The following is a 142,826-nucleotide window of genomic DNA, read 5'->3' as shown; positions in this document are numbered from 1 at the left end:
ATGGGATTTCTTCCCAACTGATCATTGGAAGAAATGCAGAACCAGAAATATAACTGCCTTGATCCTATCACTGCTAGAAGAAATGGGACAGGAAGAAATGTAACTGTAAATGCCACCTATCACATGACAGCCCACTGTCAAGGAAGATGAGGAGAGTGTGGTCTGGAAGATGCTAGCAGGTATGAGTCAGGAGGAAAAGCAGACCAGATAGAACTTATCACATCTAGAAAAGAAAATTTGTTTCCCACAAGTTTAAACCATTACATAGACAAACATTATTGTGTACTGTGATAATTACTTAATTATTAGATAAACAAAAACAAGGAAGATGTGTTGACAAATCACCCTGTTCAGGGCATATATAAGGGGCCATGGCACAAGGAGACTTCAAACTCAAGCCCCTCACTCTCCTGGAAACCATCCCAGAACCTTCACCCTCTGACACCATGGTCAACTCCTGTTGTGGTTCCAGCTGCTGTGGCTCCAGCTGCTGCCAGCCTTGCTGCCGCCCCACCTGCTGCCAGACCACCTGCTGCAGGACCACCTGCTGCCGGCCCACCTGCTGTGTGTCCAGCTGCTGCCGCCCCTCCTGCTGTGGCTCCAGCTGCTGTGGCTCTAATTGCTGTGGCTCCAGCTGCTGCAGGCCCAGCTGCTGCATCTCTAGCTGCTGCCGCCCCACCTGCTGCCAGACCACCTGCTGCAGGACCACCTGCTGCCGCCCCAGCTGCTGCCGCCCCTGCTGTGGGGGTTCCAGCTGCTGTGGCTCCAGCTGCTGCCAGCCTTGCTGCCAGACCACCTGCTGCAGGACCACCTGCTGCCGGCCCACCTGCTGTGTGTCCAGCTGCTGCCGCCCCTCCTGCTGTGGCTCCAGCTGCTGTGGCTCCAGCTGCTGTGGCTCCAGCTGCTGCCGGCCCTCCTGCTGCATTTCTAGCTGCTGCCGCCCCTCTTGCTGCCAGACCACCTGCTGCCGCCCCTCCTGCTGTGGCTCCAGCTGCTGCCGCCCCTCCTGCTGCATTTCTAGCTGCTGCCGCCCCTCTTGCTGTGGCTCCAGCTGCTGTGGCTCCAGCTGCTGCCGCCCCTCCTGCTGCCCCTCCTGCTGCCTGCGCCCAGTCTGTGGCCGGGTCTCCTGCCACACCACTTGCTATCGCCCCACCTGTGTCATCTCCACCTGCCCCCGCCCCATGTGCTGTGCCTCCTCTTGCTGCTGAATCTCTCTGCCTATAATCTTTGTGACATAGGGATGTCTCCACAAGTCACATAAAATGTGTTAGAGCCAGCCAGTGACTGCGGGATGGACTCTCAGCTGCCAACTCTTCATCTTCTGATTTGGCATTTAGAGTTGGCATTCAGTTCTAGGAAATAATAGATTAAAACAATTGTCAAATGATTTTTATCTGATACATCCATTTTTAGGCCAGTAATATCTTCATCCTACGTATACACTGATTGTGATGATCTTACATGGCATTGTTTTCATGTGTTCTTAATAAACAGCCATTTCCCCAATACTAAAATCTCCTGATCTGTTAATGATTTGGCATGTACGTGTGTGTGTATGCGTGTATGTGTCTATGTCCTTAGCTATCACCTCACACCAAAGCCCATCTTGCTTCAAATGCAGGAGACTGTGTTCAAGAGCAGTTACTTATATTGGAATCAAGACTCTAGTAGGCATTCATTGTATGATATGGGCAACATTGCATAACCTCTCTGAGCCTCGGTTTGCCTTCTCTGAAAAATGAGGACAATATATAATGTTCTTCAAAGGTTCAAAGACATAATCCATGTATACACTACAGTTAGCAGAGTGGGGTACATAATGTCAGCTGTCAATAAATATCTTTTTTTTTTTTTGGTTATTTTTCTTGAAACCCTAGTTACTTAAATTTCCCTTGACTATATTTCCACTTCTAGTATGTTCCATTACTGATTGTGCAAATTTTGGGTGCTCTGCCTAACTCAAGTACTTTCTCCTCCCTCTTTCCCTCCTCTTCCTTCCTTCCTCCTTTCCACTCTAAGCATAAAAACTCTCTTTTAGAAAATGAAGTATACCTTCTAAATCCAGATTTCTAGAAAATTATGAAGTCCATGGCAACTTTTCCATAAAAAATTTAAAATTTTTCACTAATAGTTGCTCACATTTTAGTATTTCTAGACTGGAACTCCGTATTTTCTTCAGTCTCATGAAAATTCTCATGTTATTGAAGTTTCTCATCTCCTTGATGATTTTTTTTTTCACTTTGGGCTTTTATCACCTTGCCCGGTTTTACTTAAGAGAATATGCAGAGGCTATTTTCCCCAGCACCCAGACTCAGGTAAGAATCATCCTCCTTAGCTGAGATAATGTGTCACAATATACACAAAAATGTCTGTTTATGCAGATATAAGGGTCCATAACTTTTGGTTCACAATCTGGAGTATAGTAAAAATATTTTAAATTCAAATTTTACATACACCAGTTTTATCTAGTAGCTGTGTTATATTTCCCAAAACCTTAACAAGTATAATTAAGGGTTAATTATAATTTCTAAAATTAAAAAAAAGTTATAAGGTATAAGAGACAAACCAGATAGGAGTTGATATCAAATGGGGTTCACCCCAACACACGTTGGGTATTTTGTTCTTAGTATATTACAGAAATGTCCTATAGATATTTCAGCTTCACTTTTTCAACTTACTTTGAAATGTTTCTATAGAATACAGCCCTGTCTATTCACACAGTAGAGTTAACCAATCTTTTATCCTCCTATATATTCCTCTTTGATAACTACTAATTATAGGATTCAGGCTCTGGTTTCAACATTACACTTTATTAGCTAGAGCTAAATCAAAGAATGTTTTATACTGCTTTTTTCAGTATTAAAGTATATGAGACTTATAATTTCCCATTTTTATAACAAGAACTGGGTCACAGCAGAAACAAGACAGCATTCTAAATCTGTGTAATAAAAAGACTATTTACAAAAGTGTGGATAGAGTTCAGGGGAAGTAACAAGGAAAAGTTCAGTACCCAGGGCTCATAATAGCAAGGAGCAGGTGCCCTATGTCTTAAGAACTATGTGAGAATTTGGGTGAAGGAGTCAAAGGGCAGCATGCCAAACTTCTTAGGATTACTCATACAGGCACTCAGTGGACAGTGATTTCCATCAGGGAGAGTTACAATGCTCCTAGAGAACCAAAAGTGATACCAGAGATATTGTGGTAGAAAAACTCAAGATAGAAACAGTTGTGAATGGGAAAGTGTTACCTAGTGGTTATTCTGTGGTCCCACTGACTTTACCTGAACACAGAGTTGGGATGATCTTAAATGAATGGAGCATGGACTAAGTCTGCCCTCCATCCAGTTTTATTTGGCCACGTTAAATACGTACCACTGGAATTGCTCAAGCCCTCCTAGGTAGCAAATTCTAAGCAATACAGAATTCCAGAAGAGCAACAAGAAATGACTGTTCTGATGAAGGAAACAGCTGAGGCAAAAGGGTTTGTTTGTTTGCTTGTGAGAGAGCTCACAAGCAGGGGAGGGACAGAGAGAGAGAGGGAGACAGAGGATCTGAAGCTGCAGTGACAGCAGAGAGCCCAATGCAGGGCTCAAATTCAGTAACCCTAAGATCATGACCTGAGCTGAAGTCAGACGCTCAACCAACTGAGCCACCCAGGCACCCCTGAGCGAGAGTTTTAATTCTCACAAACACTGTTAACAGACCTGTCTGGCCAGTGTATGGGAAGACAGCTCCTGGAGGTTAACAGCAGACTCTTGGTGATTACACAGCATCTTCCTCTGATTGCTTCAGTTGTAACTAATATAAACAAACTTTACAGGAGGCAAAACAAGCCTATCAAGACTGGTAATACCATCCCAGACTTGGCTAATGCGTTCTTTTCCACATCAGTTTCAAGGTTCTGCCAGGTGCAATTTACATTCTCATGGCAAGGCATCGAGTACGTATTTACTGTTTTGCTACACAAATGTTTGAGTTCACTAGCATATTGCCATAATCTAATGAGGTTGGCTTGGACTTGATAACTATTAAGATCAAGTTAATACTTTGCATTGATAATTGTGGCATTCATGCATGAAAAAATCATCAGTGAGTTTGAAAAAGCAAGTCTAGGAATAGACCCAAATATGTAAGGAAATTTAGTATATGAAAAGTTGCCATTTTAAATCAGTAGGGGAAAAAAATATTACTTAGTAAGTGTGGCAGGTTATGGTCATATCAGATTATCAGATTTTAAAACATTTAAACCTCACATTTTATAGCTGCATAAATTTCTGATAGAGTAAATATTTGAAAATAAAACATGAAACTCTGGACAAAAGAAATTATGAGATAATGTCTACACAATCAGAAAGGACTTTCAAAGTATGACACCAACCCAGAAGTGTAAAAGATTAAGTATAAAAGTATAAAAGATTAATAAATTTGACTATATCAGAAGTAAATGTCTGTATGGCAAAAACCACATAAGCAAAGTCAAAGAAAAAAGACAAACTAGGAAAAATATTTGAAATTCACATCACATACAAAGGTTAATTTTTATAATATACAAAGAGTTCCTGTAAAAATCAATGTATAAAGGCTAAACCCAGTAGAAAAACATGAATTACAGACAATATAGAAAATTTCTATAATTTTTTCTATATAATTTCTGTAATTTTTCCTTACAGAAAAGGCAATACCAATAGCCTTAAACATCTGAAGAGCTGCTCAATCTCACTTACAATAAGAAAAGTGCAAATTAAAATCACATATAGAGGGGGCTGGGTGGAGGATGGGCTGAATAAGTGATGGGTATTAAGGAGGGCACTTGTTGCGATGAGCACTGGGCGTCATATGTAAGTGATGAATCACTAAATTCTACTCCTGAAACCAATATTACATTATATGTTAACTAACTAGAATTTAAATAAAAATTTGAGAAAGAAAAAAAAATCACCTACATATCTCATATTGACCAAGACTGATGACAGATAAGATAGATAGATAGATAGATAGATAGATAGATAGATAGATAGATAGGTGTCTACATGCATAACTACACATCTCTGTACATGTATCTATGTACTTGTAGGTCCTGTGTATCACTGCATTAATAAAAATAGGGAAAGCCAAACATTCACACATTGCTGGTAGATGGGTACACTGGTATAATCCCTAAGGAAGTTGAAGTTGTCATTATCTAACAAACATTATAAACAAATGTATACTCTGATCCAGCTATTCTATTTCCAGAAGAGTTTATTCTATAGAAAACACTCACACATGTGAAATCATGTATAATCAGGCTTATTCGTTGTAGCATTGTAAGTAATCTCAAAAGACTAAAAGCAAAGTAAATATCCAACAGTGGGAGACTGACTCAATACATTACAGTACCTTCATAATCAGAATACGATGCTACTGTAAAAGAAAAAGAATGGCAAGCAGTGTATACGTTATCTGAATGCTTCATGTGAAAACCGCCAAGGAGGATGACCACGACTGATAGGCTACCATTTGTGTAAATGAAAGAAATGGGTAAGTCTTCTTATTTGTTTCTTATGTGTTAAGCAACAAAAAAAGCTGGAAACTCTGGCTGCCTTCAAGGAGGGAACCTGTAAACTGAGAAGAAAGGTGGGAGGAATACACGTGGGAAAAAAAAAAGAGATACTCAAAATGTTTAAATGAAATTTTAAAATATAAAAGATGTAGGGGTGCCTGGGTGGCTCAGTCGGTTAAGCGTCCGACTTCAGCTCAGGTCATGATCTCGCGGTCCGTGAGTTCGAGCCCCGCGTCGGGCTCTGTGCTGACAGCTTAGAGCCTGGAGCCTGTTTCAAATTCTGTGTCTCCCTCTCTCTGACCCTCCCCCGTTCATGCTCTGTCTCTCTGTCTCAAAAATAAATAAACATTAAAATATAAAAGATGCAAAATATAAAAAACCTTTCTGCAGAGACTATTTTGTTTTTTCTTTTATTTATTTTTTTATTTTTTTTAACGTTTATTTATTTTTGAGACAGAGAGAGCATGAACAGGGGAGGGTCAGACAAAGAGGGAGACACAGAATCTGAACCAGGCTCCAGGCTCTGAGCAGTCAGCACAGAGCCCGACACGGGGCTCAAACTCACGGACCGCGAGATCATGACCTGAGCCAAAGTCGGCCGCGTAACGGACTGAGCTACTCAGGCGCCTCTTTTCTTTGATTTTTAACTCTCCACTTCTTCCCTATCCAAGACAATGCTAAGCAACATTTCAACTTCTCCTGCACTCCTTCCAAAGATTGTTTCCTTTTCACGTCTTACCAATGTTGGTCTTGCCACAGCTCATATGGGGAGAGGGGTGGATATAGAGCGGCAGCCCATGGCTCAGCTCGATGGGCATGACCAGAGGACTCATTCAACCAGTGGGAAGACTTGGGGAAAAGGTTTCGAGCCCCTTGGAGAAAATGGTGGGCTATGCTGTCAACAGATCAAAAACTATCAGCCCAGAGGACATTTCTGATCAACTCTGATCAACCTCACATGACTCTTTGCTATTTAAAAGCCTGGAGTTGCTGCTAACTGTTTCACAGAACATCAGAGTGATGAGAACACAGCCTGGAATCCTGTAGGAATTTCGTTAACCCGATGACCACCCACAATAAACACGACAAATCAAAAGCTTCCTCATTTCTTACACTCAAAGAGAAGCTCACTTCCCTTTTTTTGCTACCAGCATTCCATCTACTGAAACATTAATTTTCCACTAGAGATCATACTCCTTCAGAAGCTCTCCCACAATCATGTCAAGGTGAGTAACAGAGAAGACATAGGGACCCACCTGTGTCACATGATACCCAGAAATTAAAGTCTTGTGACACTGCAAACAAAGGAAGAAATAAGAAGTGATTCACATGAGAACTCAGGAACTTGAGAAAAGGGAAAGAGCTAATTTCTACATATTGGGAGTTTTTCCTAGAAAAATATAATGATCTAATTTACTAATTGCATTTGCAGTCATATAAACAATAAGAAGGAAATAGTCTTTTCCTAACCACAGAAGTACCTCAGGGGGGTATAAAAGGGGCCATGTGGCAAGGAGACTCCCAAACTCGAGATCCTCACTCTCTTGGAAACCCACCCAGAACCTCCACCCTCTGACACCATGGTCAACTCCTGTTGTGGCTCTGTCTGCTCTGACCAGGGCTGTGGCTCCAGCTGCTGCCAGCCTTGCTGCCACCCCACCTGCTGCCAGACCACCTGCTGCAGGACCACCTGCTGCCGCCCCACCTGCTGTGTGTCCAGCTGCTGCCGCCCCTCCTGCTGTGGCTCCAGCTGCTGTGGCTCCAGCTGCTGCAGGCCCAGCTGCTGCATCTCTAGCTGCTGCCGCCCCTCTTGCTGCCAGACCACCTGCTGCCGCCCCAGCTGCTGTGGCTCCAGCTGCTGTGGCTCCAGCTGCTGCCGCCCCTCCTGCTGCATTTCTAGCTGCTGCCGCCCCTCTTGCTGTGGTTCCAACTGCTGTGGCTCCAGCTGCTGTGGCTCCAGCTGCTGCCGCCCCTCCTGCTGCCCCTCCTGCTGCCTGCGCCCAGTCTGTGGCCGGGTCTCCTGCCACACCACTTGCTATCGCCCCACCTGTGTCATCTCCACCTGCCCCCGCCCCATGTGCTGTGCCTCCTCTTGCTGCTGAGCCCCCTTCTCGGTGACCACCATCTCCGCCTACCTCTGCCCCACAGATGTAGCCCCTCCTTTTCTGCTGCTAGGACACATGAAGTAGAAATGATGTTGCTCAACTGATTTGGGCCTTGATTCTACTGAAGAACCACGTCATGCTGTTGAAGAAGATGGATATGGCCCAGAGCACTTATGCAATAACAGATTTTATCCTTCAGTTTGACAATTGGTGACATTCTCATAACTTCCCTTTTCTGGGCCTTCTCTGTAACCTTATATATTTCTGTACCAAAATAAAGTTATACTTCCCTGCATTAACAATTCAGTGTGATTGATGCTCCTTCCAGATTTTGTCTTCAGCTCGTAGGCAAGTGTATTTGACCTACACCTACCTGCAGGATACACAACATGGTCCTGACACCTCTCAGTAAAAGTCAGGTTCCATTATTCACTCCCTGATTCTTTCTTACATGCTTCCTTATTTCCTAAGCAAATCACCTAACTATGAACCTGTCCTAGGAAAATAACAACATGAAAACCAGAAATTTGGAGGACTGTTAAGTACGTAAAAGTGAAAAGAACACAATACACATTTCATGAATCACACCAGTCACTGTAGCTGTGCAACATGTTGTTTGGCACAGTATGCAAGTTTGTATGCAGACTTTTACTCGATGACACTAGTGTCATCCATGCAGCTAATCAAATGCACACTGACTTTGACTCGATTTGCAAGAGGACCTCAGCCATTTCTCATTTTTGTATTGATAGACAAATTTCAGATCCTCATGCATTCAAGGGACAGGCAGGTAACTTAGATGAGTAAAGCACGCCCTTGATAAGATGATGTGTTTGGTGAAAACTGCGGCGAATTACAGACTGTATGACCACATAAGAGGGTATTCCTGAGTTCCTGTCAGTTGCTTCCATGGAGAAACAGGGGCCCAGTGCTTTCACTGAAAAGTGGGTCTGCTTTCCCTGACCCTTCCAAATGCCAATTTCTTCATTCACTCATCCAAATAGTATTTATCAAGCATTTATTACATGGGAGGCACTGCTAAAGATACTAGAGGGGCGCCTGGGTGGCTCAGTCGGTTAAGTGTCCAATTTCAACTCAGGTCATGATCTCATGGTTTGTGAGTTCAAGTCCTCCATCAGGCTCTCTGTTGTCAGTGCAGAGCCTGCTTCAGAAACTCTGTCACTCCCTCTTTCTGCTCCTCCATCTTTCTCTCAAAAATAAATAAAAATATATTTTTTTAAAAAAGATACTAGAGTAATGTCAGAGACCAACACACAGAAAGCTCTCTATAGTAATGGAGCAGATATTCTAATAAAGTTGATGTATTTACTTTTAAATGTTTTCCTATACATTGCCCGCTCAGGTTTCTACACAGTATCTTTTCTCTGTACTTTTATTTTTACAAATAAGACTGGGCTTCGAAGCCCCTCTTTAGATGAAAATATTTGTAATACAAATGGGAACATGATTCCCAAAAGGACAGTTTTACTAATAATGTACCCCACCCTTCAAACCTAGAGCCACACTAAAGCCGCCCAGTTAGGAGAGGAAGATAGAGGGACAGGTTCACGGGTGAGGAACAGAATGGAGCTGATCATCAGTTACTCACTTGGGGTGGGAACTGACAGGAGGTTGGGCTCCCATACTACAACAACTCCTGAAACTAGCAAGTAAATTTGATGAGGACATAAGATTTCTATCAGTATAAATTAACTTTATTTTAGGGGTGCCTGGGTGACTCAGTTGGCTAAGTGTCCACCTCTTGATTTGGGTTCAGGTCATGATCTCACAGTTTGTGATACTGAGCCCCATATCAGGCTCTGTGATAACAGCATAGGGCCTGCTTGTGATTCTCTCTCCTTCTCTCCCTCTCTTTCTGCCCCTACCCCACTTGCACACACATTCTCTCTCTTGCAAAAATAAATAAACATTAAAAAATAATTTTATTTTGGGGTGCCTGCACGGCTCAGTAGGTTAAGCATCTGATTTCGGCTCAGCTCATGATCTCACAGTTCGTGAGTTCAAGCCCCGCATCGGGCTCTGTGCTGACAGCTTGGAGCTTGGAGCCTGCTTTGGATTCTGTGTCTCCCTCTCTCTCTCTGTCCCTCCCCCACCCACACTCTGTCTCTCTCTCTCAAAAACTAAACATTAAAAAAAGATGGTAATTTTATTTCTTATTAATTGTATATTATATACTATCAATGATTATGGAATTAAAATTAAATAAGAACAATTCAGTTTTCAAAAGTATCAACAACATAAGATGCTGAGACAAAAAAGTAACAAAAATATGGAAGAGTTCTGGAAGGAGGTTCCTCCTTCCAATCCAGGGATGTGACATATATCTCCATTTATCTAGACCTTCTCTAATTTCTCTTTGTAAAGTTATGCAGCTGTGGGAAGAGCTCTTCCATGCTTTTGTTACTAAAGACAGAGAACAAACAGGGTTGTTGGAGAGGAGGTGGGTTGGGGGATGGGCTAAATGGGTCATGAGCATCTGTTGGGAGGGCACTTGTTGTGATGAGCACTAAATGTTACATAAGTGATGAATCACTGGGTTCTCCTCCTGAAACCAATACTACACTGTATGTTATCAAACTTGAATTTAAATAAATAAATAATTGAATAAAATGAATTTTTTAATTATAAAAAATAAATGAAAGACAGCATCATTGAAATTAACAAGTCAATGGATGAATTAAATATATATTAAGCACAGCTGAAAAGGGGAAAAAATGTTCATTCTCCTGCAGTCGATCCAAAATTTCACTGCAATACCAATCAAAATTTCAGGAGACTTGTTAATAGATGCTTAGAAGCTGATTTTTAAAATTTATGTGGAAACATAAAGAACCTAGAATTTCTAAAGCAATTTTGAAAAATGAAGATATAAAAGCTGCAATTTTAATACCAAACAAATTAGATTTATACCAAAAAGCATTAGAGGAGACAAAATGGGATAACTTTACTATGGTAAAGGCTACAATGAAAATATAACTACAAAGCTAAATTTCAGAAACAGAAGGCAATGCCAGAGTAAAAAAGACACAGTCCAATCATCAAAGACTAACACACTGTGCACTTAAAGAGAGAACACGTGAAGAAAAATCAATCAGAATGTGAAAATAACTATAGGTAATTAATAAGGTAGATCTTGCAGATATGCATCAAATTCACAACCCCCAAGATAAAAAAGACACTTCCTGTTTTCAAGTGCACAGTATTATTTTAACAGCGAAAGCCTGAAAACAACCCACATGCCCATCAATAAGGGACTGGCTAAATAAATCTTATTATGGCAACAGAATAGGATACTTTGTGGCTGAAAATGAAATGAAGACCATCAGAACGTACCTACTAGTCTGAAATAATCTGAGATAAGTTGTTAAGTGAAGCAAAAGCAAGTTGGAGCTAAGCCTATCAGTGTACAATCGTTTAAGAAACAAAGGAGATTCGGGGCACCTGGGTGGCTCAGTTGGTTAATAAGCGTCCAACTTCGGCTCAGGTCATGATCTCACGGTTCGTGGGTTCGAGCCCCGCATCAGGCTCTGTGCTGACAGCTCAGAGCCTGGAGCCTACTTCAGATTCTGTGTCTCCCTCTCTCTCTCTCTGCCCCCTTCCCCGTTCATGCTCTGTCTCCCTCTGTCTCAAAAATAAACATTAAAAAAAGGAAAAAAAGAAACAAAGGAGATACAACTATGCAAATGCAAACACACTTGCATTTAAAATAGCAATGAGAGGGAAAACCTTAGATTATAAAAATGATTCTCTAAGGGGGGGGGGGAATAGAAACAAATAGCAGGACTTCCTTAAACATGCCTCACTTTGTAGAATTTATTTTGGTACCATAAATACTTTACAGAATTGCAAAACATTTAAATTTAAAAAGTGATTCCTAGAGATGTTTTTTTTAAGCCACTGATGATGTGCTCTGTTCCATGCATGATGAAAAGAAACCTACGGTTCAAGTGTCCACCTCAGGTGTTTACCATCCAGCTGGAGACAGAGAATCACATTCAGGTTATAGTAGATGTGCGAAGTTTGAGGGTTCCACAATGTGATAGCAAGCATAAAAGAGGAGCAGATGAAGTTTAAAAAAAAATGTCAAAGCAAACATAAGAGAGGAGGAGCCATCTGGGCTGGAACTTCAAGAACAAGAAATTGCTGAGTTGACAGGGGAGAATGAACTTCTAAGGAGGTGTAACAGCACAATCAAAGGTATGGAATTAGTATTGTTTACACGGTAACTTAATAACCTTAACACAAGTCTATGTGAACTCTTAGAGAATGATGAGTGCCTCGTGGGTTCTTGGAGAAGAAAAATCAACATAATAATTACAAAGCATTCAGCAGACCATCTGGCACACAGCAAACACTCACAAATAGTATCTCCCTGTAGTATCTCATTTTTCACTGTAAGTACGTGAATCCTAAATACATAATGATTGTTTTGGACACTAATTTCTTTGATGCTTTGAGTATGTGCCAAAATCTTGCCTTTCAATATAGCGTATTTAAATGCCTGCAGGACAAACAAGTCTTATCTGTTTATATCCTCTTTAAGCAGAAAGACTTGAATTTGAATTATTGAAAGAGCACAAGAAAAAGATGCTTTAAATAAAAACTCCAATGTAATGCAGAATCCATTGCATATGTTGGCCAATCAAAAGATAGCTCAAACCCCCTCACTTTTAGCATATGTGGAGAAGATTCCTGAAGGAAAAAGTTCATTTCTGAAAATGGTTTTCATCAAAAAGGAATGGGTGAAAGCTTAGTCTTGAGGTAGAATCATCACATGAGATTGGAATGTCTTTTGTGACACCCGGACTCTCCAATCAACCAGGAAACACAGTCCAGCCCTCCCCATCCATTGTACATAAGCATCCTCAGTGATGAGTCTTTCCTCCTATTTCCTTATCAGTACTCCACCTGACAATGGCATGCATTTTCCCACTTTGACCAAAGAGAGAGAGAGAGAGAGAGAGAGAGAAAGACAGGACAGACAGAGAGACAGACTTGGCATTGTGATAGCCATCCTCAAAATAAGACATGGGAAAAAAAGAATTAAATCCATGAGCACATTTTGAAGATAGCTATCACAACGTCAAGTCTCTCCCCTCCCCACCCCATCTTTTTTTTTCTTTTTGTCAAAGTGAAAAAAATGCATGCCACTGTCAGGTGGAGTACTGGTAAGGAAATAGGAGGAAAATCTCATCATTGGGTGAAACAGGCCATGGCGATTAAGAGTGCACTTGTGATGAGCGCTGGGTGATGTACAGAACTGCTAAATCACTATATTGTACAACTGAAACTAATATGTTAACTATACTGGAATTAAAATAATAAAACAAAATATGACTGTGGAGTCGCACATGAAAACAGGACACGGAAAAACTCAGTAACAGAATATCATTATGAAAGTTGCAACTTCGAAGACACATTAGGAAAAAAATGCAAAAGTGGTTTCATGTAGCTTAACAAGATTCAATGAATCACAACACTGCAGAAAAAGAGAAATGATGTTTTTCTTAGATATCAGCATATTTAACCTGATAAACATAATTATTAACTTAGTAATACTAATTGATTTCCTGGTAGGAAAAACAAGAGTGTTGCTCATGGTAATGTCAGCTACTCAGCAGGGTATAAAAGGGGACAGAGGTAAGGAGATATTCAAACTCAAGAAACCACCCTTGTGGAAACCCACTCATACCTACTGGTGAAACCCCAATCCTTCCTCTGACACCATGGTCAGCTCCTGTTGTGGCTCTGTCTGCTCTGACCAGGGCTGTGGCTCCAGCTGCTGCCAGCCTTGCTGCCGCCCCACCTGCTGCCAGACCACCTGCTGCAGGACCACCTGCTGCCGGCCCACCTGCTGTGTGTCCAGCTGCTGCCGCCCCTCCTGCTGTGGCTCCAGCTGCTGCAGGCCCAGCTGCTGCATCTCTAGCTGCTGCCGCCCCTCCTGCTGTGGCTCCAGCTGCTGTGGCTCCAGCTGCTGCAGGCCCAGCTGCTGCATCTCTAGCTGCTGCCGCCCCTCCTGCTGCCAGACCACCTGCTGCCGCCCCTCCTGCTGTGGCTCCAGCTGCTGTGGCTCCAGCTGCTGCCGCCCCTCCTGCTGCATTTCTAGCTGCTGCCGCCCCTCTTGCTGTGGTTCCAACTGCTGTGGCTCCAGCTGCTGTGGCTCCAGCTGCTGCCGCCCCTCCTGCTGCCCCTCCTGCTGCCTGCGCCCAGTCTGTGGCCGGGTCTCCTGCCACACCACTTGCTATCGCCCCACCTGTGTCATCTCCACCTGCCCCCGCCCCATGTGCTGTGCCTCCTCTTGCTGCTGAGCCCCCTTCTCGGTGACCACCATCTCCGCCTACCTCTGCCCCACAGATGTAGCCCCTCCTTTTCTGCTGACCATCAGGACACATGGGATGGGGCTGATGTTGCTCAACTGAGTTGGGTCTCATTATTCCAATGGGCCTACCACCATCCCACTGACTCTGTGAGCATATTCTAACCTCAGTCCAAATTCCGCTTCTGGACCTCACCCTTTCATCCAAGTGTGAATTTTCTTACAACACACCAATTGTAGTGACCACTTCTCCCTAAAATATCCTTAACTTTTGGGCACCAGCTCATCAAGCTCAGGGAGCTGAAGTCTGATTTCAGTATTTCTACATTACAGATTTTTATTGTCCAAAGGATTTAATTGTCCAAGGGATTCTCTTTTATAATTCTTATTCCCCCAATTTTCCTATGTTATAACTCTATGCCAAAATAAATCACCTCTTTCCTATATGAAAAATCAGTGTGACGGTACTCTTCTTTAAGATGTTCTATGCTCTCTGGACAACCATACGGTACATACACATGTAAGACATACAACATGGCTTTGTCAGTCTTACAATCTTACAAAGTCACAGCTTCAGTTTCACTGACAGATCTCTTCAGTTCTTAGATAAGACATATTCTTGGGAATTCTTGGATAAACATCAGAGAAAAACCTTTTTGGAAAACCTGTAGGCAATTAATGCTCCCTGGGACATCTTTTCCATATTATATATCTCTGAAAGCAGTTAATAGTAATTATAAGGAGAGTGAAGTTGAATGTAGCTGGGAGCAACTGACAATTTGGGAAAACATAATGAAAGGCGGAGGGTGATAAATCAGAGATTAAAGGACAGATGTAAAAGCCAGAAGTTTCATTGGCAGCACAGAGACTGACTCTCATCTCCTGCAGTTAGAGGGCAGATAAAGCTGAAGACCAAGGCTAGGACATCACCACAGAAAAAGCAGAGCTCCAGAGGTGGTTGTTCACTCAGTCTAGGCAGTACTGCCATGGCAGGGTCAGGGCCCTAATTGGGAGAGATGGGGACCCTGAGATATGAGATGGGGACATCTGGATTGATGCATTTGAAGATCTTGAGTCCCCAAATTTCCCTGAACCCTCTCGGCTTGGAGCAATTTCCTTGCTGACATTTAGTGCCACCTCCATCTTGAAGATGATGCAGAAATTTCAGTCTTGGAAGACAGCACAAGCTCCTCTCACTACCTTCTCCCACCTCATTTTGTCACAGACCAATAACTACAGTTAAGTTACACAACGCACCCAGACAATGGCCAAACCTGTTAATGGGAGACTTATATCCCAAAAGATCTGTAGGACCCAAAAACTGCTTCATAGATCGTGGTGTGCTTTTCAATCAGGAGGCACATATTGTCCAGTTGTCTCCTTTTTTTTTTTTTTTTTTGATATAAGCAGCTACTGATGATCATTGCCTAGGACCATTATTCATTAGGCATAGCAAAATCATGATACTGCAATTCTATTATTCCTCTGCCTGCCATTTATTAGCTGGGATAATTCCATAAAAATAAACTTCCCTCGTCAACATTTGGTAGTCCTAAGGAATAGTCTGGACAGGAGAGGCAAAATAAATGCTTGATTCTTTCCCTTTATTTCCCAGTTTCCATCCTCCAAGAGTGACCAAAGAGGGTTTTTTTATTGTTTTTTAAAATTTGCATTAATATGAACTCATGGATTTCAAACGACTTGATGGTGAATCAATCCATTCCAGTTTATATCCCTCTATTGATGCTCAAATAAACAACTTTGAGTTGGCCTCCAAGTCCTTTTGACATGAATCTAGCAGTCTTTGAAAATTCCTTGCTTTTTCATATAACAGGATATTGCAGACTCGTTTATGTATTTCCTTCCCCCAACTTCTAATCAGTCATTTCTCCAAGGATCCCCAGTTCCTTTTAGGTAGAAACAGTATTTGAGACCATAAATTGAAATATGTGATGTTCATTACTCCTAAATCCCTAGAAAATATATATTTAAATGATACCCAGGTCTTTAGTTTCTACTGAGAACTACAGAGCTTTTACTTAAACTCATATATCTTACTTATAAATCTCATTTCTTCTATGCAAAAGTATCAGTTCTTAGTGACACCAATGTATTTACTCATTTTCTTTATTCTATGTTTGTCCAACAGTCTCAAAATAACATTACCAACACTATAGTTACTGAAATCAAACTTAAGACTTTTTCTGTTGTTTTATTTATTTTTGATCTTGGAATAATTGTTTTTTTATGCCTGCATATACAGTTAGGGTCCTTTGCTATTGCCATGTTTTAATAATTTTGAGATTTAAAATTTTTAATTTTGTTTTAAAATTATGTAAAATATTGACATGAATCCAAAGTCAAACCTATAGAAAGAGTATATTCCAAAAATTTAGCTTCAATCCTCTGTTCTCCCACTTTATCTCCTCTACCTTCTCTGAGTCAACCTTAAAAAAAATTATGGTTGAGGGGTGCCTGGGTGGCTTAGTCGGTTAAGCGTCTGACTTTTGATTTTGGCTCAGGTCATGATCTCACAGTTTGTAAGTTTGAGCCCCACATCAGGCTCTGTGCTGCCAGTGCAGAGCCTGCTTGGGATTTTCTCTCTCTCCCTCTCTCTCTGTTCCTCCCCTGCTTCTGCTCTCCACCCCAACCCCTCTCTCTCAAAAAATAAACTTAAATTATGGTTGATGCTTCCATTATTTTTTCTTTTCTTCTCAGCTTTATTAAGGTCCAACTGACATACTAAAATCGCATTTAAGTGTACAATTTGATGTTTTGATATATATTGCTGTAATCAACACCACCATCAAGATAAAGAAGATCTATCACCCCCTCTGCATTTCCTTCCCATACTCCACCCCTAGACAACTACAGATTCAATGTCACTACAAGCTTGTTTCCATTTTCTAGAGTTTCGTGGAATCCTACCATTGTGTACTCTATCTTGCCTGGCTTCTCACACAGCATAATTATATTGAAATTCATTTTGTTATGTGTATCACTAGTTCATTTCTTTTTATGACTGAGAGGTCTTTCCTTGTATGGAGACACCACATTTGTTTATCCATTCACCTGTGGACGGACAGTTCGGTTGTTCCTAGATTTTTTTTATCTTAAAAAATAAAGTCTCCATGAACATTTGTGAACAAGCCTTTGAATGGACATATCATTTTAACTTTATTTTTTTAATTTTAATTCCAGTGCAGTTAATATGCAGTGTTATATTAGTTTCAAGTATACAATACAGTGATTCAACAGTTTCCATCAAGATAAGTATACTCTTAATCCCTGCACTATTTCACCCATCCCCCCCATCCACCTCCCTTCTGTTCTCTATAATGAAGAGTCTGTTTTTTGGTTTGTCTCTTTTTATTTTCCCTTTGTTCATATGATTTTACTTCTCTCGGGTAAGTACTTTGAGGTGGAACGGCAAGGTCATATAGTAGGTGTATCTTTAACTCTTTGAAAAACTGTCAAACTGTTTTACAAAGTGACTGTGCCATTTTATATCCCTTCCTTGTGTGAGAATTCCAATGGCTTCATGCTATCACCAACAACTTGGTAAGGTCAGTCTTGTTAATGTCAACCATTCTAGAGTGTGTACGGTATTCTCACTGTAGTTTTAATGTGAACCTTCTTAATGATTACTCCTTTCATGGGTTGACTTTCCATCTACATATTTTCTTTGGTGAATGCCTATTCAAATATTTTGCCCATTTTTTTGTTGGGTTATCTTATCATTGAGTAGTAAGAGTTCTTTATATGTTCTACATACAAATCCTTTGTGGGATATATGCTTTAAGTATTTTCTCCAGTGTGTGGCTTACCTTTTAATTTCCTAAATAGTATTTTTTGTTTTTATTTTCATTCCAATTAGTTAACATACAGTGTTATATTAATTTCAGGTGCACAATATACAATTCAGCAATTCCATACATCACCCTGTGCTCATCACAAGTGCACTCCTTATTTTGCCTATCTTCCCTCCCTCCATCCCCTCTAGTAACTATCAGTTTATTCTCTATAGTTAAGAGTCTGTTTCTAGACTTGTCTCTTTTTTTTCCTTCTGCTTATTTGTTTTGTTTCTTAAGTTCCACATATGAGTGAAATCATATGGTATTTGTCTTTCTCTGACTGATTTATTTAGCTTAGCATAATACTCTCTACCTCCATCCTTGTCCTTGCAAATGGCAAGATTTCAACCCTTTTTATGGCTGAATAATATTCCATTATATATACATACCACATTAATATTAAAAAATTAATGTAATATAAGCAAATAAATTTTATTTTTTTAATTTTTTAATGTTTATTTATTGTTGAGAGATAGAGCACAAGCAGGGGAGGGGCAGAGAAAGGGAGACACAGAATCTGAAGCAGGCTCTAGGCTCTGAACTGTCAGCACAGAGCCCAATGCGGGGCCTGAAACCCACAAACCACGAAATCATGACCTGAACCAAAGTCAGATGCTTAACTGGCTGAGCCACCCAGCAGCCCCAGCAAATACATGTTCTATATGTGTTCTCTTATTTTTTTAGACACATCGTAGTGTCTACAGACACTGCAGACCCTTCTCTCCATCTACTTTGTCATCTCAACAATATATCCTGCAGATTACTTCACAGTAGCATAGAGATATCCCTTATTCCTTTATACAGCTGAACAGTGCTCCATTATGGGGATACACCATAGCTTAATCACCACTACCTACGGAAGGACACCCAGGTTGTGTCTAGTTCTTATTGCTGTTGTTTTGTTTTTACAAATAGCACTGCTATGAATAATCTTGCCTAACATCTTTTCATAGTTTTGCCAGAGTACGTTTTGAATAATTTATACAATTAGGATAACTGAGTCAAAGAATAATGCCACTAATTATCGCCAAATCTTACTAAAAAACGTATGAGCATGGCAATTTCCACATAATCTCTAGATACTTGAGAGTGTTGTCAATGTTTGAATTTTTGACACTCTCACAGGTGAGAAGTGGCATCCTGTATAACTTCATTTCTATTCTTAAGCATGAGACTGGACATCTTTTTATGATAAAGAAAGATCTTCATCTTATTTTTCCATCAGGTTTTTGCCTTTTCTCTAATCGAATTTTACAAGTACTTCATATAGTAAGGTCACTTACTCTGGTATAAATTACAAGTATTTTTTTCTCATTCAGTCATTTGTCTTTTGACTTTGTTTCTGGTAAGATTTTAAAATACATTTTCTTGTTTTTACAAATGATTATCTTTCCACTATTAGAACTTAATTAAAAAATATTAAATTATGAGTCCTCTTTAACAATGAAGTCTCCTGTTACCTCTATTGCTCATTTTTGTTTGTTTAGATTTTATTTTTTTAATATACTTTATTGTCAAATTGACTTACATATAACACCCAGTGCTCATCCTAACAAGTGCCCTCCTCTATTGCCCATTTTGTAAGTGCTCCTGGTTGACTCTCTTTGAAATGTTATTGCATCACCATCTTGTTTACTGCTCCCACTGCCACCAACCTAGACAGGCATTCATCTCTCATCCCTATCGTGCAACCACCACTTGAACTTTCTTCCTGCTTCCCATCACTCTACCCACTCACTGCCAAATAATATTTTTAAAGCCTAGATATTTGCTCACACCTTTCTCCAATAGTGTGATGATACAATATCTACTTACTTTGTAGAAATTCAGGAATATCTTTACATTCTCCTCATTGTAGCAGTATTCTTTTTCTTTACCTTCCTATACATACCATCCAAACAAGTCATTTAGTCCATCAGTCAAAAATAAACCCCTGTTCAATCAGATCCCCACTGTCTGAATGCTCTTTTTTCTTTTCTCTATCCATCTAGATTATCTATAGCATGATAAAGGGCGAATAAATGCCCTATGTTTTCAAATAACCCCACATTCACGCAACTAACATTCAGTGAGAGCAACTGCTAGGCACCATGTTTATGTATGTGAATAAGACATTCTCTGACATCATGGGGTATATAGAAGGATTCGGGGAAAAGAGATATAAACCAATTATGATAGAGTGTGATACCCTAGATCACAAGTATATTGGAACAAAAGGGAATAAATGATTAGTTGTGAATGAGGTAGATGTCAAGAAAGATATTAGAGATGAGCTGGCATCTGGACTAGACATTTATGTATGAGCAAAAGTTTGCTGAAATGACAAGGGAGAAAGCACATTTACACAAATGAAACAGTATGAGAAATGACATGGGATTATTATTCCTCATACCTCTTTGTACATGCTAGAAGAGAACCATACTCCCTACTGACTGTATGATATCACTCTATCTAAACCTCAATTACTTCATGTCTAAAGAATTAAGAAAAATTGTGTCCACCTCCTAGAGTCCTTCTGAAGTATAAACAAGAGAACAATTACACAAGACTCAGAAAATTCCTGACACATAGTAGGCACTCAAAAATAGTAACCATTAGTATTATCTCATATTTCACACATGTACAAATTTAAATACATAATTTTTATTTATCATACAATGTTCTACATGCTTGCCAAACCCCTACATAATGTGTCTTGTTTGTCTTATTCAAGTGCCAATAGGACACAGATTAAAGCTTAACCCTGAGATCTCATTTGTATCAAGAAAAACACCTCAAACATATTTCTGAGAGATAAAAAATCTCAGAATACAAGAAAATATTCAATTATACGTATTCTGTTGAGTATGCTTAACCATCAAAATAAGGGGAAAAATACACCCTTATGATACCCTGTCTCTGAAGAACATGTCAATAATAATTTAATAATCTTTAAAAGGACCCATTCATGCCAATGAATTTTTTACTATTTGTAAGTAGTGAAACACGGCATTAGAACTTTCAATTGAATAGATTCAGTAAGATAAAAGAGATAGAAACGTTGTTAGGATCCTTTATACCTCAATGACTATCCATAAAATCCAAACGAGTCAGTATTCCCCGCTGCACACTAGGGACTGTCCCCCCTCCCGGATGCCTCTTTCATGTTATTTTCCTACCAGCATTTCATATGACTTGTTGTTAACCTCTTTGACAGCAGATTTAGTCACCATAATATCCATTCTCAACATATTATCCTGGAGTTAAATACATAAATGAAGAATTAACACTTGTGACATTCAATGAAACAATGTCATGGGATAGGTCTACTTTGGAAGACACATCAGACAAGGGAAGACATATGGGAGCTGATTCACTTGATTTTAACCAAATCAGATAGCTCACAATACAACAAGAGAAGGAAGTGGAGCCCTTTTCTATATATGGGAATATTCACCAGATAAACATAATTATCTAATTTACTAAAACTAACTGATTTTCTATTAGGATAAACAACAAGAAGAGTCCTGCACATGGTCATAGTAACCCTCAGCAGGGTATAAAAGGGGACAGAGGTAAGGAGACATTCAAACTCAAGAAACCACCCTTGTGGAAACCCACTCATACCTACTAGTGAAACCCCAATCCTTCCTCTGACACCATGGTCAGCTCCTGTTGTGGCTCTGTCTGCTCTGACCAGGGCTGTGGCTCCAGCTGCTGCCAGCCTTGCTGCCGCCCCACCTGCTGCCAGACCACCTGCTGCAGGACCACCTGCTGCCGGCCCACCTGCTGTGTGTCCAGCTGCTGCCGCCCCTGCTGTGGGGGTTCCAGCTGCTGTGGCTCGAATTGCTGTGGCTCCAGCTGCTGCAGGCCCAGCTGCTGCATCTCTAGCTGCTGCCGCCCCTCCTGCTGCCAGACCGCCTGCTGCCGCCCCAGCTGCTGTGGCTCCAGCTGCTGTGGCTCCAGCTGCTGCAGGCCCAGCTGCTGCATCTCTAGCTGCTGCCGCCCCTCTTGCTGTGGCTCCAGCTGCTGTGGCTCCAGCTGCTGCCGCCCCTCCTGCTGCATTTCTAGCTGCTGCCGCCCCTCTTGCTGTGGTTCCAACTGCTGTGGCTCCAGCTGCTGTGGCTCCAGCTGCTGCCGCCCCTCCTGCTGCCCCTCCTGCTGCCTGCGCCCAGTCTGTGGCCGGGTCTCCTGCCACACCACTTGCTATCGCCCCACCTGTGTCATCTCCACCTGCCCCCGCCCCATGTGCTGTGCCTCCTCTTGCTGCTGAGCCCCCTGCCCTGTGACCACTATCTCCACTCACTTCTGCCCCCTCAGATATAGACTCTTTGGTGTTGTGGGACACATGGAATCTGACTGACATCATTCAACAGGTTGAGCCTCACCATTCTAATGAACCTACCAACGTGCCACTGGCTCTGCGAGCACATTCTGGTTCATGTTAAGCTCCTTCCATGACTATCTTTTCCTTTCAATATTGGCATCAAATATGGATATTAATATGTGATCCATCAGCTAAAAAAAATCCCACCCCTCTAAATTTCTCATTCTTCCTTATCATTTTAGGGCTCTAGATTACCCTTCCTAATAAAGTGAATATTATCTGCAACCTTTGTGCAGTACTGATTTGACACCCTCTGACCTGGGGTTCAGTTACACCCTCAGACCTAGGGATCCAGTTATAGATTTTCTAACAGAGTAAATTTTTTTTTATGTTTCGTTGCTTCTCTTTCTAATAAACTTTTCTACACATAAAAATTTTTTGGCATTGTTCCTTATTGTTTTCGTGATCATTTTACTTAGTATTAGGTAACTATATTTTACATGATGATACAGGAAGAACACTCATGTTGAAATCACTTTGAGAATAAGTGCTATATATACGAAATATAGATCATTAAAAATATTAGAACAAAAGTAGCACATGTGTACATGTATATGCACATGTATACATCTTAATATCCTAAATTAGGGCAGATTTCATTCATGTCTTTAGCTCTTATTTTTTAAATTTTAATTTGTTTTTTTTATTGAGATATACTTGGCATATAACATCATATTAGTTTCAGGTGTACACAATAATTCAATATTTGTGTACTATAAGAAATGATTGCCACAGTAAGTCTAGCTACAATCTGTCACTGTATAAAGGTACAAAATTTTTCTTCTTGTAACAAAAAATGTTAAGATTTACTCTCTTAGCAACTTTAAGGTGTGTGATACATTATTGACTATAGTCACCATCCTATACATTATACCCCCTTGACATTTATTTTATAACTAGAAGTTTATACCTCTCGACCACTTTCACCCAGTTCACCCATCCCCTAACCCCACTCACCTCTGGCAACCACCAATCTGTTCTCTGTATCTATGAGTTTTGTTTTGTTCATTTGTTTTTCATTTGTTTATATTCTACGTATTAGTGAAATCATTCAGTATCTGTTTTTGACTCATTTCACGTAGCTTAATACCCTCAAGACCCATCCATGTGGTTGCAAATGGCAAGATTTCATTCTTTTTTATGGCTGGGTAAAATTGTATTTATATATACATTTATATATACATTGTATATATACACCACATCTTCTTTACCCATTCATCCACTGATGGACACTTAGGTTGTTTCTGTATCTTGACTATTTTTTTTTAATTTTTTTAATGTTTATTTATTTTTGACAGAGAGAGACAAAGCATGAGTGGGGAAGGGGCAGAAAGAGAGGGAGACACAGAATCTGAAGCAGGCTCCAGGCTCTGAGTTGTCAGCGCAGACCCCAACGCAGGGCTCGAACTCACAGACCGCAAGATCATGACCTGAGCCAAAGTCAGACACTCAACCGACTGAGTCACCCAGGCACCCCTGTATCTTGGCTATTGTAAATAATGCTGCAATGAACATAGGATTGAATATATCTTTTTGAATTAATGTCTTCATTTTCTTTGGATAAATACCCAGAAGTTGAATTGCTGGATCATATGGCAGTTGTATTTTTAATTTGTTGAGAACCCTCCATACTGTTTTCCAGAGAGACTGCACCAATTTACATGCCCACCAACAATGCCCAGGGTTCCCTTTCTTGAAGCCGTGCTTTGGAATCACACATTGAAATTCTCACCTTCTATTACATCTCCATCCCACAACCCGCATCAATCAGTAAACCCAATGTGGAAAGAATGACAAATTTAAACATTAATAACATATTTTTAAATGAAAAGCTTAATAAAATTACATAAACACAATATGAAATGTTTAATAAAATTAATTATATAAACACAACAAAGACAAAAAAACTAATGAAATAGAAGAAGTCTGGTAAAACTGATCAAAGACCAAGAGAGAGAGAAAAAGGAGAATGTCTGAAAGACTGGCAAATAACATTATACTTGAAAAGGAGAATAATCAGCTTCCAAGAGAGTAGAAACTTTTAAAAACAATTAGAACATTATGTATAAGTTTAGGGGTCCCTGGGTGGCTCAGTCAGTTAAGCGTCCGACTTCAGCTCAGGTCATGATCTCACAGATCGTGAGTTCAAGCCCCACATTGGGCTCTGTGCTTACAGCTCCGAGCCTGGAGCCTGCTTTGGATTCTGTCTCCCTCTTTCTGCCCCTCCCCCTGCTCATGCCCTATCTCTCTCTCTCTCTCTCAAAAATAATAAACACTAATAAAATGTTTTTATTTTTTTTTCAACGTTTATTTATTTTTGGGACAGAGAGAGACAGAACATGAACGGGGGAGGGGCAGAGAGAGAGGGAGACACAGAATCGGAAACAGGCTCCAGGCTCTGAGCCATCAGCCCAGAGCCTGACGCGGGGCTCGAACTCACGGACCGTGAGATCGTGACCTGGCTGAAGTCGGACGCTTAACTGACTGCGCCACCCAGACGCCCCATAAAATGTTTTTAAAAAGAACATTATGCATAAGTTTATACCAATATGTTTGAAAATTATGATTGAATTGACTATGTCTAGAAAAATAGATATTAATTCCAGAAGATACACAAAATATAAATAAGCCAATAACCATTAAAGAAACTATACCTATGATCCAAAATCTATCCTCTACATATATTGATATTAAAAATGCCAGACCCACGTTGGTTTACAAGTAAGTTTACTAAACCTTAAAGTTCTCTCCCACTCAAACTGGGAAAAAGAACAGAAGAAAAGGTCTACAGCCATACCACCTTAAATGTGCCCAAACTCATCTCATCTCAGAAGCTAAGCAGAGTCAGTCCTCATTGGTACTTGGATGGGAGAACAGAAGAAAGGAAAATGTTCCCAATTCATTTTAAGTATAACAGTAACATCAGACACGGACAAGAACAAAGTGATAAAGGAAAAATTACAGGCCTATGTTATTGAAGATCATAGATACAAAAAGCCAGTAAATATTAGTAAGTGAAATTTAGCAATATATATAAAAGGAATAACACATCAAACTAACTAGTTTGTCCTAGACATTCAAGAATGTTTCAAAATTAGAAAGTATTTAAATAAGCTTGTTGATACTAGTACATTAAAGGTTAAAAAAAAAAAAAAACCAAAAAACAAAAACAAACAAAAAAAACCTTCAGGATTATATCAATATCTGTGGGAAAATAATTCAGTAATATATAACAACTATATTAGTCAGGGTTCTCCAGAGAAACAGAACCAGTGGGAGACTGATGTAGACATAGACACATGTTTATATACATAAATACGCACATGCACACACAAACATAAGAGAGAGAGAGAGGAGGGGGAGAGGAGGGATTATAGAATCTGAGATTATATAGAATTGCAGATTACAGAATCTGAGAAGTCCTAAAATCTGCAATTGACAAGCTGGAGACCCAGAAGTGCTGATAATGTAAATTCCAGTTCAAAAGCCAGCAGACTCAAGACCCAAGAAGAGCCAATGTTTCAGTTCAACTCTGAAGTCAGGAAGACTGATGTCAAGGGAGTCAGAAGGAGGAGTTCTCTTTTAATCAAAGTTGAAGGGGAAGTCAGCCTTTTTTTCTATTCAGATCTGTGAGGTCCACCCACACAGGAGAGGGTCATCTGCTTTATTCAGTCTACTAATTCAAAGGTTAATCTTACCCAGAAACAGTTTCACAGACACACCCAGAATGTTTGTCCAAATGTCTGAGCATACTATGGCCCAGTCAAGTTGACACATAAAATTGACCATCACAACAGCCATTTACTATTTAAAACACTCTAAGCAAAACAGGGCTAAAAGAGGACATTTTTATCCTGATGAATGCTATTTATCAAAACTTCATAGCAAAACATAATAGTTAACAAATTTTAGAAGTATTCCTAGTAGAATCTAAATAAGACGAGGATAACTGATACCACTCCTATCATTCACTGTTGTATTTGAGATCCTACTCAATTCAATCTGATTAAGAGAAAAAGCATTACAGAAAAAAAAACAAAAACAAAATTGTTGATACCTGTAGACAATACTGTTGTTAACATAGGAAATCCAAGAAAACCTACAAACTTGTGTTAAAAAGAGAGTTTAGGGAAGTCACTATATAGAGTATTGACAAACAAAAAACTCAATAACATTTTTTTTTAATTTTTTTCAACGTTTTTATTTATTTTTGGGACAGAGAGAGACAGAGCATGAACGGGGGAGGGGCAGAGAGAGAGGGAGACACAGAATCGGAAACAGGCTCCAGGCTCTGAGCCATCAGCCCAGAGCCTGACGCGGGGCTCGAACTCACGGACCGCGAGATCGTGACCTGGCTGAAGTCGGACGCTTAACCGACTGCGCCACCCAGGCGCCCCTCAATAACATTTTTATAACCTGCAAAGAGTCCATTAGTAATTCTAATTTAATAGAAATGAAGATTCCATTCACAAGAGCTACAAATATTATAAACTGTTTCAAAATAGGTCTAATAAAACAATGCAATATTTATGAAGAAAAGTTGAAAATATTCTTTGGAAATCTGTATATAAATAAAGAGTTAATGTCCGGTTTATTATTGGGAAGCGTTTTTTTCTTCAAGTTTTTATTTCAATTCCAATTATTTAACATACAGTGTAATATTAGTTTCAGGAGTAGAATTTAGTGATTAATCACTTCCATACATCACCCAGTGCTCATCACAAGTGCACTGCTTAATACCCATCACCCATTTAACCCATCCTCCTCCCACCTCCCCTCCAGCAACCCTCAGTTTGTCTTCTATAGTTAAGAGTCTGTTTTCTGGTTTGCCTCTCTTTTTCTTTCCTCCCTATGTTCATCTGTTTTGTTTCTTAAATTCTACATACTGAGTGAAATCGTACGGTTTTTGTCTTTCTCTGATTGACTTATTTCACTTAGCATAATACTCTCTAGCTCCATCCACATCATTGCAAATGGCAAGATTTCATTCTTTTTATGGCTTAATAATATTCCATTGTATATACACACTACATCTTCTTTATCCATTGCTGGATCAGTGGATACTTGGGCTGCTTCTACATCTTGGCTATTGTAAATAATGCTGCTATAAACGTAGGGGTGCATGTACCCCTTTGAATTAGTGTTTTTGTAGTGCGATTGATGGATCATAGGGTAGTTCTATTTTTAACTTTTTGAGGAACCTCTACACTGTTTTCCACAGTGGCTGCACCAGTTTGCATTCCCACTAATAGTACATGAGGGTTCCTTTTTCCCCACATCCTCACCAATGCCATTTGTTTCTTGTGTTGTTGATTTCAGCCATTCCAGCAGGTGTGAGGTGATATCTCATTATAGTTTTGATTTGCATTTCCCTGATAGCAAGTGATGAACATTTTTTCATGTCTGTTGGCCATCTGTATGTCTTCTTTGGAGAAATGTCTGTTCTTGCCTTCTGCCCATTTTTTAATTGGGTTATTTGCTTTTTGTGTGTTGAGTTTTATAAGGTATTTATATATTTTGGATACTAACCCTTTATCAGATATGTCACTTGCAAATATCTTCTCCCATTCTGTAGGTTGCCTTTTAGTTTTGTTGATTGTTTCCTTTGCTATGCAGAAGGTTTTTATTTTGATGTAGTCTCAATTGTTTGTTTTTCTTGTCTCAGGAAAATTTCTAGAAAGAAGTTGCTATGGCCGATGTCAAAGAAGTTACTGCCTGTGTTCTCTTCTATGATTTTTGATTCCAGGTCTCACTTTTAGGTCTTTAAATCCATTCTGAATTTATTTTCATGTATGGTGTAAGAAAAAAGTTCAGTTTCATTCTTTTCCATGTTGTTGTCCAGTTTTCCCAACACCGTTTGTTGAACAGACTGTCTTTTCCCCATTGGATATTCTTTCGTGCATTGTTGAAGATTAATTGACCATATCATTGTGGGTTTACTTCTGGATTTTCTATTCTGTCCTATTGACCTATGTGTCGATTTTTGTGCCAATACCATGCCATTTTGATTATTACAGCTTTGCAATATAACTTGAAGTCCAGAATTGTGATGTCTCCAGCTTTGCTTTGCTTTTTCAAGATTGCTTTGGCTATTTGGGGTCTTTTGTGGTTACATACAAATTTTAAGATTGTTTGTTATAGTTCTGTGAAAAATGCTGCTGGTATTTTGATAGGGATTGCATTAAATATGTAGATAAGGAGGTCTCTTTTTAAATCAATGAAATTTCCTGGTTGACCAGGAAGGGAAGGAGGAAGAGAAGTAAATTTACTCAAATGAATGGAAATGCAGTAACCATAATCTAATTTGGCTTTCTACAATCTTTGTCCAAGCTTCACAACAAAGATTACTAAAATAATTTATTTACAACTCTGGAAGATTAGATCATTCTTCATTAATATTTACTCTCTTCCCCTTCCCACCCCTCTGGGAGAAGTATCCTCTCCCACTCTCGCACCCTGTGACTTGGAATTCACCATGTAACTTGCTTTGGCCAATGGGATGTTAGAGGACATGATCCAAGCAAAGACTTTAAATATGCCTGCATGACTGGATTGCTCCCTTGTGCTTCTGCCATTAGAAATAGGGTTGCCAATTAAAATACAAGACACCTCATTAAATCAGAATTTCAGTTAAATAACAGTAAATTTTTAATGTAAGAATGCCCCATGCATACTCAGACATGCTTATACTAAAGATATATTTGTTTATCTGAAATCCAATTTTAACCGGGCACCTGTATTTTTATTTGCTAAATCTGGCAACTCTAATTCAGAAGGAAGTCCCAAACCAACTCGCTGCTGGAGCCAAGACCAGCCGTAATCCACCAAAACCCAACTGACCTGCAGACATGTGACCAAGAAATAAATATTTGTTATTGTATGTTCTGAGAGCTTGTGGTTGCTTGTTATGCATCATAGCTGACTAATTCAACCATGGTGGCAATGGGAAACTAGCTTGCATGTAATTCTAGCCACATTATCTCAATTACCTAGTCTGCACACTAAAAATCAACTATTGTAAAAGGAGCCAAGAGGGAATCTTGGGATGAAGAGATATAGAGAATGAATTTCATCTAATTCAGCATTGATGATATCTTCCATGATATCACTGAAGCAAAAATAAAACTAATTCTCCCATGAAAACAACAAAAAGCCTCCCCCTTTAAGCTCAAGATAGTAATTTTAGGACATTTGATTGGTGGTTTGCAAGTTCTTGGCCCTTTCTTTCATTTAGTGCTCAAAGAAAGTAAGTAGGGTTGACTGGACAGAATTCTTCTTCCCCCTCAAATCCAAAGGAAAAGTACAGTTCTACTCCACTAAGTAAGAATAAATTCATGGAACTCATCACAAAGGCTAAGGTATGGGGTGAAGTACAAATGAAAAACAATAAAAGGAATTAGGCAAGCACGTTATCTCACAGTGCCACAATGTATTACCAAAGGAAACTAGACTATACTTAGAACATCCTGGGAACAGGCAACCCTCACACTCCTATCCACCAATAAGCCAAGCTCTGTTGATCAGTCCTCAGAGAAACCTCTGCACTGGTACAAAGATCTTACCCAGCACGCAAGTCCCAAGTCCCTTTCGAAGTATCTGTCATTGGGACAAGACATTTCCCTAATTCTCTTCCAGTATCACTTTTAACAATGCTAACTCACTTTAAAGACTTGAGATAAAAATGGGGTAGGGGGAATGCTTGAGATGTTCTCTCTTCTGTCTGAAGGCTACGGTCTATTGAACCTGATAAACATAATACTCATGGTAGAGGCTGCTTACTGAGGAATGAGGAGACCTAGACCCCATTGTGACTGTGTGAATCCACATGACCCCTCCTGTAAGATGAGGGGATAGGGCTATATATTCTCTATAGTCCCTTCCCAGAATCTACACATGCAATGATTAATTCTGAATAAATTATTACGAAGATAAAAATTGCAGTGGATCCTTGATGAAAATTTTACAGTCACGGTAGAAGTTGAGTTTGGTTTGGAAGGAAGATGAAGGCATTCCAAGAGAATAGGGAAACAACAACCAGGGCAGGACAGCCCAGATCCTACTGGGGAAGAGCAACCAAACCACGGGTCCAGGGTGCCATGTGGTTCCCCCCTCATCTGAAAACTACAAACCTGCCTCTCCCAGAGTTGTGGTGAGTCCACAGCTCACACGAATGGCCTACACAAGAGTGCTGCTATTAACCTGTTACGGTCAGGGGCATGAGTGAAAATAAGACAGGTCATGTTTGGGTGGTAATTGAGTCCTTGAAGTCCAGGAATAAAATGCTGACCTCAAGGCCAAAGGGCAGAGTAATTAGATACTAATCTCGTTTAGAAAACACATTCTTTTCTCTCTTATGAGTTAGGAATGTTTCAAAAGGAAATTCATCAGAATTGAATCCAATGTCTAGATTTGGTGAGAATAAACAATATGAGAAAACAAAGGAATGTTTGTGGTTGTGTGCATGAACGTGTATAAAGTGAAGTGTTAACAAACATGGTTTACTCAATGCTAAATCCTCACTTAATTGGCCAGAAGATTAACAAGAAATGACCTGTGTCATGGGGGTCATCAGCACCCGCTCAGGGTATATAAAGGCGCCAGAGCAGGAGGGAGGCATTCACACCTGACAACACCCGAATCCTCTCACCCCTCCGACCCAAACCAGCCCCAGACACCACCACCACCATGTCCGGCTCCTGCTGCGGCTCCACCTGCTCCTCCCTGGGCTGCGGGGGAGGCTGCTGCCAGCCCTGCTGCTGCCGCGACCCCTGCTGCTGCCGCCCCGTGAGCTGCCAGACCACCGTGTGCCGCCCCGTGACCTGCACCTGCCGCTGCACGCGCCCCATCTGCGAGCCCTGCCGCCGCCCCGTCTGCTGTGACCCCTGCTCCCTGCAGGAGGGCTGCTGCCGCCCCATCAGCTGCTGCCCCACGTCCTGCACGGCCGTGGTCTGCCGCCCCTGCTGCTGGGCCTCCACCTGCTGCCAGCCCATCTCTGTGCAGGCGCCCTGCTGCCGCCCCCCCTGCTGCCAGCCTGCCCCCTGCCGCACCACCTGCAGGACCTCCTGCTGCTGAGGCCCCTACCATCCCTAAATAGCAACACACTGTAGCCTAAGCACCTATTCTGCATTTTAAGAAAGTGGAAAGAAAAGGAGATATTTTTCATAAGGTGACAATAGCCATTTTTACATCCTACCAGTTGGATACACAAGCAGATGTCCATCACCACCCTCAGCCAAATACCCAGGTGTCTCCATCAGCAGAAGACACCATGGATGGTAGATCTCTCTTAAAAGTCCTTGGAGTGGACTTTGCAAACCCATCCTGAACTCTGAAGGCTGCCCAAACCCTCCTCATCATCCTTTGTAATGTGCTGCTCACTTATTTTCAATAAACTAATTTTTCCCATAAACCTCCCTGCTACCTGATTCATTCAGTAGTGCCTGTTTTATTAGTGTACATAGCTGAGCAGACAAGGAATAGGAAGAAGGAAGGAAGGAGGACAAGGAAGAAGGAAGACAAGATGGAGAAGGTGAGGAAGACAGAAGAGAAAAGGGAGAGGTGCTAGGAATGGAGTTTTGGAAGGTGATGCAGGATGGCCAGGCTAGTCCTCAGACTGCTTATGTGGGTAGGAAATCTGTGCACACAAGGTTCTCCAGGGCCTGTCCTTTGCCCAGATGTCCACGTTCATGTCTCGACACCCCCCACTAAGTTTCACTTCAAGTAACACTGAACTCACAGTAACTGGCACATGCCAAGCAGTTCCCTATGTCTTTGCTTTTGTCATATTCTTGCATTTATCTGGAATATTTTTTTCATCTACTCCTACCCTCCACATTCTTCATCCACCTAACACTCATTTCCAAGATTCAGCTCAGTCTTCTCTAACAGTTCTGTCCTAACCCCTCTACCACATAAACACACCTGCACATATTCATGCACTCACAGGCATGCCTGTCCACGTACACACACACACACACAGGCTAGGTCAGGTGTCCCTAACATGTTCCAATAGCATCTGATATTCATCTCCCTCCCCACAAGGCATTGTATTGAGATGATCTATTTTTCTGCCTCCAACAAAGGGGACACAATTTATAATGGCTTCAGTACTGAGTTCAATGTTTAGAATATGGTTGGTACTTGATTTCTATTGAATCAAACAAAATTAGAAGGCAATTGTCTTTATGACAAGAACTCTAAAAGGTAGATATTTTACTTAAGGCAGAATCCTCAGCATCAGTATAACTTAACTTCTCTGACCTTCAGGTTTCTTCATCTGCCAAATGGAAAAGTTAATTCTCACCAATGTTGGTTGCTAGGAAAGTTAAATGACCTTATGTATGTAAAGTGACTGGCACACAGTATTTACCAAGCACCATTCACTGATAGTCCTTGTTACACACTGGAACATTACTGTATCAAACAGGCTCAAAAGATGTGCTATTTATGACATATTATGTCACTGAAAGTGGGAGAGGATTGAGGAGAAGGCTTCTTGTTTTTTCAAGACAGTCCACATCCATTGGCAGAAACAGATTTCCTAACATAACAAAGCACACTCCTAAGGTTTAGTAAGTATAACAAAGAGGGAAGAAAAAATCCATCAGCAAATTGAAGCTGTCTCAGAATGAAAGGGCTAATGCATAGGAGAGAGCCCTAGCTTACAGGATTTATGAATAAGGGCTTGGCATCAGGAGCAATGGAGATAATACATGTATCTGATGGACTTTTCATTCCACCCTGAACCACCCAAAGAAGGCAAACAACTTAAGCTGTAACATTACTTGGGTTAGTCTTCCCTGGCTTTAGGAAGACGGTATTTATTAGGCAGAAAAGATATGTATTTGTTAAATTCCAGAAAAAAATTCCACCCGTTCCCTGATCATCTAGAATTTTTCCATCTAAAACATTCTCTCTTTTCAATGAATGATATCCATTTCTTTTGTCTTCCACACTGTACAGGTTTTATGATAAACCTAGCCTATGAAGAACATCATGGACAGAAGACTCAGCCCCTTTTACAGCTGAGGAGACTGGCCCTGGCAGAGGACAGGTATTAGCCCTAAGCCCTCTTAGATCTGAATCCCTCTTTGTCTCCCCATCCTCCCCCTGCCCTTTCTCCCTCACTCTTTCCTATCCTTGTGTCTCTTACGATTGGAGGATATTTCAAAGGTCATTTTGCAGAACAGGGAACAGGTATTCTGTTTTCAGAATTTTAAAATCTTCCTAACATCCAGTGGCCCCCAAACTAGCTCCTAACAACACAACCCATGAAACTATGAAGAAGAGGGTGTGTGGTTCACCATCAGAAAAAGTCATCAGCATTGCATACTGTCAGTCCAACCACAAAATCCCACAAATTATCACCATTGTGATTAACATTTACTTACTCCCACCCTGGTGGTTATGCTCTTGCAGAACATCTGGAATTCAAATAACAGGACTAAAAAAGCCCATGTGACAAAGACTAGGGACAATTTGTTGTCCAAAAAGCTTAGGCCTATTAATGTGCAAAGGAGACCACACAGCATAGGACCAGAGGCATCCCACAAAAACAAAAGCTATTTTTATAGGATTTTGAAGAATGGTAGAGTTTAAGTAAAAACACAACAATTCACATGAGGACTGGGCTGTCACAAGGACTTAAGTCCTCTTTCTTTGAAAACTACATAGTTAAGATAAATGAGGAATGTTGTTTCTGAAAACCTCTGATCTGAAACTCTGCCTCTGGGCTGGATATTGAAGTTGCTTCTCTGTGTTAAGGTGACTAAGATCCTGTCCAGGAAATAGTGGGATCTTCACTTCTTACTGATGTGGCTTTAAATAGCAAAGTTTCTGACAGTCTATGATTTCAGGACACAGAATTTCTTAGTATTCTTTCCTTTTTGTTAGTTAAGAAATGCAGTGAGTTTACAGACATATTTCTATTCCTGACAATTTAGTCACTGTATGTATTCTAAGCCAAATAACAATACACTAAACCATAAATCAAGCAAGTTCCCATTATATTTCACTAAATGGGATAGAAGTTTTGATAACTACTACTACCTGTTCACTGGTTTGAAATAAGAGTTGGAAAAGACTATGTCACTCATCAGTGTTTACACTCAAAGGAAGACCACAGTACTATCTATGCTTTGCCACTCTTATCTGTGTAACTTTAGAGAAATCATTTCACAAACCTGGCCTTCCAAAAACTTTGAAGGACCATGATGGGTGACAAATTCAAAGGCCTTCAAGGACCACAGCTAGGCAGACCAAGGAGTGTATTAAAAAATGATTATATCAGGGCACCTGTGGTTCAGTCAGTTGGGCATCCGACTTCAGCTCAGGTTCATGATCTCATGGTTCATGGATTTGAGCCCCATGTCAGACTCTGGGCTGAAAGCTCAGAGCTTGGAGCCTGCTTCAGATTCTGTGTCTCCCTCTCTCTGCCCCTCTCCCACTTGTGCTCTGTCTCTCTCTCAAAAAATGAATAAACATTTTTAAAAAATTTTTAAATAAACCACACTTTAGAGAAAACTTGGTCTGAGAGTCATCAGCAACCCTTGGATAGTGTCATCCTTAAACTACCTTCCAACTATAAATTATTTTCTATACCCCCATTTTCCTTAGCTGTGGCTGAAAAAGATAAGGTTATTTTATCAGCTACCAGTACATTTAATTCCCCTGTTTTTTTCTGAAGCCAATTTCACACTTCATAAGCAAACAAGTCCTCGGCCAACAGATCAAAGTATCTACTACGAAAAGATAACTGGTTCCTTTATAAATATTTTCAACGTGTTTTGTAGAACTCAATACAAGTGCTTATGGTAACACCTAGGAAGAAAGAGCGATCCCAATTTCAATTTTATTTCTAAGACCATACTCAGGGAGGGGCATTCAAAATGCATAATATGAATAAAATCCTCACTTAATTTGAACTTTTTGTCCTATGAAAAGTCTTCTCCTTTGATTGCTTTATCTGCCTTTGTCTTACCCTCCTAAAATTTGTAATTGCTGTGTGATAAGAATCTACTTGGAACTTAATCTTCTTCCCTTTCCCTCTCCACTCATAAATAGTACTGTTTACATAGTAAGAGTCTTTAGAAGTGACTCTGATTTATAAGCCAAGTGATGGGGCACCTGGGTGGCTCAGTCGGTTAAGCGTCCGACTTCGGCTCAGGTCACGATCTCGCGGTCCATGAGTTCGAGCCCCACGTCAGGCTCTGTGCTGACCGCTCAGAGCCAAGCCTGTTTCAGATTCTGTGTCTCCCTCTTCTCTGACCCTCCCCCGTTCATGCTCTGTCTCTCTCTGTCTCAAAAATAAATAAACGTTAAAAAAAATTTTTATAAGCCAAGTGAGTTACTAAACAATATCACGGCAGTGGCTCTGGTGATTATTTTCTTACAAGCGAAGTGAAGCACTGTGTTGTTTTCCAGAAGCACTGGACCATTCTTCCCATAGCACAATGAGTACACATCTCCTTTCATGAGTCATTCAGTGTTTTAGAAATTCTTGCTTCATCTCAAGGTCAATCAGAAACCAGGCCTGTGACCTCAGGAACACTACAGTCTTGCACTGAGTCATGGGTGGTGAACAAGACAAACAAGAGGAAAGTGTGATGGTGTCAACACTGGATTCTTCACACTTTCAACTTGTCACGTGGCACGGTCTGGAAGGTTTGGTTATTCCATGGGTAATTTTTTGGATGATATAATTCATCAAGTATTCATTTCAAGGAAGAAAGCAGACAGGTGGAAAGGAAAGCATCCTTCCATGATGGGAACTGCTGCCTCAGCAACTGAATCCACCAATCTAGAGATCAATGGGCAGCCACAACTCCAGGAAAAGACCTGTGTCATGGAGGTCATCAGGACCCGCTCAGGGTATATAAAGGCCCCAGAGCAGGAGGGAGGCATTCACACCTGACAACACCCGAATCCTCTCACCCCTCCGGCCCAAACCAGCCCCAGACACCACCACCACCATGTCCGGCTCCTGCTGCGGCTCCACCTGCTCCTCCCTGGGCTGCGGGGGAGGCTGCTGCCAGCCCTGCTGCTGCCGCGACCCCTGCTGCTGCCGCCCCGTGAGCTGCCAGACCACCGTGTGCCGCCCCGTGACCTGCACCTGCCGCTGCACGCGCCCCATCTGCGAGCCCTGCCGCCGCCCCGTCTGCTGTGACCCCTGCTCCCTGCAGGAGGGCTGCTGCCGCCCCATCAGCTGCTGCCCCACGTCCTGCACGGCCGTGGTCTGCCGCCCCTGCTGCTGGGCCTCCACCTGCTGCCAGCCCATCTCTGTGCAGGCGCCCTGCTGCCGCCCCCCCTGCTGCCAGCCTGCCCCCTGCCGCACCACCTGCAGGACCTCCTGCTGCTGAACCACCCATTGAGAAGCGTTCCCAGGTGTTCAGAAACATGTGAACACTCTTTCCCACCCCAAGGGATCAGATGAGATTCGTCCCTTGCAAACTACCTGCTCTTCAACAACTACAACAGTAGCTGTGTATCCTTTTTCCCACATAATTACCCAGTTAATCCTGGCCCTCTTTGACAATCTTTAGAAACATCCCAGCTTTCCTCATTTGAATTCCTGGCCTGAAAGAAAATGAGTGATCAAAGATCAAAGTTCTTCTTGAATGAAGCTCTATTCCACTGACTCATCATCACATCTCTACTATTTCAAGATGGGATAATTTTCCAGGATATCATTACATTTGTGCTGGGGTTTCACATGGTAAAATAATAAAAATTTTATCTCTGGGAAGCAAACGTGTTTCTCTTTATTGTTTATTAATCTTCAAAAGCTTTTTTTTAGCTTAAGGTATGGTGTGCAGAATCAGAAGAACCAAAGGAAGAAGGATTTTTTCAAGGGCCTTTTTTTTTTTTTTTTTTTTTTTTAGCTTTAGGAACAATTCAGGTGCAAGGTCTATAATTTTAATAGTAGTTCAAATAATACAGAATATCTCATGGGAGGCACCTTCATATCTGAAGTCACAAGTTTTGTGGTGATGCTGAGGAAATAAGACTACAGCGGTTTCTCTAATCATGAACTTGACCCATGAATCATCCCCATACATGTGATAAGGGGGAGGAAGCCTAAGTCAGAGCTATGTTTATACCCTGATTTAGGAAACTGTACCATGATTAATACTAGTTGGTACCTGGGAATGCTGAACCACTGAAGGCCTAGGCTGGAAGAACCACTCTCCCATCTTTCCCAAGACTCCCCTCCAGCACCACTATGGTCAATTCTTTTTTTAAATGTTTACTTATTTATTTCAAGAGAGGGCTTGATGTGGGGCTTGATCTCACAAACCATGAGATCATGACCTGAGCCAAAATCAAGAGTCAGACGCTTAACTGACTGAGCCACCCAGGTACCCCTGGCCAATTCTGATTATAATAAGGTCACTGCTGCTGGGAAGAGAAGGAGATATGTAGCTTAGCTGGAACAATTCTAAATTAGAACTCCAAATCACTTTACCATTAAAACAATGCCAATGTAGTTGAAAGATTAAACATTAATCCACACTGGATATGCTTTTGTTGTTGTTAAACACTTAGGCTGGTCAGTAAACCAACCACTAGTGTCTTTCTGAGAAATACACATTGAGTTCCCAGCATATAATCTAAAGGAGTTTTTGGAATGTGTTGCTTGTCTGCTTGGGCATATCTACCTGCCCAGAGAGAGGAGGCAAGCCAGGTAAGCTTTGTAAAGGCCTGGAACTTGACTGACTTTGTCCACCACTGGATTCCCACTGACCTGCACCATGTTTGGCACGCAGGATTTTAATCAAAATTTGCTGAATGACTGAATAAGTTCTACAGGGTTAGAGGAGAGAAAAACATCTTCATCCTTCATTGATTCTCTCCTCATGCTGGACTCGTGCATTCTTACAATAAAATAAATAAGCTTTCTCATGAAGGAAAGTACTTTTCTTGAAATACAGTAAAAATTTCTCAACAAGAATCCCATTGTGTTCAAAACATCTGGATACACAATGGTTTTCTCTTTAGTAAGGGTTTGATGGTTTACGGTAGATGGGCTCACAAATCCAGTTTCTTTCTACATGTTCTTGAACACCACTTTTAAAAGTCTCTAACTACATTGTTTTCCTCCTCTCAGAATTTTCCTGGTTAGCCTTCCAGAAAATTCCTATTCTTATAATATATTCTCAGATGTGGAACGCTTTGTGTACTCCCAAGCTCCTCATTATTATGAAATTGTGTTTGTTTCCCCAGTAACTCCATGCCATGGTTAGCCACAGTGGCTGGTGAAGATCTGGGTAAGCCAGCAAGGGACTATGCAAGTAGAATGATCAAGAAGGAGGCCTGCACTACAGTCTTCAATCACAGATCTAGAACAGACTTAGTTGTAAAGCAAAAGGTCAGAACCAAGGAAATCCAAAGGCAGAGTCTATAAAATGGCCATGTGACATGATTTTCCTACAGTCCTGAGAATCACAACAACTGAGAATCACAACTGGCTCTGTAAGCAGGAATATGCTCAAGTGTAATACATGGGGAAACAATGGAGCAAGACACTGGGATAAGATAACGTGGGCCTGGAGGTCACCTTTGGCTGGGATCACTACCTGGGGGCTCTGTTATGCTGGCCGACCACAACCTTTATCCAGATGGTAGGGTAGGGACCAAGGGCAGGCTGCCCCCAAATGGGCCACTTTGGTGTAAACATTATTTTGAGTTAAATCCAATCAAAACCCAACAGATTCAAGAAACATTCTTTACCTCTCCCTCAACTACCTGTCTCTACCAGGAAGAAAGCTATTAACAGAGATTCCTCTTTATCTGAAAAACTTATCTGCATAATAGGGCAACCTTTGCTTTCTAAACATCTCCTCCCACCTTCCTGCTAATGGTCTTTCTCCCCTTTGTATTCTCAGACCCTCACCCCTCTCCTTAGCTCATATAAGTATCATGTTGCCTCACTATCTTTGAAATTTCCATAGCTATATGGATTCCCCATAAGTATTCTACTGAATTTTATTTTCTCCTGTTAATCTGTCTCATGTCATTTTTTTTTTCTTAGTCCAGGTAGAAGGACCTTAAAGGGTAGAGTAAATTCTTCTTTCTCAACAGTGGCTTTGTTCATAGTGCTCCATAATCACTCAATTATGTCCAACTTTGATGTTATCTCCTTATGGTATGTTTTGGAATCTTTAGAAGGCTCTTTGGGAGATAATTCTTTGAATTCCTGAGGATATTGGGAAGACACAGAGTCTTTTCAGATAACTCAAAAATCAGCCATTTCACAAATACCATTTATTTTAAAAATAAATTCACTGTTAAAATTCCTAAATAAAACAGACATTCCTTAATGACAGGGAATATGGTAACCACAGTTCCATTCTTCAGCTCCTTGGGCTTACTAATAATGTTCCCACAGGTTGTTTTTGCAGTCAGTGTTGGCTCCAACAGTAGTAGGTGTATGACCTTAGGCAAGTCACTTCTCTGATCCCTTATGTGTAAAATGAGGAATTCAACAATACCTATCTCATAGGATTATTGTGAAGAGTAAGTTAGTACATTTATTTCTTTTAGCAAAGTACTTAGATACTAGAACTCAATGATACTGGTCATCATGAAGATTAAAAATGAAATTCATCATGGTTTAGAAAGCTTAACTCACAGTAACAGAGAGCAGAACAGTAGTTACCAGAGGCTGGTTTTATATTCTACATTTTGTACATAAGGAACCAGGTACGTGACTTGCCTAAGGTCATATGCCTAATAATGTTGGAGCCAATACTAATGGGGTATGTGAGGGCGGAAGGAGATAATTAAGAAAAAAAAAAAAAAAAGAAATTACAGTGGTGGTTGGCAGGGACTGAAAAGAAGGGTTCATGGGGAGTTGTGGTTTAATGGGCACAGAATTCAGTTCTGCAAGATGAAAAGAGTTCTAGAGATAGATGGTGCTGATGGTTCACAACAATATGAATGGACTTAATACCCTGACTGTACACTTAAAAATGATAAGATAGTAAATTTTACATTATATGTATTTTACCAAAATTTTAAAAATTGGAAAAACAACCCACTGATAAGATGATAAGATGCATTCCTGTAGCTACAAAAAGTACACAGCAAAACTCTTCTTTTATTCACAGACCATACCTTTGCAAATAGTCTCACATTACTTTTCTGAGCTTGTTTTGTCCAGGAAGCTTAGTGGTAGAAATGGACACTCACAACTTGGGGGATTCACTTCCACTATCAGTAAGTGAACCTAAGGGCATGACAGCTATTCTGTGCTATCGAAACATCAATTGGCAAAACATCACTGAATTCTGAAGATAATTGGAAACTCTGAAGTTAGGGTCATTAAGTTCATATTTGAACCATAAATAGCAAAATATAATGGGTTTCCCTCAAATAAGGAAAGCAAATGGTCTTTCATGAGTCCCTGAGCACCTAAAAAAAAATGTCTAGGGAGCTTACTAACTTACCAGTGCCACTTCAGAAAGAATAAACACAAATAAGGCAATCACCTGTGTCGTGGAGGTCATCAGGACCCGCTCAGGGTATATAAAGGCCCCAGAGCAGGAGGGAGGCATTCACACCTGACAACACCCGAATCCTCTCACCCCTCCGACCCAAACCAGCCCCAGACACCACCATGTCCGGCTCCTGCTGCGGCTCCACCTGCTCCTCCCTGGGCTGCGGGGGAGGCTGCTGCCAGCCCTGCTGCTGCCGCGACCCCTGCTGCTGCCGCCCCGTGAGCTGCCAGACCACCGTGTGCCGCCCCGTGACCTGCACCTGCCGCTGCACGCGCCCCATCTGCGAGCCCTGCCGCCGCCCCATCTGCTGTGACCCCTGCTCCCTGCAGGAGGGCTGCTGCCGCCCCATCAGCTGCTGCCCCACGTCCTGCACGGCCGTGGTCTGCCGCCCCTGCTGCTGGGCCTCCACCTGCTGCCAGCCCATCTCTGTGCAGGCGCCCTGCTGCCGCCCCCCCTGCTGCCAGCCTGCCCCCTGCCGCACCACCTGCAGGACCTCCTGCTGCTACTAAGTGCATCATCACTAAGGGTCCCCAGTAGATGGTGGGGGGTCCATTCTGCTCTTAACTTCAAGAGAGAACAACATGCCTTTTCCTGAGAAGCCCATTTCTCATCTCTTCAGTCCGGCTCAGAGTAGGCCTTGGAGCCCCCTTTTCAGACTGACTACCGAGGAAGAGTACCTTGTCCTCTCAGGACCCCAGTCTAACTCCTCAATTATGTCTTCTGTTTTCTAATAAACTTAGTATTTCCAGCATAGAAATCATGGTCTTTGTGATACTTCCTCCCAGTAGGTTCTTTCTGTTTTGTCCAGAGATATTCAAAGCAAGATGCAGAATGATCCTCTCAAATTGTTCTCTGAAATAACCTAACTCTGGGTAGTTTCCTTATTATCCTTGTAAGTGGCATTTATAAGGCATAGTTGCCAAGTGAGAAAAGTGGACATGGCTGTATCTTCATCACATGTGCTCACAATTCCAGACATGCCAAACATCTGAGAGATGTCCTTTAACAACACCCAGTGAGGAGGCTGCATCTGAGCTGACACACACACCCTGGTCCAAGGGTTCATTCACTGACCTGACACCTGTTCTAAGCACAATTTAGGAAACTCAGTGTGTTAGACGTGGAAATAACCTTAGGCAACATCTGGCCAAACCCATGTTTTTAAAGCTGAAGAGCGATGAGTAATGGACGATTAAATTAAGTTTCTTCCTAATATAGTTATAATCGCTGATGTTAGAAAAGACCTAGGAGAATGCGAACCCCCTGACATTAAGCCCTTAAGTCAAACACTTCATCTTAATATGGTAGGAGACACGTTCTTCTGCCCAGAAGAACTCAGGTCTTCTCCGGCCAAGAGTAACTGCAGCTTCAGATAATGCGCTCCTTTCTATGCATTAAACATCTGGCAGTTATTTTGAATGTTATTTGCGGTGTCAACTCTTGTGGGTATTTAATCCACACTGGCTCTCAAGAGCTGATTATCTTTGTACTCAGCAACTGGGCAGTAATGGCATTTTCCAAGAAAATTAATCAATCACTGTCAATCTTCACATGTTTGTTGAACATCTATGACTAAGACACTGAGTGGAGACCATCCTGAGGAAACATGAAAGAATAAAAGAATAAAATATGCTTCAAAGAGGTTATAATCCATTTAGGGCGATAAGGTATAAATAAGAAAAAAAAAGTCAAACAGTACATAATATAAGCAACATAAATATAGAAGAAATGCCATAAGTAGTTAAAAATAGTTTAAGATTATAAACTTACTAGGAAACATGATGCAATCATCTTGTCCCATATTTAAGTTAAAATTAAGCAAGTTGTAAAATATTAAACTATTTTGTGAGAAAAAATGTATTCTGCATGTCTATGTGTGCTTATGCCTAAAAATATTTAAAACATTATGTGGGAGTGCCTGGATGGCTCAGTTGGTTAAGTGACTGACTCTTGATTTTGGCTCAGGTTATGATCTCATGGTTTGTGAGGTCGAGCCCTGCATTGGGCTCTGGGCTGGTGGCGTGGAGCCTGCTTGGGATTCTCTCTCTCACTCTCTCTCCATGTCCCTCCCCAACTCACATGTGCACTCTTTGTCTCTCTCTCTCAAAATAAGTAAACATTAAAAGAAAAATTTTAAAAATTAAATAAACAAAATGCAACAAAATCTAAGAGTAATTGGGGATAATACTCATTTTCTTCTTGGTATTTTTCTTAATTATATCATTTAAAATGAACATATATTTTATTTTTAGTGGAATGTACTATCCAAAACCTATATTTATTTTGGGAAAAACATTTAAACCTTACTCTTGATTGTGCTCTGCTTTTAAAAACCTACCTATGAGAATCTAAGTGGATTTAAAGCAGCCAACTGTACTCATATGAAGTATTTTATTACCTATAGAAGAGTGTACCACTATGCTATATATAGTGGACTTCTCTGATACCTCCAAACTCTGATCAAATTATTAAACACTGATTCATTTTTTAACTTTTCAGGATCATCTCAATTGCATAAAATAAGGTATGCAATTTGATATGTTCCAAATTAAGAACTTTAAAAAACTGTTAGCTGTTTCAAATTATAGGTATTATTACTTTTCTCCACTTGTATGAAGAATTGATAATTAAGAACATAAGACACTATTTTCCATGTTAAAATTTGTTCATAACGTTATTGTTGAATGATAGTGTTAAATAAAGCCCTAGCATTAGTAATACAAAATACGTTGCCCATCACCACCAGGAACCTGTCTAAATCAGTTTTAAGGCTTTTTTTAAAAAGGATGTTTTTCTAAGAACTCACTGTGTGATGCAAAGACTGTGGGGTTCTCGGTAAGGTTCAGGCCACAAATCCGACACATAATCTCCTTATAGTTTCTTCAACAATAACCTAACTCCCCTTCCCAGAAATTGGTGTTCAAAAGAGGGAGCTGTATAACTCCCTTCCAGGTATTTTTATTTTACTTAATGTTATTAGTGAAACTCTCCACTGGATAATCTTATTTAGTGTATAGTCTGTGGTTACTCGGCAGAGAAAGCCATTTGCCATATATGTTCATCTTTATTCTAAGTTCAAAATTTAGAGTTTACAAGGCACCCACATAACGGGACTTTTTAAAATATATTTATTTACTTAACAAACACAAGGCAGTTGCTAAGTGCCAGGCACTGTTCTTAGTGCTTACAAATATTAGCTTATTTACTGTTCACAACAACCTGGGTGTGTACTATCATTACTCATGGCCCAAGGACACACAGCCAGTAAATGGCAAAGTTTTCAATGAATGTTGTCTGATTTTAGAATAAGTAGCATTAAAAAAATACCATAGGACTTGCCACCAATGTCAATCACAGAGCTCTGTGGCACGAATTACAGAAACACAACCCCTATTTTCTCTGCCTAGAGATGAAGTTTATGGGCTGAGGATGAGCATCTTAGACTGAATAGCACCAGAACTGCTTATTGAGGGACTCATGCACTCTTTGTGGATCTTTACGAAGAGGAAAAAAAATCTCTTTGGAACAATTTTGAATCAGAAGTGTTCAGAGTAGGGGTGCATGGGTGGCTCAGTCAGCTGTGTCTGACTCTTGATATTGGCTCAGGTCATGACCTTATGGCTCATGAGATTGAGCCCCGTGTCAGACTCTATGCTGATAGAACAGACCCTGCTTGGGATTCTCTCTCTCTCTGCCCCTCCCCCACTCATGTGTGCTTTTGCTCACGCTCTCTCTCTCTCTCTCAAAATAAATAAACATTAAAAAAAAGAAATGTTTAGAGAAATTAGTCTTGCTAACTAAGTTGAGGTTTTATGTATCTCTCAAAGAGGCCCCCTTTGCACAAAATGTTATCATCATGAATACCCCCAACAGCATGAAAAGTTGACTGAGACAGTATGGCTTGAAAAGAGCTAAGCATAAGCAACGAAAGTAAAAATCAGCAAGTGGGACTACACTGAACTAACAAGCTTCTGCAGAGCAAAAGAAACGATGAACAAAATGAAAAGGCAAATGGGAGAAAGCATTTGCAAACCAAGTATATATCCAATAAGGGGTTAATATCCAGAATACGCAAGGAACTCCTATAACCCAATAATAAAAACAAAAACAGAAAGCAAGACAAACAAACAAAAAAAAACAATTTGATTGAAAAATAGGCAGAGGACCTGAACAGACATTTTCCCAAAGAAAACATACAGATGGCCAACAGAGTGTTTGACATCAGTAATCATCAGGGAAATGCAAATCAAAACCACAATGAGGTATCACCTCAACCTGTTAGAATGGCTAATATCAAAAAGATAAGAGATAACAAATACTGGTGAGGGAGAAAAGCGAACCCTGGTGCACTGTTGGTGAGAATATAGTTTGGCACAGCTACAGTGGAAAAGGGTACAGAGATTCCTCAAAGAATTAGAAATAGAACTACCATATGACCCAGCAATCCCACTTCAGGGTATACATCCGAAGGACATAAATTCATGATCTCAAAGAGATATCTGCACTCCCATGTTCACTAAAGCATTAGTTCACAATAACCAGGGTATTAAAACAACCTAAATGTCCAATGACACATGAATGGATAAAAAAAATGTGATTATATGTGTATACACACAGAGCATACATATATATGAATGATATATATGATGCATGTGTATATTCCAAGAGAAGTCTTGCAATAGTTGTGTTTTGCATATATATTTATATAAATATATATGTAAATATATAAATATATATGTAAGTATATAAATATATATGTAAATGTATAAATATATATGTAAATATATATAAATATATGTGTAAATATGTATATAAGTATATGTAAATATATATAAATATATATATAAATATATATATAGTGAAGCATTAACCATAAAAAAAGACTAAAACCTTGCCAATTCCAACAACACGGATGGACCTTGAGGAACTATACTTAGTGCAGTAAATCATAAAAACACAAATATTTCATGATGTCACTTATATTTGGAGTCAAAAATATCGAACTCATACAGAGTAGAAAAGTGGTTGTCAGGGGCTGAGAGGTAGGAGAAATGGGAAGATTTTGGTCAAAGGATATAAATTGTCCGTTATAAGATGAATAATTTCCAGGGATCTAATGTACAGCACGGAGACTACAGTCAATAATATATTGTATATTTGAAGGCTGCTAGGAGATGGGGCGCCTGGGTGGCTCAGTTGGTTAAGCGTCCGACTTTGGCCCAGGTCATGATCTCACGGTCTGTGAGTTCAAGCCCCGCGTCGGGCTCTGTGCTGACAGCTCAGAGCCTGGAGCCTGCTTCGGATTCTGTGTCTCCCGCTCTCTCTGACCCTCCCCCGTTCATTCTCTGTCTCTCTCTGTCTCAAAAAAAATTTAAAAAAAAAATTTTTTTAAATAAAAAAAAAGAAAAGCTGCTAGGAGAGTAGGGCTCTAATGTTCTCACCATGAAAACAATAATAAGATGATAATTATGCAAGGTGGGAGAAGGATGTGTAGCCTTACTGCAGCAAGCACTGTGCAATATATACATGCATCACGTCATCACAATGCACACTTGAAGCTTACGCTATGTTGTACGTCACTTTTATCTCAATGAAGCTGGGAAAAAGAACAAAAAAAGGGCAGAATACACAAGTTTTTATCTAGGCTCTGATTACTGCTTTGAAAAAAATCATGTGTCCATGGACCAGAGAAAGAACGTGAAACATGAGAGAGTCGAATGTCCTCATGATGAGACTGTGCTTCATTTCTCCCTCCTCTGTTTCCCCAATTATGACTATATGTTCAGTCGGTTTACATTCCTTTTAAGGTTTTGAAATTATGTTCAAAATTCCACTTGGGGAGCTTTAGCTCCTGGGGCCTGAGGCACATTCTTCTGAACGATGGGAATGATCCTAAGTGACCCAAAACCCTATCTGGTGCATAGCAACAGGAGAAAAGCTGTAAAGTAATGAGACTGTTCCCCCCATGCATTTCCCCAAACGCTTCTGGTGACCCTTCCCTAAGAAGCATGTCCCTCACATTTCCAGCAGTGCTGCCACCGAACAGCTGGGCAGCCTCCCACATAACTCCTCTGATCAATGTGTTGTGTATGTCTGCAATGCTGGTTAAAAACCTCCATCTTGTCACTTCTTAGTCACAGTACCCATGTCAAGATATATTAAGAAAAAACTTCCCATTATATGATTCTTTAGCTTACACACAAGAAAGGCAAATATAGAAAATGTCAGGTGTCAGAGATGAAAAATCAATATGCTATGAGCAGAAGGCCCATAGCTGCTCAAAGCTGAGCTGAAGAAAAAAATGGAAGGCAGCCTTGGGTGTTTTATTCCAATACTTACTTGGTTTACAAAAATAACCTTTTATCTTTCCCATACAAATATCAGAGCCACAGTCTTATTCAAAGTACATGCATTCCATTTTATCAAGTGATATGTAAATAAAGTCCCAAGGAGTCCACATGTGAAGACATGTCTAACACCCGTCTGATTAACATGTAGGTTTCTCAGGGCATCTCCTAGGGGTCAAGGACAGGATCCACTCAGTTCTCTAGAAACCGCTGTATGTTTAATTTCTTTCATTTCTTTTAAAACTTGTGGTTCCTTTAGGACCATTTTGCCCAGGATTCATCAGGTGCTATCTACCCAAAATAAGCATCAAGAGTTGCTATCACCTCAAATGACTGAGTGTTTAGATTTTGATGATGAACAGCATGAATATATCCATATTTAGGAATGCAACAGAGTTCTTTAATGAGATCATGAGTATGTCACAAGCAATGCAATCATTAGTCAAAACAAAACTGTACTCAATTGGCCAAAAGATAAATGGGGGTAGGGGTCATCAGGACCCACTCAGGGTATATAAAGGCCCCAGAGCAGGAGGGAGGCATTCACACCTGACAACACCCGAATCCTCTCACCCCTCCGGCCCAAACCAGCCCCAGACACCACCACCACCATGTCCGGCTCCTGCTGCGGCTCCACCTGCTCCTCCCTGGGCTGCGGGGGAGGCTGCTGCCAGCCCTGCTGCTGCCGCGACCCCTGCTGCTGCCGCCCCGTGAGCTGCCAGACCACCGTGTGCCGCCCCGTGACCTGCACCTGCCGCTGCACGCGCCCCATCTGCGAGCCCTGCCGCCGCCCCGTCTGCTGTGACCCCTGCTCCCTGCAGGAGGGCTGCTGCCGCCCCATCAGCTGCTGCCCCACGTCCTGCACGGCCGTGGTCTGCCGCCCCTGCTGCTGGGCCTCCACCTGCTGCCAGCCCATCTCTGTGCAGGCGCCCTGCTGCCGCCCCCCCTGCTGCCAGCCTGCCCCCTGCCGCACCACCTGCAGGACCTCCTGCTGCTACTAACTGCACAGTCTAGAACAAGCAATCAACCTTCTGAAAGAGTCATACTCCTTTCTCTACCTAAGAAACCTCCTGCCCTAAACCATCAAGACCCCAAGTCAACCAGGGTTTGAATGGAGATCCAGGCTTACCTGTTAAGACTTGGGGTGTTCTCAAGTCTTTGTAACAGTATCAACTCCCTTCTTCCCATCTTAGATCTTAGGTCTTGTGGCATGTTTGTTTTATAATAAACTTCTCTTCTTTGGCCTAGCAAACCCATATTTGGTTTTTCTTATTTATTCTAACGTTTTTCACTAATTTTAAATATAACGAAATGTACTGACTGCCTACCATCTGCAAGTCACAGACTGTATGGTATACAATAGAAATTAAAGTGAGTTAAAAACATTCCCCTCTTCAAGAAACTTCTAGGGAGATAAATGAAATTCATGATAATGCACCTAAAAATTAGAAAATGAAAAAAAAAGTATAACATACTTCGGTGTGTCAAAATATCACTACTGACTGGGGAGAACAAGAAAGACCAAAAAGGAAGCTAGCATTTTACAGAAGTTAAGATTTCAGCATGCAGATCTAAAGGAAGATGTCATTTTCACTGGTAACGGTATGCACTAAGGTATAGAAAGAGGGCTTGTTCAGAGGATACTTTGGCTGGGAACACAGGATACATGTAGAATAACAGCAGAAGATAAATTTGGGAAGTGTGTGTGCTTTGAATAGTAACCAAAGTAGTATGCCCTTAATGCAGTAAATACTAAGGAGTTGTTGAAACCCTTGGGGCAACTGAATGGCATGACAGGCATTGGGCATCAGGATGATTCCTATGGTAGTTGTTTATCAAAAAGGAAGGCCAAAGGCTAGACAATATAATGGCTATACAGAAACAAGTCAAGAGGCCACTGAACTGGTCCAAGCGATACACAGTACGAGCTGAACTAGGATGATAGCCACGGAATAAAGAAGACATAAAGAGTATGTCAGACATAGAAACCCAGAAGGCATATTACCTAATATGAATATGGGAAACAAAAAACAATTAAGAATCAAATGTGTTATTGCGGCTCTAGGGAAAACTCCTCTGATCAGAAGACACTTAAAAGAATCTTAACATATTTATACTTATTTACTGTGTTTAAAGTTACTACTCCATAGCATTTCTGCCTGTAGCTACTATTTCTATTCTTGGACTATTATAAAACATTTTTTGAAAAAGGAGACAAAGAGGGTTTTTTTTTAATGTTTATTTACTTATTTTGAGAGAGAAAGAGCACAGGCAAGGGGCAGAGATAGAAAGAGGGAATCCCAAGTAGGATCCATGCTGTCAGCACAAAGCCCAATGTGGGGCTCAATTCCACGACCCTGAGATCATGACCCAACCTGAAATCAAGAGTCAAAAACTTAACCAATTGAGCCATCCAGGCACCCTGAGACAAAGAGTTTTAAGAATTAATTGCTCCTGGAAAATAGCATTGTATAAAATAAAGTAAAACAGCTATAACTGATGTAGGAAGGAGAGACAGGAGTTTTATACCCTGCTCTTCTGGCTGTGTACTGTCTGACTAAAGCAAGTCATTAAAATTTCCAAAAGGCAGCCACTCCTAGACTCAGTAGTATTCTAACATCAGCAAATGCTGAAAGGAAATAAAAACCAGTCTGGGGGCACCTGGGTGGCTCAGTTGGTTAAGCGTCCCACTCTCGATTTCAGCTCAGGTCATGATCTCACAGTTCATGAGATCAAGCCCCTCATTGGGCTCTGCACTCACAATGCAGAGCCTGCTGGGGATTCTCTTTCTCTTTCCCTCTGCCCCTCACCTGCTTGTGCTCATAGGCCTCTCCCTCTCTTTCTCTCTCAGAATAAATAAACACTTTCAAAAAAGCAGTCTGTATTACAACATCAGTGTTCCAATTTAAAACTATCTTTTCCTTGATTCAGCCCCCCTATCAGTATTATAATGATTCATAAACTAGAGCAAGATATGAAGCAGACAGACTGAATCTGGCTTTCTGCACAACCCTTTAGTGCTCTGGGTAAAATATGATGACTTAATAAACATTTGCTATTTATAAAAACAATGATGTCAGTACCTATACAATTAAATGTTTGGACAGATGATTTACTAAGTTTTTGATCTCTGACATTTGAGGATTCCTTCAACCATTTTTCAACTTCATACCTACAGTCATGGTTATCACATGACATGAACATCTTTCTTGACACTGGCATGAATCACACTCTAATGTAATTCTCTCGCTGTACAAACCAATACCTCCATCTCATAAATAGCTAACTATATGTTAGTTTTTATTCAAGATGTGATGTTTTTATTCAAGATTGGAAGGAAGGGACAAACCTACCACAAATAACAATAATAGGCTCTTTGGCCACCACTTTTTTTTTCATTCCCCCAATATAACCCTAAACAGCTAATGGAAAATGATATTCTTTATTTTGGCAACCACCAAAATTATTTCAAATTTGTTTTGCTGAAATTTATCCCCAGTTCTCTGACTGTGTACTGTGCAAATGGAGCAAGTCACTAACTTCTCCAAAATATAGCCATTCCTAGACTCAACAGTATTCTAACATCAACTCATGTTGAGAGGAAATTAAAAGTGGTCCATACCACAACATCAACCCATTTACACTTATACCTTAAGTGCAAAGTACACTTAATCTCTTTTCACTTATACCTATTGAATGATATTTGACCATCCATTTCCTACCTTGCCTTATAAACACTGTGATCCAGAAGAAGCATTTCTTAACTTCTACTTTTTCTCTTAGTGATTCCCCTTCATAAATTGGATTGTCATGCTCTTTGGTCTAACATCCTTTCATAGGACACAGGGTGTAGTTACATAAAATGACATAAACTGAAAACAAATCCCACCTCTGAGAAATAAATACAGTCTAGATAATCCACAGACCAGTGATTTTTATCTTTCATAGAAAAATATAAATTACACTTAAAATTTTGTGGGATATTTTCCTAATTGCTGGTTATCAATTTTAGCCCTTCTTTTAAATTCAGGCTAATAAAATATCCACAGTAAGTTGCAATGGAACAATTTTTGTTCTATGTATCCTCCTGAGTGGTGTTTTCTCAAGTATGAATGTGTGGAGTTCAGGAGAGATCACTGAAATTGGAGACCATTATCTGGAAACTAAATGCATTTCTATTAATGTGAAGTTTATCAGAGTTTCTATCTGCCTGATTATAGAGACTATAATCTTATTAATCAAATATAATGGAAAATAATCTTACATAAATAGCAGTCGATTGTTAACATTTTTTTCCGGAGACTTGAATTTTGGTAAATATGACCCCCAAATTGTGTCATCTTATCAGTGAGAGTCACTTGGTCAGGTGATGTGACCATAAATGCAGAATGGAAGCTGAGACTTGAGGAAAAATTACAGCATTGCGTGGAAATGAAACAACAACATTTCTACCAAGGATGGACACGTTTAGTGAGTATTAGCTTAGCAATAAAGGAAAAACTAATTTGGGGATGTAGTTAAAATAACAGTATTTGAACAATCAAAGGGCTCTGGAAAAGCTTGTTTAAGGAGTAACAGGATAAAAATGCTGTCCATCACAAAACAGGAACTGGCCAAGGCCTATAAAAGGCCCAACGTGGAAGTGACCAGCAAAACACAAAAAACTTCTCTTAGCAACCCAACTCTCAGCCCAGCTCCTGACACCATGGCCTGCTGCTCCACTAGCTTCTGTGGATTTCCCACCTGCTCCACCAGCGGGAACTGTGGCTCCAGCTGCTGCCGGCCCAACTGCTGCCAGAACAGCTGCTGCCAGTCCAGCTGCTGCCAGCCCAGCTGCTGCCAGACCAGCTGCTGCCAGCCCAGCTGCTGCCAGAACAGCTGCTGCCAGCCCAGCTGCTGCCAGCCCAGCTGCTGCCAGAACAGCTGCTGCCAGCCCAGCTGCTGCCAGAACAGCTGCTGCGGGACCGGCTGTGGCACTGGTGGCGGCCAGGAGGGTGGCTGCGGAGCCGTGAGCTGCCGCGTCAGGTGGTGCCGCCCTGACTGCCGCGTGGAGGACACCTGCCTGCCCCCCTGCTGTGTGGTGAGCTGCATACCCCCCACCTGCTGCCAGCTGCACCACGCCCAGGCCTCCTGCTGCCGCCCGTCCTACTGTGGACAGTCCTGCTGCCGCCCTGCCTGCTGCTGCTACTGCTGCCAGCCCAGCTGCTGCCAGCCCACCTGCTGTGAGCCCACCTCCTGCCAGTCCACCTGTTGAAAATCTCTTTCGAAAGGAATCCTAAGAAACTGGCACTTCACAATGAGGCAATGTAGAGTCCCGATGAACTTCTGAGCTCCAATACTCATAACACAGCTTGCAAATGGCTACAAAATTTCCTAAGATGTAAATTAATTTATAATCGAAAACCAAAAATACTTCATAAACCTGGACACGAACAGAAGTCCTACAAGGTTAAGAGGAATGTATAAAACTTTTACTATAAATACCACCTGAAATAGTTCAACAGCTCATTGGATTTGGGATTTAATAAAATTTTTATTCTTCAATGACAAAGTCATTGTTGGAGCTTTCTTTTCTTTGGAATTTGTTATTGATATTGGGGTATTTGGATTTTTCAAAATCTCAGTAACTGTGGTATGGCACTATGGTGTTTTTTTATTTTTCCCTTTTTTAAAGGTCTTTAAAAAATGGTTTTCCTTTGTTTTACCATTAAATGGTCTAATATTCTACAGCCAAAATCTATGGTAAAAGAATATATCAGTATTAAGGAACTATTCTCCGAGGTCCTCACATGTGCAAATTGACAGGCTAGGTGTTCCAGAAGATCAATTTTACAAAAAGGAATTTTTATGTTATTTAGTTTCTTGAGATATTGCCAAATTTATTCACTTCCTTCATATACAATTCTGTGTACAAGTCTTTCAACTATCTGGGATATAAAAGGATAATACATAATTGGAAAGACAGGAAGCAGAAGATTTCAAAGTACTAGCATAAGATATAAAGACATCTCAAGTTCTAATCCCCACTTTGTAACTAAGAACCCAAGCATTCTTATTTTTTTTAAGTTTATTTATTTATTTTGAGAGGGAGAGAGAGCGGGGGAGAGAGGAGAGAGAGAGAAAATCCCAAGCAGGCTCTATACTGTCAGTGCAGAACCCCATGTGGAGCTCAAACCCAGACACTATGAGAGCATGACATGAGCTGAAACCAAGAGTTGCAGGCTTAACCAACTGAGCCACTTAGGAGCCCCGGACCCATGGATTCTGGAGCAAGGCCCTTCACCCGCCTGGGCACCAGGTTAGAAAAACTGGAAAACAAAAGAATTGACATTCATTGCTTACAGCTTCTTTCCCAGGCACAGGATGGATTATTTCCTAAACAGGTGATGCACTGACAATTAGTCTCTTCAGACGCCCAATGAGGAAAAATTATTCAATGGTCAAGTAATGTTGCATGCATTTGCACCATGTTGAAGGTTTATAAAACACATCAGAATATTAAAGAAAGCTCTATAACTATTACTCCCAAACTTAGTTGGGGAATACTCCATTCATTACCAACTAGCATCCTGTAACACTAGTGTTCCTCAAAATATACTTTGGAAAATGATGAAAGGGAATTTCAACTGGTGCTTCTACAACATATATACAATTCGTTCATGTACCGTGAACTAGAAAATAAATATTCATCACAAGAATGGATTTAAATGAGCATGATACTGGCATACACTGTGCCCATTCTTATTCTAATCTCCAGAGAAAGTTCTAGAATGAAGCAAGGATCAAATAAAAAATACATAATAAGAACTTCCATTTTGACGGATAAAATCTTTGATTATAAAATCAAAGTGGTAAATCACTGGCTGGAGAGAAAGGGGGAATGGGGAGTAATTACTAAAGATTATCAGGTGGTATTCTCGGTGATGAAAAAGGTTTTAAACTAGGCAGAGGAATGGTAGCTGCATAACAAGGTGAATGCACTAAAGGCCACTCAACTGTACATTTTAAAATGGTTTAGTGTATATTATGTGAATTTCACCTCGATTTAAAAAGTAAGTAAGTCAGGGGCACCTGGGTGGCTCAGTTGGCTCAGCATCCAACTTCGGCTCAGGTCATGATCTCATGGTTTGTGAGTTTGAGTCCCACCTGGGCTCTCTGCTTCAGCATCCTCATGCCTGCTTCAGATCCTCTGTCTCCCTCTCTCTCTGCCCCTCCCCTCCTCAAATATAAATAAACACTTAAAAAAAAGAAAAAGAAGTAAGTCAAAGGGATGGGGTCTTCACTAGCACAACCTTACCAGAATTAGAAAAAGGCATCACCTTTAGGTAGAAACAGTTTGAAGAATACACAGCTTACTGAGCCTACATCATCTTTATATGAAAAAGATTCTCCTTCTTCTGAGTGGACAGAGCCTCCCTCATCAGGGCACAACCCACACATTCATACACAATGTGTCTAAAACATGTTTAATGCTCAATGTCCCTCAAACACCACTCTCTTGTCTTTCAATGGGTTAGGGTGTACTTACTTTTACTTAGAATGGCTTTATCTCAAAGCACCAAAAGAGCCAGGTTGGCATTCAGAAGAGAAAAAGATCTTATTACTTGATTTAGAGTAAAAAGTTGGGGATGTTCAACTGGTTCCTATATCAACCATGTCTTATCACTCAGGAATCTATGGCAGATGCAACTGAACTAGAGAACTAGTAAAATGGAGCTTAAGGAATTGAAAGAACCCCCAAACTTACAATAAGAAACCTAGAACCATGGCACCTTAAAGAAAAATAACTCAATATATTAATATCTATAAACGGAAGGCAGACATTCAATAAGAGACAAACACATCCTTTCTTCTTATGATACTATTGGATCTGGACCCCATCGCTTAAATGAAGTAATGAAAACCAAAGAGAATAAGCCTTGTAATAAAATCATTTTAAATGTAAAGTTACTGGCATTCTTTTCTCCAAGAAGACAATAGATAGTGATTTCCAGCATTTAAACGGTCATAAAATCTACACAGGGAAATATCACAAATTGATTATAACTTCTTACGCTATTTGTATGAAAACCAATCAAGAAGAAATGGAGTAAATAATTTTATTTTCTTGATTTCTTTAGGAGAGATAAAAGAATGTTCAGATTAGTCTGTGGCAAAAGAGGAGAATTCTCAAATTTTAAGTGTCATACCTTATGTCATGGTTAATTTTATGTATCAACTTGACTGGGCTAAGGGATCCCCAAACAGCTAGTAAAACATTATTCCTGGGTGTGTCTGTGAGGGTGTTCATGGAAGGAATTAGCATATGAGTCTGTAGAATGAATAAATTAGATTGCCTTCACCAATGTGGATGGACAATGTGGATCATCAAAATCACTGAGACCCCAAATAGAACAGAAAGGGAGAGGAAGGGCGAATTGTTCTATGGCTTAAGTTGGGACAGCCATCTTCTCCTGCCCTCATACTTCAGTGCTCCTGGTGAGGGCCTCCACATTAAATCTCTCACAATAAATCTCTTTATATATATATATATATATATATATATATATATATATCTCCTACTGGTTCTGTTTCTCTGGAGAACTCTGCCTAAAAACACTTATTATTAGTAATTCTCTGAGGGCAGCTAAAGACCAGAAAAATGAAAATTGAGTTAAATTTTGCACCAAGGGAGATGCTGAAAACAGTGCCACAGCAGAAAAGCATAGAAATGGAGACCCAACAGATAACACTACCTATCCCTGGTGCCCTAGTCAGTAGGTATTTCAACTCCTCAAATATCTGAATTTTTTGCAAGGGGAGATAAATGCTTTTAGTATCAAAGATTCTGAATTTAGATATGAATTAAATAGCTCCTGAGATTATAATAGGGACAAATCTACATACTCCAAACATCCACAGTGGGAAAATTAGCTAATCGAAGAATCCATGATGTAGACTTGCTTAAGGAGAGGAAGTAAAAAAATCACATACCTTTGAATTCAAATTTGATGTGGGATTTGTAAATGCCTTCATTCTGATTTGGGAAGAATTATGGTCTAAACTCAAAACTGTCATTCCTGAAGAAGCAGAAACTAACACCCGGTATTCTGGTTCAAACTATGTAAGTGGCATTTTAACATCCATTTGCCTGTAACAGAGTCCATACTCAATGAAGGCCAGGTCACCTTTCACTGTACCTGTACAAAACCTTCATCTTCAACCTCATCTGCTGCCTCATTCAAACTATATTATAGTTTGCTAATATCTACAGTAAACTGCATGCTGATCTAATGTACTATGGTATGTCACATGTTCCAGTGTTAATATACTGAGTGTGATTTTTATGCAGTTAAGGACATTTAGATCTATAGGACATCCTAATATCAAAGATTGAATGAAGTCACAAGTCAAGGAGGTCAACCATTTTAGCACACAAAATTTTCTTGAAGCTTGTTATGTAGTCAAAAAAAATTTTTTTCAGAGAAGTTTCTAATAGTGTTATTATTCACCCTAAGCTCTGCATTTCTTCCCTTGACTTGAAAAACAGTTAAGAATGGGCAAATTTTTACATCTTTCCTTTACCCTTTGAGTTTCTCTGGAACAACTGCTGACATGGAAAACAGGGTATTGACTGTAGTGGTTGAAGAGTTTAGTTTGAAGTCAGATGGCATAGGTTCAAATTTCAGATTCACCACTTGTTGGTGTGAACCTGAGCAACAGACATAAATCTGCTTGAGGCTCAATTTCCTGACATAGACGATGGGAGATGTATAGGCGGAGTCCATAGGATTGCAGTGAAAATTAAATGAAATGATACGTGCAAAATAGTCAGAACCACTTGGGCATATACGTGCTCCAGAATCTGTGATCAGTAACAGTTCATCCACATTTCTCAGCCCCCCCAAAAAGCATCCCTTTCTGGCCAGCTGGATCACTTTGCTTCACAGTCAAATTGAAGATGAGAAAGATAAAGGGGCAGCAGTTGACACTGGAGACATGTTGCTGGGAATTAAACTGTCATGTGAGACCCAAGAACTCCATTATCAGGGTCACCAATGAGTAATACTGACACTCTGTAAAGGTGAGGCACCAATTATTCTTAGGGCAATGAGCAAATTTTAACAAATATGGGGGATTATGGGTTATGTACCCAATGAACGCCAATGACTACCTGACTGTGGTAAAGAATCCTAATTGAAGACCAATAAAATGAACTTTTAAAGGCTTTCAGAGGTTGAACAAATAACTCAGGAATAGGGCAATTATTATTCAGAGACAGATTATTTATATACAAACAAGGAAGGCATTTTGAGAATTATGTAAATAATAGCTGGCCAAGGCCTATAAAAGGCCCAACGTGGAAGTGACCAGCAAAACACAAAAAACTTCTCTTAGCAACCCAACTCTCAGCCCAGCTCCTGACACCATGGCCTGCTGCTCCACTAGCTTCTGTGGATTTCCCACCTGCTCCACCAGCGGGAACTGTGGCTCCAGCTGCTGCCGGCCCAACTGCTGCCAGAACAGCTGCTGCCAGCCCAGCTGCTGCCAGTCCAGCTGCTGCCAGCCCAGCTGCTGCCAGAACAGCTGCTGCCAGCCCAGCTGCTGCCAGCCCAGCTGCTGCCAGAACAGCTGCTGCGGGACCGGCTGTGGCACTGGTGGCGGCCAGGAGGGTGGCTGCGGAGCCGTGAGCTGCCGCGTCAGGTGGTGCCGCCCTGACTGCCGCGTGGAGGACACCTGCCTGCCCCCCTGCTGTGTGGTGAGCTGCATACCCCCCACCTGCTGCCAGCTGCACCACGCCCAGGCCTCCTGCTGCCGCCCGTCCTACTGTGGACAGTCCTGCTGCCGCCCTGCCTGCTGCTGCTACTGCTGCCAGCCCAGCTGCTGCCAGCCCACCTGCTGTGAGCCCACCTGTTAAAAGCAAGGTTGCTGATTTTCAACTTGAAGTTTCAACTTCCAAATCAATTCATGAGCTAATTATTTCCTCCACCATGCCTGGACCACTAACAAATTCTTGAACTGTTATTTGTTTTTTGTGGTGGGGGCTATTTAGGCCTCACAGATCTATCTGATTCCATTCAATTCTGGAAAGACTTTGATCTCTCCCAGTGAGGCCGCCAAAATACAAATTTGACTCAAGAAATGGGACAACCAATTTGCTTTCAGGACACATTTGAATCTACTCTCTGTGATTCTGCCACCAATGCCACGGAAGAACCATCTGTCCTCAGATATGTTCACCTCCTATACTCCACCATCCTGCAAACTGCACTTTTTATGAAAGGGGAATAATATACCAAGGTCTATTAAACTATATCTATTTGGTGCAGCAAATATCTCTTTTTTTCTTTATTGAGTTTATTCATGATATGTATTTCATAGAAAGTCACAAAAGATTTTAATCTGTTTTTGATATCCCACACTGCTTTTCTTATATCATGCTAGGAAATTTGATTAGATCTACTAAAGGTTAATGCCATAAAAAGTACAGCAAAGGCAGTCATACAGGGCCTCAGAAGTGGCACAAGCTCTATTTCCATATCCTGGCCTCACAAAGAGCTTTCACAACCAGAAAAGTATAGCAGTCAGGAACTCTGAATCCAAAGCCAGATATGATGTATTTTTTTTTTCAAGTCTCTTAGAGGAATGCTCTTTCAGGCAATCTTCAAACCATGGTAACATATGCTAATATATTACACTCTTCCATTCACATGTAGTCTTGCCTAATAAAGCAAGAGAACCACACATTGGGAAAGCCTCTCTGAGGAAATTCGCTTTTGGTCAGATGGAGAACTTTACTCTAATTTCCATCTCAGTTTCTAAACTGAAAGTGAGGATAATAACATATCTACTTTGGTTTAAAATTTTCACTTAGAAATACATTTATTATGCGTACACATGCACTCATACATAATACACAATGGATGTATATACATAACATACAATGAATTTATACATATTTAAACACAAGCATCAGGAAATGTTTTATAAATCTTGGTAGTTTTTGGACAAGGCTCAGGATTAATTTGTGGTTTCTTGGACTTAGAACTGGAGGGAGCTGAAGACACTCCTTTTTATTAAAAATATTACTTGGGTTAAAATTATAACACTTTATTCATGCAAGGGTTAAAGAAAATCAAGAAATTAGAAAGCATGAATAAAGGATAACATGTAAGCAAGGAATCAATTTCCCCGACATATCTTCTAGAGACCTGATCAAACCCAGAAGACACCCTTGAATAGAATAGAAATGGCAAAATGTTTTGTCCTCTTTTTCCTTCGATTTTAACTTCTGACCACTTTCAGATATCACTACCTAAGAGCTCCTGCTGAGAAAAAAAGTATAAAATAAGTGACATGTGACTTGGGTAAGATGCAAATTTGGCTGTTTATCAGTACCATACACAGCCAATCATTCCTTCCTTCCTTTATTCGACAGCATTTCCTGAGTGCCTACGTTGAAGATGGTGCAGAAAGCACTACATAGGATTCTAAGGTGAATTAGACATGGTAGATCATACCCTTAAGGAATGAATGAGCGGGGAAAGCAATTCCACAATTTTAGCCCTGGAGGTGTCTGAAAGATCACCTCATTTTACAGATGAATAAACCAATGTTCAGAGAGAGTAAGTCACTTTTTTGAAGTTGCAGAATCACATAATGGCAGAACCAGTTTGAGAAGCTTATTTAGTTTAATTAGCTTAATTTAGTTCTCAGTTAAGGGCTCAGATCGCTGTATCATGTGACCCACCCATAATCACCAAAAGCTGGATTCCTTTAATTCTCTTTAGCTTGAAATTCTATCATTTTTTTTAATTCAAAAGCACAAACTAAAAACAACTGAGGATATATCAATAGGGTATGATTGAATATGGTGTGGTATGATCACACTCTGGAAAACTGCATAGCTATTTAAAAGAATGACTAATAGGTATGGGCAGATCTATAACCAGCAAGGAGACTGAATTAGTAATAAAAAACCTCCCAACAAATAAAATCCCAGTACCAGACACTTCACTGGTGAATTCTACCAAACATTTAAAGAAAAGTTAAAAACAATCATCCTCCAACTCTTCCAACAAATTAAAGGGAAAGGAATACTTCCAAACTTACTCTGTGAGTCTAGCATTACTCTGATACCAAAGCCAAAGACACTACAAGAGGAGAAAACTAGAGACCAATATCTGTGATGAATATTGATGCAAGATTCCTCAAATAGTATCAAACAGAATACAACAGCACATTAAAAGGATTATACATCGTGACCTAGTGGGATTTTATCCTAGAATGCACGGATGATTCAACATGCAAAAATCATTGAATGTAATACACTGCATAACAGAACAAAGAAGGGAAAACACATGGTTAATAGATGGAGAAAAAGATTTTGATGAAATTCAACACTCTTTCAACAAAAACAAAAATACTCAACAAACTAGGAATAAAAGGACACTATGTCAGCCTAATAAAAGCCATATATGAAAGCCCACACTAACATAATACTCAGTGATAAAAGACTGAAAGCTTTTCTTCTAAGATCAGGAAAAAGAGAAGGGTGCCCACTTTTACCTATTCTATTTATCGTAGTACTAAAAGTCCTAGCTAGAGAAATTAGACAAGAAAAAGAAATAAAAGGCATCCAAATAAGAAAGAAAAAAATAAAATTGTCTCCACTTGCAGATGACATGATATGATATATAGAAAATCCTAAAGACTCCACCTTACCCCCAAAAATACAATAAGAAAAAAACATTTAGAACCAGTCAACAAAACCAGTACAGTTGGAGGTTGCAGGACACAAAATCAATACACCAAACCAGTTGCATTTCTACACACTAACAACAATCTACCACAAAGAGAAATTAAGAAAACAATCCCATTTACAATAGCATCAAAAAGAATAAAATAGTTAGGAATAAATTTAACCAAGGAGATGAAAGATCTGTGTACCAAACACTAGAAGTCACTGATGAAAGAGTTAAAGAAGACACAAGTAAGTGGAAAGGTATTACATGCTCATGAATGAGGAGAATTAATACTGTTAAAATGCCCATACTACTCAAAGCAATCTACAGATTCAACGCAATCCTTATCAAGATTATTTTTCACAGAAAGAGGAAAAAAAAATTCCTAAAATTTGTGTGGAACCACAAAAGACTCAGAATAGCCAAATCAATCTTGAGAAAAAGGAACAAAGCTAGAGACAACACATTTCCTGATTTCCAACTATATTACAAAGCTATAGTAATCAAAACAGTATGATACTGGCATAAAGGCAGTCATATGGACAAATGGACTATAAGAGACAGCCCAGAGAGAAACCTTTACAAATATGGTCAAATAATTTTCAATAAGGGTGTCAAGACCATTAAAAGTGAAGGGAAGTCTTTTCAAAACATGGTGCTTGGAAAATTGGGTATCCACATGCAAAAGAATGAAGGTAGATCCTTACATTATACCATATACAAAAATTAACTGAAGATGGATAAAAAAAAACCTAAAGTTAAGAACTAAAACTATAAAACTCTTAGAAGAAAACACAGGAGGAAAGCTTCATGACATTGAATTTGTCAGTGATTTCTTGGATATGACACAAAAAGCATACAAAAGTAAAAAAGTGGATAAACTGAACTACATCAAAATTAAAAACTTCTGTGCGTTAAAGGATCAATGAACAAAATGAAAATTCAATCTATAGAATGGGAGAAACATTTGCAAATCATATATCTAATAAGAAGCAAATTATCTAGACTATGTGAAGAACTTCTACGACTCAAAAACAATTATAAATTGGGCAAGTACATGAATGGACATTTCTTCAAAGAAGATATACAAATGGGGGCACCTGGATGGCTCGGTGGGTTAAGCATCTGACTCCTGATTTTGGCTCAGGTCATGATCTCATGGTTTGTGAGTTTGAGCCCTGAGTCAGATTCCGCACTGACAGTGTGGAGCCTGCTTGGGATTCTCTCTCTCTCTCTCTCTCTCTCTCTCTCTCTCTCTCTCTCTCTCTCTCTCTCAAAATAAATAACTAAACTTTAAAGAAAAAAAATTAAGTTAATCTTTAAAAAAAAAGATATACAAATGTCCAAAAAGCATATGAAAGATGTTCCATCTCACTAATCATTACAAAAATACAAATCAAAACCACAAGGACATACCATGTCTTACCCACTAGAATGTCTACTCTCAAAAAACCCAAAAAGTGTTGGCAAGGATGTGAAGAAATTGGAACCCTTGTGCACTGTTGGTAGAAATATAAAATGGTACAGCCGCTATGGGAAACAGTATGGCAGGTACTCAAAAAACTAAAAATAGAACTGCCATGTGATCCAGCAATTCCACTTCTAGGTATCTACCCAAAAGAAGTGAGAGTAGTATCTTGAAAAGATATTTCTACATCCGTGTTCATGGCAACATTAATCACAATAGCCAAAAGGTTGGAAGCAACCCAAGTGTTCACTGATGGACAAATACATAAACAAACTGTGGTGTATACATACAACAGAATATTATTCAGCCTTAAAAAGGAAAAACATTCTGATACATTGATAGCATGGATGAATCTTGAAGACATTATGCTAAGTGAAATAAACCATGAATTAAAAAGACATACTGTATGATTCCACTTATATGAGGCATCTAGGTTGGTCAAATTCATCAATACAAAAAGTGGAAAGGTGGTTACAAAGGCTTAGGGAGGAGAGAATGGAAAAATTGCTCTTTAATGGATATAGAGCTTCAGTTTTACAAGATAAGAATTCTGGAGATTGATTACACACCAGTGTGAATGCTCTTCACACTAGTGAACTGTGCACTTAAAAATGATTAAGTAGGCAAATTTTATGTGTATTTTATTACAATTAAAATTTTTTAAAAATAAGTATGTATAGATCCCAACTTTTACTTTTTATTTATATTTTACTTTTACTTATGTATATGCTGGTTTATGTCTGCAAAAGCAGGAAGAAAGGTGTCAAAGAATATATACCAAATTGTTAATATTGATTATTTCTGAAGTACTAGTTTTGGAGGGGATGGGTGTTTGGGGGAAAACAGGAAAATTATTAAATTTGTTTATATGTCTGTGTACTGTTTGACTTGTTAAAAGGTGTATTCATTACTAGCATATATTTTTCATTTAGTAGAGTCATAAAAACCATCTACCGGCAAAAGTCTTAACAGTTTCAGCTGTGGGGGCACCTGGGTGGCTCAGTCAGTTAGGTGTCCAACTTTGGCTCAGGTCATGATCTCACAGTCCGTGAGTTTGAGCCTCATGTCGGGCTCTGTGTTGACAGCTCAGAGCCTGGAGTCTGCTTCAGATTCTGTGTCTCCCTCTCTCTCTGCCCCTACCCTGCTCATGCTGTCTCTCTCTCTCTCTCTCTCTCTCTCTCTCAAAAATAAATAAAGATTAAAAAAATTAAAAAAAAAAAACAGTTTCAGTTGGGAATATGTACATGGTTGGTGGAAGGCAAAAATATTGGTTAGAGCTCTCAGTATCCTATAACTTGCACAAACAGATCCTAGAAAGGCATAGTTCTTTTGGATGTTGATTAATGTTTTGATGACTCTAATGTTAGTCATTCGAAATCTGAACAAATTTTCTTTTATGAAGTCCTGATCCTTAATTTAGTGACCACTTAGGAAGAAAATGCTCAGTTTAGATAAACTGTCTAAAAGATCAACAAAGGGCAGGTATGACCAAGCAAGCCAGGAGTGGCCCACATACAGTCTGTCATATGATTTGCATAAAGAGGTGTTGCTCTGATTGGCTTCCATAAAAAGCATTCACTTGATCCAGAGGGCAAAGAAGAAACAAAATAGGACTTAATTGAATAATCACCAAGCAGGCTATTGAAATGCTATTTATAACTTTCTAAACAACTCAGGTATCAGCCAATCAGAGACTGACTTTGCAAAGGGTATCAAGGAACAATGCTGAATGCTAGGACAATATGCAGCTCTAGGATAGATATAAAAGGCCAGAAGTAGAAGGTGCAGTCAAAACTCAAAAACTTCTCTTAGCAACCCAACTCTCAGCCCAGCTCCTGACACCATGGCCTGCTGCTCCACTAGCTTCTGTGGATTTCCCACCTGCTCCACCAGCGGGAACTGTGGCTCCAGCTGCTGCCGGCCCAACTGCTGCCAGAACAGCTGCTGCCAGTCCAGCTGCTGCCAGCCCAGCTGCTGTCAGCCCAGCTGCTGTCAGAGCAGCTGCTGCCAGCCCAGCTGCTGCCAGAACAGCTGCTGCGGGACCGGCTGTGGCACTGGTGGCGGCCAGGAGGGTGGCTGCGGAGCCGTGAGCTGCCGCGTCAGGTGGTGCCGCCCTGACTGCCGCGTGGAGGACACCTGCCTGCCCCCCTGCTGTGTGGTGAGCTGCATACCCCCCACCTGCTGCCAGCTGCACCACGCCCAGGCCTCCTGCTGCCGCCCGTCCTACTGTGGACAGTCCTGCTGCCGCCCTGCCTGCTGCTGCTACTGCTGCCAGCCCAGCTGCTGCCAGCCCACCTGCTGTGAGCCCACCTCCTGCCAGTCCACCTGTTGAAAGCAGGGTTGCTGATTAAGAATGAAAGGGGAAACTAAGCAAACCGCTCTGATCTCAGAAGAAGTGTTCAATTTTACTCCCATGCTAAGTACCATGATGTTTCTAAGCTGCTCAGAAATGAGTTTAGTCAGGACCCTCTTGGATGTGCTGAATTAGCACACTGAAAACATGTATCAATCAGAGTATCTAGATATCCTGCCTTGCTTGAGAAGGCTCCAGGGTCACTTCATTTCAGTGACATCTCTGGTCTCCTCCCTATCTCTTGATCCCCACATGTTTTAGACCGGCTTTCTCCTTGAATATCCCCTGTTAATTTCAAATAAAATGTTTAAATGTGTAAAGCAAACTGGGTTATTTTCTTTCTTCTACCTCTAAGCTTATCCATCTTTAGCTGGAATTCAAGGAGAGTGGATTTGCATTTTTATAATAATCCTAAAGCATACACATGAGGTCTAAACCAGACAGGCTGAATACTAATTACACTATGCTTGAATCCATCAGTTAACAAAATGCTCCATGCATTAAATAATCTTTACAGTTATTCAAATAGTTAAATGCTCTAACCTGTAATAATTAGGTCTAAACCAGTAAAGCAACTTTTGGCTAAAATTTTCAGGTTGATCAAATCTATGGGATTTCTACCTACATGTAACTCTACCATTTTAATCCCCCTCCAGTTTATATACTAGATGTTCTCCTTCATGTGTACCTAATATCTAGAGATTATATTACTTATTAAATAGATTGTAAAATATCTACCAGATACTATCTATTAGATACTGTTTTCCAAGAGCATTTAGGCTTAATTCCTATGTCTTAGGCTATTATATTCTTCCCACTGGTCTCCAAATTGCCCTCCAAGTTTCAACTCCCAACACTTTACTGGAAGTACATAGAAAGTGTATCTCTGACCTAAACAAGGATAGAACAAACAGCCTGGGAGATACCCCGTGAGTTCTACCAACATCGTTTGTCAGACACATGTATTAGAAATCTCAAACAACTATTTAGGTTGTACTTTGCAACCCAATTTGAAAGATGTTCTCTTGGAAACTTAAGACAAATCTAGAGCAAAAAAAAAAAATCTTTTAATTTTTTAACTCCTTATTAAGTATTTCAGTGCAATACAAAATACAATAGGACAAAATATAGGATACTTTAAGAAAAATATTTTCCAAGTTTTTTATAAGCTGCCAGCACTTACCTCTATCATTTAATTGGTAGCAATGATAGATCAAACACAAGATTATGCGTTTCAAGGAAGAATGTCCTTCAAAATGTCACAACTCCCAGATGTTTTTCCCTGAGACTTGGTTCAACTATTAAACACAGAAAAATATTTCAGCACTTCCTAATGTCTTTTGACAATAATAAGGACTCCTCCACGAGAGGCACTACAGCTTGAAAGTTCTATTAAATCATTTATAAGTGGTACATGCATCCATGAATCATGTCTTTTACTCCACCCATTCAAAATCAGATTTAGTAAGCATTTATTAAAGTCCTACCTGACGCTTAGCACTCTGCTATCTTTATATATACTACGTCACTTGTTCACAAGAAAAGATTTCTGGCCTAGAATATGAATAATAGTTACACATTTCAAATTGATTGGAATCAAAGGAACTATAGTAGTCATTTGACTTTATGTTGGAGTAAATTAGTTTGAAGTTTTTTTAATGTTTATTTGAGAGAGAGAGAGACAGAGACAGAGAGAGCATGCACACGCAAAAGCAAGAAGGCGCAGAGAGAGGGAGAGAGAGAGAATCCCAAGTAGGCTTCACACTGTCAGCGCAGAGCCCCAACATGGGGTTTGATTTCACGAATCGTGAGATCATGACCTGAATTGAAATCAAGAGTCGGATGCTTAACCAACTGAGCCACCCAGGTACCCCAGTAGGAAGCTTTGAATTATACACAAAGAGTACTCTTTTCAGTTCAGTGGATGTTCTGATATCCTAAATGCAAAAGAATTCAGTCTATATAGTCAGAAGAAAAAAATAATAGTTTAAACTAAGAGCACAATTATCTTAGAGATATGGACAAAACGTCACGTGGAATAACCACCTCTACAAAATGAGGGCGTTGGCAAGGGCTAAAATGGAAGGACTCTTTGAACATGGAAAACCACAAATGTATTCCAAAGAGCAAAGGACCACACGAGCAGTCCAAATGAAACTACAAAACAAACCAATTTCTAAACTGCTGCTCATAATAGGTCATAAGTATTTCAATGTAAGCCAATCAGAGGTCCAATGAGGAACAAATTTAAAACAAAAACAAGGAAGATATGTTAACATTTTTATAAATAGAAGCTGGCTCAAATATATAAAAGGCCTGACATAGACCTGACCACCAAAACACCTCTAAGCAACCCAACTCTCAGCCCAGCTCCTGACACCATGGCCTGCTGCTCCACTAGCTTCTGTGGATTTCCCACCTGCTCCACCAGCGGGAACTGTGGCTCCAGCTGCTGCCGGCCCAACTGCTGCCAGAACAGCTGCTGCCAGTCCAGCTGCTGCCAGCCCAGCTGCTGTCAGACCAGCTGCTGCCAGCCCAGCTGCTGCCAGAACAGCTGCTGCCAGACCAGCTGCTGCCAGCCCAGCTGCTGCCAGAACAGCTGCTGCGGGACCGGCTGTGGCACTGGTGGCGGCCAGGAGGGTGGCTGCGGAGCCGTGAGCTGCCGCGTCAGGTGGTGCCGCCCTGACTGCCGCGTGGAGGACACCTGCCTGCCCCCCTGCTGTGTGGTGAGCTGCATACCCCCCACCTGCTGCCAGCTGCACCACGCCCAGGCCTCCTGCTGCCGCCCGTCCTACTGTGGACAGTCCTGCTGCCGCCCTGCCTGCTGCTGCTACTGCTGCCAGCCCACCTGCTGTGAGCCCACCTGTTAAAAAACCAGGTTGTTGATTTCCAGTTGCCCAGGACACAGTATCTCTGAACAGTGTATCTCCTCAACCACCCCTGGACCACCACAAGTTCTACGACTTCCACTTGGGTTTTTGTAATGGGGGCTGCCAAGTATATGGGCTCTACCTGATATCATTCTGCAATGAATACATTGATTCTCCACTGAATACATTGATTCCCCACTACGGACACAGAAATGCTGCAAACATACCAGCTGATTATCAAAATGCTTTGGATATACTATTTCTGATTTTTCTTCAGGGTCTAAAATAACTGACATATTGTGGAATTAATCCTTTAGAACTACCCACAAGTCTAATTCTTCCCTGCCTTATAATCTGCTTTTTGCTACATTTAATAACATTTTTTCTAACATCAAACCAGGGTACAGCCACGTGACTTTCCTCAGATGTCACCAGAGAGAATGGAAGCCCTTCACCCAACATTCAGCTTCTAAGAAGTAGGCTAGACTTTTTCATATTTCAACATCTGATTTCATCCCTATTTGAGGGGTGGGGGGGAATCATAAGGATCTTGCCTGTTGGCTATTTCATTTACATCTGTGATATAGTGTTTTCTGTCATTTCTTAATAAATATTATAACTGGGCAAACAAACCATAGTCTGTGTTTCTACTTGTAAATAAAATGTGATAATGTGTTAATGCCTCCTTCAAAGAAGTATATTTGTTTCTTTTTAAAAGAAACTGAAGTCATATAAAGTGTATGGAGGAACTATGGAGATCAGGAAGATGAAGACTTAATTCTTATCCCTGAGGACTTTACTATCCAGAAATAAAAAGTATATGTGTGAAAATAGCTACAAACAATATAACAAATAAACTGCGTTCTCTTAGTAGTTGGTAGAAAAAAAAAAATCTCCCTGTCTTAGGGGGATGCTTTTGTGGCCAATAAGCCTTGGTAGTCCAACTTACAATGGGTGCTGAGAAACAAGGATGTTAAATAATTACAAACGAGACAGAGAAGAATTCTTTTTTTATTCCAGAAAGGGAGTGAGGAGATGAAAGAACAGAGGAGAGACCCAGTAAGGAAGTCATGAGTATTACTCCATGTTTCATCCCCATTAAGTTACTAAACTCATACAATCCCTATTAGAGTAGGTCAACTTTCCTGTGAACACCAAGGAAAGAGCTGAGTTTTATGTCTGGGTTGACTCAAAGGAGTTGGAGACAACCCAGAACTCAGAGCAGGGGGACCTACAAGTAAGTAATACCTCAGGAACTCTCAGAAATTTTGGAGAGGCTTTAGATGGCCACTGCTGTGGAAAGTAGTATCTTGTTATGTAGACTACAAAGAAGAAGACAAAAGAGCCAGAAACAGGATTTCAAAAAGGAAAAGATCATTTGGAACCAGCAGGGACCATGTTGGGGGCAGCATCTGGGAAAGTTTCACAAGGGAGGTAATCTTTGAGGCCTTAAAGGTCATTCTAAATGGAAGGAAAAGAGTAAAAAAGGGTCCACTGTGCACACCTATTAGAGTGGCTAAATCCAAAGCAATGACAATACCAAATGCTGGGAAATGTTAACAGAGCAACAAGAATTGTCACTGCTGGTGGGAAAGCTAAATGGTAGGGCCACTTTGAAAGACAGCTGGGCTATTTCTTACCAAGCTAAACATAGGCTTACCGTACAATTCACCAATCGTGTTCCCATGTATTTATCCAAAGATGAAAACTTATGTCCACACAAAAACCTGCACATCAATGTTTACAGCAGTTTTATTCCTAACTGCCAAAAACTGGAAGCTGCAAAGATATCCTTCAATAGGGGAATGGAAAAACAAACTATATTATATCTATACAATGGAATACTATCCTGTGATAAAAAGAAATGATTTATCAAACCACAAAAAGACATGGAAGAATCTTAAATGCATATTACTAAATGAAAGAAGCCAATTTGAAAAGGCTACGTACTATATTATCCCAATTACATAACGTTCTAAAAAAGGCAAAACCATAGAGACATTACAATATTGCCAAAGTGTCTGACCTACTATGCCCCACAGATGCCTGTACTCTGACACTAAAATAATAAGCTTATGAATTAAAAAAATAAATAAAAGTTATAGAGAGACACAAGACTAGCCTGTGAAATATAAGTAGAAGCCAGTTAAGGACTTTTGAGAAAGCTTTCTTTTATTGATAAAAGGGACACACACTGCTGGTGCTTCTACTTCCTCCTCACTGTGACTGTTCTTTTCACTTTAAATACAGACAGGATTCCTAGAGCTACAGAATCCCAAGAGAACTCAAGGAACACTGGTCCTGACATGGCTGAGTCTCTGAACCATTGCTAGCAGCTGCCTACCTATGAGAAGAATAAGTCCTTTGATCAAGCCATTACTTGTTGGCTTTTGCAAAACTGGAAACCGAGAATATTCTTAACCACTACACTATGCAATAGACTGCAGTGAGGTCTCAAAAATGGAAAACTTTCTATATATAACACCTAAGAGGATTGGAGATGTAGAAGCAGTTCAGTGACAGGAAAAGCACATGGACTGCAAATTCTAGAGCAAAAGTGGGGAGCATTTTTAATTGAGGTTCACTGACCATAACTATGAGTAGATGAATAACAAAAAGTAAAGAACAAAATCAGGCTGGCAGGAGTGTGGGGGGTGTAATGCCCGAAGTTCCGAAACCTCCCACAGAAGTCCACCAGAGTCATAAGTCAAAGCCAAGCGGCAAGGGTCGTTTATTGCAGGTTCGAACCTGGTCCTCTGCGCACTCGTCGCCGGTGACGCAAGAGGCCTCGATCAGGGTTGGTACAGCGTTTTTATAGACAGAGACAAATAGCACAGGGGAGGTTTCAAATTATGAGGGGCCTGATTAGTTGATTTTAAAGTAAGGACATTTGTTGTTCTCTGATTGGGCGTCCTTTGTCTGTCCTTTGGCGGGAAGGCTTTGTCCCGTTACTTGTGGCGGGAGGAAAAAGGGGGAAGGGGGAAGGGGGTAGGGTAGGTGAGGAATGTGCTAAGCAAGCAGGTTTACAGAAGCGAGAAATGCCGGTTAGTTTATGTACAATCACTCATTCCATTACATATCAGACTACATTTAGGAAGGTTTACAACCCATTCTACTACACAGCGGGTTACATTCAGGAAAGGCCTCACAATGCTCGTAGCAAACAGCAAGCAAAACAGACTTCTCAGCAATTGTATTTCTTATCAAAGATCCATAATAAGCAGAAAAGAGAACCTAGCTTTAAACTAAGGCAGGGCTGTCATTTGGATTGTTCCTTTCAAGGGGATGGTGATTGATTATGGTAATAAATGATGGAGAAAAGAATGAAAAGGAAAGGAAAAGTACGAAATAGAAGAGAAAAGACAGAAGACACAATGAAAAAGACTAGGGACAAGAGGCAGAAAAGAAAAGGGGGAAGAATGATGGGTAAGACACGCATAAAAGAGACGAGAACCAGTATGACCTCGTTTAGTACCACACACTGTGTCGCATGCTAATTATACTCCATGCATGCTTTATTTTTCATTTAACACTTACATTAATCCTTGAAATGGATATTGTTATCCTGGCTTATAGATGAGGAAAGTAAGTCTAAATGAAGCTAAATAGCTTGCTTAAGTCACATATTCTTTTTTTTTTTTTAAGTTTAATCATTTATTTTGAGAGAGAGAGAAAGAGCGTTAGCATGAGTGGGGCAGAAAGAGAGGGAGAGGGAGAATCCCAAGCAGGCTCTGCACATTCAGCACAGAACCTGATGCAGGGCTCCGTCCCACAAACTGCAAGATCATGACCTGAACCAAAATCAAGAGCCGGACGCTTAACCAACTGAGCCACCCAAGTGTCCCTTAAGTCACATATTCTTGTAAGTAAACAAAAACAAAACAAAACAAAACAAAACAAACAAACAAACAAAAAACCCTGAAACCCAAATCTGAGCCCAAATCTGAGTCCAAAACTCATAGAGAATGAAATTAATGAACTAGACATGAAGGAGGTGCAACAAGTTTCTGCAGGTTTAAAAATGGCTACTTTGGAAGCTGTGGAAGTCAGATTAAGTTCCTCTTTGTGTCAGGTGTTAGGTTACTGTCTTTCAGTCCACCTGGATAGTCCAGGACATTCTCCATATTTTAGAGTCAACTCATTAGTAACCTTAATTATATCTGCAAAGTCCCTTTGGTCTCCAAACATAATATATTCATGGACATGACACCAGGGCTCAGAGGTCATGGGTCCCCAAATTCTGCCTACTACATGGATTATCAGACACTGTGTTGACACTAATTCCTGAAGACCCAAGATGTCACTCCAGTACACCAATGAAAGTGGTGGCTTATGGTGGCCCAGTCACAGCTGGCATTTTATCACACATTTAAATCACAGTGGACCCAGTAGGTCCAGAGATCAATTCCCCAACTGGAATAATCTGTTTGACAACCGGCATAACCCCCACATTCACACTCTGGCTTAAGGAATAAAACTCCCATGGTAGGAAGAGCCAAGTAGAAGCCACTGGAAATTCCCCTCATTACAAGGGAAAAAAGATACTATATCCCTAGTGAATTGTGAAAATGAGTGCCATTTTCAAAGACTTGCATACAGCCTGGTGGTGATACCTAGCATCTCCCCACTTACTTCTTTGTCCTGCAGAAAAAGCAGAAAAATCTTAAGAGTATAACAAAGTAATTATCTACTATTATTTTGAAATAATTTTGGTAAATGGTCCCAATTGGAGCTGACGTTCCAGATGGAGCATATAGAGTATCTTTTTTCTTTTTTAAGAGAGAGAGAGAGAGAGAGCCCAAGCAAGCAAGGCAAGGACAAAGGGAGAAAGAATCTTAGGCTGGCTCCACGCGCAGCACAGAGCCTGATGTGATCTCACAAACCAAGGAATCCTGACCACAGCTGAAATCAAGAGGCATGCTTAATAGACTGAGCCACCCAAGCAAGCTTCAAGGGATGGAGTATCTTTAATGGAACAAATCAACATAGCCCCTGGCAACTGGCAGCTTTTGATATGAAAATATCTTTTTCTCCATATCAGTTTGCAAGGACAATCAGAAGTAGTTTGCTTTTAACTGGTATGACTAACAGTAACTTTACAAGCATTGCTTCTGGGCTGTGTCAACTCTCCTGCTTTCTGTCATAATACACTCAGAAGAGATCTTAATCATCTTGACATTCCACACATCATCGTATCAATCCACTACACTGCTAATTGTTTCTGATGAATAGGAAGTAGCAAGTACTTTAGATGTCTTAGTAAACATACGTGAACCTCAGGGTAGGAGGTAAACCCCACAAAAATGAAGGAGGTCATCACCTCAGTGAAATTTCTTGGAGTCAAATTGTCTAGAACATGTTGAGATCTCCTTTCTAAGGCAAAAGAAACATTGCTGTGCTTTGAACTATCTTCAGCTAGGAAAAGCACAACAGTTGGCGGGCTCCTTGAGGTTTTGAAGTCAATCTATACTATATTTGTGTGCTACTATAACCCATCTACTGACAAACTGAAAAAGACAAGACCACTATGGATTCAAGACTTCTCAGACATGAAGATTTAAATCACCCCCACAAAGTAAAAAACCCCATCTGAGGTCCTGATTGAGCATAAAGAAAACATGAAATGGATAGTGGAGGAAGTGAGTCATAAATATCAACTACAGCCTTGTGATCAATTGGAATGATTACAGAAACTGTGTATTTTCTTCCTTATTTATTTTCCTTCTCCTTTCTCCTTCCCTTGTTTAATGCCATATGCTGTACCCAGACTAAATAAACTTAAAATGAACCCAATTTCATTTAATATCCCATCAGTTCTGTGAAATAGTTATCTTAGTTTCGTGGAATGAGTAAATTAAATCTAAAAGAGGCTTTTTGGGGGGTGACAGTTCATTTCATGGGGTCTGGAGCTAAAGGCCAAGAAAGAATTCTTGAAGATATCTTTGGTACAAAAAGGTGATTTTATTGAAGCATGGCAAAAGGACCTGTGAGCAGGAAGAGCTGCCCCCAGAACCAAGAGAAGAGATTGTTTATATACTATGGGGTTAGGGGAGGTAAAGTCCAGGGGAAGTTTTCTAGTGAGATTTTCATAAGCTAAAGAAGACTCCCGGGATAGTGGAGGCCTAGCTATTGTCAAGCTAAGGTTGTTTTTCCTCTAGCAAAGCATTAGCATTAAGACAGTAGGGAGTTAGGGAGAAACATTTTACTGTGCCAGCCTCAAGTGTTTGTCAATGGGCTGCAGATTATAAGGAAATTGAGTTCTATCTGCCATTTCCTTCTGCCTTTGTTCCCACATCACAGTGGAGGGGTGATGGAGACTTAAGTCCTGCAAGACTATGATCTCTTATCAGTTAACCACCATTTGTTTTTCCCCTTTCCTTTGTTCTTGGGCAGCCAGGAATGCTGGAGGAATATCACACAAATCCCACCTGATGGGGGGGGGGGGGGGGACAGCTGTGTTTGTGGCCTGTCAGCTTGCCTTACACTCCCTCATCAAAACGAACTGGAATCAGGATCTCAAAGAGATACGGGCACTCCCATGTTCACTACAGCATTATCCACAATAGACAAGACATGGAAGCAAAACAAGGGTCCAAGGATGGGTGATGGATAAAGAAAATGTGGTATTTACATACAATGAAATATTATTCAGCTTTAAGAAAGAAGGAATTCATGCTATTTACAACAATATAGATAAACCTGGAAGACATTATGCTAAAATAAATAGGCCATACACAGAACAAATCCTACATGACACCACTTATATGAGGAATCTAAAATAGTCAACTGATAGAAGCAGAGAGTAGAATGGTGGTTACCTGAGGCTGGGGGGGGGGGGGGGGGTGGGGGGAAGGGATATAAGGACGTGATGGCCAAAGGGTACAAAGCTTCAATTATGCAAGATGAATAAGTCTTAGAGATCTACTGTGTACCATGGTGTCTATAGTTAATACTGCATTGTATACTTAAAAATTTGCTAGAAAAATATGTATCAAGTGTTCCTATCACCAAAAAAAAAAAAAAAAAAAAAAAAAAGGAGGAAACTTTTGGAGTTTATGGCATTGATTGTGGTAACTATTTCATGCGTATATATACTTATCTCCAAACTCATCAAGTTATTTATATTAAATATGAACAGACTTTTGTATGTCAATCCTATCTCAATAGTTTTGTTTTGTTTTGTTTGTTTTTTTACAAATAAAGAAAGTTAACTTGCTTGTAGTCACAGCTCATAAGTGTGACTCCAAAACTCGTGAAGAGACAATGATATTAAGGAACTGGAAAGGATGTGGGGAGAAGCCGGTTTAAAGATGCCTGTTTGGGAAGCCTTGGGCTTTCAGAGTAAGCTCCTCTGTGGCAGGTTGTTAAGTTACTGTCCCAACTTCACACCCTCCCTCCTGTGGCCAGCTTTGGGACCCTCTGCAAACCACTCTGTCTGGCTTTGCCACTAGGGGGTGACAAAGGAAAACTGCAAAGCTGAAGAGGAAGGAGGCACTGGCTCCTTCCTTCCATTTTGCTTCCTTCCACTTAATTGGGACTTCCTGTATGCCAGCACTTCCCAGGATCCTCTCCCAGTTAACACCTGCTCACTCCAGCAGCTGCAGATCCTTTCCAGAGACGCACCTAACTTCAGTGTGCAGCTTTCTCAACATGTGTAGAACCTGCTTTATTGCACACCCCACTCAGAGTCACCAGCCAGACAGTTTTCCTACATCTGAGTTTGGGCTCTATAGGACAAACCCCTTCTCTAAATTTCTAAATGTTAATTCCCTCCCTCTTCCTTTGTTTTTTTTTTAAATTTTTTTTAACGTTTTATTTATTTTTGAGACAGGGAGAGACAGAGCATGAACAGGGGAGGGTCAGAGAGAGGGAGACACAGAATCCAAAACAGGCTCCAGGCTCTGAGCTGTCAGCACAGAGCCCGACGCGGGGCTCGAACTCACGGACCGCGAGATCATGACCTGAGCCGAAGTCGGCCGTTTAACCAACTGAGCCACCCAGGCGCCCCGCTCCCTCTTCCTTTGAAAGAAACTATCTTTCCCAGGGTTTTCTGCAGTTCCTACATTTGTAGTATCTCAGTATCCCTTTTTACCCTGTTAGTTACCTATCAACTGAGTTTAAAATTCTCCATACAACATTCACTTGATTCACATAATGGGTATGGTTCTTCAAGGGCCTCTTACTGCTGTACTCTTATTGCCTTTAAAAATTCAGTTTACTGAACCATTTGTTCAGATGTTCCACTTACCTTGGTTAATCATAGGAGCTGACTACAGGAAAAATTTAGTCTCTGAGCTTAGGAGGTGGCAGCCAGAGAATTACAACATTATAGGCCTGACAGAATCTGACTGAGGAACTAGAAAGATTACTCAGCACCGTTTAGGTCTGTAGTTAAGAAATCTGTATCATTTCTATTAAAAAGCTTCCATGCAAAGTGGGCTGTGCCTTGGGTACTTGACAGCAGATGGCCCTTTGTTAATTACTACTGACTTATTCCTAAAGCCATAACTCTGACTTGAGAAACCTGCTTTCCATCATGACTATTCTATTAAACGCTAATAGGCAAATTTAGTTTTAAAAGCCCAAGGATACAAAAGGATTTTGAGAAACTTCAAGGCAGAGAATGTTGAATCATCATTTCAATCGAAGCATGAAAGCCTTAGGTGAGACTGTGGATTTGAGAGTTAAGTAAAATTGTTCTTGTGAGGTTCAGAGAGACTAGTCCAAAGCACCAAATATTTGTTCACATTGGGGCTATCCATTTCTAAGCACATTCCTTTTTCCTCTTCTTGATTCCTGCATTACAAATACATGACAGAGAAACAACTGATATACTGCATGACCCCAAAATAAAAAATCCTGGCTTTTACTAGGCTAATATTAAAAAATGTCAAGACTTTTGGTCTCTCAATATTTCAATATGGTATGTATCTTAGGTGGAAGAGACAAACTAAATCTTTTCCCGAAAAGATGGAAGGAATCTTGATCTAAATGGAGGCAGAATTAAATAATATCAATATGATAATATAAGATAGTATTCTTTGTTCAAATGAAGAGACCTGTAGACCTGGACAAAAAAGATCCTAGTTGGGGTTCCTGGGTGGCGCAGTCGGTTAAGCATCCGACTTCAGCCAGGTCACGATCTCGCGGTCCATGAGTTCGAGCCCCGCGTCAGGCTCTGGGCTGATGGCTCAGAGCCTGGAGCCTGTTTCCGATTCTGTGTCTCCCTCTCTCTCTGCCCCTCCCCCGTTCATGCTCTGTCTCTCTCTGTCCCAAAAATAAATAAACGTTGAAAAAAAAAATCAAAAAAGATCCTAGTAGATTTATAATATTGCGGGATAACTAAGTGAAGGAACTCGGGATTTTTTGAGCCACTGAGGTCATGAACCATGAGAGTTTGACAAGTCAAAATGACAGAGGTGTATCTAGAGTAATAGCCAAGAAGATCATGAAGCAGGAGGATTTCATGGTTCTCCCCCAGGAGGTGTGGTGGGGAGAATATAATGAATCCTAAAAATAGAATTCAGGAAACTCTGAGGTTACTATTTTGAAACTTCACCCCAACACCTAATGTTTTATTGAACAGACGAGACAAAAATGAGAGAGAAGCACACAAAGGTTAGGCATAGAAATTAGTGTGGACCACGGACTGAGGCTGGAAGTAACACTTAACACTAAGCCAAAAAAGTATCTGGTTTCATTGCATTTGAGTATAGAACGTACAATTCAATCGCTCTAAAGATATTTTGAACTATAGGAAGAAACAGAGAGTAGGATGAGAAAAGGAATCAGAAGACCTAAGATGAAAACCCCAAATCTACCCACTTTTATCTTATCTTTCAAATGGGGGTTCTAATATCTCAGTGTCCCTGTATCAAGTATGTTTGTCAACAGCAATATACCTGGCATGTAAAAAAATAATAATAAACAATTTTTTTCTCTTTCTCCTCTGCATTCAATTGTACATCTTTAGAAACACAAAACCCTGTTGACTATTAAGAGGCTAATAATACCCAGATGCACAAGAATGGGGGATAAAGCTGAGAAAAACTAGGAAGAGGGATGTCCAGGGTGATATTTGACTCCATTTGGGTAATTGGTCCTTTTTTATCCAACTCATCTGCACTCTAAAAAATCAGAATGCTCTTAATGCTTATGGGAATTTTTCCCCCACATATGATGATGCTCCTTTCCTTTCTGTTCTTTTCTTTCTTCACATACTTTTTCCCTACTGATCAAGAAGCCAGATTCCCAGTGAGGAATGCTGACCAACTATGATCAATAAGCTGTCCTAATACATCTTGATTCTCCAGCTAAAATTTCAAGCTGAATTTCAACATGAATTTCACATAAGCCATAGATATTAATAAGAAATGCAGAACGGAGAAATCCACAAAGTGACAGAGATTGGCTTCAATTCTCCTCTAAGTAATAAATCTTACTGAGGGTTTGTTGTGACTACCTCCACAAAATTGCAACATGGAAGAAGGTACTAGAGAAACAGACACTGCTTCCCAATAGCCTCACAGCGTTCTGGCAAAGCAAGGCTGAAAGCCACCAGTCCTTACTTTGTAGAGGTGGAGCCCCTACTGGTTGCAAAGGTATAGTGAAGCCTATGAACAGGCAGAAGACTTTTCAGACCTCGAGAGAGTGGAAAGCTATATTCCTGGATTTACCCCTAGTTCACTGCATTGCTAGATAAAAAGAACACCTATAAACAATGGAAAAGGAACTCCACCTTCCCTTAGCTTACTTAATAATAACTACCATTTACTTAGAACCATTTATTGAGCACTCGCTATGTTCCAGACACTGTGTTAAACATTTTTAACGTGTCAATTTATTCCTTAAAAATTCTATCAATGTGGTATTTTACAGATGAGGGGATTAATGAAGTAATTTCTCTGCTTTAGAAAAACATACTGGTGGCTCTCAATGGTCTACCTACTCAAGTTCAAACTCCTCAGCCTAGGAGTCAAGACTCTCCGTCTAGCTTTTATCTCACATGATTGTTTTCTAGACACAGTACACTATTCACTGCTTCATAATGACAATTAGTTCTTTTCCACATCTGTGCATTTATTGCAACTATTCACTACGGCTGGAACGACTTTCCTACTCTGCCTTGTGTTCAAGTCCTGTGTACCCAACAAACCCCAGTAGAATCTAAAATACTTGAGGTGCACCTGGGTGGCTCAGTCGGTTGAGCGTCCAACTTTGGTTCAGGTCATGATCTCACAGCTCATGAGTTTGGGCCCCGTGTCAGACTCTGTACTGACAGCTCAGAGCCTAGAGCCTAGAGCCTGCTTCGGATTCTGTGTCTCCCTTTCTCTCTGCCCCTAACCCACTTGCATTCTGTCTCTGTCTCTCTCAAAAATAAATAAACATGAAAAAAAATTTTTTTAATTTAAAATACTTGAAAGTACACCTGTGTCCTGACCATCCTTGAGTCCCCCAAATCTTCTAGCACAGTGCCAGGCAAACTGGAGGAGCTCAACAAAGATTGGCTGAAATAAACTAAATTGCATTATTTTCTCTTGAAAAACATAATAATCAATAATGGAGAGATTGTGGATAAGTATACAGTGATTAAGAACACAGGCTCTGGAGCCAGACAGCCTTGCTTCAGATCCCAACTCCATTACTAACCCGCTGCTGACCTTGGGCAACTTGTTTATCCTCTCTATGCCTCAGTTTCCCTTATCTGTAAAACAAAGGATAACTTCAATGCCAACCACATAGGGCTAAGAATTAAATGACATAGGGGCACCTGGGTGGCTCAGTCAGTTAAGCATCTGACTCTGAACCTCGGCTCAGGTCATGATCTTACAGTTCCTGGGATTGAGCCCCATGTCAGGCTCTGCACTGACAGCACAGAACCTGCCTGGGATCCTCTCTTCCTCTCTCTCTTCCCCTCCCCTGCTCAAACTCTCTGTTTCTGTCTGTCTGTCTCTCTCTCTCTCTCTCTCTCTCTCTCAAAATAAATAGATAAACATTTAAAAAAAAGAATTAAATAACATAGTGTACATAAAGCATAGAACCATTATCTGTTATACAGCAAATGCTATATAAGGGTTTGCCGCTATTATAAAATCAGCTGTATATTTAGTAAGTGAACAACTCAAAATATATTTTAAAGTCATCGTGTCAGTTAATATTTAAATATATAAACATTTATTTACCTTGATTTTAAAAAATGTCAACTACCTACAGGAACTCTCTAGAAATCCAGTAGCTATTTAATTCAATCCAGCAATCATATCTAACCAATGGACAAAAACATCTGATTCAAATTAAAATTGTAAGATATAACTATTGTTAACAAGTAATTCCACGTAAGAAAAACCCTAAGTTTACTGTAGAATAATTGTGGTTAACTATCTCAGGATTAGATTTCACACAGTAAACAGCTGTAAATTTTATTTTCCCAGTGCCTGGCATGTATTAGGCATCCAAATTTTACTGGACATATATTTACCAACTGGGTTAGTTTTAGCGAACACATATATTTTATATCTTCCTTAACTGTGTGTAATTTCCTGTTACTATCCACACATTCTATAGCTCACAATAACACATGAGAATTAACCCCCCAAGAGAAACAGCCAACACTGCCAGCCCGCAGATGGGCTTGCGCATGCTGTGTTGCAGTACTGTGAGGCCTTCTCTGGCATGTTGCATTGGGATCAGACATGTCTGCATGAGACAGAGCGGAAGGGCTCATCCCCTTGAAGCCAGTATCAGCCGTATTTAAGTCACAAAACATTACTTCCATTTGAAAGAAACCCAATGTGAGAGTAATTTTCAGCACAGGCTAATAAAGCTGGCAAACGTCTGTCTTGCCTATACCCACACACTGGAAGATAACTGGGAAAGGCCCCCAAAGGCCACTGTTTAACCCAAACCCAGAATCCTTTGCCTGCTTGCTCAGCAAAGAGTAAAGGGTTAATGTCAATGGCAGTCCTGACGCCAGCCATTTTTAGTTCCCATCAATACCGTAAAGGAGTTCCCCAGAAATTTAAAAGATCATGCAATTCAGAAAACAAAGACCAAATGTTTTTACTTACAGCCATTTTTATTAGGATGACAAACTGAAAAGCCTCCTATAGCCTGCTTTTGTGAAGGGCTGAAGCACTCCATCAGGCTTAAAGACAACCGAGTTGCTTGCGGCGAAGTGTGAAGCCTCCCAACACTGATGTTCCTGCTGACTAGGGAGGTGCCGTCATGGGAGGGTTTTCCCAACAGCACCCTAGAAATCCAGGCTGCTGGTAAGGCACACAGAGGTTCACAGCAAACTGTGATTAACACACATAAAAGCGAGCTTTCATCTCAGGCCAGGAACTTGGCAGTAAGCACATTCTGCATCTAGGTGTTGGAGCCTCCCTGTCTTCAGCCCTGCTTTCTCTCACGGGCTTTAGGCCGCTCACCCTGCAGGTCTCATGGTGACCTCATCATCCACTGCTTCCCACCATCCCAGATGGCAGCTATATGGCTCAGGTCTCCTCTCACCTCTGAGTAAATCTGAGACCTCAACGTGGTCCCTGACCTCTCTCTCCAGGCACCGTCTTGATCAGCATGACCTATCATCTCTCCTTTCAAAAATGTGTCCCAGACACTTCCACCTCTTTCCGGTTCATCAACCACTGGCCTCACTTTTCATCCTCTCACCTGGTTCACTGATTGTTCTGCCTGTTTCCACTTTGGCCTGGTTCCATTTCACTTTCCAGAGAACATAACACAGGTTGTCCTCCCCCAACCCGCCGCCACTGCAAAGCATCCAGTGCCTTCTCACTGCCTTTAGAATACAACCTAAATTCTGTTGAACAACGTACAAAGTCCTACTTGGTCCAGCACCTGACTACCTCTGCGACCTCATCTCCTTTCACGCTCCTCTTTCACCACACTCCAGCCACCTGGCAAGGGCTGTCGCCAACTGCCCTGACCAACGGAGGTGCACTCCCTGCTTCACCTCCCAACCACTCTCTATCACTTCACCCTGTTTTATTTTCTTCTGGCACTTGTCACTGCCACTCCTTTATCTTTTCAGTGTCTGTCCTCCCCTACTAGCATGCACACCTTGACAACAAGGACTTCATCTGACCTGTTAACTTCTGTATGCAGAGCAGCTAGCATGGTGCCGGGCATTCTGATGGACAAATTAACCAATTTTTAAAAATGAATGAACACAATTTACAGTTAGGTAAAATTTAGTTCCAGAAAAATGCTGATTTTTATTAGTAGGCATGAGGAATAGCTGTTAGGCAAGCTGTCATTCACTAACTGTATGACTTTAAATCATTATTTAATATCCTTACTCTCAGGGAACCTGGATGGCTCAGTCATTTGGGCATCCAACTTCGGCTCAGGTCATGGTCTCACCGCTCTTGAGTTCAAGCCCTGCACCGGGTTCTGTGCTGACAGCTCAGAGCCTGGAACCTGCTTTGGATTCTGTGTCTCCCTCTTTCTCTGCCCCTCTCCTGCTCATGCTCTATTTTTCTCAAAAGTAAATAAACATTAAAAAATATTTTAACAAATATATCCTTTGGACTTCAAGCTGTATTACAAAGCTGTAATCATCAAGACAGTATGGTACTGGCACAAGAACAGAAACGCAGATCAATGGAACAGAACAGAGATCCCAGAAATGGACCCACAAACATATGGCCAACTAATCTTTGACAAAGCAAAAAAGAATATTCAATGGAATAAAGACAATCTCTTCAGCAAGTGGTGCCGGGAAAACTGGACAGCGACATGCAGAAAAATGAACCTGGACCACTTTTTTACACCATACACAAAAATAAACCCAAAATGGATGAAAGACCTAAATGTAAGACAGGAAGCCATCAAAATCCTCAAGGAGAAAGCAGGCAAAAACGCCTTTGACCTTGGCCACAGCAACTTCTTACTCAACATGTCTCTGGAAGCAAGAGAAACAAAAGCAAAAATGAACTACCGGGATCTCATTGAAATAAGCTTCTGCACAACGAAGGAAACAACCAGCAAAACTAAAAGGCAACCGACGGAATGGGAGAAGATATTTGCAAATGACAAATCAGATAAAGGGTTAGTATCCAAAATCTATAAAGAACTTATCAAACTCAACACCCATAAAACACATAATCCAGTGAAGAAATGGGCAAAAGACATGAGTAGACACTCATCCAAAGACATCCAGATGGCCAACCGACACATGAAAAAATGCTCAACATCACTCATCATCTGGAAAATACAAATCAAAACCACCATGAGATACCACCTCACACCTGTCAGAATGGCTAACACTAACAACTCAGGCAACAACAGATGTCGGTGAGGATGTGGAGAAAGAGGATCTCTTTTGCACTGCTGGTGGGAATGCAAACTGGTGCAGCCACTCTGGAAAACAGTATAGAGGTTCCTCAACAAATTAAAAATAGAACTATCCTAGGGGCGCCTGGGTGGCGCAGTCGGTTGGGCATCCGACTTCAGCCAGGTCACGATCTCGCGGTCCATGAGTTCGAGCCCCGCATCAGGCTCTGGGCTGATGGCTCGGAGCCTGGAGCCTGTTTCCGATTCTGTGTCTCCCTCTCTCTCTGCCCCTCCCCCGTTCATGCTCTGTCTCTGTCTGTCCCAAAAATAAATTAAAAAAAAAAAAAAAAAAACGTTGAAAAAAAAAAATAGAACTATCCTATGACCCAGCAATTGCACTACTAGGTATTTATCCAAAGGATACAGGTATGCTGTTTCGAAGGGGCACATGCACCCCAATGTTTATAGTAGCACTATCAACAATAGCCAAAGTATGGAAAGAGCCCAAATGTCCATCAACAGATGAATGGATAAATAAGATGTGGTGTGTGTGTGTATACATGTTTACATACATGTATATATATGCACATATATGTCTATGCATATATATATGTATATTTATATAATGGAGTATTACTCAGAAATCAAAAAGAATGAAATCTTGCCATTCACAACTATGTGGATGGAACTAGAGGATATTATGCTAAGCGAAAGAGAAAGACAAATATCGTATGACTTCACTCATCTGAGGACTTTAAACAGATGAACATAAGGGAAGGGAAGCAAAACTAATATAAAAACAGGGAGGGGGACAAAACATAAGGGATTCTTAAATAAGGAGAACAAACAGAGGGTTACTGGAGGGGTTGTGGGAGGGGCCATGGGCTAAATGGGTAAGAGGCATTAAGGAATCTACTCCTGAAATGATTGTTGCACTATATGCTAACTAACTTGGATATAAATTTAAAAAATAAATTAAATTTAAAAATATATATACATAAAAACAATATCCTTACTCTCAGTTTTGTTATCTCGGACCTGGGCATAGTGACAGTCCTGATCTTATAGGGTTGTAAGAAATAAGGAATAAGATGTGCATAAAATACCCAGCGCTGTGCCTGGCACATGGTATATATTTAATAAATGCTACCTATTAGCAAAGGATAAGATAATATTCTGGACACCTTAACAACAAGACTATTAGAGGGGTGCCTGGGTGGCTCAGTTGGTTAAGCATCCAACTCTTGATTTCAGCTCAGGTCAGGATCTCACGGTTTCTAAGTTCAAGTCCCACATCTGGCTCTGTGCTAACAGCACGGACCATGCTTGGGATTCCTTCTCCCACCTTCTCTCTCTGTTCCTCCCCTACTTGTGTGCTTTCTTTCTCTTTCTCTCTCTCTTTCTCAAAAAAGTAAATAAATAAACTTTAAAAAAAACAAGAATATTAGCTTTATTGTGGAAACTGGTATGCCACCAGTGGTTCCCAGGAAATTGAATGACGTGATGAGAAATCCCAGATATATCCCCTCTTCTCTATGATACCCTCTAAAACAGAAATCACACCCTCCTCAGCACCCCCACAGAACACCCAAATAGTTTCCCACCCACTGTCCCTGCCTTCAAATTATCTCCTTTCTACTGCTAGCATTTCAGTTAAGAAAATAGGTTCTAACATCAGCTCCCTTTTAATGGTCTCAAGACCTTCAATAATCTGATCCCATCCTCCCCACCAATCTTACACCAATTCGTCTTAAGGGTTGTCTTCAACAACACCCTCCCTAGGAAGAAGGAATATGGTAGAGTGGCTAAGAGCACAGAATCTGGAGCCAGAATGCTTGGCTTTGCAAGCCAGCTCCATTACTTACTCACTTACTAGTTACTTAGCCTGTCTATGCCTCAGCCTCCTCATCTGTAAAATGGCAAGGATAGCAACCCTGCATACATCACAAGCTTGTGGTGAGAATTGTATAACACATATAAAGCACCCAGCACAAGGCCTAATACTTAGTAAGTGGTGATGCTGCTGAGCCTCCACTCAAAAACTAGTCCTCTTTCTAAATACAAATCCAATCATTTCACGTATCTGTTCCAAAACCTTCAATTAGTGTCCATTGCCAAGAAGATGAAGTTCAAAATCCTGAGTGTGGCATACTAAGTACAGTGCAAATTCTTCCTATTGTGGCTCTAACCCACCTGTTCCAACTTGTCTCCCACTCTTTTCCTCCACAGCCTCCAGTAAGAGGGTCTGGAGTCTGGGTTTTGTGCTTCTCCCAATCGACACTTTTGCCATCCTATGAAATTTTATTTCCTTGCTTTGCTTGCTGAAATTCCCTTCATGTTCCTTTCTACCTGCTAAGCTCCTAATCATGCTTCGCTACCCATGCAATTGTTCCCTTTTCGTGAAGTACTTTCCGAATCTTCCAGATAAACCTACTTCTAAACTCCTACATCTCACCTAGAAAACCTGAATGTAAAACCCTGTGCTGTCTTTTGCCAGTTGACTTCGTGTCTCTTCTCTACAACCTCCTCAAGGGCAGGCACCTATTTACGTCTTTTTTGCATAATGTCTGACTTGCAGTAGGGATATAACCAATGAGAGTTTGACTGAACTAACAGAGATCTATGGAAGTAATGTGGACAACAGGCAAAATTCTAGCAGAGGGATCCCAAAGCACAAAATCATTCTAGTAGTGAGAAGATGGCTAAAATGAAAGCAGTTTTAATGTTAAGCATCTTTTGAATCCATCAGCTTGTTGATTTTGGCTCCTGACTCCTTGATGTTGTATAATTTTCTACTTATTTTTTAGAGCCTGAGACATTTCATATGAAGATGGGTCAAGAAAATACATACATTCTTTAAGACTTTCAAAGTAAAGTATTTCTAAATGTTTACTAGTTTAATATTTTCCTACTCTAAAGCAATGCTAGAGCATCAGAGTAAGCTTTATGCCTTTATTTAAATAATTCCATCATTAGGAGTTTAGTAGTTTAAATGTAACTCAGAAATCTCCCCTAGTATGCTCCATAGAACACTAATCTACAAAGCTAACCTGTGGAAACTAACAAACAAAATGACTCTGCAGTCAAATAAGTTTGGAGAAAAATACATGTTATATCTCTTTATTGGAAAGTCACAGAGAACTTCAGCACATTAAAGGTTCTGAAAGGTCCACCAACGAAGAATTCTATTTCCCAAATGTGTTTACCAGAGAACCTTTTAATGTTCCTTGGAATAGGTGTTCATGGAACTCATTCTGGGAAATACTGCACTGTTTGGTCTCTAAATGGCCCCATACAACTGTTCTTTAGGTCATGAATAATCTTAATTCGTAACATTGTTGGATGGAGTTTTGAAGGACATTTGTCACTATCACTGTGCAGGTCCTGACTCCCATTCGCCTGCCCCTAACAAGTTATCGTTCACTGCACACATGGAGGGAACAGAAAGCAAATGATTTTTACAGCTAAGAAAGTGTTTCATTACACACAATCAGAATCTCCTCTATAGATCCCATCCGTTCATCCTAATTCAGCTTCTTGGAGCCACAAAGAATAAATCTAAAATTTTTAGCACTTTTTCAGCCGGAAGACCTAAATTATCACATAGAATTTTTGGTTGCTAGTAGAACAGCAATCAAAATGCCTAGTTATCTCTTCATCTGAAAAGTAGACAAAAAAATGTGGGGATGATTTGCAGATACCTGGCATACCAGGCCGTCACTAATGACGGGTAATGATTAGAAGATAATGACTCGGCACCTTTGAAGACTGAAATGAAATGTCCTTAAGGTGACAAAGAGCCAACGTGAAGAGTCCTAATTTGACAACAAAACAATCTAATCCCCTTTTATGAGGTAAAGAGTGTGTCTTTGGTAATAAACACATAAGTAATTAGATGGTTTTAATGGAGATAGCTATAAACTGAAACATGGGGAAAAAAACTCTTGGTAATAGGCTGACGCCCCGGCGAGGTGGATATATAAGAGCCAGGGCAGAAGAGAGAAGCATCGAGACACCAACAGACTTCTCTTCTCAACCCAACAAAAACCCAACTCCTAACACCATGGCTTGCTGTGTCCCCTGCTGCTGCAGCGTCCCCACCGGCCCCGCCACCACCATCTGCTCCTCTGACAAATGCTGCCGGTGCGGAGTCTGCCTGCCCAGCACCTGCCCCCATGACATCAGCCTCCTTCAGCCCATCTGCTGTGACACCTGCCCCCCACCCTGTTGTGAGCCCGACACCTACGTGCCAACTTGCTGGCTGCTCAATTCTTGCCACCCAACTCCCGGAATGAGTGGGATCAACCTGACAACCTACGTTCAGCCTGGCTGTCAGAATCCCTGCGAGCCCTGCTAAGCAGCCACGTCTCTGCACAGGTTCGGTGATGTGCTGCTCGTCACCTGGTCTTCAACACCCGCTACCACCTACATCAGGCTCAATCAATCCCAAGTCCCTGGGCCATGTTTTCATGACTGTGCCCAACTTCTTAATCCTCTCCTCCTTTGAGTGAAGTTGGAGACCTTCTGCCTGTCTTTTAGGCTGTTTCACTGCTCTTTGAGAAATAACCATTTTGACTATTCCTTAATAAACTTTATTCTGGCTTAGCAAATATGGCCTTGTGATGATTTACTCTCATGTTTCCTCTTAGGGGAAGTGGAATGCCTAGCTGAACCTGAACAGCAGATCAACATATCCACGATTTACACCAGCAGAAGGAGAGCACGTGTGGTGGAATCATTGAATAATTAGATACTGGCTCTTTGTGACAGGCTGAAAAGTAAAAAATTCACTAGGTCATTTTACTCAATAGGTGTTTTTTGAAGACAAGCCACTATACCAAGCCCTACACTGGAAACTGAAGATTAATGTAATATTTTTTAAATGTTTTATTTATTTTAATTTCCATTGCCCCTGAAATTGATTTTTCTTTCTTCCTTAACTGACTAAACAAATTGGTCACTTTGCTGTCATGTAGAAATAATTCTGACTCCTTAACTCATCACTGGTGAAATTCTAAGCTCAACATGCAATGCAATATGGGGAAGAATATATATTCATTTTGATATATGCTGTCTTCTAGAAAAATCAATTCTGAAAAAATACTAGCATTTATTGGGTATTCCTTGCTCCCTCAAGTGAGAATTGGTTTACATTAGTCAGAATTATCTTTAGAAGTTTACTAGCCTAAGTGGCATATCATATCATGGCATTGAAATAAACTGAAAATATCAGGCTGAAGTGCAGTATTCTCCATCCACCAGAAATAGGCACACAATTCTGTTCCTCTTAGAACAAAACTTATACGATGACCATATCATGTATTAATTCATCTCCCTGTTGTCCTGGAAAAATCCAAGCACGTAAGGTTTTTACAGAAAGTACCCAAAGTGCAATCTCGTATATATTCTTGGACTTGCCTTGGGCCTTTGAGCCATTTACTTCCCTCTCTGCCTCAGTTTCCTTGTTGTCACAGCAGACATAATACTCTTGTCCCTGTTTATGTCTCAGGATTGTTGTGAGAGTCAAATGACCTAACGTGTCAACAGCTGCACTCTGGATGGCGAGAGATGCTCACCATTACTGGCACATGATGGTTTCCAGCTTTCTCACCAAAAGGCATCCTTTTATTTCTTGAAAAATATTACTTTTCCCATGTAACTTTTTAACATAATAATTCATGTTTGTTCATAAATACATTTATAAGCATCAGAGAGAATTTTAGGTTTAAAATAACCAAGTTACCTCTTTTTTAGTCAAAATCAAAGCTTAAGGTTTTTATACACGATTGTAAGGGATAAATATTTAGACTTAATTTTTAATACTGGAAATAAGTGTGAGTGTCCTAGTACTACCACTGCGGATCTTCAGGCATTCAAAGACCCTTGGCACTAGTTAAAAAGCCCCAGATATAACCCAGGAGATGTGTGGCTCTGCACTTGAGCTGCCTTTGTGGCCCAGAGCCAGTCACTTGAGCTCTGTGGGTCTCAGGTCTTAAATCAGTAAAATGGGCTGGCTGACCAGACACACTCTAAAGACACTTCCAGCTTGTCTATGGTTCTAGGTTATCCAGAAGCGAGTAACAAGTACTCCATGCCACTAACCAACCCCATCTCACCTTACCACTTTTGCTGTTTTTACTCCTAAGAACTAACATTTGGTGAATATCTACTGGCCATTCTAATATGTGCTTCATGCGCACTATTTCATTCATTTCTAAGAAAAAACACTGACAGGTAGCTACCTTCATTGTCTCCACTTTACAGGAGAGAAAACAAACCGTGGAAGGGACTTATAAAAGTTGCACACATAGTAAGTGACAGAGGGAGGGATTAAACCTGAAACTGCCCGAATCTAAAAGTCGCTTCTCTTCCCGCTACACCAAAGCACACACCTCCTTTGCAGACAGCAGTATGTCCAAGAGAAATATGATTGCATGTGGCTCTCTTTAGCAGAAGAAAGTATATGCCTCTTAACAGTACACTGTCTACTATCTCTCTAAACTGTGTATTTGGTTGTGTGCAGTAACTCAGCTTTCTCTGGGGTGATTATAGTTGAAGACAAAATGAGTGTCTACAGTAAGTCTAGAAAAAACTGTTTATGTTTCTAAAGTGAAAACAAATCATCTTTTTTTTTTAAAGTCAGACTTTAAATACTGATTAGCAACCTCAGCAGGTGGTGGGAAGGAGTATTGACTGGGTCATTAACCTTGCATTGAAATGCAGAACGTTTGGCAACATAACACATTTTCAGGTTTCAATAACCTAGTTCATGGTGAAAACCTACCTGTGAAGTTAATAATTGTTCATCCTTGATAATAGAACCAAAAACGAAGTCATTTCATTTTTCTTTCAAATTGTTGCTGGCCTACAGCCCTTCCTTTCCATCCTCACTGACGGTAGCCTAATTTAGACACTGATCACCAGACCCCTGATCACAGCCTCCTAGTTAATCTTGGCTCAATAATCCTATGCCTCTCCCTTCATCCAAACTATCCCTGTCAGACCAGGCTTCTATCTCTCTATAAATATTGGTTAAATTGAATTGCTCAAAACTCTGGGAAACTCAAGTTGTTTTTTGGTTGTTGTTTTTTACTGAATCAAGGCTAAACTCTTCAGTGTGGCTGTCGAGACCCTCAATAACCTGATATAGTCTTTTCTACCAAATCTTACCTGCTACTAATCTTGGGACAATGTGAGGCCTCCACTCTCATCAGAGCAATGCCCCCTCTACGACAGTCAAGACAGGAGTCTCTGCAACCAGACTGTCTTGCTTTAAATCGTACCTCTATCACTTACTAGTTAGGTGTCCTTGGTCATGTCATCTAACTTCTCCCTGCCTCAGGCTCCTCAACCACCATCAAATAAGATTAAAACTAGCTCTGGGCCCCTGGGTGGCTCAGTTTGTTGGGCATCTGACTTCAGCTCAGGTCATGATCTGACAGTTTGCTGACAGCTCAGAGCCTGGAGCTTGCTTCAGATTCTGTGTCTCCCTCTTTCTCTGCCTCTCCCCCACTTGTGCTCTCTCTCTCTCAAAAATACATAAGATGTTGGGGTGCCTGGGTGGCTCAGTCGGTTAAGCGTCCGACTTCAGCTCAGGTCACGATCTCGCAGTCCGTGAGTTCAAGCCCCGCGTCGGGCTCTGGGCTGATGGCTCAGAGCCTGGAGCCTGCTTCTGATTCTGTGTCTCCCTCTCTCTGCCCCTCCCCCATTCATGCTCTATCTCTCTGTGTCTCAAAAATAAATAAACGTTGAAAAAAAATTAAAAAAAATAATTAAAAAAAAATAAAAAAATACATAAGATTAAAAAAAATTTTCTTTTACTTAAAAAAAATAAAAAGATTAAAATTACCTCTTACCCTTCCTAAGCAGTACAGTTCAGGTTGTGAAAAACTACAAAAGGCTGAGAGAAAACTGTCACCGGCCAGAGGGAACTAAGGGGGTGTGAGGACTAAATGTAATGTGGGATCTCAGACTGGATCCTGGAACAGAAAAAGGATGTTAGTGGAAAAAACAGTAGTGATATCTGAATAACGTCTGAAATTTAATTAACAGCAAGTTACCAATGTTGGCTTCCTAGTTGTGACAAATGCACGATGATGTTGTAAAGATATTACCATTCAGGGAAATTGAGTGAGGGGTAGATAGGAACGCTGTACGGTCTTTGCAAACTTTCTGTGGATCTAGAATTATTCAAAAATAAAAAGCTAATTTCTAAAAAGTATGTACCAGAAACAGATCCATAAATACAGAGAAGTGGTGATTTCCAGAGCGGAGGGGGTGGGGGGGTAGACAAAAGGGGTGAAGAGGGGTGGGAGGTACAGGCTTCCGGTTCACATGGGGATGGGAGTTACAGCACAGGGAATATAGTCAATGGTGTTATAATAGCGTTGTACGGTGACAAGTGGGGACTACACCGTGGTGAGCACAGCCTTAAGTACAGATTCGTCAAATCACTATGTTGTATGCCTGAAAACTAATGTAACACTGTGTGTTACCTATATTTTAATTTAAAAACAAGTTTTAAAAAAGTATACATCTCCTAAAACTGTAGGGAAGATTAAATTAATTAAAACACGTGCAGCCCTTAGAACAGTGTATGCCTACTGTCAACCTCTAGGAACATCTTTTTATACTCTGTGATACTGGGGTGAGGACTCTTACATCCCTCACCTGATTTTCTAGTAGATTCCACCAATAGAGGGCGCTGGAAGGAGCCTACAAGGCCTGGGAAAGAGAGGGTCTTGTGGCCCCAGCAACAGTCCTTTGTTGGCAGCTACAGTGGATTCTGGTCTCCAGCTTCTTTCCAGGCTCCAAAAACGGCATCACGGCACCTCCTCAGGAACACCAGCACCAGCGGGTGACTCCGGCCCCCCACCCACGAAGGCCCCCCGGGACCCCTCCTCTGAGCACCGGCTGGGCAACCCCCGGGGTCTGCACCCAGCTCTGCAGGCCCACTCTCCCACGCACCTGGGTCGTCACCCCCAACCTCCTCTCTGTTCCCAGGCCTAAAGGCTGGTAGCCTGTTTCTTGTGTTTGTTACCTCAGTTTTCCTTTTTGGCTTTTTCAGTCCTCTGATACCTATTTAACCAAGCCCCCGCCCTCAAATGCTCTCTGTTGAAACACTTTTTGTGAGGTTTTCTTGTTTGCTTGTTTTCCTGACAAAACTTGACACAGAAGCATTTTGATAAATGCTAGCTGTCATTGTTTTCCAACCTTTCTTCCTCAAACATTCATTCTATGTGTTCCAGCCCTGAGACTCTCTTCCATGAGCCAGGCCCCAGGGTTAGGCACTGCAGAAACCAAGAAAAATAAGACATTGCCTCTGCTTTGAAGGAGAGTACATTCTAGTTAAGAACCAACATGTGTACAAAAACTGCAGCCAAGTTTTATGGGTAGTGAAGGGGTGCAATCGAAGCACAAGAGGCGTGGCCAACCCTACCAGGGGCAGGGACAGAGCACAAGGCCAGAACAGTGCCACAGAAGTCACTGTTTTCCTTGTGCAAAGGCACTTACCTCTTTTCTAAGCTTTGTCTGGTCAAAACAATTTACTCCAAACCCTCCAGGCAGGCGTCTCTGATCACTAAGCCTCTCCGCTGTATTTCCTCTTGTGAGCATTCTAACAGCACCCAAGGGAGAAACTTCACTGATGAGAGAACTCTACCACGCCATACACAAGGCTGAATGATTTGCATAAGCAATTCTCATTTAATTTTTATTCAGTGCTTGCAGTAAGACTACAGTAGGTGAATATTTCTGTGGTTGAAAACCAAAATTTGCGGTCGAAAACCAAAGCTCAAATCACTTGATCTAGGTCTCACAACATGTACCTTATAAGGGATTCAAACCTAACTCCAGAACTCTTCCCATTACTAGTCTTGTAATTTAATTGTACATCATTTAAATCATACGCAAAGGGATTTCTAACCTTTTCCATTAGACCAAGCACTCCTGGAGGACAGGCACCATGCCTTCTCTTTTTCTATCTCTACCACACTCTTTTTTTTTTTTAATGTTTATTTATTTATTGAGAGAGAGCGAGGGAGGGGCAGAGAGACAGAGAGGGAGACACAGAATCCGAAGGAGGCTCTGGGCTCTGAGCTGTCAGCCCAGAGCCCGACGCGGGGCTTGAACCCACAGACTGTGATCTCATGACCTGAGCTGAAGTCAGACACTCAACCGACTAAGCCACCCAGGCTCGACACTCTTCAGACTCTACCATACTCTTCAGACTATATTAGAGACTGAATAAATATTTGGCTTATAATGAATGGATTTGCTGACCAGTATCCTTTACTGTAGTTATGTACTAGCTTTGGCCATGACATGTTAACACTATCACTGAATTAAAGTGGAAGGAATTTTAAAAATGGTAAAAGGTGACTACTGAAAAATGAAATAGGCAGGTCAGCAGTTTGGTCATTCTGAAAAGAAAACTTTTCATGCTGTTTTGCAAAGAGATGCAAGCTCATTTTTCAGACCATACATAGTCTTATGAACCTATGTTTTAATATGTTCAGGCTTCTGGTTAAAAAAGCCAATGTCCTCTGTAAAACTGAGAGCTTATTTAAATGTTTATACATAATTGCATACATAGACAATGCAGCAGATCGGTACAGAAAACATCTAGCAGCCTCTGAACTTCCCAGTCAAGATCATGTTTTCTATCTTCGGTACTCATTTACATCTTCACATCCTTGAAAAGACAGCAAGGTGACTCTGGTAGGGAAAAAGTCCCACCACAGGTTGTGACTTCCCAAATACATCCAGATCACACGTTTTGAGAAGGATCATTTCTTACTTCTCAGAGAAATCACTCTTGATTCTTTACACTCAGCAGTGATCATTTGTAAGGACAAATTCTGGTCGGTAAAAAAGAGGAAATGCAGAAGAAACCCTGAAGTATTTACCGGTGATGGAGTTAAGTGGAGAGCCTACGCTGGTACCACTTTGAAACTGCAACAGAAAGCACGTTTGAATGTCGCAACACAACCAAATAAAACTGAAGGAGAGCTCCTCTCGCATCTGGTAAATAAGTCAGTGAGTTATTTGTATGGGATTATACAAACAACAACAGGGAAACATTCTGGTGGACAGAAGCCGTGTTCCCTGAGGCTTCTGGTGGATATAAAGGACACAGAGGACAGCTTCGTACAAGAAGATCTTCCTTTGCACCAAAATGTCTGGCTGTGAGTCTTGTCACCAAGGCTGCCGCAGCAGCGTCCCCACCGGCCCCGCCACCACCACCTGCTCCTCTGACGTATGCTGCCGGTGTGGAGTCTGCCTGCCCAGCACCTGCCCACACGCCATCAGCCTCCTTCAGCCCACCTGCTGTGACACCTGCCCCCCACCCTGCTGCGTGCCTGACTCCTACGTGCCATCATGTTGGCTGCTCAGCAGGGGCCACCCTGCTCCAAACCTGAGTGGGATCTCTGTCACAACCTGTGTCCAGCCCTGTGAGTGTGGAACACCGTGCTGCTAGCCAAAGAGATTTCCAAGAGCCTGGCCATGTCACCCTGATGGACCATCACAGTCCTTAAGAGATGCTCAGCAAATGGTCTTTAATTAGAAGCTCTGGAAGAGGGTGGCTCTTGGTTGAGCTTCCGACTTCGGCTCAGGTCATGATCTCACGGTTCGTGAGTTCAAGCCCCACATCAGGCTCTGTGCTGACAGCTCGGAGCCTGGAGCCTGCTTCAGATTCTGTATCTCCCTCTCTCGCTGCTCCTCCCCCATTCACACTGTCTCTCTCTGTCTCTCAAAAATAAATAAACATTAAAAAAAAAAAAAAAAAAAGAAGCAGCTCTGGAAGAAAATGTTCTGAGCCTGTGCCCTCAGCTTTGCAGAATTGTTCAATGTTCTGAATGATGGTTTCCAGTGAGTAGTTGAGTAAATGCTGTCATGGACCTCCTCACTTTAAAAATAAACAAACACCACTGTGCCCCAAACCATGTGCTGTCTCAGTGATATAATTGCCAAACAACTCTTGACACGTGTGCACATGATAAACCTATAAATATGTCCAGCAGAATTACACTAACTGATGACATCAACATAAATCTCATAGGCAAAAGAAGGCCTCACAAGGATATGTAAACACCTGACAAAAATTGCCTAAATAGTAAAATATATTAAGCTCTAAGCTTAAAGTCATTTTCAATTCCAAGGTCAGCACCTACTTTTAATTTTAATGTTTTCCCTGCCTCTTTAAGTAACTACCTCACACACCTTCTTTTGAAGATTCTGAGAGGCGCACCCAGGTGGCTCAGTCGGTTAAGCATCTGACTTTTGATTTCAACTCAGGTCATGATCCCAGGGTTGTGGGATTGAGCCCTTCATCGGGCCCCATGCTCAGCATGAAACTTGCTTAAGATTCTCTCTCTCTTGGGGCACCTGAGTGGCTCAGTTGGTTAAATGTCAACTTCAGCTCAGGTCATGTTCTCATGGTTCGTGAGTTCCAGCCCTGCATCGGACTCTGTGCAGAGCCTGGAGCCTGCTTCAGGTTCTGTGTCTCCCTCGCTCTCTGCCCTTCCCCATTCACTTTCTGTCTGTCTCCCTCTCAAAATAAACAAACATTAAAAATTAAAAAAAAAAATAACTCTCTCTCTCTGTCCCTCTGACCCTACCCCCAACGTGCACGTGTGTGAGCATTTTCTCTCTCTCTCTAAAAATAAAAATAAAGATTCTGAGAAACATCAACATACTCACTGAAGAGACCCCAAAGACTGAGCTGAGCCACACTTTTTTCATTACTCATTTAGGTGAAGCTCTGAATGTAAAACTGTTTCAACATCTGTAAAGCACTTCACAGATGAAATCGCTCTGCTTATGGTAACTGTTATTATAAGAGGTAATTCTAAAAATAAATACATAGGGTTTTTTTTCCTTCTAATTTGTAATTTAACCCAATTCCATACACATTTATCAAGCGCCTACTGTGTTCCAGGCACTCGCCTAGGTGCTTGACAGAGACTAAGAAGATGAAGACACAATCCCCACTTTTTCAGAGAGTTTGCACACTGGAGTGAGGAAGACAAATAAATGATGAACCATAATATACAACAGACTGAAATGAGGTCTAAATGAAGAGATAGGAGACACACTTTGTGAAAGCAAAGGATGAAAACATCTAGAAGAACCACCTAAAGGTTCACGCGAAGGAGATACTGGAGTTGATGCTTGAGGAATGAGCAGGATTTGAGAAGTACAGAATCGGGGAAGGACACTGCAAGGAACAGTGTGGCCACACCCAGAGAGATGTAAAGTGCCTTGGAGGCACTAACCTTCATTTTTACTTGATATGCTTTGTGATACATATCCATATTTAACCAAAAACCAAGCCAACTTCACTAACAGGTTCTTCTTCTCATAAAATGCATGAGGCTTATTTACCAATGACATTGAGTATTTCCCACTGATTTGCTTCAGCCAGGTTTCTTCTCTACTAAACAGGCCAAGTTGGTTTTCAGTCATGTCCCCTCAGAAACACCCCAGGAAAGAATCTGTCCTTCGTGTTTACTCAACAACAATTTGCCATCCAACCAACGAATTACATAATTTAGATTCTACTGGCTGAATAGTTTTGTGCTGATCAAGGGGAAGGAAGTATGTGAAGATGCTGGAATCAGGATATTACACACTAGAGATAATTATTCAGTCCAACTTCCTCATCTGCCATCCTACAATACAGCAGATCAAGGTCAACCGAGGTGAAGAATGTTGTATAAGGCATCCCTCAAAGGAATTTACAACCTAATTGAAGACCCAAGATATGAAAACAAATAATCAAGCAGAGTAGGGAATAAGTCAGTGAAAATAAGGACTCCTATCGTTCTAAACCACATCAGATCAGATAACCCTTCCAGAACCCACTGTTGTTTTGTAAATCTTATGACTTCTCCTTCTTGTTCTTGGTTCAACTTATTTTAAATGAAGCATTAGTTTGAAAATGAATGAAGATGAGGTGATTTCTTTTAATGGTACATTTAACAAAACTCAGCAGCTGGGGGGCGCCTGGGTGGCTCAGCTGGTTAAAAGGCTGACTTTGGCTCAGGTCATGATCTCAGGGTTCCTGAGTTTGAGCCCTGCATCAGACGCTGTGCTGACAGCTCAGAGCCTGGAGCCTGCTTCAGATGAGGGGGTCTCCCTCTCTCTCTTCCCCTCCCCCACTCACATTCTGTCTGTCTGTCTCTCTCTCTCTAAAAAATAAATAAACATTAAAAACTTGTTTAAAAAAAGCCAGCAGCTGGGTGGATCTTTCTTCCTAGTGAATTTACATTTTAACTCACTACAAGATTGGCATAGCTTTGAGAATAAAGACTGTTTTTAAAAAAAAACATAGAATAATACAACCTTTTAAGACTCATTATAGATTAAAAATAGACTCATTATAGATTAAAGGGGTTTCATCGTATTCCATTTGGGCTGTCACCCTGCTTGCTCAATAGAACCTGAATTCTATCCTCAATAAACAAGGTAACTATGTCTGAGATTCATATCGTCATATGCAACATTCATCTATAAGTGTCATGTCCTTGTTGACTTCACTGAGAAAATGGTCCAATTAACCATTTGAGTTGTATGTTCTGATATTAGTAATTAAAAATTGTATGTTATGCATATTATTTTAAATTAAGGGGGAGAAAAACAAGGAAAAGAATACAGCCTCTGAAACTATAGCTGAATTCAGTCACTCAGACTGATTATCCATATTTCATGTAAGGTTTGGCATTCCAAGACCCTGTGAAGATAAAATGCAATCATCTTATGACAAAAATGACAAGTCAATGAGTCAAAAACATGATGTATCTTAGTAAGGGCACGACTCTTAATGGACAAGTAAATACCAAACTGATTAGAGAATCTCAGCGAAGAGGGGTGGGATAAACAAAAATGACAGGAAGCCTTCTGGTTGGACCAACACCCACTGAGGACCATATATAAGAGCCCCAAAGCAAGAGGAGACATTTGTATCTCAGAAACCTCATCTTTCCAAGAAACCAAAAGCAAACCAGATTCCCAGCGCCATGGCTTGCTGTGTCCCCTGCTGCTGCAGCGTCCCCACCGGTCCCGCCACTACCATCTGCTCCTCTGACAGATGCTGCCGGTGCGGAGTCTGCCTGCCCAGCACCTGCCCACACACGACTTGGTTACTGGAGCCAACCTGCTGTGACAACTGCCCCCCACCCTGCCACATTCCCCAGCCCTGTGTGCCTACCTGCTTCCTGCTCAACTCCTGCCAGCCCACCCCGTGCCTGGAGACCATCAACCTCACAACCTATACCCAGCCCAGCTGTGAGCCCTGCATCTCAAGCTGCTGCTGAGCGATGGCTGCTTTGCTCTGTGCCTGACAATGAAGAACCCAAAAGCTGTCTACTCAGTATTCATTTGCCTCAGTAGTTGATCATGATGTTGAGGCAGACCAGATGGCCCAGATATGGAAAACCTACCTTTGATTTTAATGGAAAGAAAATCAAGAATTTCTTTATGGTTATTTGCCTGAATAACCATTTGGTTCATTTGGGCAGGTGAACATCATCTATTATTGAAATTCTACTGAAATCTGTAAGAACCCAGACTATATTTTCTTGGTCATGTTGCTTCTTGGATCCCATTTCTTATAGTGGATATTTTCACAGAGTAAAAAAAAAAATTCTTGATGGGTTTTCCAATAAACTTTATTTCTCTGGCAAGATATGTTGCTTGTTTATGTTAGAGTTTTGGGTATATTTCCTTAATTTAAAAAAAAAAAGGTAAAAGATAAGATGATTATTGTATTTAACAAAAAAAACAGAACAACCTTCTAAAAGAATGACTGGAACTAGCTAGCTTCTAGGCTGCTAACTTCAAACTGGTTAGCTTTTCCATTCTCCCCTTTTCCTCAGACAAATGCAATTTGAAGTGAGCCAACATTTACTTAACCTACACTTTGCTGAAGAAATCACATTATTAACTCACACAATCCTTAAAACATCACTAATAGATGAGAAAAATGAAGCTGTAAGAGTTACTCAACATTCTCAAAGTTACTTAGTAAGAAAGCCAGAATTCAGCTCCTCGTGTGTCTGACTTTAAAGCCCTATTCTTTCTGCCATATCACAGAGCCTCCAACTCTAAGGACCAGAAGCTGAACTGACAGTTATGGCCTCAACTTACAACATGCAAGAGAAATATAAAATGTAAGAATCTTTGACAAAATCATCACATCCAATTTTAATAGAAAAGGATCTAGTGGCTCACAGATTAAAAGTGGCAGGTATTCAGTTCTAAGACCGAGTCACTTAGTAGGCCTATCAATTTCAACTTCATTTCCCTTAGAGAAAACTTAAGTGGTCAACTCCAGTAGCAGGGCACTAGGAATATATTTCTACTGGCCACCATCAACAGAATGCCAAAACTCTTTACGAAATGGGCTGAGAACTGGAGCTAAAAACTTGATTAAACATGATTTAATCTATGACTTAACTGTACTTCTTTTTACCAGCCTACTTCATTTTATCTTAAGCAGATTATCCTTTGCCCTGCCTTAGAAAGATCACACATAGAATACATATACAACACATATTACGATGTATGTATGTATGATGCATGTATAATGTATATAAGTATCATTGATATATAAAGGCACAAGTCAAAATCTGAAAAGTATTGAGCTAAAACCAAAAGAGTATTTGTGAAAAAGAAAAAGGCAGGGAAGGGAAGCAGCAAGTGCCTATAAATATACAAGTTTCTAGGGGCACTGGGTGGCTCAGTCAGTTGAGCATCCAACTTCAGCTCAGGTCATGATCTCACAGTTTGTGGGTTTGAGCCCTGCATCCAGGTCCAGGCTGACAGTGTGGAGCCTGCTTGGGATTCTCTCTCTCCCTCTTCCTCTGCTCCTCCCCTGCTCATGCTCTCTCTCTCAAAAAATAAACAAACATTAAAAAAACATTTTTAAATACATAAACATGTTTCTAAATACCCTTAGTGTGCGTGTCAGTCCAGTCCCTCAAGAATGAGATTGCTCACAGGATCTTATAGGCTCATTAGTGGTTTAAATGAACAGAATTTAGCAGCCATGGGGTACATGGGGCACAACCTAGAATACTGCCAACAAGTGATTTAGTTCATTCACTCATTCATTTGGCCAATATTTCATGAGTGCTTCCCTTGTGCCAGGCATCATATCCGTGCTAAGGATGTAAAGATAAAAGAAATGTTATTACCTCAAGTGCTCTCAAGTTTCTCTCAGATCTGGTGAGGGAAACAGACAAGTTACTGTAATCACAATACATGTGGCCTACATATGGCAGATGGGTATATTTATGATGCCATGTGGTTCCTGCTGTGACTGAGATATGAGCAGCACAGCATGCAAGCACACAGAAAGAGTAACTAAAACCCAGATTTGGTGATTCAGCGTCAGGGTGAGGGATAGTTATGGAAAGCCACCAAGCTATCCAGGCTAAGTGTTAAAAGATGACCAGGCAGGGGCGCCTGGGTGGCGCCGTCGGTTAAGCGTCCGACTTCAGCCAGGTCACGATCTCGCGGTCCGTGAGTTCGAGCCCCGCGTCGGGCTCTGGGCTGATGGCTCGGAGCCTGGAGCCTGTTTCCGATTCTGTGTCTCCCTCTCTCTCTGCCCCTCCCCCATTCATGCTCTGTCTCTCTCTGTCCCAAAAATAAATTAAAAACGTTGGAAAAAAAAAAAAAAAAAAGATGACCAGGCAGGAGAGGTGAGGAGCGGCTGCTCCAGACAGAACAGCACCTTACTAACTCATGAATTGAATGCACTGAAGATGGGGAGAAGAGGAGGAGAGGATAAGGAGAGAAGAAATACAAAGACTTCTGAGGTTGGGGCTCCTTAAGCAAAGGGTTTTAAGCCTGAAACCTCCAAGCAAAGAGTTCTGAAGCAAGAAACTAACAATCATATTTTGCTTCTTTTTATTATCAACCTTTAGTTTATGTCTTCACTATCACAGACAGCCCTGTAGGGGTCAAGGGCAAGCCACCCCAAAATGTGCCATCTTGGCATACTGATTATTGTAACTAAAAATTACGTAAGAAACAGCCTATGCAAGCACATTCAGACCCTCCTCTGTCCATGAGAAAGCAGGAAATAAATTTCCCATGGGAAAGGTACCCTCCCTGCACAATGAGGTAGAGACATCCTTATTATCACCAGAGAGGAAATTTAGAGCTGAGAAGGCTGTATAAAGAAACCTTGCTACCTTTTACTAATTTACTACCAGAGCCCTAAGTCTGTTTACAATTCCTTACTATTTGAAGCTCCCAAAGTTAAGTTTTCTTTGACCTGTCAATTCCTCATATATTGTTTCTTTGTCTAAAAAGTATAAAAACTGCTTGCCTTGTCATTTCTTTAGGTCTCAATTCCATTATTGGGCTTCTGTGTGCACATAATAAACTTTGGTATTTTTTCCTGTTAATCTGTCTCATGTAACTCTAATTCTTCGGTCAGTTGAAGGACCGTCAAGGGTAGAAAAATTTTTCCTTCCCCACACCCCCTATGATTATAGACGGTATAATTAAAACTGGGCAAGTGTGTGTGTGTGTGTGTGTGTGTGTGTGTGTGTGTGTGTGTGTGTAGACTTTCAGCAATTTGAAAATCTATCTAATCAAGAATAACCATGTTTTTCCTGCATTCGCTCAAAGGAAAAGGGTACCCTTTATTTCTAAAATAGAATGTTTAGTATCTCTGACACATACTAAACTTAAACCACAAAAAAGGTAGCTCAATCTCAATTAAGTCCTATATTTAGTTTTTTAACAAGTCAGTCACGAGACCGTCTAAGGCAAATTAATTCACCTCTCTAGGATTCACAGTCATAATTTACAAATAAAGGATTGTTATCCCCAGGTCACTTAGACCATTGGCAAAGAAAAGAAATTTTATTAAAGTACTATATGTCTTTTCAATAAAAGAGATGAGTTTATCATAAACTTTTTATTTTATAAGTTTCTAATCTATAACTTTAAATCTTATTTATAATTATGGAAACGTAACATTCTACACAGAACAGTACCAATTTCTTTATCCTCATAAGCTTGACTTAAAGTAGTATTGCATTCTAAGTAAGACAACACTCTCTTTTTGCCATGAACTTCTGCGAGAAACTGCAAACCTCTCTGCGATGTTTTTCTTAAAATCTCAAAATAATTTCCTTTTGCTTATAATTTTTATGATTTTAGAGCCCTTCCTATCATAACATACAATAACAGTAACTTATAATAATATATTCACAATAAACCTTCCATCAGACTCCAAGTTCCATGAGACCAAGAATGATGTCTATTTTGTTCACTCTCTTATATCCAACATTTATCACAGTGTTTGGCACATGGGAACTGTTGGATATATGTTTATTAAATTATTTTTAAAATACTGAAGATATAAGGGTGCCGGGGTGGCTCAGTTGGTTAAGGACCCAATTCTTGGTTTCGCTCAGGTCATGACCTCATGGCTTGTGAGATCAAGCCCCACATCGGGCTCGGCACTGACAGTGTGGAGCCTGCTTGGGATTCTCTCTCTCCCTCTGTCTCTGCCCCTCCCTAGTGCACATGCTCTAAATAAATAAATAAATAAATAAACTTTAGAAAAAAGTTTTAAAACAAAATTTTAAAAATACTGAAAATATAAATCAGTCCTCAGTAAAAGAGTGAGAAATCTGGCAGGTATTCACTCAAAGATAAATCTGGGTGAAGTCCAGGGATACCAACAGAGATTACAAATCCTTTCTTCCAAGCAGAGCCATAGAGAACTTTGTTAAAATTTGAAGGTTATTAATTTCTATCCAAGCTGTTTTCTCTAACTGTAGGTGTGAACCTTCAGATCAATGTTTGCTACTTCCTGTAAGGTTGCTCTTTTGCTTTTCTGCAGCTATTTTTTTCTTCTTTAGACTGCTTCTTTCCCCTATTCCGTACCTTGAGTTTGTTTGATCTGCAACTTACTTGGATAATGATGGTAATAATTTATCTCTGTATACAACTTTATGATTGTCTATGGACAAAAATCTTCTGAATGGAAGAATATAGATATTATGATCATTACTTTGAAGAGGAGAAAGACAAGGTTTTAAAAAAATGAATGATTTGGCATAACAAGGAAGGCAATGAGAAGGACTGGATCCAGTAAAGAGCTCTTCTGACTCCTAATGTGGTCCACAGTTGTTAACTATTGCCACAATTATCATCTTGAAAATAACCTAAATGATTAATAATGTAAAAATTTTAAGTAACTTTGAAGTATAATTATATAATGAATGCTAGGAAATATTAAAAATAACATTATCGGGCACCTGGCTGGCTCAGTCGGTTAAGCATCCAACTTCAGCTCAGGTCACAATCTCACAGTTTATGAGTTCGAGCCTTGCATTGGGCTCTGTGCTGACAATTCAGAGCCTGGAGCCTGCTTCAGATTCTGTGTCCCTCTCTCGCTCTGCCCCTCCCTCGCTCATGCTCTGTCTCTCTCTCTCTTTCTCTAAGAATAAATAAACATTAAAAAAATTTTTAAATAACATTATCAAATATATTTAAGAATACAAGATAATGAAAATATGTATGTTTAAGAAAAAAGGCAAGTTATAGAACCATAGGTAAAATGATTCCAGTACTAAAGTGATAAACAAATGTATTAAAAAAAATGACTAGGGGTGCCTGGGTGGCTCAGTCAGTTAAGCGTCCGACTTCAGCTCAGGTCGTGATCTCACGGTCCGTGAGTTTGAGCCCCACGTCCGGCTCTGTGCTGACAGCTCAGAGCCTGGAGCCTGCTTCAGATTCTGTGTCTCCCTCTATCTCTGCCCCTCCCCTGCTCATGCTCTGTCTCTCTGTGTCTCAAAAATAAATAAAAACATTTAAAAAATGACTAGAGGGATATACACAAGTATGAATACAGAATTTCTCTTGATGATAAGATTATGAGTGAGTTTTCTTTATACTTTACTATCTGTCCAAATTTTTAAATAAATATAAAATATGTATAGTCAAAAATGAAATAATAGGTGTTTTTTAAAAGTCTGCCCATATTTCTCAATAGCATATTTCTTCATATTAATGTAAGTTTGATCTTCAAAAGTCCCAAAACTTAACTAACACAATGTTATGTGCTAGTTACATCTCAACAAAAAATTATGTAATTTTTTTAAAAGTCCCAAAGCAAAAAAAAAAAAAAAAAAAAAAAGTTACTAACTTAAGTTCAACTTTTTAAAACATCATCAGAACAACTGATACAGATAAAGGTAAAGAGAATGAACACTAGACTAGCACCAGAGATAAGACCTACATACTATGGGTGTAGTATCACACAATATTTCCCAGCAAGGCTGGTGTCAGGATTATAATAGCAGAAGTTTTTGGTGACACATCATAAAGCTTGTGTTCCAGTCACAAATAGCAAGAGTAATCAGTGCCGATTTAGCAAGGAACTCAAATAAATGTTAATTAGGAGAATACAGACTCTTTACAAGCATCTAAACCAATCAAAGGATAATGGGTACACTAATATAAACAAGAACCAGGAAAGAAGCCTTCTGGTTGGACCAACACCCACTGGGAAGGGTATATAAGGGCCTCAAAGAAAGGAGAGACAGTCACAACTCAGAAGTTTCATCTATCGTTACAACCAAATCAATTAAAAACACAGATTCCCAGCGCCATGGCTTGCTGTGTCCCCTGCTGCTGCAGCGTCCCCACCGGTCCCGCCACCACCATCTGCTCCTCTGACAGATGCTGCCGGTGCGGAGTCTGCCTGCCCAGCACCTGCCCACACACGACTTGGTTACTGGAGCCAACCTGCTGTGACAACTGCCCCCCACCCTGCCACATTCCCCAGCCCTGTGTGCCCACCTGCTTCCTGCTCAACTCCTGCCAGCCCACCCCGTGCCTGGAGTCCATCAACCTCACAACCTATACCCAGCCCAGCTGTGAGCCCTGCATCTCAAGCTGCTGCTGAGCGATGGCTGCTGTGCTCCGTGCCTGATGCTGGAAGAGTCAACCCAGAAGCTTTCGTGTTCACCTGTCTCGTTACCTGCAACTAACTTACTCTGCTTTCCAAGTTGGAACAAGGATGATGTTATCACTGACAACTCTCCCTCAAAAAGAAATCAAGAGACTTTTGAAGGCCATATGGTAGATATCAGTGACCCAGGGCAATGTGAACAGGTGGATGCTACAGGCTTCCCAAAGTTTTTCATCTCCTCCATACTAAAGTTTCTCTTTCTTTGGGTGCTTCGGGAATTCTGTTTCCAGTGCTGGGTGGCATCTTTCTGGAAACGGAGGAGCTTCTTCATGATCACGCTAATAAATTTTACATCTCTGGCATAGCACAAATGTCTACAATTACTTTTGTTTATTCTTTTTTTTTTTTTATTTAAAAAAAATTTTTTTTTCAACGTTTATTTATTTTTGGGACAGAGAGAGACAGAGCATGAACGGGGGAGGGGCAGAGAGAGAGGGAGACACAGAATCGGAAACAGGCTCCAGGCTCCGAGCCATCAGCCCAGAGCCTGACGCGGGGCTCGAACTCACGGACCGCGAGATCGTGACCTGGCTGAAGTCGGACGCTTAACCGACTGCGCCACCCAGGCGCCCCTACTTTTGTTTATTCTTATTAATTCGTTAATGTACTTAACTCCAAAAGTCAGCATTTTAAGAAAAACTAAGAACAATCTGCAAAACTAAACATGGTGACAGTACAAGTATTTCTTGCTTTCATTGTTCTTGTTACTTTAAAAAAACTAAATGGCCTCACATACGCAATGGTCCACCATATCAACACACTTGCAAATAGACTTTCCCTGACTTGTCCTCCCCAAAAAATGGTTTAAGGTATATTGGGAAATACTGAACATGATATGAAGATATAACATATCAACTCCAGGGGACCTGATCTGTTTATGTTAAAAAAAAAAAATTAGTAACCTCATAATGTCATTATTCATTCAGTAAACATTTTTAAATACCTAATGATGTGCCTGGATTTTATTGTCCCTGCTCAAAATGAGCAGACTGCCTAGTAGGTCAAGCACATGCAAACACAATACCCATTCATTCCTTCATGCAATTAACAATTATTAATTGAAGCAAGGCACTGTATTGTAATAAAAATATTAAGTACTCTATTAGTAGTGTTAGTAAAGTGCTGTGATACCATAAAATTGAGAACAATTAAGAAATTAAGATTGCTGCCATGGTCACAAACAGGAAAAAGACATAGTCAAAGGCAAAATGACTGAAGCGGGTGGTCAAAGGGATATGGAAGAGAAGAGGCTGTCAGATTAGGCAGTGGCATTATGTCACGAACTGAGCATGGGAACAGAGAAGGAAGAGAGAATTTAAAAAGGAAATACTGTATTCTGCTCTAGATATGTCAAGTTTGAGTCACAGGTGGCATATCTAACTAGAGTTTAGATGGCTGGAATTTGTACAACAGTGTTCTAGAGAGGAAGAAGATGTATAAGGGAAGGTGCAGAAGTCTATGTAAAAGTTCTTATCAAGTATTTGCAGAGAGCTTGGTTGAATGCATACAGGATGAAATTTCATGAGGCTAACAGAGTGGCTGCTGGGGGATAAAAAGCTGAATGGAGATACCAAAATTCAGTCAATTCTAACAGACACTGAAATTCCAGTACACCTAGAGATGACAAAGCTCTCCGAGTACCTCTGGCACTCAACTGATGTTCCAGAAGGACACACCAAAAGAGTAAAAAGTACAACCTTGAGTAAAGAACACACCAAATTATACTTTCTCTCAAAAAGTCTAAAACCAAGGCTTAGAGGATTAAGAGGATCTTCCAGTGATTTAACTTCCTGTCAGAACAAAACTCAACACTCAGCACTCTACAACATATCAAGACTTCCTAAAATACATCATCCAGAATGAACAACATATAATTAAAAATTGTCAGACACATGAAGAAACAGGAAAACGTCATCCATAATAAAGAGAAAAAGCAGCCAATAAAAACAGGTCCATAGATAACACAGATGTTAGAATCAGCAGACAAAAATTTTATAACAGTTATTATAAGTATTTTCATGGACATAGGGAAAGATGAACACAATGTGAAAGGAAAAAAGTGAACAAGATGGGGCGCCTGGGTGGCTCAGTCGGTTAGTCATGCGACTTCAGTTCAGGTCATGATCTCATAATTTGTGAGTTCGAGCCCCACATCAGGCTCTGTGCTGACAGCTCAGAGCCTGCAGCCTGCTTCAGATTCTGTGTCTTCCTCTCTCTCTGCTCATCCTGCACTTGCGCTCTCTCTCTCTCTCTCTCTCTCTCTCAAAAATAAACAAACATTAAAAAAACTTTTAAGTGAACAAGATGAAGAAACTCAACAGAAAAGCAAATTTTTAATTTTTATTTAATAATAACAAACTAAATTTTAATTTTAATTATTTAAATTACAGAGATGCAAATAAAAATTCTAGAACTACAGAGTACCGTCTGAAATAAAGAATTCAATAGATGGCCTTAATATCAGATTGGAAACTGCCAACTAGAAGTGAGGTCAGTGCATTAAGATAACTTAAATAATGTTACAATAGATCAAAATTATCAACACTAAAACAGAGAAAAAAAGGGATTGAAAAAAAATGAACAGAACCTGAGCAGCCTCCTGTTGGACGGTACCAAGTGACCCAACAATTATGAAATAGAAGTTCCACAGTGATAGGAAACTGAGGTAGAAAACTGGGATAGACAAAGGCTGAAAACTGTCTGAATTTAGTGATATATTTTATTAACCTACAAATCCCAAGCAGGTAACACAACCTACATACATACATACACACACATACACACACACACACACCACCTAGATATATCATAATCAAATTGATGTAATAAAAAAGATTAATAGGGCAGCACCTGGGTGGCTCAGTCGGATAAGCCTCCAACTCTTGATCTCAGCTCAGGTCATGATCTCCTGGTTTGTGGGATGGAGCCCTGCCATCAGGCTCTGTGCTCACAGCCCAGGCTCACAGGCTGTGAGCACAGAGCCTGCTTGGGATTCTCTCTCTCTCTCTCTCTCTCTCTCTCTCTCTCTGTCTCTCTCTCTCTCTCTCGACAAATAAATTAACTTAAAAACAATCAAATAGAATATCTTAAAAGAAATGAGAGGTAAATACACATTCAACAGAGGACAGCAAAGAGAAAAAGACTGTCAGACTTCTATTCAGATAAAATGGACGTCAGAGGACAATCAAATCTCATTTTCAACGTCCTGGAAATAAAAAAAAAAAAAAAAAGTAACCCAGAGTTCTATAGTTTGCAAAAACCACCTCCAAAATTGAAGGAAAATGAAAACACTTTTGGATAAACAACGTTGATTAAAAAGTGTCATACGACGGGCGCCTGGGTGGCGCAGTCGGTTAAGCCTCCGACTTCAGCCAGGTCACGATCTCGCGCTCCATGAGTTCGAGCCCCGCGTCAGGCTCTGGGCTGATGGCTCAGAGCCTGGAGCCTGTTTCCGATTCTGTGTCTCCCTCTCTCTCTGCCCCTCCCCCGTTCATGCTCTGTCTCTCTCTGTCCCAAAAATAAATAAACGTTGAAAAAAAATTTAAAAAAAAAAGTGTCATACGAAAGTTCACTTTCAAGCTTTGGTTCAAGACGGTGGCTGAGGGGCGCCTGGGTGGCTCAGTCAGTTAAGCGACAGAGTCTGGATTTCCGCTCATGTGGTGACCTCACAGTCCTGATACGGAGCCCCACGTCAGGCTCTGTGCTGGGCATGGAGCCTGCCCGAGGTTCTCCCTCTCTCTCCCCCCTGCCCCTCCCTTGCTCCTGCATGGTCTTGCTCGCTCTCTCTCAATAAAATAACAAACAAAACAAAACACGACAAAGAAACGAAAAAAAACAAACCCAGATGGTGACTGGGCAGCTCCCGAACTCCCCTCCACCCACAGAAAACCGGCCTACAGCGACATTCGGAATAACTTCTTACAAAAACCTGAAGGTGATACACAAGGCCACCGAGGCAGGTAGGAGAGGCGGGGACACAACCTTGCCATCAACGCCAGCCTGGGAGCCACCGGCAACCAGGCGGGAACTCAAAACCCGGAGCCTCTGCCTCAGTGGTGGCGCGCTCCACCCCCACCTCACGCATCCCAGTGTTCCGACACGCGCTTGAACGACGAAGCCTGCAAAACACCGAATCTCGAAAACCAACGGCGCTGGCACAGTGCTCAAACTTCAAGCGAAGGGGGCTCACCTGCTTACAGTGAAGCGTGGGCGGCGGAGGGGCAGGCACGAGGACCTGCCACACACACCCAGCACCCTTGCCGGGCAGCACCAAGCCGAAGCTGCCGGCGCCATCTTGGCGCTCTCCTCTGCGCATGCTCCAGAGCAGGAGCATCTCCCGAAAGGGAGCCTTTACACTGACCTGGTGCCTGGGTTTTTGCAGCCGCTGCCCTCTAGGGGACGCCTTTTGATCGCCTGGTTCTGGAGGCCAGGGGAATTTGTGTTCCTGGTCCCGTGGGAGTGTAATAATCCGTGTCACCCAGGAAGGAGCTCAGACCTCTGTCTGGCACCCCGATTTTTGTGACTGCTACCAGAGGACACCTGGTGTAGCCAGTGCGGCTAACGCTCATGTGTCCCACGGGGCTGTAAACAAAGCAGAAAGAGTTCATACCCAGGAGCTTGGTCTTTCTGTGAAGAGGCCTAATAGCTGATCATCATGGCTGTGCCTGAGGCTTCTAATGAAACGCACACCTGTGATCCTGTCTAGACGCCTCAGAGGGTGGGCACTGTCTTCACCCTCACCGTCTGCTGCACTTCAGAGCACCCATGTCTCCTGAAAGGGAGTCTGGCGCCCTGGTTTTTGCCTGGTGCCTTCCTGTTTCTGTAGCTGCTGTCCAAGGGACATCCTTTGATTGCCTGGCTGTGGGGGAGGAGTTGGGTTCCTGCATCCCACATGACTGTGGCGGCTGGGGAGATGTTGCTCGGCAGGTTGCCACCCCAAGGGCACTATGTAGACAATGCACACCCCCAAGTCTTTCTGTGAAGAGGAGGCTGCTTGCTTATCCTGGAGCGTCAGCCTGAGGGCAAGGCTCCAGGCTGGTCACACATTTAGTGCTGAGCAGCTCTCAAGGAATATAGCCTATGAATACCATCTTGGTGTTTCCCTCTGTCTTGCTTCGGCTTAGTGGTATGACCCAGAAAAGGGTTTATACACTCATCTCTAGCCCCTATTTTTGCAACCGCTACCCAGAGGAAACCTCCAGATCACCTGGCTTTGGTGGGCAGAGGGGCTTATGCTTACAGTCCCACAGAACTATATTTATTTGCATACTTTAAAGAGCTAATGCCTAAGAGTCTGGTTCCAGTCAGCCTGAATCTAGATGCTAAGGCCCTCCCCTTTGGGGCAGTGACAGGTCTTGGCACATCCTCAACTGCTGGGAGCTATTAAAAATATAATAGGCTACTTGGACAAGCACAGAGGTTGGAGACACAATCGAGAGCCCGGGCAGGGCTGAACAACAGGGCCCAGCTCTTACATGAGGCCACTCCTTCAAGACTGGGAGAGGTGGTTCTTTCGTCTACTGTATAGAAACCAACACGGAGAGTTTGAGCAAGATGAAGAAACAGAGGAATATCTTCCAAATGAAAGAATAAGATAAAACAAAGTGGATTAAAGACTGGAACATAAGATCTGAAACCACAAAACTCCTAGAAGAAAACATAGGCCGTAAGCTCCTGGATATAGGTCTTGACTATGATTTCTTTTAAATCTGATCCCCACAGCAAAAGGAACAAAAGCAAACAAGTGGGACCACATCAAACTAAAAAGCTTCTGCACAGCAAAGGAAATCAGCAACAAAATGAAAGGGCAATCTACTGAATGGGAGAAAATATTTACAAATCATATATCTGATAAGGGCAAATGTCCAAAATGTATAAAGAATTCATACAGCTCAATGGCAAAGACACAATCCAATTAAAAAAAAACGGGCAGAATATCTGAATAGGTATTTTTCCAAAGAAGACATACAAAAGGACAATAGGTACATGAAAAGATGTTTACATCATTAATCATCTGGGAGATGCAAATCAATACCACAATGAGATACCATCTCACATCAATCAAAATGGCGGGTATCAAAAAGATCAGAAATAACAAGTGGTGGTAAGATGTGGAGAAAAGGGAACCCTCATGTACTTTTGATGAGAATGTAAAATGGTGTAAATTGGAAAACACTATGGAAGTTCCCCCCAAAAAATTAAAAATAGAACTATCAGCAATTCCGCTTCTGTGTATTTGTCTGAAGAAAATGAAAACATCAACTCAAAAAGATATATGCACTCCCATGTTAATTGCAGGGTTATTTACAATAGCCAAGAAATAGAAACAACCTATATATATGGCATATTATTCAGCCATAAGAAAAGAATGAAATCTTCCCATTGCAGTAACATGGATGAACTTTGAGGGCATTATGCTAAGTATAAAAAAAAAATCAGATGGAGAAAGACAAATACCATATGATCTGTCATATGTGGAATCAAAAACAAATAAATAAATAAAACCAAGTTCATAGTTATGGAGAACAGATTCGTTCCCAAAGGTAGGGAGGTGGGAAGTAGAAAAAAATGGGTGAACTGTTTTGTTTTGGTTCTTTAGTTTAAATAAATTGAACTTTAAAAATAAATAAATCGGGGTGCCTGGTGTCTCAGTCAGTTAAGCGTCTGACTCTTGATTTCAGCTCAGGTTGTGATCTCACAGTTGTGAGATCAAGCCCTGTGTTGGGATTCCACACTGAGCATGGAGCCTGCTTGGGATTCTCTCTCTCTCTCTCTCTCTCTCTCTCTCTCTCTCTCTCTCTCTCTCTCTCCCCCTCCCTTTCCCCTACTTGTGTTCTCTATCTAAAATAAAAAAATTAAGTTAAATTAAATAATAAACCACTTTATAATATAAACAAAAATACTAAGTAAATACATTTTGAAGCTCTACTTCTATTCCATGACACAATGATTCTCCTAAATATTTACCCAAAAAAAATGAAATATATATCCACAAAAATATATATACAAGAATATCTATGGGAGTTTTATTCATGACAGCCCCAAGTAAGGGGCTCCAAATGTTTGTCCAAAGGAGAAAGGACACATGGCAGCATATTCATACAATGAAATATTCCTCAGCAACTTTAAAAAAAATAAAATACTGTACTTCTGGTCCACGTGACAACAGGGATGAAATAAAAACTATGATGTTGAGCCAAAGAAACCAGATACAAAAAGGATGCACCCTGTGATTTTACTTATGAAACCCACGAATAGTGAATACCAATCTCTGGTAAAAGGAATCAGAGCGTTGTTTCCCTTTGGGAGGTGGGCACTGAGTGAAAAATGACACACGGGAACATTCTGGTATCCTGGAAATGTCAGATATCTTGACTGGGGTGAGGGTTACATAGGTACATGTGTTTGCCAAAACTGCATTTCAATATATATAAATTTCATCTCAACTGAAAAAAATTGGAGGAACAAAAAGAATAGGTACTTAACAATTATGGAGTTATTGGGAACCAAGATGGATCAGCTGGAGACCTTACACTGCCATTAAATTTTACTACTTTTATAAAGTGAAAGATATGCAGGTTGTTTATGCCTTGACAATTCCATGTAGAAGTGACACATTACAGGAGTGCCTGGGTGGCTCAGTCGGTTGGGTGTCCGACTTCAGCTCAGGTCATGATCTCACAGTTGGTGAGTTCGAGCCCCGCATTAGGCTCTGTGCTGACAGCTCAGAGCCTGGAGCCTGCTTCAGATTCTGTGTCTCCCTCTCTTTCTGCCCCTTCCCTGCTCATGCTCTGTCTCTCTTTGTCTCAAAAATAGATAAAAACATTAAAAAAAAAAAAAAAAAGAAGTGACGGGTTACTATTTTTCCCTACAGCAAGGACTAAGACTCAAAGGAGTTACAAGTCTAGATGAAGACAATACAGCTAGTTAGTAACAACACTGGAACTGGAATAAAATGTAACCATTATGACCACCAGGACATTGCTCTTTGTCCTCTGCTAACCTTCCTTGCCCTTTAGCTTTCAATTGTTTTGTAAGCAATTATGTGTCAAAACAGAAACCTCTACTGAGCCAAAGGCTTATATTTTTAGCAAACATTTACTGAAGGCCTATTATATTATGTCCCAAGTGCTGAGGATAAGAAGAAGACAAATAAGATATACCTATCTTAAAAGAGACATTTTCTGGGGTGCCTGGATGGCTCAGTCAGTTGAGCATCTGACTTCGGCTCAGGTCATGATCTCACGGTGTTCTGTGGGTTCGAGGCCCTGGTTGAGCTTTGTGCTGACAGCTTCGGATTCTCTGTCTGCCTCTCTCTCTGTTCCTCCCCCACTAGTGCTCGCTCTCTCTTTTTTTTTCTCTCTCTCTCTCCTCTCTCTCTCTCCCCCCCCCTCCAAAATAAAATAAACATTAAAAAATATATATTCAAAAAAGAGACATTTTCCAAAAAGGGAAAAAAGACCAAGAAACATAAAAATACTGAAACCTTTAAAAGGGATGTAACACATGTGACAGTGGAGGTATGTGCAAATGCTGTGGGGAAAGCCCCATCTCAACATGAGGCAGTTGAGTGGCACTTCATCTACCTTAACATGTGGGTTTGTTGGGGGCGGGGTACAGAAGAACAGTGGACCAAGGAAACACCACCTACAAAGCAGGAAGGAAGGTTGCAGTTTGGGGTTGTGAGACAAAGTATCAGGAAATTAGCCTAGAAGGGTAAATTGGCACCAGACTGAAAGGGGTCGTATTTGTCAAGGCAGGAAGTTTGGATTTCAGAGGTGGAGACTGACAAAAAAAATAGATCTGTATTTTACATCAGCGAGTGTGGCAGCAGTAAGTGGATGTTCTGAGGTACGGGCATATTACAAGAAGAAACAATGATGATATTGTATCATGACCTTTAATGGCATCTGTTTATTTTTCTCTATTCCCAATGTTCCCTTCTTTTGAGGATGATATGCCATAAAAATGAATTCTGGGGGGCGCCTGGGTGGCTCAGTCGGTTAAGCCTCCGACTTCAGCTCAGGTCACGATCTCGCGGTCCGTGAGTTCGAGCCCCGCGTCGGGCTCTGGGCTGATGGCTCAGAGCCTGGAGCCTGCTTCAGATTCTGTGTCTCCCTCTCTCTCTGCCCCTCCCCCGTTCATGCTCTGTCTCTCTCTGTCTCAAAAATAAATAAACGTTTAAAAAAAATTTTTTTAATGAATTCTGGGCAATTTCAATATTCTAAGATGGGAACTAAGGCTATTGATTGTCATACAACATTATCTAATTAATCAAGCCCCAAATAAATAGTCCTGCATGTTTGTGCTCTCTCTCTCTCTCTGTCTCTTTCTCTGTCTCTGTCTCTGTCTCTGTCTCTCTCTGTCTTTCTCTCTCTCTCTCTATATATATATATCCCATAACCAGAAATCAACATTTTACAAATAGAAACTAGGTCAATATAAACGGAAATACTTATTTTTACTTGCAGTTACTTTATTTTTTCAAGTTTATTTGAGAGAGAGAGAGAGAGAGCATGAGCAGGGGAGGGGCAGAGAGAGATGCAGAGAGTGAGAATCCCAAGCAGGCTCTGTGTGGTCAGCACAGAGCCTGATGTGGGGCTCAAACTCATGAACCGTGAAATCATGACCTGAGCTGAAATCAAGAGTTGGACACTTAACCAGCTGAGCCACCCAGGGCACCCCCCTGCAGTTACTTTAAAAGAAAGGCACATTGCTGCATTTTAATTAACTGAAACCAATGACAGACAACCAAGACATGGGTTCTCTTCAAAGACATTTTTCCTTTGACTCATTAGGTTACTGTGGAAATCAGAATTTTCCTTCAGAGATCTGTATTTTTCAAATATGTTTTTGAATCCCTGCTCATGTCCTCTGCAGAACAGCATCATCATACCATCAGCACTCTAAGAACGTTTAGCATTAAGTGTTGAAATGTAAAGAGAATCCCTAAAATCAAACCCAATTCTGCTCAATGAATAAGAAACCCTAAGGGTCCATGACCATATCACCTTGAAGGTGTCCCATCTTATCTGATCTCAGAAGCTAAGCAAGGTCGTGCCTGGTTAGTACTTGGATGGGAGAATAATATATCCTAAGACACTATTTAAATCCATCTATTTAAGAGCTCTTGGTTTGTTTTTGGTTTTGGTCTTTCCATTATCAGCTACCTAGTGTTCACAGTTAGAAAAAAAAATTAAGTTTATTTTAGATCATGAAAATTTTCACTTTGTCAGGATAGTGGGGTTTTTTCTTATAAAAATGTTAACGATTCTGGAGGCAATTTGCTCTGCACACCTTTGAAAATGAAATAAATGCCACAATTACGCCAAGCAAAGCGAAAGAGATTATGCTCCATAACGGAGATGAAATTCAAGACAGAATCCAAAAAATCTCAAACCCCTATCCATTCGGTATTGCAGCAGGGGTTTCACCCAATGGAACCACTGATCTGGAACTCACATTATAAAATTTTATTCCTCAGTTCCAGTCTTTTAAATTTTTATGAAATTGTGACCTTAAAAAATAAGTAAATAAGGGGCACCTGGGTGGCTCAGTTGGCTAAGTGACTGACTTTGGCTCATGTCATGATGTCGAGGCTCATGAGTTGGAGCCCTGTGTTGGGTTCTGTGCTGACAGCTCAGAGCCTGGAGCCTGCTTCAGATTCTGTGTCTCCCTCTCTCTCTCTGCCCCTCCCCCACTCATACTCTGTCTCTGTCTCTCAGAAATAAATAAAAGTTAAAAACTGAAAAAAAAAAAAGGAAATAAGACAAAACAGATTCCATCTCAGAAGTAAACCTTCTGTAGCTCCCTTGCCCCTATTCTGAAGTGTAACCAATGAGGGTTTAGTTTCCTAAGAGATTAAAAGATTGTAACTTAGAGATTTTATTTCACTCTTATTATAGATACAGGTAAAAAAAAAAGTATATCTCTCATCTAAAAATGAGTCATAGGAGGGACACCTGGGTGGCTCAGTCAGTTGGGCGTCCGACTTCGGCTCAGGTTATGATCTCGAGACTCGTGAGTTTGAGCCCCACATCGGGCTCTGCTGACAGCTCAGAGCCTAGAGTCTGCTTCCAATTCTGTGTCTCCTTCTCTCTCCCCCTCCCCCACTCACATTCTGTCTCTCTCTCTCTCTCTCTCAAAAATAAATATTTAAAAATTTTTTTAAATAAATAAAAATTAGGCATAGGAAATGTGGAGAAAGCAAGGAAATTTCCGGAAATCATAGATCACAACTCCAGATCTTGATAACCAATTTGTCTTTTGGCCTGGAGGGCACAGATCATACCCATCTGTTACATAAAGTGACTTTTCAATGTGTGCACAGGTAGACATGGTTCACACACACACACACACACACACACACACACACACACACACACTTTAAACCCAGTACACACCTCACCCCTCCACCATCTGAGCACAGCAAGACCATAAAAAGCGTTGAAAAGACTGCTAACTACAGGGAACATTTTTATGATGGTGGCACAAACAAATAAATGGCATTTAATGAGATGTAATATGAATTTTAAGAGGATACATAAACAATTTCCAGTGCCCAGGATCAAAATGTGTGGGAATATTGTTTTCGTTATTTGTAATGAGTTGTACCTATAATTACTGAGGGGCCACATTTTCTCCATCTTTCCAAAGTCTGCCAAACGGACAGCGCTTCCTAAGAAGATTTTATTCTGGACCAAACATTTTATCCTATTGGCATATGGAAATAGTGTCCTTTTTTAGTAACCTGAAGTTATGCCTCTTTTATGAAGCATAAAACTCTTCCTCAGCAAACAAACAACCCTGATGAGTGTTCATATGACAACTGCCACCAACAGTGATAAGGAAAACATCCGGTCTGTTCCGTAAATACCCATTTGGGGGACTGTATAAAAGTCTCAGGAGGGAAGGAGACCTCGGCAGCCAGTCAGCCGGAGTTTTGCAACTAGTCTTGGTTCTCCGTTCGATAGGATGCCTTCGGACTGCTCCCCTTCGTGCTGCTCCTCTGAATCCTGTGCCACAGCTTCCGACTGTGTGTTCGCTTCACCCTGTTCCATGGAAACCACTCACCTCCCCAGCGCCCAAGCCACCTCCAGAGGCCAGACCCCTAGCTTCCTATCTGGGTCTCGCTTGGCAACCGGCTGTGTCACACCGTGCTACTTGGCTGGGAATTGTCACATTCCGTGCTTGGTGGGGAGCGGTGCTTGGTGTGAGGATGGGATGTTCAACAGCAACGAGAAGGAGACGATGCAGTTCCTGAACGACAGACTCGCCAACTACCTGGAGAAGGTGCGAGGCCTGGAGGAGATGAACGCGGAGCTGGAGTGCAGGATCCGAGAACAGTGTGAAGGGGAGGTCCCCCTGGTGTGCCCCGATTATCAGTGTTACTTCGACACCATTGAAGATCTCCAGCAAAAGGTCTGGTGTCTCATTGCCCTAATGTTCCACCCTTCCAATCTGGGATTTGCTCCACCTTTATACTAAAAGAGGCTATTCTATGGAAGTCCCTCCAGGGAAAGGGGACTTTTCAGGAGGTAATGTGACCCAGAGGAAAGGGTGGTGGGCCGAAAGTCAGGAAACGTCAGCATTAGCCGTGGGGATGCCAGTAATCCCTGACGGCCATAATAAACTCTCTCATGTCCAGACTTTTACCTTCATCGTCCAGAGAGTAAGGAAAAACTGTGTTATACCCAAAGTTAATTCTGTATGCAACACTGGATGTTTATATTTATATTTTAACATAGATATTGAAATGTCATCGTTTTAATCACATAATTTCACCCTAGGAATCATTTTCTTACAGATGAATTTTTATTTTCATGGAGTGGGGATAGAGTCATAATACAAACCACTTATGGAGAAAAATCAGAGTTCAACTGTCAAGGAATATTGCAAAATGTCTTAGGCCATTGAAAAACTAACCTTTTTTATCTATTTCTTTTATAAATTGGTCCTGCTTGTCTCGTCATGAAGTGACATGGCTAATAAGAGAAGTAGGCTGAAAGCTATTTTATACTTTCTTATAAAGACTTTTAAAAGATAAATAATGGCATAGTTGTTAAATGAATAGATATTTAGGTTTCTTTCAAAGGGCCATCTATTACATATAACGACCTTCCTTCCCAGATCTTGTGCACAAAGGCAGAGAGTTCTAGACTTGCTGTTCAGCTTGACAACTGCAAACTGGCTGCCGATGACTTTAGGTCAAAGTAAGTTGAATTTGAACTTGAGAATAATTTATGACTGCCTCTCTCTCACTCTCTCTCTCGCTCTCTCTGTCTCACACACACAAGTGCGAGTGCACACACCACAAATATTCTCTCTATAAGCTTTTTTGAAGCTAAGAATGCTCACAAAACTCACATTTATTATTTGGGATGTGGCTTCCTTGAGTCATCTTGTCACTCCCCAGCATCCCCAGCACTGTCTCCAGCCAAGTAAGCATTGGCTGTATCTCTTTTGCCGTGAAAGGTACGAGTCTGAACTGTCTCTTCGCCAGCTGCTGGAGACGGACATTGGCGGCCTGCGTGGGATCCTGGGTGAGTTGACTCTGTGCAAAGCCGATCTGGAGGCCCACGTGGAGTCTCTGAAGGACGATCTCCTTTGCCTTAAGAAAAACCACGAAGAGGTGAGGAAAGTGGCAAAATTGCTGAACAAATGTAGAAGGGACAAAGTCAAACTGATACAGTCCGTGTTGTGTACCTCAATCGAACTTGGGCAGATACCGCTCATGCTGGAACAAAAGTACTCAGGGCACTAATGCTGTTGGGCCTGATCATGGCAGCATGTCATGTCTCTGGATGTACATGTGAAATGGCCCTGGCCAGTGCCACATGGATGAACCAAACTGTCCACCTGTCATTGCTGTCTGGAGGGGGTAACTCCCACAAACAGCCTTCCTTGGAGGCTTTATGGCTCACCTAACTCTAACCTATAAGGTTTGAAAATCTGGATTATCGATAAACACAGGGTGTGAAGGCCATTTCAAAAAGGGGATAACATCTTATGCAATATTTGGGCCAAATTTTTAAAATATTCTGTACCTATAAACTTTTTAAAATCATAAAATATGAAGTATCTGATTATCTCACATCAATGAGGCTAAAAGGTGAAAAGCTGAAAGATGTAATATAGTATATTTCCCCTTTGAGCATTGGTTGATGATAATAATAGCATTTATTGAGACCTTCCTATGTGCCAAGGGCTTTCATAAGTGCTTTCTATAAACATTAACTATCTCTCACAATAAGTCTCTGGGAAAGGTAAAATTATTATACCCATTTGCAGATGCAGACACTGAGCTACGAAAAGAGATTGCAACCCAAGCAACTGAATCTAAATCCCTTTAGATTTTTTACACTTTTACTCACTTCTCCCCCAAAACAGAAATGCGACGCCCTTGGGATGTCAAAGTGAATCCCCCCCCTCCCCCGCCCACCCACCCTGTCACACTCTTGACTCCATTCCCCCATTCAGGAGGTCAACTTGCTTCGCGGACAGCTGGGTGACCGACTCAGCGTGGAGCTGGACACTGCCCCCACCGTCGACCTCAACAGGGTCCTGGATGAGATGCGCTGTCAGTATGAAACGGTGCTCGCCAACAACCGCAGAGACGTGGAAGAATGGTTCGCTGTTCAGGTCAGCTCCTGGAGCAGGAAGGTGACAGGCTTCCAGATGTCTGTCTTACTTGGGTCCTCTGATCACACCTGTGTTTCAGACAGAGGAGCTGAATCAACAGCAGCTGTGCAGCACGGAGCAGCTGCAGGACTGCCAGACAGAGATCCTGGAACTGAAACGCACAGCCAACGCTCTGGAAATTGAGCTCCAAGCACAGCAAAGCCTGGTATGCCACTCACATACTGAGGAGTCAGGCCTCGAGATGCCATCCTCTCTTCCAAACCCCGAGGAGAGAGCCCCACAGTTCATGTGGCAGAAAGTCTCCATTTCCAATGTGCAAGGAGTATATTTCCTTGCCTTTCCTAAATACTGCTATTTACCGAGCTAGGGGCAGGAGCGATAGGTCAATAGCTTGTACTGTCCCAACGGGATGCCCTGACCGTCCCTTCTGGGCTTGAGTGTGATCCTGCAGCACCTTCCAGAGACAGGGAGAGAGGGGAAGAGCAGGAGCAGAATGAGAACAGAACCTCTGAGCCAAAGGCACTCGAGCATTCCAGTGGGTTTTGAAGCTCTTTTTTTTTAATATTCTTTTAATGTTTATTTATTTCTGAGACAAAGAGAGACAGAGCATGAGTGGGGGAGGGGCAGAGAGAGAGGGAGACACAGAATCGGAAGCAGGCTCCAGGCTCTGAGCTGTCAGCACAGAGCCCGATGCGGGGCTCGAACTCACAAACCGTGAGATCGTGACCTGAGCTGAAGTCGGTCACTCAACTGACTGAGCCACCCAGGCGCCCCTGAAGCTCTTTTGATTCGGGCCAGGTTTCCAAGCTCACCATCATAGAAAACAATGGTATTCAAACTCTGCATTCTACCACTATCCTAAACTTTCCCAGGATCCACATCTCAACTGGACCCTTCACTGAACCCCCCCCCCCGACCCCCACCAAGCAACGAGGATACCGTGCACTGAAGATAACACTAGCCAGTTCCAGTCAAACACCCCTGTCTGTGCCACGTTAGGCCCTATGGAGACTAGGTGAATGACAGCTGTGCATTCATCTTGTGAGAGCCTTACTTTATGGGATAAATCCCTTTACTAAGCCCGTTATACAGATGAGGAAGACTGAGATTCAGATTAAGTTGCAGGGATCATGCAGTTTTTAAGAGGCAAAAGTGGAAGCTGGATCCAGCTGGTTCAATCCCAGAGCCTCTTAACTCCCACTATATGGCTCCTCCCTGCCTCAAGTCGATACCCAACTTCAGTATACTGAAGGTTGCAGCGGGCTTGGGGGTGTTAGTAATAACTCTTACCTAGTAGCTTTTAAAGTTTTTTTTTTCAGGAACTCTTCAAAATGCTTTACACATATCACTCATTTAATCCTCACAACCCTCCTAGGAGATAGGTACTTTGCATTGCCCACTTGTTATAGAATAAAACTAAGGCTCAGAGAAGCTAAGTAATTTTCAGAATGTCACTAGGCTACACTAGTGTAGAGCAAGGCTTTGGAAACAGGCACTCTGATCCCAGGGATTATGTTATACAGCCCTCCTAAGTACACTTCTTCTGCAGACAGAATCTCTGGAATGCACTGTGGCGGAGACTGAGGCCCAGTATGGCGCGCAGCTGGCCCAGATGCAGTGCCTGATCGATAACGTGGAGAACCAGCTGGCGGAGATCCGCTGTGACCTGGAGCGGCAGAACCAGGAGTACGAGGTGCTGCTGGACACAAAGGCCCGGCTGGAGTGTGAGATCAACACGTACCGGGGTCTCCTTGAGAGTGAGGACAGCAGGCAAGTTCCACACGTTTATTCTCAAAATCCCCCAAGTCACAAAGAGGCTCTTGTAGGAGAATCCTGTTTCCCCAAGATCTGCCCAAGGTCAAACCTCTCTAACGTGTTAAAGGATCTCCTTACAAGAGTTTAAAAAACAACAACAACAACAACAACAACAACCATGACTGAGGCTAATCACACGATATTAGAAGTGTTCACAAAGTATTCTAAGTTCTAAAGCAGAATAAGTATCACACATAAAATTCCATGCTGGAGATCTCCCTTGGCTCCTGCCTCCCACCAAATGCATAAGAGGACATTTGCAAAGTGAAGTAAATACACATAGTTGTATTGAGCTGGCACAGCTGCAATGGGCATGAAGCGACAATGCTGGGTCCACGCATAAAATAGGCTTAAGTCAAATGTTATTCTGCAAAGAGCGTTCAAAGAGTGGCAGATTTGGGCACGATCTTTTCTGAGTTGAAATGTTATCCAGCTTTCCCCTGTTGAACTTAGTTCAAATTTCTCCACAGGCTTCCCTGTCACCCATGTTCTACCACAAGCACGTCAGACAACACTTGTGAGCCATACTCCGCGTATGTGGTTTGCACGCTCGAAAACTGCTGTGTGTGAATGCTAAACCCCCAGCGCGGCGGATGGAGGCTTCAAAGCCAGCAGTGTCCTGGAAAGGAGATGGGGGCTTCAGTCAGAGACATCCAAACTTGAAAGTCAAGAAGGGTTTTCCATCCTGGGGAACCTGGGTGGCTCAGCCGGTTGAGTGTCCCACTCTTGGTTTTGGCTCAGGTCATGATCCCAGGGTCGTGGCATTGAGCCCAAGTCAAGCTCTGCACTGAGCGTGGAGCCTGCTTGAGATTCTCTCTCTCTCCCTCTGCCCCTCTTCCCCTCTTGCTAATGCTCTCTCTCTCTCTCTCTCTCTCTCTCAAATAAAATTTTAAAAAAAGGTTTCTATCCTGAACTTGTCCTCTAAACATCCTCAGTATATTTCTGCTTTATCATTTCCTCTCCTGCCAGCTTATTTGTGATATTCTAGGAGTCTATAATGCTTTCTTGCTAATCTCCAAATAAAATGTGTTCCATTTTTTTTAGCATGGTAAATATAAACTTTGTGGCTTATTACTGCAGATGTAATAACCATGTGATGCCAAGGTAATTGCCTAAACCCATGCCGACAGTTTGATTTTGCACAAACCAAAGCTGAAAATAGTTTTTTAACTCCTCAATTACAAACAGGTTAACTAATCAATGCAAAATGTCATATATCTTGGAAGACAGTTGGAACTTTAGGAATAAATTTTATTTTATTTGTAATTACAAAAGTTCAAGATTCCATTTTTTTTTTCAATTTGGCACACGAAAGGGGAAAAAAATCAGTTATAATTCCACACCCGAAATATCCATTCTCGGTATCTTGGGAACTTAACAGTTTTCTTTCTTACAATAGGTTTTTCCATACAGTGGTAATCATATTTACATATGCACATAGTTGAGTAACATTTTTTTTCTATGTCATGTAAGCATTTTCAATCCTAATAAACATATAAGATTGTCTTGTGACCATTATGTTAACGGCTGCATAAAATACCATAAGGTACATAGGTCTGTTATTGAACATTGGGGTATAAGAATAATTATTCACAGGGGTGCCTGGGTGGCTCAGTCGGTGGAGCGTCCAACTTCGGCTCAGGTCATAATCTCACTGTTCATGAGTTCGAGCCCTGTGTCGGGCTCTGTGCTGACAGCTCAGAGCCTGGAGCCTGCTTTGGATTCTGTGTCTCCCTTTCTTTCTGCTCCTCCCCTTCTTGCACTCTGTCTCTCTCTCTCAAAAATAAATAAACATTAAAATTTTTTAAAAAAAGAAGAATTATTCACATACATTTAAAAAGCAAAACAGGGGCGCCTGGGTGGCGCAGTCGGTTAAGCCTCCGACTTCAGCCAGGTCACGATCTCACGGTCCGTGAGTTCGAGCCCCGCGTCAGGCTCTGGGCTGATGGCTCGGAGCCTGGAGCCTGTTTCCGATTCTGTGTCTCCCTGTCTCTCTGCCCCTCCCCTGTTCATGCTCTGTCTCTCTCTGTCCCAAAAATAAAAAACGTTGAAAAAAAATTAAAAAAAAAATAAATAAAAAGCAAAACAGAGGGGCGCCTGGATGGCTCAGTACAGCTCAGAGCCTAGAGCCTGGTTCAGATTCTGTGTCTCTCTCTCTTTCTGCCCCTATCCCACTTGCGCGCGCTCTCTCTCTCTCTCAAAGATAAAAAAACACTAAAAAAATTTTTTTTAGTAAATAAATAAAAAAGCAAAACAGAGAACTCCACTTCCAGAAGATGAAATAGATGTACATTTCCTTGTTCCTCTTCCTAAGTTTGGCTAAAAACCCTAGAAATTACACATAAAACAAATACAGCATGAAGGAGATCTTTATGGTGCATATCTTGAGTTGTGTATCATGAATGCTGAGGTAGTTACATGAATCTACATATGTGAAAGAAATATACACATCATACACACACACATTGTGTATATATATACATATATATATATATAACATTGTGTATGTATATACATATATATATATATGTATATATATACACATTGTATCCATGTCAACTTCTTGACTTTACAATTGAACTATAGCTGAGCAAGATATAACCACTATAACCACAGGAGAAAGCTAGATACATGGGACCTCTAGGCACCATCTTTGCAAATTCCTGTGGGCCTGTAATTGTTTCAAAATGCAAATGTTCTTTTAAAAAACAGATAATGGTTTTTAACCCAGAGGTTTCCACCATATCAATCTCTGCCATCCACCCACCCTCAGACTTTCCCACGGTTTCTTCTCTGCCTTGGTCAAGATTATGGCAAAGCAAATATTCAGCATCTGTAATAATTCCCAACGAGCTATATCCAATTTCCTCTCAGAAAAATGCACATGACTACCTTCTCTCGATCTATAACATTTTGTATGGATTCACTAATCTATTTTTATTTTCTGAGTTAAAAATATTTCCAGTTTGGCTTAATGCAAAATCAAAGTGGAACTGAAGTAGGAAAATATCCTTAAGATAGAATAACCACTTTGGGGACTCTCGTGTTACTTTTAGCCTTCCATAACTGTTTTTAGTTTTGGCATAGTATTGCACTAAATATTATGTTAAAGACATAGGCTAATTCTAGATCTGACCTCTTCTTGGGTTAGCCTGCCTGTTCTAAATGGTGTTAGGGTGGGAGGACTCCAGCTTCTTTTTTTTTTTTTTTTTTTTTTTTTTTTTTTAACCATAGTACACTTTCACTGGCCAAATGGTCTTCCCTTTCTACTTTCCAACAATGATAAAAACTTCTAAAATCCTAGGGGCATTAAATTATGTCTACTTTGCAGTAGTGTAATAGATTCATATTTGCATGGCAATAAATATGTTTTTAAATCTGGTTATTGGAAAAGTATAGACCAAAATTATCATTGATACAAATCTGGATCATCGTGAGCTCTATAGTTAACCAAACACCCCACAACAAAGTAATTGCTAATGATGATGATAAATAGTCACATTAAGTGAATTATGCACAAAGAGGAAAGATTTCCATCACTGAAAACTGTGACATCCCAAAACAGCCCTCAGAAGCCTTCCTCCAGGGACACCTCGGTGGCTCAGTCTGTTAAGCATCTGACTCCTGGTTTCGGTTCAGGTCATAACATAATCTCATGGTTTCATGAGTTGGAGCCCGGAGGCAGGCTCTGTGCTGACAGTGCAGAGCCTGCTTGGGATTCTCGGTCTCCCTCCCTCCCTGCCCCTCCCCCACTCATGCTGTCTCTGTGTCTCTCAGGATAAATAAACTTAAAAAAAAAGCCTTCCTCCAAACTGGAGGAATTCCATCTTTTTCCATGTGGGCATATGCAGTAGGCATTCCCCTGGGTTGTCAAACACTGAAAACATGGCCACTGTACTTTTGGATAAAACAGTTAAGGCCTTTCTTGGTAAAATCTAGTAGAATCCTAATTTTAGTTAATAATGCAACATCTTCATAGCTTTAATAATGCACTAAATAAGATGCCTGTATTTTTAGCACCTAGTGTTGCATAAAAAGTAAAATCTAAAATATAACGTATCATGGGGTGCCTGGGTGGCTCAGTCGGTTAAGCGTCTGACTTCAGCTCAGGTCATGATCTGGTAGTTTGTGAGCTCGAGCCCCAAATCGTGCTCTGTGCTGACAGCTCAGAGCCTGGAGTCTGTTTCAAATTCTGTGTCTCCCTCTCTCTCTGCCCCTCCCCCTATTCATGTACTGTCTTTCTCTGTCTCTCAAAAATAAATAAACATTAAAAAATCTTTTTTAAATAATAAAAATATAAAATAAAATATAATGCATCACTCATCTGTATGAACCAGCACAAAACTTTGCATTCTAGGTTCTGAGTACAGCCCACCATGAGGACACTCAGGCAAAACAATGGCCTCAAAATTTGCGTGCTCTAAATGCAAGAAGCATTCATGACTTGAGGACACAGGCTCTTCATTGTACCTATTTAGTATTTACAATTCATGGGTTCCTTGCTGGCCCCACAGAGGCCATATTCCCTCCCTATATCTCAGCTACTTATCTCAGGCTGGACCTAAAGCCCATCCTTCCTCTCCCCTGCACTGCCCCTTTCCCAGAAGGCTCCAGACAGGACAATGCTGTGAAGGGAACTCCTCTCTATCACTCTGAGACTTGCTGTCCCAGCATCTGGAACACGCTGCCTCCCCAGTCTCTTGAACTAAAGATTAAAGCCCTGGTTACACCTTTCCTAACTGCAAGGGGACAGGAAAGAGTAATCTTCCCCTGTGCCCCCCAAGGAGAGGAGAATCAAATATGGGTGAGCCCTGGATTCTCTCCCAGAGCAGCCTTGAAACACCTAGATGGAGAAAAATGGAGGGAACCTCAACAATAAATACGCCCTGGAGAAACAAAGCAAGGAGAGCTTGGAGCATGGCAAGGAATACAGTTTGGTTAGAGTGTATGCAGGGGGTACAGGAGCCATGGGATGTGAAGTACAGTCAGCTGGATCAAGACTATGGCAAGTCTTGATTGCCTGGCAATCAAGAATTTGTACTTTGCTCTTAGGAAGCGCTGGGTATTTCTGCACCGGAAAATGGTGTTATGTTAAGGCAGACAAAGAAGGTCTTCAAGATAGGCTACGTCATATCATGCTTATAGGTTAGCCAGATTTCGCCAAGTCAACAAATGAGCTGGTGGCAGCAAAATGATGGTAACAGATAGACACCCACTGCTGTCTCAGAAAAATGGGTAATGAAGGAAAGACACTGCCTTCAAAGCCAAAGTGGCTACATAGCTAGGAGTTAGACAATATTAAGATCTGTAACAAACATGCTTACAGGGAAAGGAAAATTGGTCAAGTAGTAAAGAAGATGTGCAAGATGCAAGAAAAGGGTACATAACTGATGAAATGTGGTCCTGAAAGAAACAAAGAGAAATCAGCTCCAGAGCACAAATAAAGCAGTCAGCCATGCAACGAAGGAAAATCACTGCCTGAGATACACAAGAAGAGAAGTGATAAGATGGAGAAAGGAGCACAAAAACAAAGATATAACAAAAATAGTTGTCTAACTCTTTTTAAAAAAAAAAATTAATGTTTATCTATCTTGAGAGAGAGAGAGAGAGAGAGAGAGAAAGAGAGAGAGAGCATGTGCGAGCAGGGGAGGGGCAAAGAGAGAGGGAGGGAGAGAAAGAATCCCAAACAAGCTCTGGGCTGCCCGTGCAGAGCCCGACTGGGGACTCGAACTCACAAACGGTGAGATTATGACCTGAGCCGAAATCAAGAGTCAACACTTAGCCAACTGAGCCACCCAGGTGCCCCATGTCAAACTCTTCTTCTGATTCTGAAAGTGATACAGCCAATTTGTGGGATGTGTACAAAAACATAAAGAAGAAAATAACTCTCATCAATAATTATAAAATGCAAAGAAGTCCACTCTTAACATTTAGATATCTTTCCTTCCAGTCCTTTTTACACATTTTTAAAATTATTACTATTTCAAATGCTGTTATTTTGTGAAGCAAAATTTGTCCATTTTTTTGTGGTTTCTTGATTTTGGGTCACTGTTATAAAGGCCTTCCTCCACTCTTCATTTGTAAAAGAATTCTCTTAGGCTTTCTCTTAGCACATTTATGACTTCCATTTTTCACAAGTGAAATTACAAATGACGCATTTGTAATTCAAGTACATGAATAAAGTAGTAAGCATTCATAGAGCTACACAGCTCTATCAAATCTTAACTTTCTATGTTAACCATACTTCACTGGGATTTCATTTTCATACAAGAAAATGTATCAATGGTGGAAAGCGTGTAGTTCCATGAAACTTGAAAACCATACACAGTCACGTAATCATCCAGATCGAGACACAGATTAGAACATCAAGATGTGAAATACCGACCTTCAGGGTTCCTTCATGCTCCTTCCCAGTCAGCTCACCTCCCTCATGAGGAGACCACCACTATTCTGATACCTGACACTGTAGAAGAGTTTGGCCTGTTCTTAAAGTTAATATAAGTGTAATCATACTGTTTGTACCCTTTTGTGCGCCTAAATTCTTCAGGTTGATATATATTTTTTTAATGTTTATTATTTTTGAGAGAGAGAGAGAGAGTGCGGAAGAGAGAGAGAGAGAGACAGCAAGCGAGCACGAGTGGGGGAGGGGCAGAGAGAGAGGGAGACACAGAATCCGAAGCACACTCCGTGCTGACAGCTCAGAGCCTGACACGGGGCTCAAACCCATGAACCATGAGATCATGACCTGAGCTGAAGTCAGACGCTTAACCAACTGAGCCACCCAGACGACCCAGGTTGACATGTTTTTGAAGTTCATCCATGTCATTGTGAATACCAATAGTTCATTCTTTTTGTTGTCAAGTTACTAACCTATTCTATGAATATACCACAGTCTGTTGATCCATTGTGTTGTTTGTGAGCATTTGGCTTGTTTCCATTTTGGTGCCATTAAGAATAAAACTGCTAGAAGCATTTTTATGCAAGTCTTTTTGTGTACATACGCACTCATTTCTCTCGGGCATAGAACTAGTCATGATACTGCTGTCAAAGGGAAGTTCCTTTATATCTCAAGTGGATATTTTCACCCAGCCAGTGGCTTGTCCTTTCTCTTTCTTAGTGGTATATTTTGATCGGTAAAAGACTTTAACTATGATGAAGTCAAATTCATTGTTTTACGTTTAGTGCTCTCCACGTGCTAGTAGTCTTTGTCTGAACAAGGTTATGAAGATCTTCTTCCATGTTGCCTTCTAAAAGTTCCATACCTGTAACCTTCACATTTAAGTATTTAATCCATCTTGAATTAATTTTTTTTCAATGTTTATTTATTTTTGGGACAGAGAGAGACAGAGCATGAACGGGGGAGGGGCAGAAAGAGAGGGAGACACAGAATCCATCTTGAATTAATTTTTATATAGAGTGAGAGGTACAGCTCAAGATGTATCGATCTCTGCTGTACGCAATTATCTAATTGATCGGCAACATTTATTGAAAAGGCGATCCTTTTCTCATGGACTTACTTCGGAAACATTGTCAAAAATCAACTGACCATATGTATGTGAGACGATTTCTAGAATCTTTATTCTATTTCACTGATCCACTTGCCAACCCTTATGCCAATATCACACTGTCTGATTATGGTAGCAGTATAGTAACTTGTATGAATTTATACTCCCACCAGCAATAAATGAGAGGCTGTATATAGTACATTTGTTACCAAACTGTGATTTTTTTTTTCAGTATGATAGGGAGAAAGATAAAATAAAATCTCAGTGTAGTTTAAATTTACATTTCTTCATGAGTGACATTGAGCATTTTTTTCTAAGGTTCTTTGTAAATTAAGTGCCTGCTGTATTTTCTTTCTGGTCACTGTCTATGGAGTTATTGCAAATATACCTTCCCAGTTTGTCATCTGTCTTCCAATTTTATAGGTTGTGTTTTGTACCAATGTAAAAGTTATCTGATGTTGTCAGATTTATAAGTTTTTATGGTTTCTTTATTTCGGTCATTATTAGAAAGGCCTTCTGTCTTCAACTTTATAAAAAGAATTCTCATATTTTTAGCACAATTATGATTTCATTTTTCACATTTGAATCTTTTATCAATTTGCAATATGTCTTACTAGGAAGGATGAGTCATTATCCCAACATTTCCTGCCCTGCCTTCTACCTCAAGTGATACAGAATTGTCCCCAAACTACATATGATAGTCTATCTTTCCCCCACTAGTTTTAAATGTCACATTTATCACACACTAAATTCCAGTCTGTTTGGAAGTCTATTTTAGACTTCTTATTCTATTCTATTGATCTGTCTGACTATTCATGCATCAATACTATAGTATTTTGATTAGTGAGTCTTTAAAATAGGAAGAACTAGTCTCTCTGGGGCTTCCTCTTATAGAAGTTTCCTGGCTATTCAAATTTGATTAACTTTTCTCATAAAACTTCAGAATTATCTTGCCTGGTTAAAAAAAAATCACATTTTTGAGATTGGGAGGATCTCAATAAGTTTAGTGGGATCTAAGTTAAATTAATGTGGAGATAATTGACATTTTTATAGTGATGGATATAGTATTTCAGTCCAAGAACATGATATATCTTTCCATTTATTCTAGTTTTCTGTCCTTCAATGTATTTTAATATTTTATTCATGTAGTCTACCTTTCTAACTAAATTTATTCCTGTGCATTTTATATTTGGTGGCACTATTGTAAATTAATGTTTTTTCCTTACCTTATGTGATATGCAGAATAATGCGCCCCCAAAGATGTTCATATCCTAATCCTACAACTTTTGAATATGTTAGGCTACATGACAAAGGGGAAGTAAGGCCACTAATCAGCTGACCTTAAAATAGGAAGATTATCCTAGATGATATGAGTGGGCCCAATATAATCACAAGGGCCTTAAGGGTGGAAGAGGGAAGCAGAAGAGTCAGTGTCAGAGTGATGCCGCATGAGAAAGACTCCCCACTGCTGGCTTTGAAGACAGAAAGAGGCCAGGAGCTAAGGAGCCTGTGCAGCCTCTAGAAGCTAGAAAAGGCAAGATAATTGTTCTCTCCTAGAGCCTCCATAAAGGAACAGGAACAAATAAGTTTCTTTCTTTTTTTAAATTTTTATTTGAGAGAGAGAGAGCACGAGCAGGAGAGAGGAGGAAGAGGGGGACAGAGAGAGAGAGAGAGAGAGAGGGAGAGAGAAAGAAAATCCTAACCCTGATGCAGGGCTCAATCCCACGACTCTGGGATCATCACCCGAGCCTAAATCAAGAGAGTCGGACGCTCAACCAAATGAGCCACCTAGGCACCCCAAAAATAACTTTTTTTTTTGGGACAGAGAGAGACAGAGCATGAACGGGGGAGGGGCAGAGAGAGAGGGAGACACAGAATCGGAAACAGGCTCCAGGCTCTGAGCCATCAGCCCAGAGCCCGATGCGGGGCTCGAACTCACGGACCGCGAGATCGTGACCTGGCTGAAGTCGGACGCTCAACCGACTGCACCACCCAGGCGCCCCTAACACATCATGTTTAAACAGCAAATATAAACCAACCCCAAGACAAATTGTTAGCTAATGTAATTCCACAAGCAAACACTGAGCACAAAAAATGTCATAAAATGTGGGTTTTGGAAAACCAAAAGGTAACCAGCTTCTTTTTCAGGAAATTTATTGTTAGCAATCAAACCCTACCTGGCAAGCTGAAACAGGAATCTAGCAATCATCTTTAAAAAAAGGGGTCTTGGGGCGCCTGGGTGGCGCAGTCGGTTAAGCGTCCGACTTCAGCCAGGTCACGATCTCGCGGTCCGTGAGTTTGAGCCCCGCGTCAGGCTCTGGGCCGCGTCAGGCTCTGGCCGTTCATGCTCTGTCTTTCTCTGTCCCCAAAAAATAAATAAATAAACGTTAAAAAAAAAAGTGGTCTTATTTAAAACTCACATTTTAACCCATACTCACAACGTCTGAACAATGAAAATGGAAAATCAGTTGGGCAGAACAAAATAAAATACTGATTTCTGAGTTCACCAATAATTATTAGATATTAATAGTTTCCCTTTTCTAGAGAAGAAAGGAAAAGAAGGATGAACTCATTCCTGATCAAGCTTTAGGCCAGGTGGAGAGGTCAACAAGGATTTAATGAACTTCATATACTCACACCTGCTTAATAATGGATGCTGGTAGAACTGTGATGGCATTTCCTTTTGAAGATTTCATGTGAAGCTCTGTATCCAATGACAGGTAGTGGTTGTGATGGGTAATAACTTAGTAACAGCCTAAATGCACATTTTTATGAGACAAGTAACTCTTCTCAGGCAAGTAAAAAGCAGACTAATGAGATGTTCCTATGGGATTTGATATAAACAGTAGAAAGGAAAACATCCTTCCAGCCATGACCCCACCTACAGCAAAGGCTATATAAGCACTTCAAAGAGGAAATAGTCAAGGAGCTTGGAATTCAGACTTAGTCGAGGTTGCTTGAGCTTTCGATCTGGACCACAGATTTTGAAATAAACCAAAACTGGGTACACACTATGGATACCAAAGGCTGTACAACAACTATTTCTTCTTCAACGCCACACCAAAGATGCTCTAGGATTACAAATTTTAGGACCATCTTTCCCAACACCAGCTGCCAATATGGTGGTCTCGAAGCCAACAGCTGCCACCCTACTCCTTGCTTTTATCTCACACCCATCTGCTTGATTAACAACTTCGGTGCCTGTCCCCCTCTGGATGACTGCGACTGGTGTGGTGAAGGTATCAACAGTAAAGAGAAAGAGACCATGCAAATTTTGAACGAGCGCCTTGCTAACTACCTGGAGAAGGTGCGGATCTTGGAACAAGAGAACACTGAACTGGAGTGCAAAATCCAGGAGGAGTGTAGCAAAGAGCTTTGTGTCGTATGTCCTGACTACAGGTCCTACTACGCTACCATTGAGGAGCTCCAGCAGAAGGTAAGATTCTTAGGAATGTGTATAATCAAGTTGTGTAATGACACTCTCCAAGCAATAGCCATGTGCTAAACTTTAATATTTGTAGTTCATTTTATGTTGGAAAAAAAATATTTTGTAGAATAAGAAAATCTCTTGAATGAAATTGTCATCTTGAGGCAATATTCAGAGTTGTATACTTACTCATCTTCCAGAGATAGGTTCTGCTGTTATAACCAGATAGCTTCGGTCCCAAATGTGTTAACAACCTATTGCTGCCATTTCTTTCTTTCTTTCTTTCTTTCTTTCTTTCTTTCTTTCTTTCTTTCTTTCTTTCTTTCTTTCTTTCTTTCTTTCTTTTCCTTCCTTCCTTCCTTCCTTCCTTCCTTCCTTCCTTCCTTCCTTCCTTCCTTCCTTCCTTCCTTCTTCCTTCCTTCCTTCCTTCCTTCCTTCCTTTCTCTTTTTCTTTGTCTTTTTTAACTTTTTAATGTTTATTTATTTCTGAGAGAGATAGAGCATAAGCAGGGGAGGGGCAGAGAGAGAGGGAGACACAGAATCCAAAGCAGGCTCCAGGCTCTGAGCTGTCAGCACAGAACCCGACACGGGGCTCAAACCCACGAACCGCGAGATCATCACCTGAGCCGAAGTCGGATGCTTAACCGACTGAGCCACCCAGGCGCCCCAATTGCTGCCATTTCTTTAACAAAAATTAGAAAGAAAACCAGGGACCTGAGAAAAAGCATTTTGTTTTAAGAAGTGCCTAAACAGTTTACTTTTTATCCAGTGTGCTACCATTACCACTCTTTTCCCCTCTTATGCCCATTTCATCATCTCCAAATTGTTTCCACGGTTTCTTGCAACATCAAACCTGTTTCCTGATCAGAGTGATGTACTGCAGCTACACATGCCAGATTTACTCCACTTTATTTGTTCAACAAGTGTTTACTGAGCACCCCCAACAAACACCAGACATTGCTCTGGGCTCTGGGAAAATAACAGTGAGCTAAAAAGTCCTTGCCTGCATGGTGGCTACATTCCAGAGGATGCAAATTGAGGATGGATTTTATATTTTGGCAGGAAAACATATGCAAGGTTTTTATTGGAGTAGTTTCTGCTGATTTTTTAGGAAAATAACAAAAAAATCTGACTTTCCAAGCCCCCCCCACAAGCTTCCTAAGCATAGCAATGGAAAGCCTAACGGTCCCCACCCCCACCCCATTAATCGCCACACACACAAGCCCTTGGTTTTTAAAGAAGATCCTGGTGTTTGTCTCATTTGTGTGTACAATTTCTTAATTCTAGATCTTGTGTACCAAGGCTGAGAATTCCAGACTGGTCTCACAAATTGACAACACCAAACTGGCTGCTGATGACTTGAGAGCCAAGTAAGCCCATCCAGCGCTGTCATTCACGACAGAATTTACCCTGCATCTGATGCGACACACTCCCAAGAAGCGTATCCCCAAATCTGCTAACCTTCCTGCCCCATACCATGTCAGCACCAGCCCAGAAAAGACCTTCATATCCAGTAAATGATAAAGATTAATAACCACTCACATGTATACACTACCTGTAGTTTATGAACCCATCTGACTACCTGCACAGTAATTCAGGAAAACAGGTAGGGCTGCTAATATGCAATCACCTTGTTTAAAGGTGATTGATTGATTTCCATAGGAAATCAATTCCCAGAAAACTGTGGTTGCATGGGGCTCTGTTATACCCAAAGACATACACCTAGGGCAAGACACAGCTAAAATGTGGACGCAAGTTTTCTAATTCCTAATCCATTGCACTCTCCAATTCTCCTGCATTGCCTCCAGGGGCAGGAGGAGGAAAAATTCCCTCATCTCAAAGAACAGCAATGTGGCCTCACGCTGGCAAAGCGATTAAGGGAACAGTGGTTAAGCGATGATGTTTATCAAATGGTCTCACCTCTAAAGAGAATCAAGCCCACAACAGAAATATAATAAATGAGAGGCCCAAAGGAAAATGTGGAAGGGACTTCTGCTTGGCTCGATTTACACCATCTGCATTTTAATGCCTTTCTTTTTGTGTCTCATTTTTGCAGGTACGAAGCTGAGGTGTCCCTACGCCAGGGAGTGGAGGCAGATGCCAACGGCCTACAGCGGATCCTGAATGCCCTGAGCCTCGCCAAGGCTGACCTGGAGGCACGAGTCCAGTCTCTGAAGGAAGAGCTCCTCAGCCTTAAAAACAACCATGAAGAGGTAAGAGAAAAACCAAGAGAGTCATTACAAGCTAAGCTTCTAAAAATAGCATCCATTCCTTTGAGTTGAACTTGACAAAAGGTGTCCCCAAAGAGTAGATACTATTCTGTTTTTCAGCCCGAGAATATCTACTGCCACTACCATTGGTCCAATGGGTTTCCAATCCACTGCCTAGAACACAATCTGAAGCCTCCACTCCCCCCTCCAGATCTTCCAGACAAGGGAGCAACCCAATTTAGGCGGGAAAACCCCCCACAGGTCTCCCATCTTTTTGTAGGCATCCCTGCACTGATTTCTGCCTCTATTGCTGTAAGTCCATATTGGCAAAAGCCCATATTGGCATCATAGAGACTCTGATCTCTTATTATAAACTCCACCTCCATGCTGCTTCACCATTACCCATCCCGGGAAATGATCTAAATTCCTTAAGACTCTGAACTTGCTAATTAATTCCTTCTAATGTTCCACATACTTGAACACAGAGTCACATTTGAAATAGTCTTAGGTTATTTTATAGCCTCTCAATAGTACCTATAAATCATCTATTCCTTTATTGTGAGCTACATTCAGATACCATTAAGCTAAATTATCGCTGTTAGACAAACAAGAACACAAGGGTGTCATGCGGTCACCAAGTGACTTCACATTCTTTTTCTTTCCATAGGAAATCAATTCCTTACAGAGCCAGCTTGGGGACAGACTCAACATTGAAGTGACTGCTGCCCCTTCTGTCGATCTAAACCGGGTTCTACAAGAAATGAGATGTCAGTATGAGTCCATCATGGAGACAAACCGCAGAGAAGTGGAACAGTGGTTCAACACACAGGTGAGGAGGGTAGAAAAGTCAAAACCGAATAGCTGACCCTGCATTTCCAGGCACCCTTCCATCAAAGTCATGTTTCCTTCATAATACGCATGGTCTTTGACTGTGTTTCAGATGGAGGGGCTGAACCAGCAGGTGGTGACCAGCTCTCAACAGCAGCAGTTCTGCCTGAAGGACATCACTGAGCTGAGACGCACCATGAATGCTCTGGAGATTGAACTGCAGGCCCAGCACCGAATGGTACCCAGGAAACTGACCAAGCCTAACACAGCAGTGATGGCAATCGCCCCTGACACCTGCATGTTGCAATGTTTCCCAAATTGTGTCCCTCAGAACAAAGGTTCCTCTGTTTGTTAAAGAGTCTATGGCCAAGAAAGGGCTTGTGGTCAGATAAGCCTGGGAAATGCTGGAGTAAACAAAGGTTAAACAGGGTAACTTCCTGTAGACCTTTAATAAGCTAATATACACTATGGATCTCCAAGGAGATACATGGCATTCAGCATTCCAAAACTTAATTGACTGTGGACCCCCTTTTTTAAGAGCATCTCATGGCAATAAGGATCCATGGAGTACACTTTGGGAAACACTACAAGAGCATTGTATTACATGCAAAACATTTTTCTAAACTATCAAATTTATAAAATAGTCTTATAAGGGAGGTGGCATAATTATTAAGCCAATTTTATAGATAAGGCTCAGGGAGCTAAACTGATTTTCCCATGCCAAATCCAAGGTGAGTGCCACCTTGCCTATTTTAGGAATGGAGACACTGAGATCCCGAGGCATTAAGTAACTTGTTAAAAGTCACAAAAGAGATGAGCCTGAGCCAGAATTCAGTTCCAGAGCTGGAACCACTTCTGCCTCCATTGTACTGCCTCTGTGAAGTAAGGAATTATTTAAATGCTCTGATGTGAAGGGTATTTGGAAGACCTTGCCCCAAAGCTAGATTTGTCACCAGCTAGTCATGTGACCATGGGCAATTCACTTAACCTCTTGAACCTGTTTTCTCATCTCTGAAAACTGGGAAAACCATGTAAATAACAGGTTATTCTAACCTAAAATTGCATTATCCATAGACTTACAGGATGATGGATCAGGAAAGAATTGTAATCGTCAAAGTTTCAACTCTCATGTTTTACATATAAAGGAAGGGATCCAGTGAGGGAATTGTTTTGTGGGGGTTTTTTAATGTTAATTTTGAGAGAGAGCACAAGCAAGGGAGGGGCAAAGAGAGAGGGAGAAAGTGAATCCCAAGCAGGCTCCAATCTCAGCGTGGGGCATGATGCCGGGCTCCATACCCGGGCCATGAGATCATGACCTGAGCTGAAATCAAGAAGCAGGCACTTAATCAATTGAGCCACCCAGGTGCCCTGCAAGTGAAGGAACTGTTCATGGCTTAATGCTGCTAACTTCTTCTTTAAGGTAAAAATATTCTCAGAATGAAGTGCCACGGTAACAGGTTTTTAAAGCTGGATGTTTTTGTTTGTTGGTTTGTCTCATAGGTAGGAGAGTGTCGTATGATAGGTGATTAAGAAAGAGAAAGAGAAGTGAGTACTTTAAGGAAAGCAAAAATAAATAAAGAGGATAAAAGGAAGCAAGCTTTAGCAGAGTAGATCATTTTGGTTTGGAATTTCTTTGGTTAAGAAGTAATAAGAGGGTTTGGAGATTCGTTAGTACCTGTCACAAAAAAAATTTTTTTTAAATGATACAGTTCACAAGAGACCAGGCTCCAATGAATCATCATTACAAATCTTAATCTCTTCCTCCATGGTAGAGAGATTCCCAGGAATGCATCCTGGCGGAGACAGAGGCCCGCTACACGGCCTTACTGGCCCAGATCCAGTGTCTGATTGATAATGTGGAGGCTCAGCTGGCAGAGATCAGGTGTGCCCTAGAAAGACAGAACCAAGAATATGAGATTCTGCTGGATGTCAAGTCCCAGCTGGAGTGTGAGATTGCCACATACCGCAGCCTTCTGGAGAGTTCGGATGTCGAGTAAGTGAAATAAAAACAACTATGAGAAAATATGCTGACACACATGTGTGTACTGCCACTAGGCAATAGGGGGCATGTGCTTTGATCTTCTTGCCAGTGGTGGGAACTTTAGGTACCTGATCTCAAGCTGTGCTGTTTGGAGACCTACAATTGTAACCTAGTCCAAATTTGTGGTCTTAGCTGAGCGGAGTCATTTTGAAGAGCCAGCGCGCCAGGTTAATTCCTTGTATGTTGGGTTTTAAAAAGTACAAGGGAAAACAATGGTTTCTCCAAACATTCAAACATTCCTGGTGACTTACAGATTTTCCCCCACTAGATGAACTTTCATGAAATTGAGTAGGGCGACCCTGCTCCTTTTGGAGGAACAGTCTGTTCAGGCTGAAATGCCCATCTCCAGCCTCTTATCCTTGATGCCAAGAGCAGCATGTAGATGTGTGTATTTCAGCATCTTTTTTTTTTTAATGGAAATTGTAATGTTTTTCAATGATAAGCTAACCAACCCATAAGGGGCGGACCTAGAGCACAAGCTCTTTGAAGCAACTCAGTCCACACTAATGCCCCAGATGCAGACTTAGAACCGTTACGGAGACTTAGACTTCCTTCCCCCAAATAATCAGTGGACTCTGCTCACAGAGTTCTTATAACTGGCATGTCCACATGATACTAGCACAATGTTAACAAAAGCTAGTCCCTCTGAGGAGCTCCGACATACCAAAGTGCCTGGAATCATCCAAAAAAGATGATGCTTCTTAAAAAGAGTTCTGTTAACTGCTCCCGATTCCAATTGTGTAAAATTTCATTTAAATACACCCAGAAGGCACCTAGAAGCTGCCTGATAAAGCATGAAAGACTCTTCCATAGATGGGTTTCAGGCCATCTGATAAGAAAAACACCTGATTAGCTTTCTTTCTTCAGATAATAAGCCTCTCAACCTGTCCCTTATCACTGTTATCCTGTCACTTATGCCTTATCACTGTCAATCCTGTAAGCGTAGCTCCCATTATACCCATTCTGGATGAAAAACTAAAGCTCAGGAGCGTTCCTTGACTTATCTTAGGTCACCAGCTGGTAAATGACAAGCTAGACTGCACCCGGGTCTTGAACCCCTGGAGTGGTGTTCTTCCACAGTGCCGTGGCATTGTCCACAATGGCAGCTTACAGAATCTAACGCTTCTAAGCCCAAGATGCTGCATCTGGTCTGATTCTTTTTCTTCCACCCACCAATGATAGAACAAAATGAACAAATAAGCATTTGGAAATATTTGTTTTGAGTGACACCATGTTGAAACATTACCCACCGCTGTTGTTCTCCACAACCATCCTTACCTTCCCTCAATCACAGGCAAAATTCTGTTTTTTCTAGGCTTCCCTGTAACCCGTGTGTCACCACATGTGAGCCTTCCAGTAAGGCCAGCACCATGGAATGCACAGCCCCGGCTTACAATACATCATCCTCAGCCTCCCGCGGATCACATGAGCTCTGCTGTACCTGCAGAGTACTGCCCCAAATACTGGTTAAAATCTTCACCATCACGCAGGAGATCAGGGATGGCAAAGTCATTTCTTCTCACGAGCACGTGCAGCCTTGCTTCATCCCCAGAATTGTCAAAGCCTAACAACCCAAGGTGATGAAAATGACCCTCATTCATGAAAGAGAGGCCAATACTTGCTCCTACCAAAAAGGCTTAAAAAGTCCCCAGTCCCTTAAGGTACTTAGTTTCTTACTAACAAACACAGTGGGTCCGCCTTGCTAGACGGAGTATCTTTTATTCTGACCCTTTCCTGAGCCTCTGCAATGTCAATGCCTGTCTCTCAGAGAAATGGGTAATGTGCATCCAAAGCAATGTCAAGATGATAATATATGTCATTTCTTTGGAAGCACATTACCCATTTCTCTGAGAGACAGGCATTGGTTTATAAGTGCCCAGGAAGGTGCCCTACATTACTTGACTCCACAGGTGATGGGCAGATTTCTCTTTTGTTTACTCAGGTCTTGTTTACTTACATTCCTCATTAGAGCCAGTCAGACAAGTTCTAGGATTGTTTCGGCCATGAAGGTGAAAAGCTGTGAATTTCCCTTCTAAAATCCTTCCTTGGCCAAAGAAAGAAGCCTTATATGGGAACAGCCTGAATGGGGGAAAGATCTTTAATGTTCAGTTTCCTTGAATAGATAGATAGTCGTGAGTCCAAATCCTGTTGAACCCTGCTGTTATCCCTGCTCGCATACTTCAGTTCCACAAGGTGTTTTTGAAGATGTCTGTGTTCTCCAAAACTTTGTAACCATTAGGCTTCTCCAAATATTTTCATCAAGATTCAGGAAGGCTTGTGGAGAGTGAATCTAGAGCATTTTGAAGGAATAACGTGGATCCTTTCATTAAATGTTTGCTATTTCTCTTTCCATTCTTTAGGGAATGGGAGTTGGTTCCGACTGTTTAACAAGGGACAGGGAGCTGGAACTCTCACATCATAAGCCTGCTCTTGCCTCTCCCTGTGACTGGTGCTCATGAAAAAATAGCTTAGATTCCTCCTGCAATCCATCCATCAAAGAGAAGTGGTCTTAATACCACCAACTTTGCACAATAACTTTGATTATTGAATGGTTGCTGCTTGCAAGGACAACACAGTGAGAAGATACCATTTATGTACACGCCATTACCAAAACTTCTCACAGGAGGTCCCAGAGGGTTTCAGTCAATCCCTACAAAAATTATTCGATGTTTCCAGAAGATTTAGTAAATAACGACAAACCAAATACAGAATGTGGAGTCAAAAGACCTGACGTCCTAAACTTGCCACTTAGGACCCCGGGCAAAGCATCTAGCCTCTTTCAAATTTAATTTCCTTATTTGTTAAAGGAGGACCATGGCTACTTGACAGGTTTGTAGCGTAGATCAAAGGAAATTGTTTATGGCATGCTACTTGGTACACTGAAGAGCACTATGCAAATGTTATTTTTATATAAGCTTTGCTTTGAACTACAGCCCGAGACTTAATTGTGTCATTATCGCATGTCAAAATTCTTTCCCTGTCAATTTAGTGATCCAGTCATGATTTTGTAGTTTTAATAGTGCTCAGCTTTCAGGGATTAAAAAAAAAAAAAAAAAAAAAAAAGAACAGAACAAAGTCTTCCTGTGATCAAGCCTGCAATTCTATGGCATAAATCATTTTTGAAGTCTTAGGGTTTGTATCAGGTATCACTTGATGGCTGGCGCCCACGACAAAGACAAAAGTATTGTTTAACTCTGGGTTCAGCAGTCACTTCCTCCAGACAAGTAGCAACTTACACTAAGGGAGTGGAATGCAGAACTCCCAGAGTGATCTCTTTCCCATCAATAACTTCCTTCTCATCTGAACGCCCAGATTACCCCTGGTAGCACTTCACTGCATTCCATCTCAGACTGCAGGAGGGAAATGTGGGACGAGCATGGGGCTTGGACTCCGAAGACCTAGGAGAGAGTCTCACCCCAGTCTATGTGTATGACCTTGAGTAAAAGGGCCGGAACAACTTGGGCCCTGCAGTGCTAGAAGGACTAAGTGGAATAATAATGGTGAAGGGGTCCTATAAGCTGTACAAGGCCATGCAGAAGGGAGGTTTTGTCCCCCAATTGAAAACCAGGCATTTGTCATTTCCTTCCAAAATACCTTCTTCCTTTGTGTCTGGTTCAGTGATGGTCCCCAGTGGACCCCACAGGTACATGCGACACTAACTGGGAAGTCAGTTGGTGAGAAGTCAGAGTTGCTCAATCTGCTCTGAGTTTTGATTCCAACAGGATGCAGGGTTTAGGAACCTTGCTGGACTCAGGCTAACCTTGAGCTGATATAGCAATGCCTTTCTCAATTTATCCTAAAAATAGGATCTCTTCCTCCTACTCAGAGCAAAGTATCCCATGTACCACACTCCCAATGTTAGAAACTAGGCTGAATTAGAGATATGTGAAACTCAGAACTCTGTGGATCCCAGTCCTGTAAGGCAATTATAATGCCAGTTTCCTTTTTCTAGAAGTCTTATAAAGTCCTGGTAAGATATAGTCTTACAAAGGATAGACTCCAAAGAGCAAAATGGCTTTTTGTTTGCTAGAGCCTGTGTTGGAAAGGGAAAGAGTATCAAAACCCATTTGGTGATCCATAATCTTATTTCTAAACATGGGAGGTGTAGGGAGATTGGAGCCTGCTTCGGATTCTGTGTCTCCCTCTCTCTCTCTGCCCCTCCCCTGCTCCTGCTCTGTCTCTCTGTCTCTCTCAAAAATAAAGCATTAAAAAAAATTTTTTTTAACGAACGTTCTGATAATACAAAGCATTTTAAAAGCAAATGCCACCTCCAAACAGGAGGGAGGAAGAGATTAAAATTCAGGAGAAATGGGAAGTGTCCCAGAAGAGAAGGGAAGAGCACCCATCCGTACTAGGAAGAATTTCTACGCTGAGGCGACCGGCGTCCATGACATCATGCCATGGTTAGAATCAGTGCGAGCAAGCCTGGAATGCACTGTTTCAACACTGTAATCAAATGCCTTTATAGGAAATGAATCTTCTGGTTGGTTGGCTAGCTTGAAGGATCTGGTGTGTTCATGAATGATTCACAAGCTTCATGGGAACAACCCACGCACCCAGTTCAAATGGGAACAACCAACCCTATTTGGCAACATTGAAAGTGTTTATGTAGTCAAATGATCATTTCAGGTTGAGCATTATATTTGGAGGGTTTTCTTAGATGATGCTTTTAAGCCCCAGGCCACCCCTTATACGCACATAAGAAAATATGTAATATGCCGATGTTTCTAAATATTCCAGTTAAGGTGTCACCAGCAGCAAAGTTTCTGAACATGCTTTCCTGCTGCTCCCACCCCTCCCCATGGCTCACCTCCACTGTCTCCCCTCCCCTCTTCCCTCCTTCCCTCTCTCTCCTCCCTCTCTATCTGGAACAACATAAGAATTAAGATGGACATACTGGTATACCTGAAGAAAATACCTGAGATTAAAGTATATCTTACTATTTCTAAATTTTTTTTAATATTTATTTATTTTTGGCAGAGAGAGAGAGAGAGAGCGCGCGCACGCGTGCGCGCACGCGTGCGAGCATGAGTGGGGGAGGGGCGGAGAGACAGGGAGACACAGAATCTGAAGCAGGCTCCAGGCTCCGAGCTGTCAGCACAAAGCCCGACACGGGGCTTGAACTCACAGACAGGAACCAAAGCTGGACACTCAACCAACTGAGCCACCCAGGTGCCCCTTATCTTACTATTTCTTAGAAAGAAGGCAGGTTTGTGGCTCCCTTCTTTGTGTCCTTCTATAAAGAGAAAAAAAATCAAAAAGGCCTTTGTTTCTAAGCCAGGGGCAAACCCCTCTGCTTTATAGCTCATTTCGGTGGCCCAGTGGGTCCAGCAGGTACTTAAGATTTATTCTGGAGAGAACTGGACCTACCTACTTGATATCTGTGGCCCTGAGACGAGCAACATAACTCTACTAAACCAGAAGACCTACAGAGACCACACTTTGGGCTGAATTTCTCCAAATCCACATTGTTGGTTATAAAGAGCTGCCTATCCCCAACTTGTATGTAAGGATAGAAAGGTCTTCTCTCTGCACATGTTTGTCAGCTCATGTACCGCTGACCCATCAGAAGAAAATAACTGTGCCCTCCTCCATCGCGGCCAC

The 142,826-nt window shown here is 41.2% G+C and overlaps 15 protein-coding genes across 16 annotated transcripts; all 15 read left to right on the top strand.

Annotated features, from left to right (window-relative positions):
• The first annotated feature begins 446 nt into the window (after positions 1-446).
• Positions 447-1,514, top strand: LOC105261175 (keratin-associated protein 4-12-like). The gene has a single exon (XM_045044461.1). It carries the CDS (start codon positions 447-449, stop codon positions 1,206-1,208), a length of 762 nt encoding a protein of 253 aa, XP_044900396.1. The 3' UTR covers positions 1,209-1,514.
• Positions 1,515-7,077: 5,563 nt separating this feature from the next.
• Positions 7,078-22,112, top strand: LOC105261176 (keratin-associated protein 4-6-like). Of its 2 annotated transcripts, none has more exons than XM_045044462.1 (3): positions 7,078-7,160; positions 13,433-13,624; positions 21,664-22,112. In XM_045044462.1, the coding sequence occupies exons 1-3, from the start codon at positions 7,122-7,124 to the stop codon at positions 22,087-22,089; spliced, it is 657 nt and encodes a 218-aa protein (XP_044900397.1). In that variant the 5' UTR covers positions 7,078-7,121; the 3' UTR covers positions 22,090-22,112. The 2 variants fall into 2 exon arrangements, with proteins under 2 accessions (XP_044900397.1, XP_044900398.1); XM_045044463.1 differs by having other exon boundaries at positions 7,082-7,124; positions 13,397-13,624.
• Positions 22,113-30,888: 8,776 nt separating this feature from the next.
• On the top strand, positions 30,889-31,307 carry LOC101085845 (keratin-associated protein 2-3). Its single transcript, XM_003996930.6, has one exon. The coding sequence runs from the start codon at positions 30,889-30,891 to the stop codon at positions 31,273-31,275; it is 387 nt and encodes a 128-aa protein (XP_003996979.3). The 3' UTR covers positions 31,276-31,307.
• A 4,765-nt stretch (positions 31,308-36,072) lies between these two features.
• On the top strand, positions 36,073-36,560 carry LOC101085588 (keratin-associated protein 2-3). Its single transcript, XM_023244788.2, has one exon. It carries the CDS (start codon positions 36,174-36,176, stop codon positions 36,558-36,560), a length of 387 nt encoding a protein of 128 aa, XP_023100556.1. The 5' UTR covers positions 36,073-36,173.
• A 4,243-nt stretch (positions 36,561-40,803) lies between these two features.
• On the top strand, positions 40,804-41,457 carry LOC101085333 (keratin-associated protein 2-3-like). The gene has a single exon (XM_003996929.4). It carries the CDS (start codon positions 40,820-40,822, stop codon positions 41,207-41,209), a length of 390 nt encoding a protein of 129 aa, XP_003996978.2. The 5' UTR covers positions 40,804-40,819; the 3' UTR covers positions 41,210-41,457.
• Positions 41,458-47,612: 6,155 nt separating this feature from the next.
• Positions 47,613-48,142, top strand: LOC109494368 (keratin-associated protein 2-3). The gene has a single exon (XM_019817869.3). It carries the CDS (start codon positions 47,659-47,661, stop codon positions 48,046-48,048), a length of 390 nt encoding a protein of 129 aa, XP_019673428.3. The 5' UTR covers positions 47,613-47,658; the 3' UTR covers positions 48,049-48,142.
• A 3,593-nt stretch (positions 48,143-51,735) lies between these two features.
• Positions 51,736-52,301, top strand: LOC123381838 (keratin-associated protein 1-3-like). The gene has a single exon (XM_045044176.1). It carries the CDS (start codon positions 51,753-51,755, stop codon positions 52,299-52,301), a length of 549 nt encoding a protein of 182 aa, XP_044900111.1. The 5' UTR covers positions 51,736-51,752.
• A 5,137-nt stretch (positions 52,302-57,438) lies between these two features.
• On the top strand, positions 57,439-57,944 carry LOC123381911 (keratin-associated protein 1-3-like). The gene has a single exon (XM_045044475.1). The coding sequence runs from the start codon at positions 57,456-57,458 to the stop codon at positions 57,942-57,944; it is 489 nt and encodes a 162-aa protein (XP_044900410.1). The 5' UTR covers positions 57,439-57,455.
• Positions 57,945-64,065: 6,121 nt separating this feature from the next.
• On the top strand, positions 64,066-64,600 carry LOC101087885 (keratin-associated protein 9-3-like). Its single transcript, XM_045044474.1, has one exon. It carries the CDS (start codon positions 64,083-64,085, stop codon positions 64,569-64,571), a length of 489 nt encoding a protein of 162 aa, XP_044900409.1. The 5' UTR covers positions 64,066-64,082; the 3' UTR covers positions 64,572-64,600.
• A 2,356-nt stretch (positions 64,601-66,956) lies between these two features.
• On the top strand, positions 66,957-67,462 carry LOC123381912 (keratin-associated protein 1-3-like). The gene has a single exon (XM_045044476.1). It carries the CDS (start codon positions 66,974-66,976, stop codon positions 67,460-67,462), a length of 489 nt encoding a protein of 162 aa, XP_044900411.1. The 5' UTR covers positions 66,957-66,973.
• A 19,354-nt stretch (positions 67,463-86,816) lies between these two features.
• KRTAP3-1 (keratin associated protein 3-1) lies at positions 86,817-87,110 on the top strand. Its single transcript, XM_003996846.6, has one exon. The coding sequence runs from the start codon at positions 86,817-86,819 to the stop codon at positions 87,108-87,110; it is 294 nt and encodes a 97-aa protein (XP_003996895.1).
• Positions 87,111-97,773: 10,663 nt separating this feature from the next.
• Positions 97,774-98,070, top strand: LOC123381913 (keratin-associated protein 3-3). Its single transcript, XM_045044478.1, has one exon. The coding sequence runs from the start codon at positions 97,774-97,776 to the stop codon at positions 98,068-98,070; it is 297 nt and encodes a 98-aa protein (XP_044900413.1).
• Positions 98,071-104,319: 6,249 nt separating this feature from the next.
• Positions 104,320-105,063, top strand: LOC101087113 (keratin-associated protein 3-3). Its single transcript, XM_006940334.5, has one exon. It carries the CDS (start codon positions 104,394-104,396, stop codon positions 104,688-104,690), a length of 297 nt encoding a protein of 98 aa, XP_006940396.1. The 5' UTR covers positions 104,320-104,393; the 3' UTR covers positions 104,691-105,063.
• A 10,817-nt stretch (positions 105,064-115,880) lies between these two features.
• KRT40 (keratin 40) lies at positions 115,881-122,014 on the top strand. The gene is made up of 7 exons (XM_003996843.6): positions 115,881-117,176; positions 117,885-117,967; positions 118,230-118,386; positions 119,235-119,396; positions 119,476-119,601; positions 120,946-121,166; positions 121,682-122,014. The coding sequence occupies exons 1-7, from the start codon at positions 116,730-116,732 to the stop codon at positions 121,779-121,781; spliced, it is 1,296 nt and encodes a 431-aa protein (XP_003996892.3). The 5' UTR covers positions 115,881-116,729; the 3' UTR covers positions 121,782-122,014.
• A 9,599-nt stretch (positions 122,015-131,613) lies between these two features.
• KRT39 (keratin 39) lies at positions 131,614-140,171 on the top strand. The gene is made up of 8 exons (XM_019817851.3): positions 131,614-132,152; positions 133,431-133,513; positions 134,200-134,356; positions 135,021-135,182; positions 135,294-135,419; positions 136,954-137,174; positions 138,538-138,799; positions 139,583-140,171. Exons 1-7 carry the CDS (start codon positions 131,730-131,732, stop codon positions 138,788-138,790), a joined length of 1,425 nt encoding a protein of 474 aa, XP_019673410.1. The 5' UTR covers positions 131,614-131,729; the 3' UTR covers positions 138,791-138,799; positions 139,583-140,171.
• The last annotated feature ends 2,655 nt before the right edge of the window (positions 140,172-142,826 follow it).

Source organism: Felis catus, chromosome E1 (genome assembly GCF_018350175.1).
Source record: "Felis catus isolate Fca126 chromosome E1, F.catus_Fca126_mat1.0, whole genome shotgun sequence".
Classification (NCBI taxonomy): domain Eukaryota; kingdom Metazoa; phylum Chordata; class Mammalia; order Carnivora; family Felidae; genus Felis; species Felis catus.
Note: the sequence above shows the minus strand (reverse complement) of the source record. Positions and strands in the feature narration are given on the sequence as shown.

Excerpts from the sequence above, each read along its gene's own strand:
- LOC109494368 (XM_019817869.3), top strand. The coding sequence starts at position 47,659 with ATGTCCGGCTCCTGCTGCGGCTCCACCTGCTCCTCCCTGGGCTGCGGG.
- LOC101085588 (XM_023244788.2), top strand. The coding sequence starts at position 36,174 with ATGTCCGGCTCCTGCTGCGGCTCCACCTGCTCCTCCCTGGGCTGCGGG.
- LOC101085845 (XM_003996930.6), top strand. The coding sequence starts at position 30,889 with ATGTCCGGCTCCTGCTGCGGCTCCACCTGCTCCTCCCTGGGCTGCGGG.
- LOC123381838 (XM_045044176.1), top strand. The coding sequence starts at position 51,753 with ATGGCCTGCTGCTCCACTAGCTTCTGTGGATTTCCCACCTGCTCCACC.
- KRTAP3-1 (XM_003996846.6), top strand. The coding sequence starts at position 86,817 with ATGGCTTGCTGTGTCCCCTGCTGCTGCAGCGTCCCCACCGGCCCCGCC.
- LOC105261176 (XM_045044462.1), top strand. The coding sequence starts at position 7,122 with ATGGTCAACTCCTGTTGTGGCTCTGTCTGCTCTGACCAG. Across the intron at positions 7,161-13,432 it reads GCTCTGTCTGCTCTGACCAG|GGCTGTGGCTCCAGCTGCTG; the intron begins GGCTGTGGCTCC and ends TGCTCTGACCAG. Across the intron at positions 13,625-21,663 it reads CCTCCTGCTGTGGCTCCAGC|TGCTGTGGCTCCAGCTGCTG; the intron begins TGCTGTGGCTCC and ends TGTGGCTCGAAT.
- KRT40 (XM_003996843.6), top strand. The coding sequence starts at position 116,730 with ATGCCTTCGGACTGCTCCCCTTCGTGCTGCTCCTCTGAATCCTGTGCC. Across the intron at positions 117,968-118,229 it reads GCCGATGACTTTAGGTCAAA|GTACGAGTCTGAACTGTCTC; the intron begins GTAAGTTGAATT and ends TTGCCGTGAAAG. Across the intron at positions 119,397-119,475 it reads AAGAATGGTTCGCTGTTCAG|ACAGAGGAGCTGAATCAACA; the intron begins GTCAGCTCCTGG and ends CCTGTGTTTCAG.
- LOC101085333 (XM_003996929.4), top strand. The coding sequence starts at position 40,820 with ATGTCCGGCTCCTGCTGCGGCTCCACCTGCTCCTCCCTGGGCTGCGGG.
- LOC101087113 (XM_006940334.5), top strand. The coding sequence starts at position 104,394 with ATGGCTTGCTGTGTCCCCTGCTGCTGCAGCGTCCCCACCGGTCCCGCC.
- LOC123381913 (XM_045044478.1), top strand. The coding sequence starts at position 97,774 with ATGGCTTGCTGTGTCCCCTGCTGCTGCAGCGTCCCCACCGGTCCCGCC.
- LOC123381911 (XM_045044475.1), top strand. The coding sequence starts at position 57,456 with ATGGCCTGCTGCTCCACTAGCTTCTGTGGATTTCCCACCTGCTCCACC.
- LOC123381912 (XM_045044476.1), top strand. The coding sequence starts at position 66,974 with ATGGCCTGCTGCTCCACTAGCTTCTGTGGATTTCCCACCTGCTCCACC.
- LOC101087885 (XM_045044474.1), top strand. The coding sequence starts at position 64,083 with ATGGCCTGCTGCTCCACTAGCTTCTGTGGATTTCCCACCTGCTCCACC.
- LOC105261175 (XM_045044461.1), top strand. The coding sequence starts at position 447 with ATGGTCAACTCCTGTTGTGGTTCCAGCTGCTGTGGCTCCAGCTGCTGC.
- KRT39 (XM_019817851.3), top strand. The coding sequence starts at position 131,730 with ATGGATACCAAAGGCTGTACAACAACTATTTCTTCTTCAACGCCACAC. Across the intron at positions 133,514-134,199 it reads GCTGATGACTTGAGAGCCAA|GTACGAAGCTGAGGTGTCCC; the intron begins GTAAGCCCATCC and ends TCATTTTTGCAG. Across the intron at positions 137,175-138,537 it reads CTGGAGAGTTCGGATGTCGA|GCTTCCCTGTAACCCGTGTG; the intron begins GTAAGTGAAATA and ends TGTTTTTTCTAG.